At 39.8% G+C, this 140,192-nt stretch overlaps 15 protein-coding genes, 1 long non-coding RNA gene and 5 other non-coding genes across 26 annotated transcripts; 12 read left to right on the forward strand and 9 right to left on the reverse strand.

The window, feature by feature from the left end:
* Positions 1-10,278: 10,278 nt before the first annotated feature.
* Positions 10,279-15,085, forward strand: LOC147854190 (potassium transporter 11-like). Of its 2 annotated transcripts, XM_087331319.1 has the most exons (9): positions 10,279-10,553; positions 10,961-11,195; positions 11,555-11,800; positions 12,333-12,383; positions 12,463-12,723; positions 12,814-12,866; positions 13,022-13,136; positions 13,348-13,602; positions 13,687-15,085. In XM_087331319.1, exons 1-9 carry the CDS (start codon positions 10,434-10,436, stop codon positions 14,721-14,723), a joined length of 2,373 nt encoding a protein of 790 aa, XP_087187445.1. In that variant the 5' UTR covers positions 10,279-10,433; the 3' UTR covers positions 14,724-15,085. The 2 variants fall into 2 exon arrangements, with proteins under 2 accessions (XP_087187445.1, XP_087187446.1); XM_087331320.1 differs by lacking the exons at positions 10,279-10,553; positions 10,961-11,195; positions 11,555-11,800 and adding an exon at positions 11,807-12,055.
* A 1,475-nt stretch (positions 15,086-16,560) lies between these two features.
* Positions 16,561-18,396, reverse strand: LOC147854191 (pentatricopeptide repeat-containing protein At2g13600-like). Its single transcript, XM_087331508.1, has one exon. It carries the CDS (start codon positions 18,394-18,396, stop codon positions 16,561-16,563), a length of 1,836 nt encoding a protein of 611 aa, XP_087187634.1.
* A 2,223-nt stretch (positions 18,397-20,619) lies between these two features.
* On the forward strand, positions 20,620-24,706 carry LOC147854192 (spliceosome-associated protein 130 A-like). Its single transcript, XM_087330945.1, has 3 exons — positions 20,620-23,637; positions 23,760-24,251; positions 24,345-24,706. Exons 1-3 carry the CDS (start codon positions 20,647-20,649, stop codon positions 24,480-24,482), a joined length of 3,621 nt encoding a protein of 1,206 aa, XP_087187071.1. The 5' UTR covers positions 20,620-20,646; the 3' UTR covers positions 24,483-24,706.
* Positions 24,707-26,577: 1,871 nt separating this feature from the next.
* LOC147854193 (uncharacterized) lies at positions 26,578-28,934 on the forward strand. 2 transcript variants are annotated; one of them, XM_087331026.1, is made up of 5 exons: positions 26,589-26,625; positions 26,671-27,047; positions 27,473-27,694; positions 28,252-28,277; positions 28,373-28,934. In XM_087331026.1, exons 1-5 carry the CDS (start codon positions 26,604-26,606, stop codon positions 28,569-28,571), a joined length of 846 nt encoding a protein of 281 aa, XP_087187152.1. In that variant the 5' UTR covers positions 26,589-26,603; the 3' UTR covers positions 28,572-28,934. The 2 variants fall into 2 exon arrangements, with proteins under 2 accessions (XP_087187151.1, XP_087187152.1); XM_087331025.1 differs by having other exon boundaries at positions 26,578-27,047.
* Positions 28,935-29,694: 760 nt separating this feature from the next.
* TRNAS-AGA (transfer RNA serine (anticodon AGA)) lies at positions 29,695-29,775 on the reverse strand. Its single transcript has one exon. It is a non-coding gene; the product is annotated as a tRNA-Ser (tRNA).
* Positions 29,776-29,878: 103 nt separating this feature from the next.
* TRNAS-AGA (transfer RNA serine (anticodon AGA)) lies at positions 29,879-29,959 on the reverse strand. Its single transcript has one exon. It is a non-coding gene; the product is annotated as a tRNA-Ser (tRNA).
* A 105-nt stretch (positions 29,960-30,064) lies between these two features.
* On the reverse strand, positions 30,065-30,145 carry TRNAS-AGA (transfer RNA serine (anticodon AGA)). The gene has a single exon. It is a non-coding gene; the product is annotated as a tRNA-Ser (tRNA).
* Positions 30,146-30,250: 105 nt separating this feature from the next.
* TRNAS-AGA (transfer RNA serine (anticodon AGA)) lies at positions 30,251-30,331 on the reverse strand. The gene has a single exon. It is a non-coding gene; the product is annotated as a tRNA-Ser (tRNA).
* A 2,702-nt stretch (positions 30,332-33,033) lies between these two features.
* LOC147854198 (glucan endo-1,3-beta-glucosidase 3-like) lies at positions 33,034-35,671 on the forward strand. The gene is made up of 4 exons (XM_087331024.1): positions 33,034-33,317; positions 33,437-34,687; positions 34,805-34,832; positions 35,044-35,671. Exons 1-4 carry the CDS (start codon positions 33,203-33,205, stop codon positions 35,252-35,254), a joined length of 1,605 nt encoding a protein of 534 aa, XP_087187150.1. The 5' UTR covers positions 33,034-33,202; the 3' UTR covers positions 35,255-35,671.
* Positions 35,672-37,932: 2,261 nt separating this feature from the next.
* LOC147854199 (Haloacid dehalogenase-like hydrolase (HAD) superfamily protein) lies at positions 37,933-41,452 on the forward strand. Its single transcript, XM_087331337.1, has 7 exons — positions 37,933-38,243; positions 39,405-39,474; positions 39,551-39,710; positions 39,791-39,872; positions 40,026-40,242; positions 40,459-40,523; positions 40,626-41,452. The coding sequence occupies exons 1-7, from the start codon at positions 38,154-38,156 to the stop codon at positions 40,878-40,880; spliced, it is 939 nt and encodes a 312-aa protein (XP_087187463.1). The 5' UTR covers positions 37,933-38,153; the 3' UTR covers positions 40,881-41,452.
* Positions 41,453-43,325: 1,873 nt separating this feature from the next.
* On the forward strand, positions 43,326-46,526 carry LOC147854200 (plant viral-response family protein). Its single transcript, XM_087331470.1, has 2 exons — positions 43,326-43,829; positions 45,973-46,526. The coding sequence occupies exons 1-2, from the start codon at positions 43,474-43,476 to the stop codon at positions 46,448-46,450; spliced, it is 834 nt and encodes a 277-aa protein (XP_087187596.1). The 5' UTR covers positions 43,326-43,473; the 3' UTR covers positions 46,451-46,526.
* Positions 46,527-48,182: 1,656 nt separating this feature from the next.
* Positions 48,183-55,217, forward strand: LOC147854201 (gamma-glutamyl peptidase 5-like). Its single transcript, XM_087331557.1, has 5 exons — positions 48,183-48,538; positions 48,867-49,025; positions 54,470-54,637; positions 54,864-54,981; positions 55,020-55,217. Exons 1-4 carry the CDS (start codon positions 48,218-48,220, stop codon positions 54,969-54,971), a joined length of 756 nt encoding a protein of 251 aa, XP_087187683.1. The 5' UTR covers positions 48,183-48,217; the 3' UTR covers positions 54,972-54,981; positions 55,020-55,217.
* A 2,018-nt stretch (positions 55,218-57,235) lies between these two features.
* LOC147854202 (L-ascorbate oxidase homolog) lies at positions 57,236-60,354 on the forward strand. Its single transcript, XM_087330955.1, has 7 exons — positions 57,236-57,556; positions 57,694-57,803; positions 57,885-58,155; positions 58,342-58,790; positions 58,990-59,358; positions 59,479-59,557; positions 59,880-60,354. The coding sequence occupies exons 1-7, from the start codon at positions 57,383-57,385 to the stop codon at positions 60,084-60,086; spliced, it is 1,659 nt and encodes a 552-aa protein (XP_087187081.1). The 5' UTR covers positions 57,236-57,382; the 3' UTR covers positions 60,087-60,354.
* Positions 60,355-69,506: 9,152 nt separating this feature from the next.
* Positions 69,507-73,660, forward strand: LOC147854203 (uncharacterized). Its single transcript, XM_087331390.1, has 2 exons — positions 69,507-70,592; positions 73,173-73,660. Exons 1-2 carry the CDS (start codon positions 69,534-69,536, stop codon positions 73,236-73,238), a joined length of 1,125 nt encoding a protein of 374 aa, XP_087187516.1. The 5' UTR covers positions 69,507-69,533; the 3' UTR covers positions 73,239-73,660.
* Positions 73,661-74,493: 833 nt separating this feature from the next.
* LOC147854204 (uncharacterized) lies at positions 74,494-92,387 on the reverse strand. 4 transcript variants are annotated; one of them, XM_087331117.1, is made up of 10 exons: positions 90,552-90,614; positions 87,933-88,050; positions 87,175-87,355; positions 81,451-81,509; positions 81,181-81,373; positions 79,910-80,922; positions 79,703-79,828; positions 77,048-77,311; positions 76,213-76,269; positions 74,494-74,919 (listed from the first exon to the last, which is right to left on the reverse strand). In XM_087331117.1, exons 2-10 carry the CDS (start codon positions 88,002-88,004, stop codon positions 74,776-74,778), a joined length of 2,109 nt encoding a protein of 702 aa, XP_087187243.1. In that variant the 5' UTR covers positions 88,005-88,050; positions 90,552-90,614; the 3' UTR covers positions 74,494-74,775. The 4 variants fall into 4 exon arrangements, with proteins under 4 accessions (XP_087187243.1, XP_087187241.1, XP_087187242.1 ...); XM_087331115.1 differs by lacking the exon at positions 90,552-90,614 and adding an exon at positions 92,179-92,387 and having other exon boundaries at positions 79,910-81,373; XM_087331116.1 differs by lacking the exon at positions 90,552-90,614 and adding an exon at positions 92,165-92,387 and having other exon boundaries at positions 79,910-81,373.
* On the forward strand, positions 75,390-76,107 carry LOC147854205 (uncharacterized). Its single transcript, XR_015531017.1, has 2 exons — positions 75,390-75,836; positions 75,933-76,107. It is a non-coding gene; the product is annotated as an uncharacterized LOC147854205 (long non-coding RNA).
* Positions 92,388-94,446: 2,059 nt separating the features above from the next.
* Positions 94,447-98,855, reverse strand: LOC147854206 (uncharacterized). The gene is made up of 9 exons (XM_087331214.1): positions 98,766-98,855; positions 97,803-97,861; positions 97,215-97,290; positions 96,994-97,052; positions 96,453-96,908; positions 95,812-96,363; positions 95,473-95,685; positions 95,202-95,354; positions 94,447-95,120 (listed from the first exon to the last, which is right to left on the reverse strand). The coding sequence occupies exons 1-9, from the start codon at positions 98,809-98,811 to the stop codon at positions 94,716-94,718; spliced, it is 2,019 nt and encodes a 672-aa protein (XP_087187340.1). The 5' UTR covers positions 98,812-98,855; the 3' UTR covers positions 94,447-94,715.
* Positions 98,856-102,454: 3,599 nt separating this feature from the next.
* LOC147854207 (protein STRICTOSIDINE SYNTHASE-LIKE 3-like) lies at positions 102,455-104,980 on the forward strand. Its single transcript, XM_087331130.1, has 4 exons — positions 102,455-102,920; positions 103,526-103,801; positions 103,885-104,052; positions 104,414-104,980. Exons 1-4 carry the CDS (start codon positions 102,562-102,564, stop codon positions 104,811-104,813), a joined length of 1,203 nt encoding a protein of 400 aa, XP_087187256.1. The 5' UTR covers positions 102,455-102,561; the 3' UTR covers positions 104,814-104,980.
* Positions 104,981-105,149: 169 nt separating this feature from the next.
* LOC147854208 (sister chromatid cohesion 1 protein 4-like) lies at positions 105,150-109,960 on the reverse strand. Its single transcript, XM_087331129.1, has 13 exons — positions 109,743-109,960; positions 109,233-109,512; positions 109,043-109,140; positions 108,916-108,968; positions 108,758-108,840; positions 108,213-108,664; positions 108,025-108,136; positions 107,821-107,954; positions 106,913-107,436; positions 106,795-106,828; positions 106,140-106,254; positions 105,906-106,053; positions 105,150-105,476 (listed from the first exon to the last, which is right to left on the reverse strand). The coding sequence occupies exons 1-13, from the start codon at positions 109,864-109,866 to the stop codon at positions 105,378-105,380; spliced, it is 2,256 nt and encodes a 751-aa protein (XP_087187255.1). The 5' UTR covers positions 109,867-109,960; the 3' UTR covers positions 105,150-105,377.
* A 1,712-nt stretch (positions 109,961-111,672) lies between these two features.
* Positions 111,673-115,952, reverse strand: LOC147854209 (aspartate--tRNA ligase 2, cytoplasmic-like). The gene is made up of 10 exons (XM_087331376.1): positions 115,400-115,952; positions 114,955-115,065; positions 114,756-114,872; positions 114,165-114,455; positions 113,966-114,076; positions 113,842-113,895; positions 113,133-113,212; positions 112,936-113,051; positions 112,609-112,723; positions 111,673-112,168 (listed from the first exon to the last, which is right to left on the reverse strand). The coding sequence occupies exons 1-10, from the start codon at positions 115,868-115,870 to the stop codon at positions 112,042-112,044; spliced, it is 1,593 nt and encodes a 530-aa protein (XP_087187502.1). The 5' UTR covers positions 115,871-115,952; the 3' UTR covers positions 111,673-112,041.
* Positions 115,953-119,237: 3,285 nt separating this feature from the next.
* Positions 119,238-119,340, forward strand: LOC147854210 (U6 spliceosomal RNA). Its single transcript, XR_015531109.1, has one exon. It is a non-coding gene; the product is annotated as a U6 spliceosomal RNA (small nuclear RNA).
* The last annotated feature ends 20,852 nt before the right edge of the window (positions 119,341-140,192 follow it).

Genomic DNA, 140,192 nt, shown 5'->3' on the forward strand with positions numbered 1-140,192 from the left:
GACCGTCACCAACAAAGATCGATGCGATTCAAGCTATGAAGGAAGTATGTGAGTCAACATCGGAAGTCCGAAGGTTTCTAGGTGCGTGTGCATTCTATCACATATGGATTCCGCACTATGCACATATAGCGGACCCGCTCTATCACTTGTTGCGGAAAGGTAAGAAATTCGAGTGGAAACCGGAACACACTAAAGCCATGAGGAAGCTCAAGAAGACACTATGGAGGGCGGAATCACTTAAGAAGCCAAGCTACGAGCGGCCAATCATAGTAACGGTTGATACAAGTCCAACCGGTATCGGGTGGGTCATCAATCAAGCCGACTCGGATGGTTCGTGGTATCCGATCCGATTTGGAGCAAAGGTCCTCAACGAAAGGCAACGCGGATATGCACAAGTCAAAAGAGAATTGTGGGGAGTCGTGTCGGCGATAAAATCGGATCGGGATTATTTGATCGGAGCTGAAGTGGTGATCGAGACGGATTGTCTTCCGATACTCGGGATGATGCGGTGTTGTACGATACCGGATGTGGCTATGCTAAGGTGGATTGCATATGTCAAGTCACTTAATCCGGAGGTTCGACACATCTCGGGGAAGGACAACGCGGTAGCGGACATGTTATCGAGGGCGCGGTTTGAAGACGACATAACCGAATCAGATAATGAAGAAGTTTCCGAAGACTACTTCACGTCAGAACACATATGCCGAGTGAACGTGATCCGAGAATTCCGGGAAGAAGAATACGAGGGGGAAACCTTGATGATCGGGAAGATGCTACAAGAGGTCGAGGATTCAACCAATGATAAAGAAAGGAGAGCCGAGATCCGAAGGAAGAAGAGGCAAGTCCAAAAGTTCTTCTTGGAAAACGGTTTAATATGGAGGACGCCGAAAAGACCGGATGGGATACCACTTCGAGTAGTCGGGACGAAAGAGCAACGAAACCGGATAATGTCCGAGTTCCACGAATCCGATTGGGCTGGACATCGAGGAACATGGGCAACTTTTGTGAAAATCAAGCAAAGATATTGGTGGAAGAACATGTATAAAGATGTCGCGGAGTTCACAGAAAGCTGCGAGAAATGTCAAGTCTACTCCGGGGTCCGACACCGAGATGAGCTGCATCCGACATTCTCACCGACAATCAACTTCAAGTGGATGGTCGACATTGTAGCTATGCCGACCGGGATTGGACAAAAGAAATACTTGGTGTTAGCTCGAGAAGATCTCACAAACCAAGTTGAAGGTCGAGCGCTTCGGAGGAAAACGTGTGCCGCGGTGTGCCAATTTCTTTTGGAAGAAGTGTTTTGTAGGTACGGCTGCGTAGGACAAGTGATTGCGGACCGGGGAGAACTCGACTCGGACAAAGCTAGGGGATTCTTCGCCAAACATGGAGTTCGGTTAACGTTGACAACGGCCTACAATCCGGAGGCCAACGGGAAGATCGAGCGAGGACATAGTCCGATCGTGAAAGCACTTGCGAAGGCATGCGACGGAAGGGTGAAGGATTGGCCACAAATGCTTCCGTATGCACTATGGGCGGATCGGACGACGCATAGCTCCGTGACCGGTTACATGCCGGCAGAACTCATGACCGGACAAGCACCGGTAATGCCAACGGAAACCGCAATCGCGACATGGACAATACTACCGTGGAAGGAAGAGATGAGCCGGGAAGAACTACTAGCGGTCCGGATACGACAACTGGAGGGAAGACCGAAAGATGTAGCGGAAGCGTCACGCCGACAACAAGAAGCACGGTTCCGGAACAAAAGCCGGTTCGACACAAAGCACCGACTACGACCGAGGAGGATTGAAGAAGGAGATTGGGTGATCGTCTATGATAGTAGCTTGGACCATCAACATACAACGATGCGGAAATTTGCGAAAAGGTGGTTCGGGCCGTACGAGGTTCGGAAGGTCTTCGACAACGGGACGTACCGACTGTCCGAGTTGGATGGAACAATACTACGAGTGCCTATAGCCGGGAAGCGGGTGAAGATTTTCAAGAAGCGGACCGACGACAAACCTTATGTGATCCAAGTCGAGGCCGACAACGAGGAGCAATCGGACGAAGACCACAATGATGCGGGAAGCGAAGAAAGTGGATTACAACTCATAGTCGACATAAGGGGAGAATCGGAGGAAGCTTCGGATGAAGACGGATACGAAGAATCAAGAACTTCGGCACATACCGGAGGATGTGCGGGTTTGGAGGGGGCGAGTGTCGTAGTGTAGGTTGCACACTATGTGGAAATTATATTTTTGTCCCTCCGGATAGAGAATGGAGTGCTCGGTGGGAACCGGAAGAAAACGGCTTACCGGCAAGGAGGAAAAACGGCTTACCGGCAAGGAGGAAAAAACGGCATACCGGCAAGGAGGAAAACGGCATACCGGCAAGGAAGAAAACGGCATACCGGCAAGGAAGAGCCGGATAAAGAGACATAAATGTAAAAGGAAAGGAAATACTCACTACTGCGCAAGGTGCGATTCGAACTCTGCACCTCCACGTTGACAAACCCCAACCTTACCATTACATTAACTTATCTTAAGTGTTTTAAATATAGATTTAATACGTATAAGACCTTTATTTATGCATACCTTTATTAAAAGGTAAATCGTGTATTTTTTTAATATATGAAAAAGAAAAACACGAGACACTAAAAATAACTCATGCACATCTAGCGTGCATGAGCCCTATACTTAGGAAATAAAAAAGCATCACATGCACATTTAGTGGACATGAACACTTTTTGTAAAAAAAAAAAAAAAGCATGAAGCCATGCTTAGCTCTTCCTTCCTTATATAAGGAGGAGAGAAATATGTAAAGGGTTGTTGATTATTTGGATTAAGAATTAATCAATACAAAAATTATTCGTGGGATTCACGATTTATACGTCTACTTCTCTCTTAACACCCTAAGTACTAATTAATATAGTATACTCGTGTGATTCACGAGTTTCTTATCTTTCTCTTTGCTATTTACTCATAATTAATCTCTATCTCACGAACTTCTTTCTCCTAGTCCAAGACCTCTGTGGTTCCCACCCGACTCACGCAACGATCCGGAGCCGAAAGGCACGACAGCGGTAGTTCGGATAGTTGGGGATGTGTGGCTAAATCTGCATGGAGGTTTTCTAGCATGTCGTGAATTCCTAATCTAGGGGTATCTTTCGTATACCTAAGTTTGAAGATGACAGGTATAAGGGTACTTTTAGGTTTTCTACTAAATACTAGTGATTTCCTAGCGTTAAATGGCACCTTTTTATAATTCTCTAATATAAAAGAAAGGGGATACCCTCTCTTAACTAATCTACTAAAAAATAGTTTTTTCATTCGAAGGAAACCTAAGGGGGTACTTTCTCTAATTAGGTATCGTTTTAGTTCATTAATAATAAAATGACGTTTTAAGTGAAGGGGGTGAACTGACGAGAATGAGAGATATTGGTAGGCATTTTGGGGCTTTTGGTAGCAATTAAAGGAGAAATGTGAATTCTTTAGGTTAATCCATAAATCTAAGAACGGTAATCTAAAGGGAGAAGTGGTGATGGTAATTTTGATGCAATTATTAGTGGAGGTGTTATAGAACTAGAGGTAATTTTCTAATTCGGGTTTAGTACCTGTCCATATCCCGAATGCATCATCTATATATCTAGTGAAATAAAAAAGATTAGGGTGTGATGGCTGGGAGTTCTCTAAGTGAGCTAAGAATAGGCATGCATAAACTACAGAAAAATTACTACCCATGGCTGTACCCTTGACTTGTTGATAGATCATGTCATCAAAGGATAGAAAGTGATATTCTAATGTGAGTGTGCTAAGTGTATAGATAAGGTTAGTTTTAGAAGATGAAAAATGTGGGGTAATCATTTTTCGTAAAGCTTGGAGTCCTAACCTAGGGGGTATGCTGGGATATAAAGATTCAACATCAAAGGTGAAGATAAAGCTATTAGGGGGTGGGTTGAGATGTTTAAAGTCTGGACAAGGGAATGTGAGTCTTTCAAATATTGCTTTTAAAGGAGAAGGATAGGCATGAGTTGGTGGTGAAGCCATTTTGATGTTTGTTCAAAAAGGGAGTTATTGTATGAGCAAATAGGTCTAAAACCTATTGGGTTTTTATGGAGTTTTGGGAGGAAATAGATATTGCATACTTTGTACCCTTTTGAGGGTTTATGTAGTATGTAATTGGCTTCTATGTTGGATAGGGTACCAAGATGGTTATTAACAATGCTTTTCAATCTATAGGATAATTCCTCGTCGCAAGACGGCCGAACGTACGAGGAAGACACAAACACACGCACAAATGCTCGTACGCCTTTATGAGGAGGAGAGGTGCATGGGCAAGCCCGAACGGTTCCCTCGTCACAAGACGGCCGAACGTACAAGGAAGACACAAATACACGCACAAAATGCTCGTACGCCTTTATGAGGAGGAGAGTTGCATGGGCAAGCCCGAACGGTCCCCTCGTCACAAGACGGTCGAACGTACAAGGAAGACACAAACACACATACAAATGCTCGTACGCCTTTATGAGGAGGAGAGGTGCATGGGCAAGCCCGAACGGTCCCCTCGTCACAAGACGGCCGAACGTACAAGAAAGACACGAATAAAGAAAGAAGGAGAGAAAGAAACACGAACGATATTGACCAAAGAGTTAAATACGTGTTCGATTCTAACGCAAGAGGACCCTTTATAAAATAGGGTTTTGTTCACAATGGCAACTTATAGTTAACCACAAGCTCAATCAAAACATAAATATTAAATGCCCTTAGAGACAAGGCAAAACCGAACACGGCAAAGATGAACACACGAGCACCACCAAAATGCCAATCCCAACGAACCACAACCACCCGAACGGCGAGCACACGGGCTCGCAACGACGAACGGGGCGGAGCAACGTCGAACCAACGAAGCTTGGGCTCACGAGCAGTTCGAGTGCCGACGCGAATAAGATGAGCACGTGGCGATGGGGGGATGAAGGGGTATGAGATGAAGAAAAGTGGTGAATAAGGAGATGAAAAGCTTTGAAGAAAAATTGGCGATAGTCTCCTCCTCCCAAAACGTCCTCCTGAATGAGCCCCCCTCGACCTCCTTTTATAGGAAAAAAAGAAGGGGGGGGGGTCGCCAAATTTGTCTTCAATGAAAAGGAATAAAATTCCTTAAATCACGCTGTAATATAAGACTAGATTCAAACCGTGCACCTCTAGGTACCAATCAATGTGACTATCCACTCACCCACTAACTCTATCTTTTACAATATAAAATTCTATCTCTCTAAATTAATAGTCTGTCTCCCCTCTACTTTTTATCTCTCCTCTCTCTTACTTTTTGCACAAGCTCCTATACCCCCTTTCCACCCTTTCTTTTCCTTTTTATTTTGCATATGCACAATTAATCACCTTTGTGTGCACACACATTGCACATGCACATTTTGACCCCCCCTTTCGCTGGTTTTTCCCACTCTCGAGCACGCCACATCACGACAACGGATCGGTAAGCCAGTGAGCAACCGAACCGGCAAGCAACAGAGCCGATTAGCCGGATCCAATCGGTAACCGAAAGCCTAGTATTACTTTAGACTACTAGGCAGTTATAGTCTTGTAGTAAGTGTCAGATGCTCGTGTGAGCATTAAAGTACGCGATACTTTTGTCAGTCCCACGAGGACTTGTATAAATAGTGCTACTGAGCACAGTTGTATTGACAGAGTGTTTATATCGTTTTTGAATATAGCTTTTACGTTCTGCTCTCTCTGTCTCTCCCGTGTACTCTGTGTATTCTCTGCTTTTCTCTGTTTTCTAACGCTTCCGCAAGTAATCGTTTATAGAGCATCCATCAATGTGGTCGACTATCATTGTCGGTTGCCTCTCTATTCGACCGACCATCCTGTGTTCGGCTCGTTGATTCAACTGTCAACTCTTTCCATAGGAGGGACAAATTCATAACGTTCCAAAATATTCTACTCTTTAGTATATACTAGAAATCTTTTATGGTATCTTCTTGACGGGTATATTCTAGAGATATTCAATCTCAGAACTTGTATAAATATGTGTGTTCACCTAGATTACAATCAAGGTGAACAACACTACTTACAGAGTCTTTCAATTCATCAACTCATCCATTTGATTCTCTTCTAGTCTCTTGTGCATATTGTTTATCCATGACAATATGAACAAGAGGAGGTTGCAAATGCTTTTGCGATGAGATATGGTTTGACGGAAAATAGAGACCGATAAACCTCAAATATGGCAATTGGTAAGTAGTATTATAATTCGGTATATTTGGAAGGCTTGGTGTTTGAAGGTATTTCAAAATGTGGTTGTAAGACATGCCCAAATAATTTCTAGGATGTACAGAGATTGTGCATAATCTCATAGGTTTGTTGGATAGTATAAAAGGTCATATACCACAAGCGGAGCTCAAGCAATTGAAGTTTCATGTCATTTGGGACACATGTATATTTTATAAACGGATTTCTGATAAGGTGGAGTGGTTCTACTCTACAACAAAGTATTTATTTAAGCCAACGATTAGAATTTACGAAAAAAATGGGTTGTGGTATATCTTGTATGTGCCTTAACATGTTTTTTAATACTAATGTAGTATCTTCTTTTGGAAAAAAAATAAAAATCACATAAATCATAATATGCTACCATTAGTACCTCACGAAGTCCTTGACGACTACTCTTACCCATTTTGCAACAAAATGGTAAAGTGTGATCCAATCTTGCAACTTGACGTTGGTAAGGAGATCTTTGGACTCTAACTGAGAGAAAGACTGGCAATTGGTACGATACACATAGAAGAGATAAAAATTTCAATCTTCTCAATGAGAATATAATCCAACCCTTATATGTTGATGATATTTGTCAAGCTCTCATAATAATGATATATGCATAACATTTGAATTTATCAAAAGAATATATTAGTATTCAAGAGCAAAATTAGACACTCACTAACATCAAACTTGTTAATAATATTATGATTGCTAAGGAGTTTCTAACCAATTGATAAATGCACACAAAGATTTATCATTAGATCAAGGATAAAAAGAGGCCATTTAAAAAATCAACTTTGATCATTATAATGAACCATCTCAACAAATTCTACTTTACACTCTCAACCTAAATAAATAAATACACACACACACACACCGAAGCACCTAAGGAAGTTTGCTATGATTTTGATCATCTAATGCCCAGGTCATGAATGATCTTGATGAGGCGTGCATAGATGAGGAGGACATTGACAAGGCAAGCCTAATGTTGGGGCGTGGAATCGGCAACAATTTGGTTTCAGTTTAACTTGTTTGGCCTTGTCTAAACTAAACCGGTTAAGCCTTAAACGGTATGGGAGTTTTCAAACTTGAACTGAACTAATCCCTAGACCAGCTTGTCCTAACTGGTTAAGCCTAAACCGGTTTGGGAACAGGTTTGACCCAACTTGGAACTTGATTCGGTTCATTTTGAGCCATTCCAGACCGAACTCAAACCTGTTAAGGAAGCTCAACCCTAAACTAAACATGGTTCAAATGCACCTTTGACTATAGATTGTTGTGTACATATAAGGCAAGGTTTTCATATAGACGAGGAACATTAGTTTAAAACGTAAGCAAAAACACAAAGACCTTGTGGACGCAACATGCATTGGAAACATCAAACAATGATTCCAACTTGCTTGCACTCTATGCCGAGGGTACAACCTTTCCTGGAGAAATCCAATCTAATCTTATTCATCCATAGTATTCATTCAATTATGGTAGCAAACCCTCTTTTTTTAACTAATTTGAAGGCTACATTAGATGCACATTTGTTTAAACCACATGGTTAACACAATAAAATAGATGTTTTTTTAAAGGATGAATAATCATGTTTGTGTCTACACAACCAAGTTTCAGGACAAGATTAGGGAAAGTTTCCAATGTGTTGAGAAGCACACATGATATGTAGAGAAACATTGAGTATATGGAAACATTTCTATATTCAACTCAACTAGATGACTTAGGTAATTGAAGTGCTATTAGAGCCAAATCCATACAAATATTGAAACGATATGTTTGTTAGACATCGCAACGAATCAACTAATCTTATAAGTATTTGTTGGTATGTTCACTTCATTCAACATGAATGTTTTGCATTATGGTCGTTGGCCCATATGGCCCTTCATATGAATGATTAGGGGTCTTCAAATGCGTCATGACTTATGAGCTTTCATAAACAATAATAAGTATTTCTAATATTTCGCATAAGGTGGGAGTCCACATAAGCAACTAGAATAAATAAATAAAATCATGTATAACAAGTTACAACACACACGTAGCAATAAACTTGAAAAGGACAAGCGCGTGCACATAACAAGACATGTTATTATAGCAAAACAGATTGGCATCTACATCATTCTTGCCACCCATAATTGAATGAATATATGCAAGCATAGAAAATTTATACATACAAGGTAACATATACATATATATTTATTAGTGTGCTCAAAGGTTTAAAGTGATAATGGAGCCAAAGGAAACATTTCATGTACTATATGTGGAGCTAATAATTGAAATCAGATGCTCAATGTTTTATGAGTAAACAGAAAATGCCAATATCAAGAACTAACAATGTAGAGTAGCATCTATGTATAGAGGGGGCGTTACATCTTGTTCGTAATAACCACACTTGATCAAGATTCTTTCCTAAATCAAGCACAATATTCATGCCCATTTTTATACCAAGAGCTTATTATTGAAAGCTTAATGCTTTACACAACTTATGATGGCATCCCACTATATAGATTCTCGAATATATTATATATGGTACAATTTATTTAATTGAAGTTGAATGTTCATGGAAGTTTAGTGGACCGAGAAGACAAAGAGACAATATTGGCATTATAAAAGCTTGACATATCATGAGGTTATTCGAAGCCACTTCTTGAAGAATCCTAAACATTGCATCCTCTTCCACATACAAGACAATCTTTTTAATTCAAGTTGATTATATGATTGGTATAATTGTTTTGATATGCATTGCAATATGTAGATACATAGACTCTTTAGTATCTAATGTCCCCTAAGCTAAATGATATCCTTCTCTCATACCACCTCTTATATATATACATACATATATTTCAACAACTTGTTAAGTGAAAAATTAATGTGTAAAATATGTATACATAGTGAACTATGGCAAATCATTATATGTAGAGGTAATTTCTCTTCGAATTATGTAACTCTATCTAATGGTTTCAATGCATTATTAGCAAAGGAAAGTATGATATTCTTGTACACACACGTCATTGTAATTTATCATTATCTATAGTCTTGAAAAGTCAATAAGGACAATTCTATAATCAAAGCATGAATTGCCTTGTCTTTGCTTAAATAAAAACAAGACATTATTTACAAAACACGATATGATGAGTTGTCTTGGCTTTGCAAAACAAATCAATCAAAGAAAAGAGAGAGAAAGAAGCAATAATCAAAACTATAAGTATTTATAAATGTCATACGATACTATGAATGATTGATTTACCTTCATTAAAAATATGCACGTGTCTTAACTAGAACACAATGCCAAAAGCTAGAGAAAAGGCTCAATGTAAATTTACAAAATTCTCTCTCATGTTAGGCTTTACTCGTAACTTTTGACAATATGTATGCTCCACCAAACATAGATGTACCTCAGAAGGAGGCAACGCTAATAAAAGGCAATATCATATTCGCGAGATGCGACGAAAGAGAACATGGATAAGGACCACATCTCCCTACGCATTGAGCAATATGAAAGTTTTTTTTTTTTTTGAACTCTACCCTTCTACATCAAAAATTTGAAGTGTAGCGCCCACATCTTGATCCGTTCCTTCCTTTATAAAACTTCGACATCAATATGACACAAACATGTTGACATTGAAGCTTGCATGTCCACTCAAACTGCGACCACTTCGAACTTGACATGTTGTTTGGATGAATGCATGGAACTTCAAGCTTATTACGATTGAAAGCCACGAAAAAAGATTCCTTCGAATGACCCGAGAAACATGTGAAGGACTCTAGAGGTCCTTTCTAATAGTTACACATGCATGCATACATTATTACATACATACATACATACATACATACATACATACAATAATGCATGCCTTCGGATTAAAGTCAAACGCGCAATGGACGCGGGCATCATATGATATATGCCTCTTATTAGTCTTAGCATTTCATGGGGTCTTCTTCTTTGTTTCATAATTAAAATTTAAAACAAAGTGTGTGTGTGTGTGTATGTGTCCTTTTCATATGTATGTATATGTAAATTTGTAATACATACAAGAGCAATAAGAAGAAGAAGAAGAAGATAAATGCAGTGAATGAATGAAGTATGTAGTTGACTCTGCTCTCAACTCAACCGCTCAATCTCTTCTTCCCTCCTCAGTTTGAACTCCTCCCTCTCTCTCCATGGCTTCTGTCTCGCCCGAATCCACAGAGATTCGTGGTGCCCTCTACGACCTCAACCGAAGGCTTGATCAATCACTCGACGTCGAAGGTTCACAGCTCGTTTCCTCTGAAGTGCCAAAGGTATCCCCCCCCTGATCTTTCATATTCTATTCCAGCTCGAAGATCCGATATGTTTAAGCAAGATTGGTACATTTTCTTCGCCTTTCATTAAATGTGTACATGGTCTGAATGTGTGCATAGATATACTCATTTCTTCATATTCGAAATATGAGACAGTTTGTGTCTATGTTTTAGATTTTGTTGATCGGAATGTGTGTGTGTGTGTGTGTAGAGGACGCATATTTACAAATAAGTTATAGTTAACGAAATGAAAAAACATATTGACACATAGATTGCCATAGAGAAGCGTGTAAGATGCACTCAAATGCTAAAACGAATAAAACAAATGAAACATTCATTGGAATGTTAAAAATGTTGCTTTTGTTTGCACTTCATCTTTCCATGTCTGAATATGTGTATATTCACAGTCTTTGACAGCTGCGGCTACGCTTAGTTTTGCATTTCAAAGCCTCGGGATTGTATATGGAGATCTCGGGACATCTCCTCTTTATGTTTACCGAAGCATCTTTCCCCATGGCTTTTCACAAGGCAAGGAACAAGAAGAGCTTATGGGAGCTCTCTCACTCATCATCTACACTTTAATTCTTATCCCTCTCATCAAGTACACATTCATTGTGATGAGGGCCACAGACAATGGAGAAGGTAACAGCTTCCTTTAGTCAAAATTGTATTTTTTTCAGTATATTGGTCGTTGTTAGCATTGTCTTTAAAAGGGCAATGCTATTATTTTCTCTCAAACTAAAATAGATACAGCGTCAAATCCATTACCAAAGCACTATCTTTACCACTCAACACCATGTTTTATATATTGAATATTTGAATTGTATTAATTTGATATCGCGCGTCCACAAACGAACGTTTTATTCCAAAGTCTCTCATATCATGTATATTGGCAATGCTTTCACATTTTGATTTTAGCTTGCTATGGCTTCTTTTATGGTATTGTTAAGAGTTGTATTCATTAAGATCATTGTTTTTTATGAAGTTGCAATGTTTCACAGGAGGAACATTTGCATTATACTCATTGATCTGTCGGCATGCCAAGACAAACACCATCCCGAATCAGCATCCTACTGATCATGCATTGACCACATATCGTTTGATTCAATCAGATAAAAGTTCGATGGCGAGAAAAGTAAAAAAATGGCTCGAGGAATCTCGTTGTAGCCAAAGGATGCTCGTGATTTTGGTGCTTGTTGGTACCTCTATGCTCATTGGAGATGGTATATTGACGCCTGCGATTTCAGGTACAGGATCTGTTTCAACTGATAGAGTGTTTATGAAAGTTTGAGATATGTGAATAAACAAATTCGTCAAGAGTATATATGCTAGAACCTTGACTTGAATAACAATTCACAAATATTGATTGGAGCTGATGTGTGAAAATTGGTCTGGAGTGAAGCTGATATGTGAGCATCAGGATGCACACAAGGTATGTTGTTCTAGTGTTGTCCTTACTCGACAATATGTTTGGCGAGTACTGGGATCCATTTCAACTGAAGGTTGTTATTCAATGAAGGTTCTTTGTAGAGTAAAATATCTAGTTTCTTACTCACCATCAGGTGTCAAGTGAAGCTGATGTGTATGAAATCTAATGACCAAAACTAGGATTTCTCTTTTATTTTACCTCAACTAATATTTGACCTGTGGAGTTAGTCTACAGACCCTCAGAAGTTTTATATGAGGTTTCAGAGTAGTGGTTTTTTTTTTGAGTCTGAGATGCAGGATTCCGTCCTTAACTCATAATTTCCATTGTCTTCTTTTGTTATACTCACACAGTGCTGTCTTCAGTAGGTGGGATCAAGGTGAATCAACCAAATGTCAAGGATGGTGAGCTTGCACACCTTACTCTCTTGAGTCTCAGCTGTTGAGATTAGCTTAACACAATGGATTTTTGTTTATTTTGCAGGATTGGTGGTGGGAATAGCATGTATCATCCTATTGTTGCTATTTAGTGTCCAACGGTTTGGAACAGACAAAGTGGGCTGGTTTTTTGCCCCAACTGTCTTTGTTTGGCTTGTTTCTATCGGTGTCATTGGAATTTACAATACTATCAAACATGATTACATGGTCTTAAAGGCCTTTTCACCTGTGTATATAGTCAGATACTTTGCAAGTGATTCTCAGAGGAACTGGGTGTCACTAGGAGGTGTCCTCCTGAGTATTACAGGTATAATCATAGGGAATAACTTCAGAAGCAACAAGATTATCATCTCTTTTCATTAATCCATGCATGACAGCGAGGTTTTATTTTTTACAGGTACAGAAGCATTTTATGCTGATGTGGGACACTTTTCTGTATTGTCTGTTCAGGTTCACAATGGCATATTAACATACATATATACTGCATAGATGTATAGTCATCATCGTTATCTATGCATGTATAAGTAGGCATATATGCTGCATGCTCACAATGTCATGTTACAAGTTGCAGCGTATGTATATTGACGGATGTGTATCTTGTGTAGATTGCTTTTGGGTGTTTTGTGTTCCCATGCTTGCTTGCAGCGTATGTGGGTCAAGCTGCATATCTCTCCCAGAATCCCCTTGATGTGCATCAAGCTTTCTACGAATCCATACCCAGTAAAGAAGAGACACCTTACTCCATGCTTTTGTATTTATTTGTTTTTATGCAGACGTGTAGATATTGAGAGGTTTCTCTTTCGTTTCAATAAGAAATTGAGTGGCAAACTCGGAACCTGATCAACGGATTATGTTAGAAAAAGGGCTATGTTTGTGCTTTGGGGATGTGTCATAAATACATAACCTAAAGGTGATCCTATTTTTTTCCCAGAAGGAGTATATTGGCCGATGTTTGTTATTGGGACTTTGGCAGCTATTATTGCAAGCCAAGCCACTATTTCTGCAACATTCTCTATTATCAAGCAGTCTGTAGCTCTTGGTTGCTTTCCTAGAGTGAAAGTTGTTCACACTTCACAAAAGCACTATGGACAGGTCTACATTCCTGAAATAAACTGGATCTTGATGGTATTGTGTATCATTATCACTGCTGGTTTCAAGGAAACAGTCCAGATTGGGAATGCTTATGGTGAGTTTCTTGATTGTGCTTTTGTTATCTGAAAGATAATCCGAGCAATGAATTGTCTTACATTAAGGGCAATTGATTATGTAGGGATTGCTGTGGTACTGTTGATGGTTGTTACTACAATTCTGATGGGTCTGGTGATGCTAGTAGTGTGGCGTACAAATTTTATACTTACTCTTTTGTTTACTACTGTCTACTTGGTTGTGGAGTTGGTTCTCTTGTCTGCAATGCTGTTTAAGTTTGACCAGGGTGGATGGGCACCACTGGCCATAGCTGCTCTTTTCTTGCTTGTCATGTACACATGGCACTATGGTACTCTGAAGAAGTATGAGATTGAGAAACAGAATAAGGTTCCATTGAGTTGGATTCTTGGCCTGGGTCCATCGCTAGGACTTGTTAGAGTACCTGGAATCGGACTTATATATTCAGAACTAGCACATGGAGTTCCATCAATCTTCTCCCATTTTATGACTCATTTGCCTGCAATACACTCTGTCGTAGTCTTTGTCTGCATCAAGTATCTTCCTGTCAACAGAGTTCCTCCTAGTGAGAGGTTTCTCTTTAGAGATATAGGACCCAAGGAATTTCATCTATATCGTTGCGTAGCAAGATATGGATATCAGGATTTGCACAAGAAGGATGATAAATTGGAGGAGAGCCTTTTAGATAATCTTGCCTGTTATATTAAAGATAATTCATTGTCAGAGGGCTCTACCGATTCTGAAGAAGTAGAGACCCCAAGGGTTTCAGGGGCTTCCCTCACAGAGGTGCATTTTATAAAAGGATCTTCAAATAATGACTCGATCATAGAAGAAGGATCCATGGAAATGGTATCTCCATCTCAGACCAGGAATGAATGCCAGCGTATCAGTTTTGGTATTGAGCCTGAAGAATCAGGCAGAGAATCAGAGGGCATGATTTTCTTACATCAAGCCAGACAGTCTGGGGTTGTCCATATCCTTGGAGATGTGATTGTGAAAGCAAAACGAGATTCTAACATGGTTCATAAATTTGTCATAGACTATGTTTATTCACTGCTTCGACGAATCTGCCGTGAGAACAGTGTGGTCTTGAATATCCCACATGAGAGTCTCTTCAATATTGGTCAAGTGTATTATCTATGAGTGCATATGCATATTTTGACAACAAATTGACACTCAATTCACCCTAGCGAGGAGTTTAATCAATGTCAGCCAGTGTTGTATCATATTTTATTGCACATATGCAGATATAACTTACAAGGCTGAGCTAGATCACATGTTTGTTGTAGAACTGTTGGGATGTATAAGAACCTCATAATTGCAACTGTGCAGCGTCGAACTTGGAAAGGTTCTTGCTGCTCCACAAGCTAGTTGTCTACCAAAAAGGGGCAATAATAATAGAGGACTTGCAATCCTATCGAAATTAAGATCAGCACCACTCAAAGTGGATTGTACTGATATCATATATTAAAATTTTGTCGCATATACCATTTTTTGGACATAAATGTGATGTTCCATCTTTCTTTGCACTCTCCTTGACCTATCATGCATTGATAAATAATGTCTGGTTCTGATTACTGATATACTTCAGCCAGAGGTAATCGTCAATGCTTTCCATGATCAGTCTAGTTTGATACTCATGTTTTTCTCTGTATAACCTATTGTTTTGCTCTCAATCTGCAACCATGACAGTTGCTGTACCAAGATTGTTAATAAGGGTGCTAATAGTGCAGCATACATTCTCTGATTACCATGATGGCATACATGGAAGGAAGCCAATGTTTTATTGACCCTTGACAATGAAAACAAAATACCACAGTTAATGTAAGATGGGATGGACAAACTCCAGTAAAGGAATGCAAAAACTCTCAGACAGCCTACTTAATTGTTCAGCATTGCCCCCTTGTTCATGTGGGACAGTGTCTTCTTGTTGATATCAACATGTACGACAATCAGGGGTTTATTCCTGTTAAGACTATCATGACTGAAGGTTGTAGAGAAATGCTCTTGATTTTTCAGCATTGAAAAACAAAATCCTACAGTTAATGTAAGAGAAGATGGACAAACTCTAGTAAAGGAATTCAAAAACTCTCAGCGGGCCTATTTAATTGTTCATCATGGTTCCCTTATTGATGTCGGACATTGTCTTCTTGTTGATATCAACATGTACGACAATCAGGGGTTTATTCCTGTTAAGACTATCATGACTGAAGGTTGTAGAGAAATGCTCTTGATTTTTCAGCATTGAAAAACAAAATCCTACAGTTAATGTAAGAGAAGATGGACAAACTCTAGTAAAGGAATTCAAAAACTCTCAGCGGGCCTATTTAATTGTTCATCATGGTTCCCTTATTGATGTCGGACATTGTCTTCTTATTGATATCAACATGTACGACAATCAGGGGTTTATTCCTGTTAAGACTATCATGCCTGAAGGTTGTCGATACATTCTATTGATTGTTCAGCATTGGAAAACAAAATACTACAGTTAATGTAAGACAAGATGGGCAAACTACAGTAATGGAATGCAAAACCTCTCAGAGACCCTACTTGATTGTTCAGCATTGTCCTCTTGTTAATGCTGGAGATTGACTTCTTGCACATCAAAATGTATGACTATCAGAGTTTTCTTCCTTGTAAGTGTATCGTGACTGAATGTTTGATTGCAACAATTAAGGGAGTGGTGTATTTGTATTCTACCAAGGTATCAACCATGCATTAGATTCATGAGGGGTCTTAGGCGTACCAGTTGTTTGCATATTGGTACACAGGTATTTTCATGCATGCACCAGTATTGCTGTTTGATCAACTGATTTCTGGTATTACTGTCGCCATGTTTGATCTACTGATTTCTGGGAAATTACATATGCATCGATGGTACATTGGGTATGGAATTAACCATGGGAAAAATAAGAGTCTTTGAGCTTGAAACCTATGGATATTGCTTTGAATCAAGGTATATTTGTGAGCTTCAAGCTTTTTATGACATGGAGGGATCTATAATCACATTAGACAACACATTTGTCAGCCACATCTGGTCTTCTGAACACAAATTTGAAAGCAAGATGTATGAAAGGACCTTCCCAGGAATAAATTTCACGCAGTTTTCAGCAGCTTTGAAACCTCGCTCTATATCATAGTGAAATTTACATGCACCAAGCAATGAAAGCCATGCCATTCCAACTTTACCAGATGGCACATTCTCGATCAATTCTTCTGCATCATCCAAACACCCTGCTCTAGCAAGAAGATAGATCATACAGAGATAATGCTCTCCTGACGGTGCAATGCCGTGGTCTTTATTCATGGAAACAAAGAAATGGACACCTTCTTCAAGCAATCCAGACCGACCACAACCAGTTAGTATAGATATAAATGTGACATCATCAGGTTGGAACCCTTGAAGCTGCATTAGTTGAAACAACCTTAATGCTTCCATGCTGTGCCCATTTTGGACGGAGGCTGTCATAATCGCTGTCCATGATATTCTATCCCGATGAAGCATTCTATCAAAAACCTTCCTAGCTTCATCCATGCCACCGCATTCTCCATAGAAACTGATGAGAGAGTTACATACCAGAATGTCCTCATCATGTTGATGGCACACTACAGCCCTATATACATCCTGTCCCTCTTCAATAGATGCAAGATTCGCACACGCATCAAGCAAGGTCGTATATGTAGATTTATCAGGTTTCAATCCCTCTAGATGCATCTGTTTATACAGCCGCAAAGCATCCTTGCTCCTATTGTTTTGGGAGAAGACAGCAATCATGGCATTCCAAACCACTAAACTCTTGAAAGGCATTCTGTTAAACACATAGGTGGCATGACAAAGGCTCCCGTGTTTGCCATACATCGAGAAGAGAGCTGTGTTCACTTCAACATCAAGTTCATAACTGCTATCTAGAACGGCTGCATGAACAATTTGTCCTTCCTCTAATGCACATGCCTCCAAGACACTAATGAAGGACACATGGTCTGGAGAGAACCCACATTTCAGCATCTGCCCAAACTTGAAAAGTGCATCTTTTTTATTTCCAGCTCGAGCAAATAAGCCAATAATTGCATTCCACATCGCTACATCGCGATTCAACAATTGTTCGAATACAATTTTGGCATCACCAAGGTTTCCACATTTGCCATACATGTTGAGCACAGCCGTGGAAACAAGCACATTTTGCTCAAACCCGAAGCCAACCACTTCAGCATGAATGTCTCGCCCTAGGTGTATGTTCACAGGGCGAAGAAGAATACATGCATCAAGGGCGCCAATAAACGAAATCTTGTCTTGCACAAACCCTTCCTCTTTCATCTGATAAAATAGATGCAAAGCTTGTGAGCCGAGGCCATGGTGGGCAAAAGCCGAGATCATTGCATTCCATGTGACACTATCCCGAAGAGGGGTTGAACAGAAGACATGAAAAGCATTCTGAACATGGTCATTTTGTGCATAAGCCTTGATAAGCATGTTCCACGAGAAAACATTAGGGTGAGGGAGGCGACCGAATGCGATCCGGGCATCGTGTGGGCAGCCACAATTGGCATACATCTCGATGAGACAGTTCCCGATAAATGTGAGGCGGTCGATGCCACGCACGCGAAGGAGGGAGTGGAGGAGCTTACCTTCAGAGAGGGACTTGGATTGACCCAACTGTCGTAGCTGAGCAGCGGCGACTGAGATGCCGCCAGGCCTCGACAGAACTTGCTCCCAACCATGGATATCTTCCTCGCATCCTCTGGTTCTCTCAGATGGCCTCCTGAATCCTACTCTCTCTGCAAGTCTCTGTTTTCGCGATATAAGCTGCCCCACCATTCATGTGCTAATTTAATTATTGTTATTATTGGAAGAAGAAGAAGAAGAAGAAGAAGAAGAAAGGATTAGCATTTGGTACAACATATGTACTGTGTTGTGGTGTTTACTATTTAGGAGCAAACAAGAAGATATGTGTGTGGGGTCAATTTGTCCACCATTTCCGGCGCCTCTGTTTTGTTTTGTTTTGTTTCATTGTGTGTGTGTGTAGAGAGAGATACATATGTGTGTACATAGATCGATAGATAGGAGGGCCGACGCCTCTGTTTTGTTTGTTTGTTTGTTTCTGTGTGTGTGTGTGTGTAGAGAGAGAGATATGTGTGTACATAGATGATAGGAGGGCCGTAGATTGAATGGACCCACGACTCACGAGCCAAGAACCATGCCAACTTATGAAAAACACCCCTCGCGTCATGGATCTGATCGGACATCATGATTAACACATGGGTACACACACACATATACATACATACATATATATCCAATTCCTCTTGTCATGCCTTGACATGGAGGCTCTACGAGATCGAAGCAAAATTGATGGCACTTAGTTTAGCGTCACACCCTTGTCTTCACAAGTTGGCAACTATAATGGGTTGTTACTTGTGGTTGGGAGTTGTTGATATGATGGAGACATATATATGGTTGTTTTTTGTTGAGGCTCTTGACCTTCTTGATTACTCTTGACACTTCATCTAATTGTCGTGTTTGTAAACAAGATGCTCAACAACACTAACCCATGCCCTTCCTTGTAATTTTTCATTCCCGTCTAAACAAAGTTACTTAGGGTGGGTGGATAGAAACTTCATTATCGTTCTTGTTGGTTTTGAGGTTGTTTTTCTCGAGAAATGTTATTCATTATTCGTCTCAGTTTCTCTCGACACTTCAATCTAGTTGTCATGTTTCCAAACAAATACCCTAATAACACTAACCCATTCCTTTTCGTGTCATGTTTTCATACACATTGGTTCATACGCTTCATCTAGTTATGTTTTCCGAACAAATACCCTAATAGCACTAACCCATTCCTTTTTAGTGTCATACACATTGGTTCATACATTGCATTGGCGATTATGCACACAACTATTTTTGAGTTGAACATGTTCGCTTGACAACCGTCCGTCACAAACATTAGATGTGTTATGACATGCTCCTTATGGTTTTGAGGAACATGGAAGCATTGTATTTGTCTTCTCTATTTAAAATTAAAATTTGCATAGATAAGTTATCGTCTACCAATCAGACAATAGCTTATCATGTTGGTTTAATCAACAACTAGTATTATGAAGTTAGAAATTTATGTGTTCATTTTTGTTGTTGGTGATGTCAAGAACATGCATATCCACATGCCACACCGTATTGTCTTATTATTGGTTCTTTAATGCGGGAAATGTTCCACATGAGTGTTCCATGAGTCCTTATAGTTTAAAGCACAATAACTAATATTGTACACGAAAACTTCATGATGAGGTGAAAACCCACAAAATTACAAATGTAGAGTTACTAGATCCCCCGTGGACATGTGAGTGCTCAAAGCAACTCAAAGAAATATTGGATGTTGCCCATTCAGAGGACTTGTAACCTTGGACAATCTCACATAGATCATTTAAGTGTTTGCTTGATAAACATAATCATGTTAACAGGATTTTGATTTAGGAGACTAAATTATTACACAAAGAGTGCTCGTTGATTGGTTGTCATATCAGCACTAGCACATGGTTGGTGGGACTTTTAACCCTCCACGTAACAAAAAACATCATACATCACAACTCGTTGCATGAGAGAACATCAAAGAATTGTTGATGTCGTGAAACAACTTATACAACCGAAGTTCCATCTCAAACAAAAATGTAAAGATGATCACGAGACTGCGCTTTGCAACCTTTGTAATGAATAATGCTATGGTAAGTAAGTCCATAGTAAAAAAAAAGGTCAATCAAACTGATACATACATACTCATGCTATTCGACGACTTTCGTTATCGGGTGTGGTTGTGGGAGAGACGAGGGATTCCTCCGGCTCCGGGCCAACAACGATAGACGAGGTAAGGTTGGATGAGCAAATATGTATGTATGTACATATTTATTTGTCCGCCGCCCAAGTGTGAATCCAAATCAAAAGTATTACATTACCTCCACCCTGCCTCTGTCTTTCTCTTTCTCTGCATTCAAAGAAATAAATAACCCATGAAGCTACTCTGTTTCTCTACCTGAGAACCCTAGCTGAAGGAAGAAACGAAGAAGTCTAAGTCTCGCCATGTTTCTCTACAGCCTAACTCTGCAGAGGGCTACAGGAGTCGTCTGCTGCTGCTACGGCTCCTTCACAGGATCCAAGTCGCAAGAAATAGTGGTGGCTAGAGGGAAGGTATTAGAGCTTCTCCGCCCCGATGATAACGGTAAGATTCAAACCATTCTCTCTGTCGAATGCTTCGGAGCTTTGCGCTCCCTCGCTCCTTTTAGACTCACGGGATTCCAGAAAGATTACATTGTCGTTGGCTCGGACTCGGGACGGATCGTCATCTTAGAGTACAACAAAGAAAAGAACACGTTTGAGAAAGTTCATCAAGAGACTTTTGGAAAGTCTGGATGCCGTCGTATTGTTCCTGGACAATATCTGGCCGTAGATCCAAAAGGCCGAGCAGTCCTCATCGCGGCTTTAGAGAAGCAAAAACTTGTCTATGTGCTCAATAGAGATAATGTGGCACGGCTTACAATTTCGTCTCCTCTTGAGGCGCACAAGTCTCATACAATTGTTTACTCTGTTATCGGTGTAGATTGTGGTTTTGATAACCCAATGTTTGCGGCAATTGAGCTTGATTACCATGATGCTGATGTTGATTCCACTGGAGCAGCTGCGAATGAAGCTCAAAAGCATCTCACATTCTATGAATTGGACCTCGGTCTTAACCATGTTCTTAGAAAGTGGTCTGAGCCTGTGGATAATGGAGCAAATCTTCTTGTTGCTGTCCCTGGGGGTGCAGATGGGCCGAGCGGAGTTCTTGTTTGTGCAGAGAATTTTGTTATCTATAAGAACCAGAATCATCCCGATGTAAGGGCAGTTATTCCACGAAGAGCTGATCTTCCTGCAGAGAGAGGCGTTTTAATAGTTTCTGCTGGAACATTGAGGCAAAAAACTATGTTCTTTTTCCTTCTCCAGACTGAATATGGTGACATTTTCAAAGTCACCTTAGAGTATAGAGATGATAAAGTATCTGAGCTGAAAATCAAGTATTTTGACACCATCCCTGTGACATCAGGCATGTGTGTTCTTAAGTCAGGATTCCTGTTTTGTGCGTCAGAGTTTGGTAACCATGCTCTATATCAGTTTCAAGGCGTGGGTGATGATGAGGATGTGGAATCCTCATCAGCAACCTTAATGGAAACCGAAGAGGGATATCAACCTGTGTTTTTTCAACCTAGAAAGCTGAGGAATTTGGTTCAACTAGATGAAATCGAAAGCTTAATGCCCATTTTAGACATGAAAGTGATGAATATGTTTGAGGAGGAGACACCTCAGATTTTTTCCCTTTGTGGTAGAGGTCCAAGGTCTTCCCTTCGTGTCCTTAGGCCAGGATTGGCTGTTACTGAAATGGCTGTTTCATCACTTCCTGGTATGCCGATAGCAGTCTGGACTGTGAAAAAGAGTGTGAATGATGAGTTTGATGCGTATATTGTGGTCTCTTTTACAAATGCCACACTGGTGCTTTCCATTGGGGAGACAGTTGAAGAAGTTAGTGATAGTGGATTTCTGGATACAACACCCTCTTTAGCAGTTTCTCTTCTTGGTGAAGACTCTCTAATGCAAGTTCACCCTCATGGTATCCGACATATCAGGGCAGATGGTCGTATTAATGAATGGAAGACCCCGGGGAAGAAAACCATCGTGAAAGTGGGCAGCAATAGGATGCAAGTGGTCATTGCATTGAGTGGTGGTGAACTCATCTATTTTGAGATGGATTTGACAGGTCAGTTGATGGAAGTTGACAAACGAGACATGTCTGGGGACGTTGCTTGTTTGGACATCGCTCCAGTTCCTGAAGGAAGGCAGAGATCGAGATTTTTAGCAGTGGGTTCTTATGATAGTACCATAAGAATTCTGTCTCTCGACCCAGATGATTGCATGCAAGTTCTGAGTGTCCAGAGTGTGTCTTCCCCTCCAGAATCTCTGCTTCTTCTTGAGGTTCAGGCTTCAGTTGGAGGAGATGATGGTGCAGATCACCCAGCAAGTGTGTTTTTAAATGCTGGGCTTCAGAATGGTGTTCTCCTCAGGACAGAAGTCGACATGGTAACTGGGCAATTATCTGATACTAGAACAAGGTTTCTAGGTTTACGGGCTCCAAAGCTTTTCTCTACCCTAGTAAGGGGTAGACAAGCCATGTTATGTCTTTCAAGTAGGCCTTGGCTAGGCTATATTCATCAGGGACGTTTTCTTCTTACACCACTGTCTTACGAGACGCTTGAATATGCGGCTTCCTTCTGCTCTGATCAGTGTGCTGAAGGTGTTGTCGCTGTTGCTGGTGAAGCCCTACGTGTCTTCACTATCGAGAGGCTTGGTGAGACCTTCAATCAGACTGTTGTGCCTCTTCGATATACACCTCGCAAGTTCATTTTGCATCCCAATAAGAAGAACCTGATCATTCTCGAGAGTGATCAGCGTGCATTCACGGCGGAAGAGAGAGAAATGGTCAAAGCAGAGTGCATAGAGGCAGCTGGATTAAGGCCAGATGAGGATCTTGAAGATGAAGAGAAGAAAGAGGATTTACTGCCAGATGAACAATTTGGCTATCCCAGGGCAGAAACAAAAAAGTGGGTTTCCTGTGTCAGGGTATTAGACCCCAAATCTTCAGAGACCACCCACTTGCTCAGCTTACAAGATAATGAAGCTGCTTTTAGCTTATGCTCTGTCAGTTTCCATGACAGAAGTGGTGGTCCACTGATAGCTATTGGTACTGCCAGGGAATTACAGTTTTGGCCAAAGAGGCAATGTGCTAGTGGTTTCATTCATATATACAAGAGCATAGAAGATGGGAAGAAACTGGAACTACTGCATAAAACACCTGTAGATGGAGTGCCCACTGCCCTTTGCCAATATCAAGGGCGTCTACTGGTAGGAATTGGGCAGATTTTGCGCATTTATGACCTTGGCAAAAAGAAACTTCTGCGAAAATGTGAGAATAAGAACTTCCCAAACACCATCATGGCAATTCATACTTATGGAGATCGTATTTATGTGGGTGACATTCAGGAGGTATGCCATCATTTTTCAGCCATATCATGTATGCACAAAATGTCACTGCTCTTAAGAAGGTTTTGGCTAGAAACTAATCTTTTCAAATTCAGCTCCTCTAATATATCGTTTCTGTTTTGCAGTCCTTCCATTATGTTAAATATCGCCGCGATGAGAATCAGCTCTACACATTTGCAGATGACAGTTGTTCACGCTGGTTGACAGCAACTCTACACATAGATTTTGACACTATGGCAGGTGCAGACAAGTTTGGCAATGTGTATTTTGTAAGATTGCCTTCTGATGTATCCGAAGAGATAGAAGATGATCCAACAGGAGGCAAAATAAAGTGGGAACAAGGAAGGTTGAATGGAGCTCCCAACAAAGTTGAAGAAGTCATTCAGTTCCATGTGGGTGATGTAGTGACTTGTTTACAAAAAGCTTCTTTGATACCTGGAGGGGGCGAGTGTGTTATTTTTGGAACAGTGATGGGAAGTATTGGTGCACTTTTGCCTTTCCAATCAAGAGAGGACGTGGATTTCTTCTCTCACCTTGAAATGCATCTACGGCAGGAGCATCCTCCGCTGTGTGGGCGTGAGCATGTGAGCTTCCGATCGGCCTATTTTCCTGTGAAGGTAAGTTAATTTTGTGTTCAGTCTCCAGAACAGAAGTAAGTTGTGAGCAGCTCCCTTGATCTGACATTGCTCTTGTAATATTTGCTTTTAAAGGATGTTATTGATGGAGATCTCTGTGAGCAATACCCTAGTTTGGCACCAGATTTGCAGAGGAAGATTGCAGATGAGCTCGATCGCACACCTGGAGAGATTTTGAAGAAATTAGAAGATATAAGAAACAGAATCATTTAGAAAATTGATTGCCAGTGTTTGATGAGGCTACTTTGGGTGATATTGCAGAGGATGTTGGACTGCATGTGTTTCTTTCTTTAGCTTAAAAGGCTGAAACTGATGGTTGGAGCACGCAGGGCCTACTCTATTTATGCAACAATGGATGGATGTATATTTATCAGTTTCATTTGTTTTAAGATTATAGTCTTTAATTTAGTTAATGCAGATAAGTTTTATACTAGAAAGCTCAAAAAGTCTTTGATATTTTCTTCTTTGTAAACTATTGTTTGGGGTAATTTTTTTTTGTTCCAACTTAAATTTAGTTAAGGATGTTCTGTATTAGAGCAGAAGAACGAAACATCAAGTGCTTTAGATGATGGATGGTTTTTTGTTGCTCTAATAATCCATCATTGGAGACATTTTGGAAATTTGTGCATATGCTCTCATAAAAAATTGGTTGTGCCTGTTCCTTTGTTTTTTTAGTACAAAATTGCATTTTTGCTTTTTCCTTCTTTCTGTTTTCATTGTGTGAGATCTTGTCCGCATCAGTGTAATGTATATTTTGAGGGTATTGACTTCCATGATGAATGTTGCCAAACTACTGAGTCTACCATTTGGCAGTGCATGATTAGTATAACGTACTTATTGTGAATTTGGAAAGTTCTAATCAAGAGTTCTATCTATGTGAACTTGTGCTTTTGTGAAATTAAACAGGAAAGTAGCATCTTGGTAACACCAGTATTCTCGATCTTTGGGCAACAAGTGTCTTCAAACATGTATGATGTTTATGATATTCTCAATCTTTGCGTTGGCAGTGTGATTAGTAAAATGTAACCCTCAGTATGGGAAGTTCTAATCAAGAGTTCTGTCTATGTGAACTTGTGCTTTTGTGAAATTAAATGGGAAACTAGCATCTTGGTCGCATTACTTTTCTCAATCGTTGGACAACAAGAGTGACCCTAAACCCTAAACCATGTATTACGTTTATAATTACATCTTGATTTGTTGGTGAACTATATGTAGATAAATTCTATTGTAACTGCCTTATGCTTTTTGCTTATTCACATTCAATTGCCTTATGAACATCCAACATTTCTTAGTACATTCACAATGATTCCATGCTATAGGATAATACCAAGTAATAAGGACAAGCATGAATTCACTAGTTTTGATAGCTTGTGAGACAAAACAATGAAGAATATAGGGAAACCTAGACTTTGTATGCTTGTTTGTCTCAAGTTGATTGGAAATAAAAAAGTACTATAACTTTGGCCTTGGCATACAAAGGAATGCTTGACTCATTGTAAATCTTAATATGTGTCTTACCTTCCTCAAATGAGACTCCCAATATCCATATGCTGTACCTTTTCAGAATTGGAACTTCTTTGTCTCACAATGCGATGACTTGGATAATTGTAGATACCATATAGTTTACGTGTTGAGAATAGGAGGACATGTCTGACATAAAACCCTCTACAACTAAAGCAAGCACAAAATAAGACAAGGTGGTTTTGGGAATGCCAAGTTGTAAGCATACGATACACAAACGATTTTTATGTGCTGAATATGCAATGCATTTCCCTCCTCAATCTGCCTTGAGCTTGCTTGACCACTTCTTGCAAGAATATGGCCCAAGTGTAAAGTGAGTGAATGACCTTTCCATGGCCGTCACAAAGGCGTCCATCTTAGGTTTGCGAATTGCAAAAAAAATGTTTCATGACAAAGTGGGTGTTGGTAGTAGAAGACCATCTAAGTTTGGTATATAACAAGGAATGAATGGCCAAAGGGCCGCCACAAACTCATGGGTGATGTAGACTATGTATCTAGAATAAAATATCCTTGACACATGATCAATAAGGCAAGAAATATGTGGGGAAGAGGCCAGGCCAACGACCTGAGCTTGCTTGCTCGCTCGCGTGACAAAATGTATGTAATCATCCGGCGAACACGAGGCAGGCGAAACCCGAGCGCGACACATGGCAAAACCTCAATGGCTCCCAACCATGCTGACGTGGTAGGAAAACTTCCGGTAGTCTCTTATCTTTTTGGCTTTCATCGGAGGAGGAGAACTCTCTGTTTCTGTTTCTGGTCTTCTTCTTCCCTTCTCTCCCCCCTGTGTAACCAACCTTCTAAGCTCTGGCGATGGCAGTGTGCCATTGCTTCACTGCCTCAGCCAACATGCGTTCCATCTCTTCTCTCCCACATTCACCTATCAATCTTCTACCACCACCATGCCCATCCTTGCATTCTCCACATCACCACCATGGCCGCCCTTCTTCAACTCTGCATACACTGCTCATCTCCTTTCCGTCTATTTCTTCGTCCCGATGCAGAGCGATGTATCGCGATGAAGAGATCCTAGGGAGTGTTGCATCCGAAGAAGAAATCGTTACTTCACGCTTGGGAGCAGGATCAGATATGGAAGGTCCCATAGAGCTTCCCGCCGAAGAGGACCCCTTCGACTCTCTAATCTCTGCAGGTGCTTCATCTCCTCTGCAATCTGCAATCAGCATTCTGTTCACAGGAACCCTCGCAATCGTCCTCTATGGCTCCTTACGGAAACGCGTCAAGCTTGTCAAAGGAACGGTATGTACCTTTCTCCTCCCTCTGATGCACACAATCTATTGGTGTGAGTAGTAACTCAGCAGTAATCTCTTGTATGTTGGGTCTCATGTGCCATTTTTGGCGCCTGTCCAGTAGACACAGTACAACTTCAAATCATTTCATTTCATCTATTGTTCTTATGGATTTAGCCTAAACATTAATTCGGTTCTGATCTCCAGTTCGTTCTCTTGGGCCATGTGAACTTCTCTACAAGATTTCAATTCATTTATCATTCTTATGTATGGGACTGCGAATATGCATCTTTTGTTCAGTCTTAACCTTTTGTTCAGTCTCATGGGCAATTGCGGGCCTGTCTAAGATAATATTCATTCATACATCTTTTCTCTTTCGTTGGTTGTGTGAAATACCTATAAATTGCCCACATCTTTTCAGGTGCATTTTTGCAGAAATTTCGCTCGTCTGGTCTTGCAAGTGTGAATGAAGGGGCAGGCGAAAAGAACGATGGACCCATTTCGACTCCCAAGAAGCAAGGTGCAAAGGCTCCTCCATCAGCCTTTCAAACATTGCAAGGTGGGATCATCGCCGGTGCCATTGCGTATGTCCTCTACAATTTCGCTACCACAGTTGATGCCGGCTTTGCTTCTAAGCCTGTTTCTGCTGTTTATACGGTATGCTTTTCTCTTCTTTTTCTCTGAGAAGGATATTTAACGCTTGGTGACTAAGATAGGCTTAACTGTCTTGAGATCAAAGGTGGCTCATGAATGCCACAATAGCTATTAGCCATCCTATAAATAGGAAACCTTGGAAAGCTAGACACACTTTGTTTCTGGCACGGGACACATTATACAAGTTAAGGGATGGGTGGTCATCTGACATCTACTTTTGACGATAACATCCCAATTGCTTCTTTTTTGTCCTACACTTCCATGAGGAGCTCCACAATGGAAAGTTTATCGTTTGTGCTTCATTTCACACTGCTACATGCTAAAGAAACCTGAGTGAAGGCATTCAATTAGCCATTCCTAATTCTTGACCATGATGGAAATCCGCACCATGACTATGTCCTGAAGTTGAAAGTATTTCACTTCTACTGTTAATGATGTGTCCTGCCATGTACAAATTCAGGACACTTTTTCAATGATGAATAAAATGCTTTCTAAAGTTAAGATGCATTTCCTTTACCACAGCTTATATGATCTTCTCTTTGTTCTCATCTTCTGTGCAGATTCGACAGTTAACGATTACCATCAGGTTCTGTTTGCTGGTGTCTCAAATTCCTTTCATCGAACTTTTATATGATTATATCAACTCTTATCCATCACCATGTTTTCGTCATTTGTATGCAGGACCATCGTGACTGGGATATGCTACCTGGCAACCTTCGTTTTTGCTGCGAATAGCCTTGGATTGTGCCTGTATTCTATCCAGATTGCCCTTAATTTAGGCGCACCTGTACCTCCGGCTTCTCTAGATGTTGATGCAACCAATGGTGAAATCGAGCCAACACAACTTGAATCTCCTGAAGAAGTGAAGGAAGAAAAATAGCTTGGGATCATGTGAACCTATGCAATCCAATCCAGAGATGTTTTGTGTACATGCTATGCTCTTTGGGAATTAAAGGAGCTCAACAAAGAAAGGAGACAATTTGATTTGTTATGTTTATGTGCTATATTAAAGTTTGGTCGCAAGCTCTCTGTGATTCGAAACACCATAAGGGCTATCTCTATATGTGTGGATCGTGAAGCAGCTACTTTTTAATCGTTGATTGTGAAGGAAGAAATGCATGGATGTTTTTATAATACCCTGGCAGGAAACTTTTTCTGACCTTGGTTGGGCTTGCTATTGTTGAAACCCAAGCATCGATTTGTTAAATAACAAAGAAATACATATTGCTGAATGGTTCTGTTGTATTTGTTTTGAGGTACTTCGTTGTCATTCTGTTTCATCTAATAATATAAAGGAACCAATGGAAATGTACGCCTGCTCAGATGTTTTGGTGGATTTATGTTTTCAAGAATGGGTATCATACATTGGTTTGTGTAGTGGGCTGGCGAACAAATTTCCTTTGAGAATTGTCTTGTTTTTGCATTAGTCGAAGTATGAAACTAGTCTTTATTGGATAATTTGGCACCAAGATGTTTGTTGTAAAGGACCTAAAACTCTTCATTAGACCTGAAATCTCTTACAATGTCCTATGATAAATAGACGTGACAGTTCAAGTGCTCAAATTGTTGCGGATTTGTGGCTACAATGACGAAATTATAGCATACAGCCAACAACATTGTAGGTAGTAATGTAACTTTACCTCAAAAGTTATTGTGAACCAATCGGCGAGGATGAAATATTCAAAATTCGGAAAGTAAATGTGGGCAAATTATTTGGCACTTGCAGAGGGAAGTGTAATTGAGTTAAAATGGGAGATTCTTGTACAAAATGTAAAACTGTGCAGTGTACACACATCTCTTTCAATGATCATCCATAATCACAAATTACAATCATGCCAAGCTCTGTTGCTACTTTGTTGGAATGAATTATTATGCACATATAGGGGCATGCTAAATCTCAGCAAAATAACAAGTTAGTATTCTAGTGTGTGTCATTCGGAGGAGACATGGTAGCATTAAAAGGCGCAAAAACGTGAATTTGCATTCCAAAGAGAATGGAATAACGTGGACGGCAGGATTCGAACCTGCGCGGGCGAACCCACATGATTTCTAGTCATGCCCGATAACCACTCCGGCACGTCCACTGGATGAATGATCGCTCCATTCTTCATTAATACATATCTTATTTAAATCTATATGACGTGAATCGTCAAACAAACTTTGATTAGCTATTGCAGTGCTCGGAAACGTGGACGGCAGGATTCGAACCTGCGCGGGCGAACCCACATGATTTCTAGTCATGCCCGATAACCACTCCGGCACGTCCACTGGATGAATGATTACAGCATTCTTCATTAAAAGTCATCTTATTTAAATCTTCATGACGTGAAAGCCGTCAAACAAACTTTGATTAGCTGTTGGGGTGCTCGGCAACGTGGACGGCAGGATTCGAACCTGCGCGGGCGAACCCACATGATTTCTAGTCATGCCCGATAACCACTCCGGCACGTCCACTGGATGAATGATTACGGCATTCTTCATTAAAAGACATCTTATTTAAATCTTCATGACGTGAAAGCCGTCAAACAAACTTTGATTAGCTGTTGGGGTGCTCGGCAACGTGGACGGCAGGATTCGAACCTGCGCGGGCGAACCCACATGATTTCTAGTCATGCCCGATAACCACTCCGGCACGTCCACTGAATGACAAAAGATAATGAAAGAAATATTTAACAAAATGTTATACGGCTGAAATAATGGCATTTCACTGTGCAAATGAAGAAGACTCCCCCCCAATCTACCGTTTCTAATTCTAGTAACATATATAAGCTACAAAGAATTATTGTTGCAGGTTCATAAAAAATATAGCATTATTGCAATGAATCTTTCCTTCCTTTGTGGTAGTTTTAGATTGTAGTGAAGGCAGTTGCTGAAAGACATTGAGATTACCTAATGAATGAACCTTGTCGAGAAGCATGCAATGAAACTAGTGCTTGATTGCTCAAGACATTTGAGCTATTGCTATGAAAAGACGGCATGTGTTGCAAAACATTCGAGTAGGATTTCTTGCCAAACTCAATCATCATATTTCTAATTTGTGCTCTTTGAGGCCATCTTGATGAGTATTAATTCCATATTTTTCTCAAGAAGGCTATACGATATATCTATCATGCACCAACAATGCATTACATTTCTAATGTACAAAACCACTTGCGAGGTGAATCCTTGTTTTCCCATACATTTTCAATATTGGTCATAAATAGAAGTTTGCAAGTCAATTGGGAGTATTATAAAGTGGATTGATTATCTATGGTAAGAAACCCTTGCAAAAATATATATCAAAGGGCAAACCATGACGCTAAGTTTTTTTGTTTTACTTTCATAATGTTTTCCAAGTATTTAATTGTTGCATTCTACATTCTCAAAGCTTCTCGTTGCATGTTAGTGCTTTTAGGATATTTAATTCCACATAGATATCTATTATTGTCGTCATCATTGGTTCGTAACATAAACTCCGAGAAACTATTGATCGAACTGCTTTTATTAATGTTGGCATTACAATTAGAACATGTGCATGTATATGAAAGACTTATGTTTCCTTGCCTTAATTAAACAACACTTGAATGTTACGCATGAATCCATGATCATATAAAACACTCTAGGTAGCTCTTATGTAAGAAAGAGAGGTTAGTTGATTGAAAAATGAAGGTATCTCCTCAAATCGAGCAAGACAATTAAACAATGTCAAAGAGAAAAGAACGTAAATATAATCAAGATGTTTTGGGTGACACTTTTATATTCATTCCCATGATGACTACATGAGAAGGACATAGAAATAGGAACAAGAGAATACCCATATGCTGGTTGTCCCCCTTAAGAATGGATATTGTAAGCAAAGAGTTGTGATTGATTGATGTAATCTTCATTTTTAATCATGCAACAATACCATGTACAACTCTTGATTATTAAAATGTATGGACAAAGTCACACTAATGCATGCCAACACATTAGACATTTTGTGTCCTGCCAAGTATTCAACTGAGAACCTCAAGGTACTAACTTCAATACTTCAAAAAAGAAAGCTAAATTTCATGATTCATCTCCATATTATACCTAGTTGTCACTCATGTTTTGATAGGCTTCACTCATGAGCCACAAGTAGGTATACAATTGTGACATTGACATAAGAGAAAAGACATTTACAACAACAATCCAAGCTTGGAAGTCTCTAGCTTGCATCAAGGATATATCAATCCCTCTTGGATTTCAGAAAACTTCACATTTTGTTTCATGTAGATAATGAACGAATAAGGGTGATAATGAACTCAATAATAATACTATGAAACATTTTGGACGAATCGGGGTATAGGTAACATTGGATTCAACCATTCCAATGGTTCCATTTTGGACAATGTACATCTTCTTGTAGTTATGTTCTTTGTAAAAGAGAAATGTCTTATCAATATGTATACATAGGTGCAAACATTGTATTAGTACACATTACAACAGGGACATTATGGATTGACAATGTGTGCATCCATCAACAAATGGAAAATATATGAATACATGTATGAATGATGTTCCTTGGGAAGAGGAAAGGAGGTTTAAGTCTCATTCTGTGGACGTCATCAATAAAGCTCAGCACAATTCGACTTCACGAGAGGTATAATGCCAGATTTGGATACAACCACAAGCAAGTGCTACTTTAGGAATTTTGGGGAGAGTGTCAAGGAGAGCGATCTTAATTACAACTCGATCGGTATCTCTCGGACTACTGTGATACTCGAGTAAAAGTATATTTTGAAAATATGAGAGACATTTCAACGTATGTATATGTACATACTTTTGGTGTTGCAGCTGGAACCGAAAGGCTATTAACTATGTGTGTGGGTGTGTGTATGGACAAGACATGAGATGTATGTATATTTAACACACACATACACAAATGACTGTTGTCCCCATACAAGCTAAGAACAAAAAAAAAATTGGTGGGCCTTGCATTTATATTAACTCATTTATGCATATGTGTGGAATAAAATTGGAAGGAATCTGAGGTTTTTGAGGGTATCTATGTATGCAGTCTTGTTGCTGGAGCCCCCAAAACATATTCCTTCCTTCTTAATCAAATAGAAAGGGCAAAAAAGAAGCTCTCTCTACAAAGGAGGAAAAGAGGAGGAGAAGAACTAAAAAAAAGGTCTATGAGAGAGAGAGAGAGAGAGAGAGAGAGAGAGAGAAGAACAATGTGAAACGGTCATCATGAGGAGGAGGAAGGAAAGTTGTTTTTTTGCTGCATAGATACAAACACACACACATGTTGTATGTATATATATATATAAATATATAGGCCAAAAGAGCTGGAGCTGAGAGGAAGGGGAAGAGAAGAGAAGAGAAGAGAGGAGAAGAGTTTGTATTGTGTTTGCAGGGAGAGGGAGCCGTTTCCTACCTACACTTTGACTTACTGCTACTATTGACCACCACTACTACTACAAGAAGAAGAAGAAGAAGAAGAAGAAGAGGAGGGAGGGAGGAAGAAAAGCAGCTACATACATACATACATACATACATACATACATGCAGGCTCTGGAAGACAGACTTAGGATGCCCGGGGGCTTCATCACATTGTTGCACTTGCAACTAATCCTCCTCCTCATGTGGACTTCCACCTTCACTTCCCAACATGTGCAAGGTAAATCACAAAAAATAATCCATCCACTCCACTCCCTATTACTTAGTCTTGCTAAAATTCAACATCACATTATTGCATTGCATGCCAAAATCTAATCATGTGTCAAAAAACAAAAACAGGGGCGGCCGTCGGGTTTAACTATGGAATGCAAATGTCGGGCGTCCCCATGCCGGCGCAAGTCGTGAACCTCTTGAAGCTCCAGCACATCCCGAGCCTCCGTCTCTACGACCCGAACCCCGCAGCTCTCTCGGCTCTCTCGGGTAGCGGAGTGACCGTGGCCGTGACCATCCCCAACACTCAGCTCCTTAGCGTCGGCCAATCCAACGCGTCCGCGGCCAATTGGGTGAAGAACAACGTGGCCGCCTACCTCCCCAACACCAATATCACCACCATCATCGTGGGGAATGAGGTGTTCACTTCTCTTCCCAATGCCGCGCTCGTCTTGCTCCCCGCCATGAAGTACCTCTACTCTGCCCTCTCCTCCTTCAACCTCCAAAACCAGGTGAAGATCACCACCACCCTCTCCACCTCCCTCATCCTTGACTCCTTCCCTCCCTCCCAAGCCTTCTTCAACAAAACCATCTCCACCTCCTTACTCCAGCCCATGCTCGCATTCCTCGCCAGCACCGGCTCCTTCGCCATGTTTAACGTCTATCCCTACGACGTCTACAAGGCCGGTGCCGGCATCATCACCCTCGATTATGCCCTCTTCAAACCCTTGCCGTCCGGTGCCGAGATTGTCGATTCCAACACTCTTCTCGCATACACCAATCTCTTCGATGCCATTCTCGATTCCGCGTATTTCGCTCTCGCTAAGCTCAACCTCTCCTCGCTCCCCATTGCCGTGGCCGAGACTGGGTGGCCCTATCAAGGCGATGTCGATGCGAACCCAGACAATGCGGCTACATACAATAGCAACCTCATCCGGCACATAGTCAATGACACAGGCACGCCGAAACACCCCCGGTCGCCCATCAATATCTACATCCTCGAGCTTTTCGACCAAGACCTAAAATCAGGCCCCGCCACCACGAAGCATTACGGTCTCTTCAATGCCACGACGATGCTACCCAATTATCTGCTCCGACTCACTGGGTCGGGTCAGCTACTCGCCAACGACACAACGAATCAGCTCTATTGTGTGGCAAAGCCGGGAGTGGATAACGACGTGTTACAAGTAGCCCTTGATTGGGTGTGTGGTACTGGCCGAGCTAACTGCTCCGCCATTCAGCCCGGGATGTTGTGTTATGAACCCGACACCGTGCCCAACCACGCGTCTTATGCCTTTGATAGCTATTATCAGGCCAACGGCCGGTCCGACACGAGTTGCACATTTAGCGGGGTCGCCGTCATAACCACCACAAATCCAAGTAAGTCTTGTGAAAGAAATGTCTGAGCTTGAGTCAATAAATGTTTTATGTGGGAAATCTTAGCCTAACTTGTGGCGGTATCCAATGGCTGGGCTTTCCGTTTTGTTTTGGGCACAGGTTATGGAGCGTGTCTCTATCCCGGAAGGTATGTTTGTTTGTTTGCCCCTTCCTCTTCAATGAAATTTTCTTCTAATACTCTCTCTCTCACACACACACACACCCAATTCTTCTTCTCAGGAAGATAGAAGAATGTAAATATGCTAAAAATGGTGTCCATAGAGATATCCATTAGGTCAAATGTTGGGTAGTTGGCTATATATATAATGGTTGATTTGTAATGGATGTGTATTTTGCAGTATGACCAACTTCTCGTCGGTGTCGACGTCTTCGAACGAGACATTGTCGGCGTCCAATGGCACGGTGCTAGATGGGAACAACACGTCTAGTGGCAATAATGACACGAGGACATCGGGAGCGGCCGGGCTCTTCTCCTTCTTCCAAACCACCACAGCCGCCCATTTCTCTGCCGGCCTTTTGTTGGCCTTGCCATCATTATCATTATTATAATTTATAACACATACTGATACAATACATACATATTTAGGTTAAAGAAATAGTACTAGTAGTATGTATGTATTTATTTACGTTACCTTTTTTTGCCCTCTCTTTTGCCAATCCCCATTTACGTGTAGTAAGTAAGTAGCTAGTCAAGAAAATAACCATTTTTCTTACCATATGGGCCCTGTCTTTTCTTTTCACTGTGTAAACTTTTGGAATCATCCAGTTCACAGAGCCATGCAAGGCTGTCAGGCAGGCACACAACACAGAACCCACCATCACCCATCAATCAATGTGTCACGTGATGTGCTGCTCTGACTTTTTTTTTATTTTCTTTTTCTTTTCTTGGGGGTAAATTGCATCTATGTTTTTATTTACCCTACCCCATACATATTTGAATGAGAGACTAGTAATTTTGTTCTTGTTCTTCTTGCTTGCTTGCTTTAGTTGGTTGCTTGGTTCTTCCTCATTTGGTGCATATGTTGTTTTCCTTATACATAGTTTGAGCATGACTAGTAACCATTTTCCGGTGCGAGAACGAGAGAGAGAGAGAGAGAGTGTGTGTGTGTGTGTACGCGGACAAAGTAAAGTACGTACCTTACGTTAGCTATCCACACATTGTCCTATTCAATGGATGAATGAATGAATGAATGAATGAATGAATGAATGGCCTTGTAAGTTGTACCTACGTAAGGTTGTAGGGGACAGACCCTCGAGCCATGTGTCCCCCCACTCGCGCTTGCCATTGAATCAGCTGTAAGGCTTTAGATTGCTTAATTATATATATGTTTCATGGTAGGAATTTAATAATGTAAGCTCGTGAATCCATGGGCTTTTTAATTTGAGTTTCTGAGGATGTGTAAAATAATCTTATGTGATGTATTCGTAAATGCAATGATTATGATGCATTGTGCTTTCTCCCCCAATGGCCTATCTTTTGTATAAAGTGGGAACTTAAATCTAGAGTATGTGCTCCGAACAACAATGTACGGAAACACTTCATAATGCAATGTCATGCAAAGACTTTCTGTGAACATACTAATTAGTGTTGATGAAAACTTCATACCATCACAACGAATACTTTGGTATGACTTCATACTTTAAATTAATGTTTACAACGAATACTTTGGTATGACTTGATATTTTAAATTAATGTTCCCTATGTATTGTATCTTGTTTAAGTTAAAGGGGAGGTTACATAGCATAGGATGCAATAATAATAAGTGTCATCTTATTCTCTCCAAAAGTTGTGGACCACATCTCCCTACTCATTTTTTCGAATCAGAATTCCCATAGTGTATTTTTTTTTTTGTTTTCTCCCGTTAGTTTCTTATTCCCGTTTGGCACTACAGTTTCATCTTCGATACATATGAGCCATCTTTGGCCTAATGATGTGTAAAATATGGTTGGTTATGAATGCCATACAATCTTGACCTACGTCAATGTTTCTTTAGAAATGCTTATTCGCGTCGTCTAGGCTTTGTCGACCAATATTCGTAATCTAGTTATCTCTTCATTAATCTCACTTTCATATACGGAAGCTATCATCACTCTCACATTTTGATAATTTTGACACACATAAGTAAATCTATGATCCAATTGGATTCTCTTTTTGGTCTTTCTTTCCTTGTGTGTTTTTCTTCTCTTCATGAATATGAATATGACATTCATTCACTTTCATCTCGTTGTGGGAGATATTTTTGCTATCCACTTGAAATGCTTAATAGAAGTAATTCCCAAGCAAATATGTAATCATTCTATTGTAATGACTTTTGTAGATATTTCATCGTCATTGTTTGATTTGTCATATCATGAGGCAACATTGTTCCACAACATAGAAACATTTTCATTATCTATTTCTAAATTAACCATAGTATAATTGTTAGAAATTATAATTAACTAATTAGCTGGCAGTGAGCAACTACTTAGTTAATTACCAAATATAACCCCACACCATAAGTTATTATTAGTAAAAAACAGTTTTCATGTTAGTTGTAATTCAAAGAAAGCCTCTACCTCATTTTTCCGTCCACTCTCTCTGCTATATAAAGAGGAAGTTGGGGAACTTGTTTGGTGTGCTCTTTGTATCCTTGCATCTCTTAGCCATTACTCTTTGTTGTTGCATTATGAGCTTGCTTTAATCAAATCCCTTGTTGCTTCTCCAAGTTATTCCATAATTTCTGTTTGTCATAAACATGTACCCTGTATCAAAATCTCAACATAATTGAATGATTAGACGTCTTTCAAATGTGGTTAAGACGTCAACGATATCTTTCACTCAGCACACTGTTTTAACAACATCAAGATCATTTAAAGACACCATCAACATTAATTGCGTCTATTTTAACCATGGTTAATTACAACAAAATCAAACCACCTTCTCATCATTCCTTTTTCACCAAGCATTGTTATACGACGACATCATGATAATCTTTAAAAGCATCATCATTGACATTTGCTTCTAACCCAACCATGGTTAGCTATTGGTGAACTCTTTGGTTGGAGTTGAGCAACATACATCAACATCATTCATTGATAACAAAACCATGAACATTGAGCGCGTTCCAAGTTAACCGTGGTTAATTGCAATTACGAACCCACGCTTAACTTAATTGTGTGGTCAAATTTATTACACTCACTTTAGGAATCATATCTTTAACGTTTTACATATATGTCCGATATTAACCATGGTTAATTTCAATATGCAGCCTCTCTTAACTGTGGTTAGGATATCGAACACCATGGAGCTTGGCTATGGTGTTTGGCCTGCGGCTCTCGGCAGATTCTTTTCCCAAGGCAAGCTTCCCTAACCTAAAATATATGGCACCGATCTCAGTAAATTCACCACTTTGTCTTCTCAGGGAAACGACCATTTCTTCATTCCAAGTTTCATACTCTGAAACCTCGGATGTCTTCGTCTTCTTCTTCGTTCAAACTGGAAAAAGATGTGATTGTTTTGAATGGACTTAAGCATCTGGTAGATCCGATGAAATATAAGGTATGTGAAATTTCATAACTGTTACAGAATTGAAAGACAAAAGATGAGAAGGCGAGGACTAAACTGCTAATGTAGGGTTTACGTGAAAGATACTGATAAAGAAAAGCTTGTTTGTCACGATATGCTGCGCTCATATGATCATATGAGCTAACAAACCATTTTGGATCAAATAGTCACATGAAAGATATGATCAGGCAGATCTAAGACTTGTGTGTGAAGATATGCTACAATATCTATAGGAGTTGGATAACCGTTTTGAATCAAATGGTGACCTATGCCACTTCTTGGTTAAAATCATGAGAACAAATCTAGAAGGTAGAGAGGACACAATGGGAAGAGAACCTAGAAACAATTTTGAACCTTTTTGCCACCTTGTTTGATAGCATACTCGTGAACAGCTTACATTCACAATTTGTCAACCATGTAACATGCAAGTTCGCGTGCATCATTGATTGCAATTTAAATGGAAGAATCCTTCATGACTGGAATTTCCAATCAGAACATTTTGGAGCAAGAACCACAAATTTCATGATATCTGGTTCTATCTCAGAATTGTCTGTGTCGTGATCACATTTCAAACTTTCTGACGGAAACTTTCACTCAGGTGAACATGTTTGTTCTTTGGATGAAATCAGTTAAACTTTGCTTTTTCAGACGTTTGCAGAGCAGTCTTTTGGCGCTAGAGAAAGAGTATCAAGTACAATGTTAGAAATTCTGCAGACGTCTACATTTATTCGTGTGATCAAATTCAGGATTTTTTTTGCATCCCTGGGTATATTTTCAGGGGAATAGAAGGGAGGAGGTATTTGTATCAAGGGCATGCTCACTTACATAAAGCTGTAAGAAAGAGGGTTAAAAACCTTTAGGTTATATTGTCTCAAAACGTTTTCTCCTCCACATTCACGGGGGAGTTCTGCTAAGTCTTAAGAGTGAGATATGTGGTCTGTTTAAAGACACCTCACTTGTTTGTATGTCACGTGATAGTACAACCATCTTCATGCATCATTAACCATATTTTATCTTGTTAGTTATAACCATTGTAGGTGTTCAAATTTTGTATAGATATGAAAATTTTATCTTGTGAAGATTTCAGCAAGTGTGGGGAGATTTTAGATTATTTCTTTGAAAATTCTGTGGATTTGATTTAGCCCTTTTATACAGGTTTGGTTATTGGATCAGTTTGGTGTGCTTCATGATGGACAGAAGGCTTATCCAGGAGCAGTAGAGACTTGTATGATGATTTTGGTGGATGATAATTAGATTTTGCATGCATATAAGTAGCCTTATAGTGAAAAGAACTCTTGCAGTACACAGGATTGCACAAACTGGAGTAAAGCTAGTAATTATAAGTAATTCATCAAGAAGAGCAACTTCAACATATGAGAGGATGCAAAGCCTTGGGTTTGATTCCACTTTGTTCACAGGAATAATCACAAGTGGGGAACTTACACATGACTACCTTCTACGGTGAGCATATGTGAAATTGATATGGATTCCATAATTCTCACTAAAGTAAGGGAATAGTGAATCTCTTGATTGTTGAGTAGAAGGCATGATCCATGGTTTGCTGCACTTGGTCATAAATGCATACACATAACATGGAGGGAGCGTAGTTCAATCTCCTTGAAGGTAAACTGTGTTCCTTATACCCTATAAATTCCCTTAGCAAAGCAGTGATTCTATGCTCAGAAGAGAAATCCTCTTCTAGGCCATTTTGCATTTTTGTGGACATTAAGATGATGTCTCATTTCATTTCATTTCTTGTTTTGTGCCTGAATACAGGGCTTAGGACTAGAAATTGTGGAAGATCCCGAGTTAGCAGACTTTGTCCTAGTACATGGTACTGAAGCCTTGGGATTGAGAGATGGGGGTATCAAACCTGCAACATTAACAGAAATAGACACTGTTTTGAGTCTTGCTGCTGGGAGAGGACTGCCAATGGTAGTTGCTAATCCCGATCTTGTCACTGTGGAAGCTAGAGATCTGATGATAATGCCAGGTATAGGCTGCCAAATATGTAACAATCATCCTAGATCTATGTCTAAACAAGTGTAAAAATCTTTTGTAGTTATTTCAATCAAGCTCATTCAAGTAACTGATCTTTTTTAGCATGGGCAAACTTTTTCTCATGTTGTTTCTGTCCGTCTTACCATCCTGTCTTAATTTGACTCATTCTGTCATTTCATTAACATGGTATTTCATGAAATTTGAATAGGTTCACTAGGTTTACAATACGAGAAATTAGGAGGTTATGTAAAGTACATGGGCAAACCGGATTCTGTAAGTTGTGACGAATTTTAGCAATTGGATATGTTGTTTTAGGATGTTAAATAATATAAAAACATTAGGCAGATGAAGTAGTCACAAATTTATTGGATGCAGGTAATCTATAAGGCTGCAGCTGAGATGACAGGATTTCAGTGTTGTGATATGGTGGCTGTGGGGGATTCTCTTTTCCATGACATTCAAGGTGCAATGAACAATTCCATTGATTCTGTGTTTGTAGCAGGTGGAATTCATGCTCGCGACCTTGGAATTAGTAGTATAGGAGATCAACCTAATCCAGATGACCTCCAATTTCTCTTGAAGGCCGAAGGCTTTTATCCTACATATGTTGTGCCTATGTTTTCTTGGTGAACTATTCTTGTGATTGTAACAATCACTATTTATGATAATGTAAATGATGAACGAACTCCAGATCAAGATAATAAAGAACCAAAATTCTTCATCAATGAACTGGGCTATCAGCTTTAGTCGGCACTACAGAGATGACATTATTATGACTTGTCCATTTCTAGCTCGTTACTTTGATATCATGCATCAACAAATTTCCACCATTTATCAACACTAACATCATGGAATTGTCTTTTATACTGAGTAACAAGTGGGCAACATGTCTATGTTTCAATAAAAATCAATGAGAAAAAACTCATTTCTAAGTGGTTTCACAGTGGCCTCTTTACTCTGGTGTCTACACTCACACAATGAAACTATTTTCTTTCTGACATAAAACAATCTTGCCCGCGTTCTAGTAAAGAGTTTATGCTAGAAGAGGTCTTAAACTAAGAGGAACACATGTGCTAAATGGGAGTCTTATCCCAATATAGAAGATGAATACTGAAATATGTACTTGTTTCTTGTGAACATAAAAATCCATACGAATGTATTTTTATTTTGTTTTGAATGACGATAAACTTTTTTAGTGTCAATACTATACGTTTGGTGTTTTCTGAAAATTAATTCTACTCTTGGTTTGATAAAAATAGTAGATCCGTCGAGTTATTCTGATCTTTAACATTTTAAAAGAAATTGCTAATTGTTAAATGGCTCATTATTGGTTTCCTTTACCTTAATTAAGTAGTTAGATAGCTTGAGACTAGGGACGTGATTGTCTTAATTGGTGCATTATGCATTGGAGGTGTTTGATTAGATTATGTCATGTGCTTTTTTAGATAGCTAATTGCATTTCATTGTCAAGTTGTAGAATGCAATTGATTGAAGGTGTATTGATTAAATTGGTTATTATTGATTTCTTTATCATTTAATTAAAATAAAATGATAGGTTATGAGATAGTGTGCCTATTTTGCTTGACTAAAAGAGAGTATTAACGTAGAGTGTAGATGGTGTTAGGCCAAATAAAAGAAGAGTTTTTGTATATTAGGTCGAAATTTAATAAAGAATGGGCTCTAAGCAACATCAAATATTGCAATAACACTTGAAAAGATGGCTATCTTGTATATGGAAACATAATACCCTAGTTTCATGGAATTGGGTAAACACATTTAAAACTTGGTTGTTGGTCGTGGTTGTATAATGATGTTGGTGGGCTTCCTTGACTAAGTGTCATTAGGATGTTGTGTAGCACATCGTGGGGAATTGTCTGTCCGATGGACAAGGGGGAATTGGTCCTTTAGAGAGTTGGTAGTTGGCAATTAAATATTGACTAAGAGAACCAACAAAAAAGGTGGCATGAACATGCATTGGATTGGACTTTGTGTGACATTGATTGTAGGTTACTTTGCAAAACTCCATAATTAGTACTTAATGCAAAAATACTCACAAGAAGAGTAAGGGAGAAACTTGGTAAATCTCTGAAAACCATAACTAGACTAATAAGGAGATAATGTTATAATATAGAGAGCTTTGATACCTTTGGAGCGCTTTACTAATCACAGGAGGTATTTCAATGTTGGGAATCTCTCTCTCTCTCTCTGTGCATTATTCTTTTGACCTTATATAGAGGAGGCCGATGTTGATTGGTCGTATTATGTTGCTCGCCATCCGACCCTACAATGTTAAAGGTGTGTCGATGATTTCATCATATCCATTTTATCATTGTTAAAGATATTATTTGTATTTAATAGTTTTAACATACTTTATTACATTAATATTTAAACCTCAACCCCTTTATAATCATAGGTCAATTGGTCCATTTACAGTCCTACCAAATGACCAACATTGACTCCATTAAAGAATACCCATTTGGAATGCATGATCATGTCCCATTTTACAAAGAGAATACCTTAACATGATGCTTATTTGAAGGGAAGAGAGCAAAATCTTACCAAGCTCAAACCAAATCGAATGTCACATTGAAACCTTAGAGACCTTGCTCTAATTTACTTTGTCATAATGCTTTCACTAGGAAGGGGCTGCTCATGGAGTGTTGGACTGGCACTAGAGAAGGTGGAAGTGCTAATCCTAATTCTAAGCTAAGCTATTTATGGGAGTGATTTGGGATTTAAGTGTGCATTGCTTCACAATATAATGAGTAAGGGAACACGAGTTTATAATTGAGTGTAACGAGTCACGACGCCTTTAAGCATAACATTTCGAGGGATAATCTACAACTATGTATATGTGTCTCATGTATGACAATCAAAGAGTGTATCATAAGTCAAAGACATCATTGACAACATATTTCCTTTGATAAGTGGAAAAGACATGGAAAAGGTGGACAATTGTAAGAAGGGAAAGAACAAGGGAAGAGTGTCAGAACCTTCTTAGAAAAGTAAGGAGGCAAATGCATAAAGAGAATTAAAAAGAGGAGAGAGAGAGAGAGAGAGAGAGAGAGAGAAATTATGGCTATGTGTGTCAGGGTAATGGGCAGGATGTATGGCAATCAGGTCAAAGGCACCATAATTCCTTCATGAATGAAGAGCTTTTTCGAGAGAAGAGGAGACACACACAGAGAGAGAGAGAGAGAGAGAGAGAGAGAGAGAGAGAGAGATGGGGTCTTTTGAAGGGCATGTTCTACCAGGTACTCTGTTTCTTCTGATAGGTCTTTGGCATGTAGGCAACACTATTGTGAAGTATGTGGGAGGGACAGCCGGTTCTTTCCAAGGGAGGATATGGCACCCTCTTCCTGGGAGCCGATGCCGCCCTCTCAAGTACCTCGAACTCTATGTCATCACAATTGGTTCGTTGATCGACATGTGCATCGAATTCTTCTACTCCACCCACATGCGGTTCACTGATGGCCATGGCTCCCTCAATTCTGCCCACCTCAATGATTTCGAACACGCCGCCATGCTCCTCATGTTCTTCCTCTACGGCATCGCAGCGCTGCTCAGTGAAACAACAGGGTACTACCTACCTTCTTCTCCCTCTCTCTTTCTCCCAATTTAACTTAATTATGAATTGTTTTCTTTTTTGGTATAAGCTTGATTTCTATGTTACCTATTTTTTTTGAGAGAGAAAATCTTTCCTAAAGTTCAGGGGAGATAAATTGCGATCTATGGGACGATCTGGCCTAGCCCCATGGCAAGGATCAAACTTGGATTCTTTCAATGTCATGACTTTGATGCTATGGTGTAAACCACCAAGCCAACACACACACACACACACACACACACATCCATTACAAGAAAAAACCTGAGAGATCCATGGATAAATAAATGTATAGCTCAGTTGGTAAGGACGTCTGGTGGTCCTGCATTTTTGCCTCTACTTTCTCCACTGGCAGTAATGAGATTAGAATGCAGTGGATTACGAAAAACATGATTTACCACTATGGTATAGCCGCACCGCAGTATGTGAAGAAAGCCAGAATGTCGCGAAATATGAGGAGAACACTGTTGGAAGAAGTTCGACTCAATGGAATTGCCTACCACATGGAAAACTTGAAAGGATTTCTGGAGAGAGATGAAATGTAATATTTAACTTCTACAAGTGGCTAAACTGACCTATGAGATGAGACTTGCAACTTCTATTAGATGGAAAAGTTGGAAAGAAAAGTTCAAAGTCTTCTCCAAAGTAAGAATTCTCTAGGGAGTCATCTTCTCATTGAAGTTGCAGAATTCCGAACTATATGGGCAGAACAAATAGTAGACTTTCAATTGTTAGATTATAAGACATTGGCAGAAGTTTGTTGTAATGAGCATGCACGTATGCCCATCTTTGAGCTAGTGAAGTTAAACCATCAGTAGTATACATCAACCTCCAAGAAATAAGTTAAAATCTGCGGAATAGAGGTTATTCTCCAGCAAAAGTTGAATCATATTTTGAGTGAGTTGTGAATCACAATCTATTGTAGAAATGCACTTGCCTGCAATTTTAGGATCTGACGAAACTTGGTGAATCTGTTGGAAGAATATACAAACTGATGTGGGAGCTTAAAGAAGCATAAACAGAAAAATCAACTGAGAGAGACATAGATAGCAAGGCCAAATCACAATTTACAAAGAGGGAGAAGGGAAATTGAGTGAATTGGTATGTGTTAACTGGAAATATTGTAGCAAATAGTGGATCTGAGAATCTCTACAATACAAAAACCCTCTGATACTTTGAATATAACATGGGGTCAAACGAGGATCTAATCCTCAGAGATGGATGAAAGAATGTGATCCACGCGAATGTAGACAAAGATTAAATGTGCGAAACAACGGCAAATTGATAGAAACTCAACATGGAGGTTGATGTACCTAGAATTACTTTGCATTGTTGTTGATGTATGAACCTTCGTCTGACTCTTGAACAGTAGCAATGCCATCGTATCTATTCTGCATATGGATGTTACAAAGTCTATACTAATTGAGATGGATTTTTCTGGTGTAGGTTAGCACTTATGTTTGTTTTGTTGTATACTTCTATTCTCTACTTGATCAATTGTGTTTAATACCCACCAAAACAATCTGAGTGTGTGGGTATGCACGATGTTGCCTTACCAGCACCATTACAGTTCGAAATGCTGGATTTTGGCTTGAATATCCATCATGTTATACACCCACTCTAGCTATGAGTTACTAAAGACTATACCAATCTTATAAAGGTGTACACAAGAATTGAACATTATCAGCACATTAATACAGCAAAGATATACAAGAGAATATGAGGATAAAGAGATGAACAGCTCTTTATACTTTCCAGCATTTACTAAAGATGGAATATGGAATGGGAATTCCTGGATTATGATAGTTGTCAACAGCTAAGGAAAGCAATATCCATACCCCAAAAACAGTGACATTGCCAGCATCGTGTTAATTGGTGGATAAATGTATTTGAAATTCAGGGGTTTGATTGTTCTTGCATGCTTGTTTACATATTGGCGACTTGTTCAAGCCAAATTTGATCATTTAGAACCGGAATGGTGCTGGTAATTGCACTGAAATATTGGTGACTTGTTTATTATAGTTACGCTTTGCGAAATAGATTTGAGAGAGATAAAAGAGGGCTGTGTGCAGAGAGTTGAAGAATTCATTTTACATAATAATAGTCTTTGCTTGACAGGTTTCTTCCTCTTCCAGATGGAGTGCTTTACATTATTGCAGCAATGGCTTTTACTGCTGAATACCTTTTATTCAATTTCCATTCCACAACCCATGCCGGGCTCGAGGGACGGTATCACGAGCTATTGGTCATCTTAATCGGCTTATGCATAGTATTCACGCTGCTCAGTGCAGCTTTTCCAAAGAGCTTTACCATAGATTTGGTTAGTGGAATGGTATTAACATTGCAAGGGCTATGGTTTTATCAGATTGCATTTACACTGTATGGTCCGTGGATGCCAAGTGGGTGCCATAAAGAACCTGAAGGACCTTCATGTGAATCATCGGATTTTGAGATGAGGGGTCAGTCACTAGCCGATGTACAACTAAACCTCTTAGTTTCTTCCCTCTTGATTGTGGTGGTGGCTTTTTATGGTGTGGCAGCGAAGCTGTGTGGCCACCATGTAGATATTGCATCATTTACTCCAATGGCTAATTAATTTTTTGTTTGGTTGTAATGGTAGAAAGGGACCATATTATTACGTCTTCTGAAAATAATGATAAATTTTTGTAATGTGTTTGCTTCGTTCCATAATCAAGAAGGTTAGCTACTACGCAAACCTAAGTCGGCATGACATAACCATTTCCTCGAGGGGGTGTTCTGCAAAGCTATACAAGATTTTGTCACTCGAGATGCTTTTCGAAATGGAAATGAGAAAGAACAGTGAGCCTTGTGTGCCAGCATCATTGAAAAAATATGAGGTGCATCAATGCCATAATACAACACAAATAACTCATTAATTCATTTCCCTAAGGATAGAAAGGGAAAAAAATGAGCATAATTTGGATAACAATGTATTGTAAAGCGATTTTTGTAGAACTCGTTAGAAACATATATATTTTCCACATCATGGAGATCAAAGCAACCACAACACTCTTATCAAAAATCTATTTGACTTGTCAATGCTCGTCTTTGTCACACTATTTATCTGGTGATTGGTGAATGGTGTTGGATGACATGACGACGTTTAGAACTTCCTCATCAAAAAGTGTGCACCATATTTCTCATCAAAAAGTGTGTGGCATATTATATGGTCAGATTGACTCATTAATTGTTAGAAATTTAATGTATATTCAATATAACATTGCTTAATAAAGCACTTAGTTCTTTTAAGGTTGGATAATTAATTATTAGAAATTTAATGTATATTCAATATAACATTGCTTAATAAAGCACTTAGTTCTTTTAAGGTTGGATAATTAATTATTAGAAATTTAATGTATATTCAATATAACATTGCTTAATAAAGCACTTAGTTCTTTTAAGGTTGGATAATTATAGTTGAACGAACCATGCAAATTGCATGTATCTTATGCACAATTTCTTGCATCATGTTTTCTTCCCCAGTGAGTTTTAATGTATGTCTTACATAATGTGATCTCATTAATGTGTTGTCCACACCTAATGACAAGACTCAAGAGCGAGCGATTTGACTATATGTGTGAGTATGAGCATTATGGTTGCCAACACGTTTGAGGTATGTAAAAGATAATAGCCTTGATTGTCTAAAGGCATCGCGAAGTTGTGCAATAGACAAGATTAATTCAATGAAATGTTTTGTTCCATTGTGTATGTTCAATTAGCAACATCCAATGTTCTACCTACACATTCAACATGATTTAAATTACTTTATGACAATTAGGAAAGGTCACTCTATATAAAAGGGAGAGAGGCCACGAGTGTTCACTTCTTTGGAAAGACATGATTGATGATTGTCAAACAATTGGTGGCTTAATAGTAAAATGATTTTGTGAGAGTGATCCCAATGAGTTGCGTAAGGTTCAATGAGACTAGGTGAGATTCGAACCTTGTTTATCAGGTCCCCTACATTACCATCAATTTATCGTCACCCTTGTAGAAAGCCTACTATGCGAGACATGGGGATAGGAACCAAAAGGAATGAATGAGGGGGGTCACGAAGGTTCGAATGAAAGCGCAAATTGCTTCTCTAGAGGCTAACAAACACTTCCATTAAAAATGTGTGATGAACATTGAATGGAATGGGGGGGCTTGGCCTAAATCTGGGGTCAAATTTGGTAGCCCCCTCTAAAACCCTGCCTTCCTTCCTTGGCTGCTTTTGGCTGCTTTTCTTGGGGAGTTTGATTCTCTAAATGCCAAGACAAGAACATGGTGGGCCATTTGCCCATCAAGCAGCAGAAGATAGGGCGCCCTCTCATTCGTCCATAGATTTGAAGGGATCCCATTCATGACGACTAGCGAGAAGCCATGGAGGTTTGCTGTTCTCCTGACAGGCCATGCCTCGCCCTTCACACAGCAGAAGTATGGAGGCTATGGCCAGATGTTCGTTGATCTCCTGAAGGAAGAAGGAGAAACATGGGACATTATCCCAGTAGTCGATGGCATCTTCCCTTCGTCTCAAGACCTTGATTGGTACCATGGGTTCGTCATCACTGGCAGCAAGTTTGATGCTCATGGAAACGATCCTTGGATCCTCAATCTCTGTGAAATTCTGTGTGAACTGCACCTCAAACGTAAGAAAGTGCTGGGGGTCTGCTTCGGACATCAGGTAAATTCTCCTCTTGGCTCATACATGTATGTGCTGTTTATTTGTACGTATAAAAAGAAAGAAGAGCAAGTGTCATGTCTATGTATGTAGGGTTTACATGGGCATAGATGAAGAACCATACACGAACCATGTGTATATGTAATTTTTATATGTACATAGAAGAAGAACTAGTAGAACTGACTGAGATGTAGATGATGTTTTATGCATAGAAGAAGAGAATTTGGACTTTGAGACAGATAATATAGAAGTTGAGATGTAGATGTAGATATGTTTTTTTCCACTTAGAGAGAGAGACAAAACTAAATAGAGAGTCTTTGCATCTCTCCAGATACTTTGCCGTGCGTTAGGTGGAAAAACGGATAGGGCTGCTGTGGGTTGGGAGCTCGGAGCCAGAGCCATTGAGCTCTCTATTGAGATTCTGAGCACAAAACCTTATGGAAGAAGTTTTCCGCGTGTGCTTCGAGTTATCGAATCACATCAAGACCAGGTACAATGAAAGTTCCTTCTAATTATGTCCTGTATTGGTATTCAAAGATGATTCTTAAAAGATATATTCAAACTAAATGTATATGGATAGTGAGATCATATGGTGTGGTTGGTCAGAGTCTTTGGTTATGAAAAAGCTGAATCTTGGGACTCAGGTTCAAGTGTATATACTCTATGGGAACATTTAAAATTAAAACCAGGTAGATCTTGTTATGTCAGCAATTCTGGAATTTGATTCCCCTTCCAACAAACATATACATAGCATTCATTGAATTCCAAACAGATCTTGTGGTCTCAGCAATTTTGGGCTTTACTTACTCTCTCAATAAAAATTGTGACAACACAACATTTCCAAGAAATTGAACTATTTCCAACACAACAATATCATGAGATTAGATCTAGAATAGTGAACTATAAATAGAGTTTAAAGACCATTCCACTCTGAAAGCATATAATAGCCAGTAGTGAGTAATCGATGTTGATTGTATCCTGCAATTGAATAAGAATTTTCGATTTTGACCTTTAATCAGTGATTTTAAGCTTCTCTGGAAGTTTTGGATAGTGTTTTAAATCTTCTTCGATGGTTTTAGTCAGTTTCTTTTATAACAAATAATGTAAGAAAGGGTAGTAAATTTTCCACTATCTACACCTCATGTCATTGCTGTATGTAACTCCATTTGATCTATAGTCATTCCTCCGCCAATTTATCTTTGCTCTGTAGACTCCATCAGTTTCTCTATAGGCCTATCTCAGGAAGTAGTGCAACCATAATGTATTCAATATCCCACGGTCCACCATATTATTCGAGTATGTAAGCTCGATCAATTGACACACTAAAAATCCAGGTTGAGATTGAGAGATCATGGAAACATGAGCGAAGAGATAAGACAATGGCGATGATGATGATATTTTAACATCCTCAGGAGGCCAGAAATATGACCTATGAGACCCAAAACAGCATTAGGAGAGAGTCTCCTCCGCTCGTGCAGAGGGTATAGCCCAACACCTTTTTTTCTCAAGGTCATTAATGGTGGGAAACATTGGAAGATGGCTGTGAATGTGTCACATGATAGTGTGTGATGCTCCTCTCCTGATTAGGGCAGAGTGTGCAGAGTTCCTCTCCAGGCTTCATTGTCAATCTCTCTCTCTAGATCCTTGGAGGTTAGTCTAGTGGATGCAGGTCAAGTTTGGTAGGCGGTTAGCTAACGCCAACCTGGGTTCAGCAAGCAAACAAGCAAGAATGCGTCAGGATAGGTGCCCCGGGACCAACACTTCCAAAAGGTCTTGTTCCCACTGTCCTCGTTGATTTATCTCATATTCCAGAGCCACCTTGTTCTTAGGGAATCTCTCTCATAGCTATGAGCTAGCTCATTGACCCTGTAATGACTGATTTGAAAGATGAAAGCATGATTGTTAATGCGAACACGCCAGTTCTCACTCCCTTCGGCTGAGACAGAAATTTATTATCTTCATTAAAGGTATATATATGGAGTTTAGTGATTCTCAATGTTCCAGAATTGATCAGCGAACCTTGCAATTAAGAGTGCATATTGTGATTGAGAAATATTTGTTTAGGGACTGAACCAGTATGGTTGAAGCAGAGGATTTTATCAAAGTGTGAGACTTAGAGTTATGAACTTGGTCAGAACAAAATATGCATTGTCGATGATTTTTCTTATTTGTGTCAATGCTCTATCTCACTTCAAAGAGAATGCAGGCTAATTTGTGAATTGAAGAAACTTTATAGGAAGTTGCTTTGGACATTTTCAAACTTTTTCCAAGCAAACTTAGGAATGTTATTGCCCCATACTTCAAGCCCATAGAGAAGCACTGGTGTTACCAATGTGCAAAAGAGGTATTTCTTGAGAACCCAACATTTAATTTCTCCACCAATGCATTGTAAGCCCTCTTTCTCGTGTCTTAGGGATGCTACTGCCCTATAATCCAAACCCATCAAAAAGTGGTGGTCTTACCACATGTAAAAGAGGTATTTCTTTGGAACCCAGCATTTAACTTCTCCACCTATTCACATGTTCTCCAATGCATAGTAAGCCCGCTTTCCGGCTTTTATGCTATTGGCAGCAGATGCATTTTATCTATGGTTTGAGAGAACCTCAAACCCAATATAAGTGAAGCTTTCTACAGTTCAAATAGCTCATTATCGTACACAATGTATGGTTTATCCTTATTTTGAGTGTTCAATAATATAACCTTTGTTTTGAAGGTATTGACACTTAGCTTATTATGCATACAAAAATTTTCCAACACACTCATAAGGTTTTGGGCATCTTCTAAAGTATTTACGAAAAACTCCACATCATCTGTATATAACAAATGCATGATGACTACATTCCCAATGGTAACTTCTTCAAAGCCTTCTTGCTTTGCAAACTCATTGACCATTTGTTCCAATTTATCGTAGCATAAACCAAAGAGAGTGGGCATCCTTTTCTAATACCATGGTGCATGCGCACGTGCACGTGCATGTGCATGTGGAGTGTGTGTGTGTGTGAAGAGAGAGAGAGAGAGAGAGAGAGAGAGAGAGAGAGAGAGAGAGAGAGAGAGAGAGAGAGAGAGAGAGAGATTAACGCCTTTTAAGATGCCAAAATGGCCAATAAGACCAAACAAGAGATTACATCTTAAGTGTTATCTTGTCTTTGAGAACAACAAATCAAAATAAAATAAATATTACTCAGTAAATATAAAAGTAAATAAGTTAAAAAAAGACAAGGGAATCTGGTTTTTAGCACATGTGAGATTCTCAAGCTAGATATATTATAACTTTTTCCTACAAAAGATTTCTAGCATAGGTCGATCCAGAATGAAGAGGTATCCAAAGTGACGGAAGCACCTCCGATGGGTGGAGATAATGGCCTTTATTTGTGGATGACAAGGGTGTGGAGGTCGTGGACCATGGGGTTGGGGCCTTAGTGCACGACAAATTACTATTGCCCGATCTATTGTAACCCCTTTTGTTATGTCCTGGTCGGGAGCCCATTTATGTATCCATTGATTGACTTGTAACATTAGTAGGAGTGATGGGGCTAAAGAAAGTTGTGATTGTTCTTTGTGGATGAGTTTGTGTGGTTGTATCATTGTCCAACAACTTTTCCCTATGTCTCTTGAGTTTTAGCAAGAAAAGTCCTAGGCACCGTTGGTCCTCATATTCCATCACCTTGCGTAATGGGCCGAAGCCTTGTTTGAAGAGGCAATGGTATCTCCCTCTGATTTCATAAAAGACACAACAATGCCAAACAGAGTGTTCTTCAGATTCCACACCTTGATGACACAATTAGCAAATTCTTTCAACTTTTCCCTATGTCTCTTGAGTTTTAGCAAGAAAAGTCCTAGGCACCGTTGGTCCTCATATTCCATCACCTTGCGTAATGGGCTGAAGCCTTGTTTGAAGAGGCAATGGTATCTCTCTTTGATTTCATAAAAGACACAACAATGCCAAACATAGTGTTCTTCAGATTCCACACCTTGATGACACAATTGGCAAATTCTTTCTCCTAGAGGTATTCGTGTGTGTATGCCTACTGCAATCTCTAACTGATGTGATGAAGTTCGCAGGTGCCCTATCACATTGCGCAACACATAAGATAGATGTATATAAGGTGGCCTGATGATGAATTCATTCTCCGATGTGTGTAAAAGGTGTGTCTTGTAGTGTCATCTTCGTACCAAGTGATATTTTGGGGCTGATCCATGTTATCTTGTTTTCCAAGTTAATAATCAATTCAGATCATTGTATTCTTTTCCACTTTGGTCATATTTAGATGGGGAGAGTCCAAGCTATATCGGAATGGGGGTAGTGCATTTATACTTATGCCATGTGACTCGAAGTAGTGCTGCATTTCAGCATACCAACAATGAATGTCTCCATTTTCAGCCAGTTGTCTTGATGACATAAGTGCCAACCTTGGGTACCTTCATTTAGGGAGCTCCCAAAGACGTTGGATACATGTCACTGATCGGAACAATGCCTTGGCTATTATAGCTGCTGCTCCCATCTCTCCTTGGATTATATGTAGCTCAGTTGGTAAGGTTACCCAATGGAGACCAAAAGGTCATGGATTCAACATGTACATTCCATGGTGGCATCTGGTAAAGTAACTGCATATGTATGGAGTAATAGAGAGGTGAGAAAATTGGGGTTCGAATCCAAAACTTACCACTAGGGTGAGCTAATTACGAATTAGAATTTTTTTATCGTCCATAAAGAGGCCAGTTTTGACCTATGGGACAAGAGTATACATGTGCTCTTGATATGTGTCTCCTTCCTAAAAAGGGGTATTCATACCTTGAATCACAAAGTCTCTATGCGTGAATAAGGCATACATATATGAGCTCAGCCTTCTAGGTAGTGTCTTAAGTATGGCACTTAAGTTATCACTCCCTCATAATATGTCATCATATCTTGAGCGAATTGCACAATATGCCGAGCATGTGAAGAGCAAGTGACATTCATCCTTTACCATGCCTTCATTGCATAGTTTATATGCCCTCAAATTCGTTACATTTTGATATCATGATGCAACTTCAATACCTAACTTGTGAGATCGAGTGTGAACTAGTGTGAGGGCTCTACGGGCATTACTACACATATTGGTAATGAGATAAGGTAGGATACGATCAATAGGCATGCTTGCCTTATATTTAGCAATGGGCACGGTTTGGTTTCGGTTTGGTTTGGTTTGGTTTCAAGGCAAAGAAACCAAACCAAACCAAAACCAAACCGTTTATGAACTCTCAGTATTTAAACCAAACCATTTAAGAAAAAGTTAAAACCAAACCATTTAAGAAAAAGTTTAAACCATTAAACCATTAAATTGAACCATTAAATTAAATAAACATTTAAGTTAAATTAATTAAATCAATAAAAAACCATTACATCAATAAACTATTAAGGTAAAAAAAAAAAGTTAACCAAAAACCTATAAACTTTGAAACCAAACCTGTAAACCTATAAACCCGAGTTTTAGAACCGAACCGAACTGAAACCGAACCGTTTATCGAGAATCCAAACCATTAATTTTTTTGGAACCAATAAACCGTTAAACCATGGCTTAACGGTTCGGTTCGGTTTGAGCCGAAATCGTGCCCATTGCTACTTATATTGAGACCAACATTTAGGGTTGATATTTGCAATGTAGTATTCTAGCTTTGCCCTCATAGCAGCTTCTCATTTCATCCTTAATGATTCCACCAACCTTTCCTCAATCATTACATGATGCATAGCATCGCCCGAAAGCTCTAAATGATCATCCACATTCCATCTTTTGAAGCATTTTCTTATGTCAACAACCCAACTGGACGAGAGAATTTTACTCTTAAGATTCTTTTGTAGCTTACATCCAACGTTCCAAGCAAGATGTGATAATCGATGATTTGACGGGGAGAGAGAGAGAGAGAGAGAGAGAGAGAGAGAGAGATTCCCAACAGGTACTGGAAATACCTCCTGGGGCAGAAGGCTTAGGATACTCTGAAAGGACACCATTTGAAGTATTTTCTTTTGGCAATCATATATTGGGAATTCAAGGTCACCCCGAGTTTGAAGCAGATGTGATAACAGATATTATCGAAACTCGTTTAGCCCTCGGAGTTATCTCGGTAATACTTCATAATTCACATCCTTAAACCATTTTCTTTGTACTAGTAGTTATAGCACTATTTTTCTCTTTTCAATTTTCCTTTTTCTTACTTGATGTAATGCATTCGATTATTTCTACAGGGCCTGAAAGTTGTTTTTCATTCATTGATACGTTCATGCCTCAAGAAAATCTTGCTTTTCAATACTGCATGTTTTCATGAATCCTGTGGCTGATTTTTTGCATAGGAGGATGTTGCTAACCATGCCAAAGCATCCATTGAGGAAAACAAGCCAGATAAGGAAGCATGGCAGAAACTGTGCAAGGATTTCCTTAAATTTGATTTATTCCATTGATCATAAAATTCTTGAACTCTTAGTGGTATAATATTTTACCACCAGGACCAGCGAGATAATATACCAGTATGTTTTCTCTTACTGGATCATTCTTTGAACTACCAAGATCAGCTAGATTTTAGACCAATATTTTATTGTTAACCATTATTACATACATGTAATATAAAACCAATATTTCTGAACTTATTAAAACATTTGTTACAATGATATTTCTGAGAGAACATGAAATCTCTTCCATTTTTTTGACCTCCTGTTGGTGAGAGTCAGACAATTGATTAATGCCTTCAAACTTGATGGATTGCCTGCTAAATATCTCTGAAAATGAATAATTCTGGTCTTATTTGTTTTAATAAATGGTTGTGTTTGCATATTTTGTTAATCCTAGCCCATTTGGGTTTTTATATTCCAAGGATGGTTTCTGTTGTTACCATATTATGCACCTCTCCCTCTGTAACTTTGTGACCATGGATTGTCTTAGTGTCATCAAATGCATGCTAAAGACATAAGAATGTTATCCCTAAGCTCGGATGGAGTCTCTTCTTACCCATTCTTTATGTTGTAGCATTTATGTTGAATCCTAAAATCAGCACTACGCTTGGATACTTTTGTTTGCTATGAGACTATCACCTTGAAGAATTACTATAGAAGCTTTATGGATAGGAAAATGCATGTCATTGATGGATGGCTTTTGTCGACGCTTGTAAGTTGTTCAATTCTCTGATGTGAGATGAGATTAGTTTGGCTTTCTTTCATCCACCAATCAAAATAGATGGATCTCGATATGATCTTGATGAATCATCGATGGCGTTCTCTCTACACTTGTTTGACTCTCTAGAACCACAATGTTTTTCTTGTTTGTTGTAGTCTATCAAGTCAAAACGTAAATTGGGAGACATGTTGCATTGAAACTTACGAATACATTCATGACACAAAGGTAAAACGTGTAAATTGGAGGACATAACATGATGAAATCAACGAAGACAAATACGATCTAGTATATTGCAAAACCCAAATTTTTGTTGCAAAACCCAAATTTTTGTAGCCAAGTTAATAACCGGAATGCAACATTCTATATATTGATGTGCCCAATTAATTGCCACTGCCCTAAATGCACATCCCTCTATTTGGGACATTGGAAGATTCATATTGTACTCCTAGGTCATTATTGGGAGTACCATCGGTCGTTGAAGAATGTTCCGAACACAACCATGCTCTTTGATTATCAAATTGAAAGAGAAAAGTTGCATGGTACTGTCTTTGTATTTCTCTTGTTAGACCTTGGATTGCAATTTGCTAGACGTAGACATCCAACCCCATTTCAAATTATCAACGGCGGAATGATATAAAAAGTGTGTAAATCCATTCCAAAATTTTGCCTTCACATTAGACTATGGAAAAAGCAAAATGTTTGGGATGATCCCATCGTTTTGTGCCTACTGACATATCCTTGGTCAAAAAAGCTGTGTAGAATGGAAAATACATCGTTTTGTTTTGATTGGTTGTTTACGTAAGTAAAGAGAAGAGAAGGATATTATCGAGATGTAAAAGGAGATGAAATATACAGTACTCCATTTGTAACTAGGACGAGTGGAAATCTACAGTGCTGGAAGACAAGCTTTACTACCTGGAAAGAAACCATTTTGTACGTGATGATTGATCAATTGACATAGGTTCCAGCACGTGATGCGCAACTTTTTGGATATATGCGAGACCCCTTGGGAGGAAACCTTTTGGCTTCGAAGCATCAAAAGCTTTTTGGTTTCATCCCTTTCTTTTGGCGCGGGGTAATCATTATTTGCAAGCCGTCATAACAAGTGGGCTGCACTCTTAACACTTGTGCGCTACGTCACCATGAGGAGTCGGATGGATTTACGATGGATGTAGGTGTGAACCCTCTAGGCTCCGCCCAAGAAGAAGAAGAAGAAGAAGAAGAAGAAGAAGAAGAAGAAGAAGGAGAGTGACATATAGAGAAGTGTAGAGATAGATAGAGTGGCCTAAGACAAGGAAGTAAGAAAACAAATGAATAACATGTACCAATCAATGAATCACTCAAGTCACTATATGCATACAAAAGGGCTTTCTTTGATAGCTGTGTCTGCCCAAGAACAGAACAGAACAGAACAGAACAGCTGGAACATTGGGTATAGCAATCCCAAACATGTAAGCTAGCTGCTTCAGCTTTTTTAAGTACAAATCCTCAAATCTCAACCGTCCGTCACAACCATATACTGTGCTGCCTCTGTAGTCAGACCCATACATAACAAAGCAGCACTCTACCTTTTCTGTCTTCTTAAAGCTCTTCTTACTATTACTACCTCATTGTACCTAGTTATCATATGTTAGTGCTGTATAGAGGGCACTAGCAACCCTATTATCTCCTTCAGCTGATGAATTCATAGACCCCCACTGATATGGAGCGATTTTCCGATGAAGTTAGGTTAGTGACTATAGCCACATTGGCTATTTTGCTGCTTCTCTCCGCCGCTTTTCCACCCCTGCTGGTTCGAGCGGGAGACGGCTTCGATTTCCTCACTTGGAATGTGAGCTACCGAAGCCTCGCAATTCTCGGCAACATTCCGAAGAAGGTAAGCAAAACTTGCTACTACTAATCCACATAAATGAAAGCCATTCACTTATACTGGGAAGGTAAAGTTACATTGTGGGGACATTGAATCAATCCATTTGTTTCAAGTTTTGATTTTGAGCTTGATTTATACATTAGGTTATTACGATCAATGGCCAATTCCCCGGTCCAGAAATCGACTCCGTCACCAACGACAACCTCGTGATTAACGTCTACAACAGCCTCGATGAGCCCTTACTAATTACATGGTCAGTGTGTCTTTAATTCATTCTCAAAATCATTCTCAATGTGTTTAATCCTCATTAATCATTCTCTGTGATTTGCTGCAGGAATGGGATCTGGCAGAGGCGAACATCGTGGCAAGACGGTGTGACTGGAACTAACTGCCCGATCCCACCGGGTCGCAACTTCACATACAACTTCCAGGTGAAAGATCAGATCGGGTCCTACTTCTACTTCCCTAGTACTGGCTTCCAGAAAGCCGCGGGTGGCTATGGCGGCTTCAAGGTCGACAATCGCATCATCATACCACTGCCTTACCCGTCACCCGACGGCGAATTCTTCGTGTTGATCGGGGATTGGTACAATGCAAATCACACTGTAATTATCACCTCCATAAACCTGTGTCTATGATCACCACCATCATCATCATCTCTTGGACTAGTGCATTGTATGAAATACAGCTAGGCTAAGACCAAAAGAAAAACCCTAGCTATCATGAATATATGTGGGAGGGAATGAATGTACTTCACACGAATAATAAAACATTGGTTGATTTTCCCGCAGACATTGCGAGCTAAGCTAGATGCGGGTGGGAGGCTGGGTTTGCCGGACGGTGTCCTTATCAACGGGCGGGGCCCATACGGGACAACGGTAAACATCCAACCGGGGAAGACATACCGGCTCCGAATCTCGAATGTCGGGATCGCGACCTCGTTGAATTTCCGGGTGCAAGGCCACAAGATGCTGATGGTAGAGACGGAGGGCTCGCACACGGCACAGAACCTATACGAGGAGCTCGACATACATGTGGGGCAATCGTACTCGGTGCTCGTGACGGCCAACCAGGCGCCTGGGGACTACTACATGGTGGCAAGCACCCGCTTCACAAATCCTGTCCTCACCGGAATCGGAATTCTCCACTACACCAACTCCCAGTTCCGCCTTACGGGTCCTCCGCCCGCTGGCCCCACCATTCAAATTGACCACTCCTTGAACCAGGCTAGGACCATAAGGTAAGCATTTCATTTGGTTGGTACCAATCTTTGCACACATTCATTCCCACACACACAAATGTGATTCATATCATAGTACCAACCTTTGCACACATTCATTCACACACACACAAATGTGATTCATATCAGCGATTTGATTCGGCCGCCGACATTGTGTACAAGTTTCTTGATGAGCTTTTCGATATGTATATGTATGCAGGTGGAACCTGACGGCGAATGCGGCGCGGCCGAATCCTCAGGGCTCTTTTCACTATGGGATGATCAATGTCACGCGGACACTGCTCTTGTACGGGTCGGCGCCCGTGATCAATGGGAAGCAACGCTACGCGGTCAACGGGATCTCGTATCTCGCGCCCGACACACCCCTCAAGCTCGCGGATTACTTCAACCTTCAGGGAGTGTTTGGGCTGGGGTCAATGCCCGACAGCCCGACCGGCTCGAATTCCGGGAGCCTCGGGGTCGGGGTCGTGGCCGCCGACTTCCACGCGTTCCTCGAGGTCGTGTTCCAGAACAACGAACCCGTGGTGAACAGCTGGCACATCGACGGCTACTCCTTCTTCGTCGTTGGGTGAGTGAGTTTCATCAAACTTAGTGTGATCCAACCATGGGAGCTTTGGAAGTGAATTAATTTTATGATTGGGTGAGCTATGGATTGAATTGTCATGAATTTTCTCGATGATGATCATAGAATGGACGGAGGCGTGTGGACACCGAGCAACCGGAAGGAGTACAATCTGTTCGACGGAATCTCAAGATCCACGGTCCAGGTAGTAGTGATGATGTTTGTGTTTAGGTTTAGGGTTTTTATGGTCTAGGGTTTTTAGGGTTTAGGGCTTAGGGTTTATGTGAGGCTTGTCCCCCTTACATATGATTTAGGGTTTGGTGCTTACAGTTTAGGGTTTAGGGTTTAGGGTTTATGTGAGGCTTGTCCCCCTTACATATGATTTAGGGTTTAGTGCTTACAGTTTAGGGTTTAGGGTTTATGTGTGGCTTGTCCCCCTTACATATGTATATGTGATGGGCATTGTACAAATGTAAAATCTATGACTCTCATGTTTGCAAGTATTTTCTACTCTTATTTATCTATAGGTGTACCCCCACTCGTGGACGGCTGTGCTCCTCGAACTCGATAATGTGGGCATGTGGAATGTCCGGTCACAACTGTGGGAGAGGGCGTATGGTGGACAACAATTCTACATCCGCGTCTTTAGCCAAGAGATGTCTTTTCGCAACGAAGCGCCTATCCCTTCTAATGTTTTGCTCTGTGGTCGTGCCGCTCGCCGGCCATCTTCGTAATAACACAAATTATTACTATTCAATCCCCAATTCAACATTGAAGACCTTATATTATTATTATTTCCATATGAAAGACTTGCCCCCTCCCCTCTCTCTCTCTCCATATATAATATGAAGTGGAGGTTGATGTAAGCAACAATCATCTCATTGTATTATTACATCTCTACCTTCCACCATGTCAACTACTTCTTATCAATCCTCTCAATTGCTCACCAATGAGTAAAGAGTGTTTTTCCTTCTTCTCATAATGAAAGACTCTTTCGATTGATTGATTGTTGTTAAATCAAGCACTCATCTCTCTCATCTTTAAAGTAGATTGTGGAATAAAAATCTTTGGAATGGGATCGAACATGAGCCTTAATAACAAGTGGTATGGTGTATATTTTCGCGATTGTCCACAATGCGATAGTGGTAACCTCTTTGGATATGCATAGTGTGATATCTATGGCTAGCTAGTGTCTAGTATCTAGTTTGTAAGGTGCCATTTACCCTTTATCTCACATCTTAAAAGCTAGTTGTACCCTACCAAAGGCACCCACTCACATGTAGGGGTTTCTTTAAAGGTTCCACCATTTCTATTACAGTTAAAAAAATAAAAAGAGGCATAAAAAAGCACACATTCTATGGCACTTTCCTCGAGATATTCAGATACCTACATGAGTGGAGTTGTTCTTTGTTGTATAGGGAAAATGTTTCAAGGTGGAGATAAAAACTACCAAGATCTAGAAGCGTGTTTCCAACACGGGAAGCAATTTAAATATATATCCTTTTCGGCACTTCAATTAATTTAAAGCATACCATTGAAATTTTCACCTTGGAAGCTATTTAGAATGCACATAGATACATTGAATGCTACATACACTTCAAAGCAAAAGAGATGGTTTTGATTTTTGAAAAAAAGAAAAAGAAAAAAAGAGGGATGGTTTTGATGCTCACTTTATCTAGGTGCATCCTTGTTTGTCAAAGAGATGGTCAGACAAATCATTATGCAACCGCGTACCAAAAGACAAACAACAAAGTGAAAGCATGGGAAGATGATACAAAAGAGAGTGTCACGCTTTACATATATTTGTTGATATTGTTGTTTCCTAGACAAATTTTTTATCTATCACGGAAAGGTGTTTAATTAATAGAGATGAACTTGAATTTGTTGGTTAATTCTAGGGGGTGGAAAGGATAGTCCTTTAAGCAACGGGGTGGGTTTCATGATAGTGTATTTTTCTCGATTCGGTCCAATTACGTGGCTCTCTTAACTCTAGAAATATATTGTATAAATAACCTTAAACTAACCATTACCCATAACTGTTGTCAATTAATAGCCCTTTTTGTCTTGATCTTTTCCTTGCTTTCCCCCAAAAATGTGTGTGGGCTTTTCATTTCGTGTTTTTAAACATGGAATTCTCCAATTGAAACACGAATAATACTCCATTCCCAAGGAATCACACATTGGCATTGACTGACCTAGGAAAAACACGTCTATGCATAGTTCTCTTTGAATACCCTTTTGTTTGATGGGCCTTTTACACTAGTTATTTCCTAATGTGCCACTATTGTGAAATAATAGTTTAATCTATAGCATTCACTCTCTACCCACTTGATGCAAAGAAACACTTGGATTTCATTGTTTAGTATATGTTCCTTGAATTCTCAAGTATGCTCATGTGCATTCATTCTACTATTTGTAAGGCATAACCATTATGATCATGAATGACATCATGCATTGTGCCATTGTGAGAATTCTCTTGAACCTCTTTTCGATGCTCTGAATATTTTGCTCTACAATCATCCATGTGTTCTTTCGGTCATTGGTAGACCTTTGACAAAATTAGAGTGTTTGTATTTTTAATATGCCCATAAAAAAATATTATTTATCCATTGTCACCATTGCTAAGTGCTTAAACAATTGCTCTTGAATATGCCAAAACCTTAACAAGATTCAAGGTTTTAAGATCCACTTGTCAAGAACCATGAATAATCATGAATGCATTATGCTTCACACAATCAAGAAAGATAAAAGAATGCTAGAAATCACAAAGGTTTATCTCTCACACACAATGTCGTGATTTCAAACATGTCATTTCACAAGCATGCCGACCACCATGTAGAGGTGCACATTACTTCCTTCCAATTTTCACAAAGTTAAAAAATTGTTGATGAATTTTTATTATGTACCTACCTAAATTAAGTCAAACATATAATAACTCAACACATGTATATAAAAAACCAATATGAAACTAACTTCATATGCTCGTACAAGCTAGTGACTTCATACCCCTCATGACCTCTTTTTTTTTTTACTCGATTGGCACAATTCCCTTACCTTCGCTTGAAGCCTTATGTTCCTAAAATTTACATAGAAAATGTTGGTTTGTTACTCTTGAGTCGTCCCTATACCATAGAACACTAATTCCGAAGAATTTCGATCAATGGAAACAATGGTTCTTACTACTCATTGTTTCTCATGTAAGACTTACTCCACAATTATTGCTGTGAAGTGTTGCTACTCATGAAAAGGTTTGGTCTGAATTATTGCCCTCGTCAACTACTCTCACGTGTCAAATAATCTCGTCACATTCGAAAACCTGAATTTAGACTTGTGGATAGGCTCTTATGTCTTAGTTCTTTAATTTGAATCTCATCTCTCGGTATTGTTAATTTTAGTGCCCTTTGTGAGACATATACCCTTGGTCTCCCATTCCTTTTACTCTTTTACTTCTTTTATTTTGGTTTCTTTATTTTTTATTACTCTTTTACTTCTTTTATTTATACCATGTCACTTTGTTTTAAACATTCCACAAGGTTCTAACTTGGACTTTTTTTGTCATTTTACTTGCATATTGTTGTAACTACTCCTTACTACATATTTTTACGGTTTGACTCTATCTTCACTCCATTCACAAGCCATAGTTTCTTTTGTCACATGTATTTAAAATAACGTCAAAAACTTTTGCAAGGTATGCAATTTACCCTCATAGAGCTCGTGGTTCTTGCAACACGAGTTATATGGGCATTATTGTGCTGCTTATGTAGTAGGAAACCACCACCAAGTTTCATCGTACTAAGTCTAAGGATTACTACATATTAGTAGAGTATGATTAAAGAGGATAAAAAGAGTGGAAGGAACCAATCAATAGTGGGAAAGAGCGACGGTATGATCGAGGGGAGAAAGAGTGGTAACGATTTATAAAAAGTCGAAATCATAGTACGTAAAATTCGTGTTCGTCAGCCATATCATTCGTTTTCCTATGTTGGAAAACGAACACGAATGATATTAAAAATTTTGTGTGTTTTTTTTTTCATTTTTTCCCTCTTCTCCTCTATACACGTAACGTTACACTCTCCTCTCCTCTCCCACGTAGCCTCGAACGATCTGCACAGTGCATACCAACGACTCACGACATTCAGGTATAATTAGGTTTAATAATCGGTATTAGGGTTTAAATTTCTAAAAGGAAATTTCAGAAATTTTATCATCTCTGAAATTTCATCACTGAAATTTAAACCCTAATACCTATTATTAAACCTAATTATACCTGAATGTCGAGAGTCGTTGGTATGCATTGTGTAGATCGTTCGAGGCTAGGTGGGAGAGGAGAGGAGAGCGTAATGTTACGTGCAGAGGAGAAGGGGGGAAAAGAGGGAAAAAACAAAAAGAAAATGAAAAAATGAAAAAAAAAACACATGAATTTTTTAATATCATTCGTGTTCGTTTTCCAACGTAGGAAAACGAATGATATGGCTGACGAACACGAATTTTACGTACTATGGTTGGTAGTGTAAATGACTTACCACTAGGGTAAGCTAATTACAATAAAAAGAGAGAGAGACCTAACTCAACAATGGGTTTTTTCACACTATATTCAAAATGGTCCAAATGTAGAGATAGAAGACTCGATATTGTTCCAAATTTGGGGAGTACAACACAATTGAAATATGTGTAATGCTTTCATGTTTGATGGTAGACATGGGGGTAAAAGCCTATACGAAGAAGTTGAATGGTATTCTTATGTGGAATTTTGGATGTTAAACCATGTGGGGATCATTTCCTAAAATGAATATTCAGGTTTTCTATGGTGTTTCTCGCTCTCTACATAGGATCGGATAGATAGGTAGAGGAGACTAAGAAGTGTTGTAACAAGTGGATTTTACATACAATTAATATAATTGTGTACTTTTACTAGAGAGAGAGAGAGAGAGGAACACATCACTTAATATTCGACGTCATTTTATGGGAAAGGACGAGTTTCACCATAATATATGGGACAAAGAGATTATAAACTTGCTACATAAACATGTCCATTAGACAAAAAAACTTTTCTTCAAAATTGAGTTACACTAAATGCGATTTACATGAATTCGGATGGCTTCGTGATGTCAATGAATTGGAGCCAACTTTGCTCAAAACATGTATTAGGGTCCTTATAAGTTATGACATGACCTACTTAACTATGACAAAAAGACTGTTCATTCCATACTCATTTTCAATAAATTTGTTGTCATGAAGGGTTTTCATTGTCACCACTATTTTCTCCATTTGTTGAACCAAGGAGATTGGGTTAGATTTGAGGAAAAATGAAGCATGTGCATTTTGAAGCCCAATGAAGAAATTGCTGGCAATAGACCACTAGATCCCTGTAATTTTTATCATTCCCATGGCCATACAATCAGTGTAGTGAATAATATTCATAAATAGAATTTGTGTCAAAGCAATTCAGGATTTACATACTTCATGTACTCTTTAATCTTTCGTCGAAGCTGAAGATATGCAAACTTGTGGTCAAATTTACATCTTAGCAATGGTTGCTGTAATAATGTTGGGATTTCACATAATTTGTGATATTAGTGGCCATTCCTTTGTGGGACGAATTCAATCGAATGAAGACTATCCTTCCATATTTACAACTGTGAACATTATTACAAGATCTACTAGGATAATGGAGTCAAGTGCTATCTTTGTTGTAGGCAGCATCAGAAATCCTAGAATTGCAAAGTAGAAGCACTTCCAGAAGTTGGTTCAACTAGCAAGTCCATACAAGCTGTATATGTGTTACATCTATGTATATGATTCAATGTAACACACACTATAATTGAGTGTTTTTAATCACAATATGATGTAAGTCTAGTTCTTGCATCATTTGACTAGTAAGAAAAGATCCTGTCCAGATTTTGCAAACAAATTCCAAGCAATGTTGTAACTGTACATGTCAATCTGAGCGAAGCAAGCTCATTTAGTCTTCCATGGATGGAAATGTGTGACAAAACAATCTCAAATATCTCAGTTTGGGTAGTGAAAATCATCAATCGGAACCAGTCATAAATTATGCACACACACACACACACAAAAAAAATGCTAAGTACATTGTTCCCTGATATTTATGTTACTGTAATATTAGGCCAGGTATAATAGAATACCAGCTAGCCCTTACATGGACTCTAGATAGCTAGCTAGTATACACAGCTTGACATAAGAAATTGATGCTTAGCATATGTTTCAGGTTATGACCATTAAGAATACATTGGGCAGGAGGCACATATGCTGATTCCTTTATAATTTCTTTCATTGATTATGAATTCTCTATTTCTTTTCTACAAACTTTGGATGTAACAGAACTTTCTTTCTATGGCCTATATTTTCTCTTACTGTCAGTTGTATTTATTGAACTGTAACTAATTTGTACTAGCTGTTGTTGCTTTCTTGGAAGCTTTGGGTTTCAAAATGGATATATTCAACATTAATCTTGTGGATATTCAATCCATTTTATAGATCTACAAAATGGAGGAAACCATGGCATTGCCTTAGATAAGAGAAAAACAAATCCATGTAGAAAAGTTTTTTGCATAAAAGAGCGCAATTTTTAAACCGTTTCTGCATATTAAAGAATTTATGCATAGAATCTATACGTTTTTCCACAAAAAAAAAAAAACAATTTATATGTTTTTAGGTTCTTTCTGAATAAAGCAGCTCAATTCCATCCTTTTCGGCTCAAACGAAAAAAAGTTTAAATTGTAACTCTGTCTCTGCATAAAAAAAGAAGAAAAGAACACATTCCGATACTAATCTGCATAAAAAGGAGTGTCTTCTTCTGATATTACGTAACTTGATGCATGAGATATAACGCATTCCCATTTGTTTCAAAGGAGCCATCAAATTCAGAATACGATTTGCCAATTATTCATGTAGGGATAGGCTTTGACAACACCAAATTATTTTATGTGCATCATGGAATTTCAAGATACAAAAAACGCTTCTCTATAAAGAATATAGACTAGTCCAAAGTGCTACTTTGGAACAATCCTAGGCTTAGTAATAAGGACCATCAACGTAAACGATTCTTGAACGAGAAGTTCCACCACTCCACTGAATGCAACTAATATTTGTTTCGATAACTGGCACAACGGAATCTATGATGCGTCCAGTTATGCACACATCGAGAAGACCCCTTGGGACAATTTGTCGTAGGCATGAGACCTAACCTTGACGTGATGAATCAATTTCAATCGCGTTTTTTATAAACCATGTGTTCTATGTTGTGACACTAGAGATGCCAATGTGGAATGTAGGGGTTGAATATGTAACAACCTCTTGGTCTCTATCAAACAACAACCTTACCAATCAAAATCTTGACCATTGTTTTAGGATCATCGAGTGTTGCTTGAAACTATGTTATGCATTGGATGATAGCATGAGGGATACAAAGACGACAACAACAACAAAAATATATCAGTAACATATTGAGTACATTTTCTGTTATTTTTGTTGACCAAGAGACTTCCTCATAGCTTTCTTTTTCAATGTCACCTTAATTTATCATGAAATTTCACAATATCCCGAGTGTGTCTTCACAATAATCTCTTTTCAAATGCCATAATTTTCCATAATTTCTACTCATACATTATGTATGTGCACTCATTATCTCAGGTTACCTACTTGTGTGTGTGTGTGTGTGTGTGTGTGTGTTTCTTGGGAGAAAATACTACTCTTCAAATAGTTATTTTGCAACAATCAACATGGAAAAAGGTGCATGGGTGCTTGTGCTTTATAACCTTAAGGTCATGTTATAAATTGGTAAAAACGTATACATGGATTGCAAATGACATTGAGAGTGCTTAATTCCCTCCTCTTTTACATTGCTTATTAATATGTATTTGTTTGCACCTTCATATGGCCCTCAAATGAGGTGGATCATCTAGTGTATTCATGCATGATTGCCAATAAGGTGATCTTCTGATGGTAGATCTTTGCATAGTTCTTGGAAATATTCGTGAAATTATCTATGCTACATTGTGAAGGATTCACAATTACGCTTTTAGGTTGGATGGTACATTAAGTTACACTTGTGTTTCAAGAAAGTCATATAGTAGAATTCTTCACTCAAACTCACAATTATCACACTTCATACCTTGTGAACCTTATTGGTATGTCAATGATTGCCTTAAGTTGCCACCAACGTAGTTGCTATTTGCGAATGATCACAATTAGACCTTATATGACAATGTACCCTATAACAAACTTGCATAAAATCTCTCTTACATCTTTGAGCATTAACAGTAGTGGATCTCTCCTTTGTTACAACATTGAGCACACTATGCTAGATGATTGATTATAGGGAAAAGTACCAGGATACCCCTAGAAGTTCGTCTATTTACCAAAATGGACATAGGGGTAGTTTGGTAAATTTGGAACTTCCAAGGGCATTCTGGTAAATAGGCAAACTTCCAGGGGTATCCTGGTACTTTTCCCTTGATTATATTGTAACATAACCCTAACCTTCATACATAGATGGGAAGAGTTCATTGCATTCTCTTTAAGCTCCATACATAAATTGGAAGAGTGCATTACGTTTTCTTTAGTTCGTCACATAATAGGTCATTTTGAACCCCTGTGTGACCCCACACACACACTCTCTCTCTCTCTCTCTCAAAGATCTTACAAGCATTTTGTGTCATATCACATGTGAAGTAGCAAAAGTTGTGATTGATACCTTTGTTGGTTGACATAAAATCCAACAAGAATAAATACATCAAAGGGAAGATGTGTATCGCTTTCACGTCGATAAAATCAAATGTATTCATTGATACGAACACATCGAGATTTGTTTGATTACCCAAGAACAATTACAAAGACAAGGAATGATTCAATGAAGGATCCATGGCCCCTGTCGAGTGTGAAGAAACTCGAGGGCATGTATCAAAATAAAAACCGAAAAGGCTCGGAATCGGCCTCCGAAGAAGAATATATGGATTGGGTTGGATTTTTAATTTGGTCATAACTATAAGAAAAGACATGTGCAAATTATAAGAGAGATTTTGTGTGTGTGGGTGTGTTAGTTACTGAGACTGGAGTGCAGGTTAGTTAGCTCAAAGCAAAAAGATGGTTTGATGGTTTTGTTTTAGATGGGATTGAGAGAGAGAGAGGCCATCCATCCATCCTTCCTTCCTTCCTTCCTTCCCATAGAAATCATATGACCTCTCAAAATTAGGTCAAACCCAGAAACTCAGAATAAAAAAGAAGGCTTTCTTTCTCTCTTCTTTTCTTTCTTGCTTTTGTTTCTTTTACAGTGGAGAAAATAAAGGAAACCAAACCCAGAAAACTTTAAGACAGGGACAACCAATACAGAACAGATTCAGACATCCACCCACCCATATACATATACTGTTATACATATGTATATATATACATACATATATTGATTTTATGTGTTTTTTTTTTATCTTTTAATCAGTCGGCTATGGCAGACAAAGAAGTTCTATACCATTATTCAAACTTGCTTACTCATTAACTCATACAAATACAGTTTTAAGAAAAGGGAAAAAGAAAACCCAGGTAAAGTATATTCTGCATAGATAAATCCTACTCATAAATAGCCTTTTTCCAAACTTCCTTTATGAGAGAGAGAGAGAGGGAGACAGACAGGGAGCTTGAATTTGAGTTTCCAAATTCCCACAAAAGATTTCGATGAGAAAGAACAACTGATTTGTTCCATCCTTTCCAAATTTGGATGCTTATCTAACTGTTTTTTTACACTAAAAAAGATTGTCTATGAGTTGCCTTAAATGTGTATGTGTGTGGATGTCATGGAAGCTTTCATTTGGATTGTTTTCTTTACTCATTCCTGATGATGATAGGACCCTCTGTCTAATCTCTCACTCCTTCACAATCAATCCCATCATATGTATATACATATCATATTCTTTTCACCACCATGTGTGTGAACCTCTTGTGGTGCTTCTTTTCTATCACTAATCATGTGTTGTATGACTAAATATCAAGTTAAAATCAATCTTTCCTACCTCCTTTGTCCTTTGTTTTCCATTGGTTTTTCGCCTTCTATCCTTGTCCATGTCACCTCACATTGTTTACCTTCGTCCAACGCGCCCTCATGCCACATGTGTCAAAAACGTTCTCATTCGTAAAATGTCTCGTATGCATGCAGGTGCAAACAAATTATGGTTGCCCCTTTAGCACGACAAGCGAGATCGGCTAATATTCTATGCGATGTTGGTGAGGAAACCATAACATCCCCAATATCTAGCTCTTATGTTCCTTTCAAATGGGAAGAAGCTCCAGGGAAGCCCATATGCAATGAAAGCACTCTAATTGAACATCATGACACCTCCAACAACCCCCTCCAATTGCCCCCAAGACTTCAATTGCAAACGGAAAGTCTCCTATGGAAAAAGAGTCACCAGAAGATTCCATTCAAAAGTCACCACTTCACGAAACTATATAAATCTATGCAGCGAGCTAGCAAGCGTAGACATTTCCAAATAATGTTCGGTGACAAAGATACTGCGCTAATTGATGATACCAATGAAAGTGATAATGAATTTGCTATTTCTATAGATAAGGTCTACCCATCTATACGAATATATGAAGATCTTGATGATGTGCTCAATCATTGTGACGATAGAGAAAGGAAATGGTGCTCACCACAACAAACCCTCAAGTCTCCTTTGTGGCATCCTCGTAAACTAGGGCAACGTGGATCTCATCACCGTGATAACGTTCATGAGAGGTTTAGTAAAGCACAGAAAACCTCTCACATACCAACTATAAATGAATCGCTTCCGACACTTACATGGACAAACTTCGACCCAAATGATGAGGACACACATAAAAGTAGCACGGGAAATGTAGCCTCCATGATGTTTAAAGACATCATCAAAAGGACCTATAAGTTTCAAAAGAAGAAAGATGTTAATGTAGACATTTGGTCACCCACTCTAGCCACTTACCTTTACAACCAACAAAAGATGGAGGAAGAGAGCAATCAATTTCCTTATATCTTGCAAAATAAATCATTTCCAATAAATGGTCATATGTATTACCGATCGAAAAGCCTAAAATGCTATTTTGAAGATCACCAAGAACCTCGTAAGGCTATACACAAATCAAGCTTGAGCTATGATGACAAATATGGACAATTTGACAATTCTATCAATACCAAAGGGAGCGAGCTCAAATGCAAGGGGAAATGCACTGTTTCGAAAACTATTCATATATTGGTAAGATCGTAAACTTTTTATAAACTTCATAAGTCCTAGATAAGATGATGACTTGGAATTCATTAGATTACATGCAAAAACTTAATGAAAGAAGTCTACTATAAGACGCAACACAATGTTTGAATGTCTTTAAACTCATAGAACATCCACACATATTTAGGTGTGATCATGTTGCAATATTCTCTAGCTAAACTCCTGTCATAACCTTTTCTTCTTGTTCCACCTAAATAGAATATACAATGACATAACAAGTGATTTTATTATGTTACATAATACTATATATTCATTTGAAGGCATGTTAACCAAGGTGAATGAAAGTTTAGTCATGGATTAGTAAGAGTTAGGTGGAGGGATATATGGAAGACACTACATGGGAGAGAAGAAAAGTAATTTAATGCTTGTGGAGGCTACATAAAAGATACAAATCATTTAAATGTTTGAGATCACAATAGGAAATGGCATTTCACCTCTCCTTATGTCACCACCTTGTGAACTAGGATGAAAAAAACTCAAGGAAGGTCATTCAATCTTCACATTATTGAATGGCATATCTAACCATACCACTATATTTCATTGGGCGATATTCTAAACACATCGTGTACCCAACTGGAAATTCTCAAATGTGTCAATGGTTTCTTTTAACCCTAATGTTGGAGTTTGTCTTCCTCCTATTGTCTATATTGTTTTAGGTGCGGAAGGTAATAACAACACAAACTTTACTTATTAACTCTTGACAAAATGCAACTACATAATAGGTGGAGTCTATGGTGATGTCGATAATGTGTTGTGGTCACGCAATCTTGCCATGGTTTTAACAATGTATCGATTCACTTTGATGCAATTTTTATGTGCACTTTGAGGATCCATTTGTGTGAACTAATATATCATTTTTTTCTTAGCCTCCCTCTCTAGAGATGTGGTCATTTATAATTTGCACTTTAGGACCCATTTCCCCTTTGTCTAGAAAAATAATTATTCTTTCTTTTTTCTTTTTTTTCTTTTTTTCTTTCCAAAAGAGAATATACTCCATTAGTTAAAATATACATGAACACGATCCCTTTCTCAAGTAGGCCGTGCCAAGATTATCCTAGCCTACATACGAGATCTCACTTATTTATCTTACACTTTTACATATGACTCAAGCCATCCTTTCAGATACATCACCTACCTTCACTATCCCACTTGCCATGTCTTTCACGCCCCTTGTTCCACTAATGGGAGGGGGAAACAACCATCTGGGTACATCATACTTCCATAGTATATCCATTCCATTTGTTGCGGCCATCGGTGTCGTACACCATCTTTTTCGAAAATTCAGCCTCATTAGGTCTGCAGCATCATTAGTACCATTAATCCGCTCATATTGAGCTCTTAGTGTAGTTATGAGTGTGTGCCAAATTAGCTTAATCGATTCAGCTAGAGGGCGTTTGTGTGCGGAAAATACCCTGGTACACCTTGTTGTCCATATATGCCATATAGTAATGGGGGCAAGCAACATCCAAAGATCTTCAAGTTTTTGATTTTGTACACAATAATTATTCTTTCTTAAGTTCTCCTTTGAGAAAGATATGCTTCACCAAACACATTGTCCTCTCTTTAGATCACAATATTTCGTTTATGCTCGTTGCCCCTTTGCTCACTTCACATTATTGATAAAGAGTCACCTACATAATCACAACACTCTCAATGAGTGTCCATACACGTCTTGGCATATAATTTTCTACCAACCAAGAGTCACCTACATAATCACAACACTCAATGAGTGTCCATACACGTCTTGGCATATAATTTTCTACCATTATAGTAATACAAGCAAATCTGATAGTATTAGATTAAGATTTCTAGATTTAGGTTTATTGACTATGTATAAACATAGCATTGTCCATTACTTAGGTGGATAAGAGGTGTAAATATGGAGGGTGTCAAAATGTTACGTTAAAAGTTCTTCAATCTGGGAAGATTTTTGCCAAAACAACACCTTCCGTTTTTTTTTTTTATTGTCTTATGTCACTGTCATGTTTCCAAACACTTTCACATTTCATAATTGCAACTTGCAAGCAAAAATTCCACAAAAAGACAAACTTGAGTGTTTCCACCAACTACATGAAAAATAATTTAGTACATATTCTTGCTTCATGGACAAAAGTATAACTTGAACTTTTGACGTGATATATGAATATTTGAATTGGAAATTTTTGTTTCATTACACTTGGTAGAATACTATCATTTCTTGGACAAAGTATAATTTGGACCTTCAAGGTAATATACATTGATTTGAATTGGAAATTTTTGTTTTACAATTGAGAACAAAAACTACTCGGAGACAAACTTCAATTCCAACAACTATAGGAAAAATATATAAGTACACATAGTAGCATGCTATTGTTTCATAGACAAAATATAATTTGAAACTTCAAGGTAATCTATGATGATTTGAATTGGAAATTTTTGTTTTAGTATCATATTTTCTGCCACTCTCTTTGCTTGAATAACCCAAACTATCAAAATTACTTGTTTATATACATCCATGGAGTTAGAGTGACTTTGATTTTGTATTTAACTTTTATGTTTTTGTCTTAGGTTTCCACAATAAAGACCATCTTTGTGGGGAGAGGATCTCATCAAGGGAGGATAATCATCAATTGACATTAAATAGTAGAATAACCTAAGGCTCCTTCATAGGGTATCCAAATGACAACACTGCGCATTAAATCTTGGAACTATTCAACCTTACAAACACATCTAATTGTTTAGAACCTTCGTGGTAGCACAAGCTAATGTCATTCATAAACTAAAACCTAAGGATGCCCACCGACCTTTTGACATAATCCATTGTCTATAGGGTATTAAATAATTGTTACAAACTAAGATCCAAATACTTGATTAAACATATCATATATACAAAAGTGCATAGGACTAAATAACCATGAATTGCTTGCATCCTTACATTTTATGTTATTGAATTGCAAGATAGAAATGGTGTATTGTACATATCGCTTCATTTCATAGCTAAGCCCTCTTTCACTTTTCAATCTCTTACAATTTGGATAGAGCTTGTTGTTACATAATCCATGCTTGATTCTCTTTGTAATAATCTAAATTTTGATTCAACAGCAATTGTCACTAAATTCCATTTTTTGTGTGTATTCTACAAAATGTTCACATAGCCTGAACTAGAAGCGAGAATACTTTTTGCCCTTATCTTCTAAATTCACCAACAAGATCTTCCAACTGATGAAATAAGAATCCAATGTCCTCTTGGTGGTAGAGGAGATTTTTAGTATCTATGTTTAGAGAGAAGTATCTTTCACAAATTATGTCTTAATGAGTATGGCGGGCCTATGGCCATTATATGTAGCCTAAATTTAAAGTGAGTCTGTTGAGCCAAGCAAAATATTTAGAGACATGTTTTAGTGTCTATAAAAATCCTTACTCCTAAAATATCTTCCATAAATTATGTGCTATTTAATATGGTCATTATATATAGCCTAAATTTAAGCGAGTCGTTGACCCAGGCACAAAATTTCACCATGTCATTTTTTTAAAAGCAAATTCAAATGACATAATTTACTGTATACTTTCATTCCTTAGCAGGCATTTCTCACATGGTGATACCTAGGACTACCAGCCATTCAAATGTGGTAAAACTGTAGGACTACATATTAGTCTTATATGAATTCCTCCACACGATCGTACTCTGAGGAATCGTAGGATAATTGAAAATTCTGAAGGGAAAACAATTCCTTAGAATAGATATCTTTCCCCTCCAGTTTGCTTACTTCAAACGTGAGCTGCAACAGCTAAATGCTAGAGGCAGAATTACTAGAAATAACATGATACCCTTTTACTACATCTTAAAAACCAGCTATACACCTAAAAAAGGCTGTGTGGTCTCCACACATTCAATACCCAAAAAGTATATGTATAGATATTTATAATTTTCATATGTACTAACCAAAACACTATCGCCAATCAACTTTACACCACAGTTGACTAAAGTGGACTGCAGAAAGGATTTCCACAGATCAATTATGGTAATTTAGGATGGCAGAAACAAAATATTTGGAGTATTGCAATATACCCCAACATAGCTCACTGGGGTACAAAGTTCCATTGGGAGTTATTGAAGTGTACATACAATGTACAAATACGAAACTCGGAAAATACATCATCCACAAACTAACTACTTCCCAGATGCCTTTCGTCTACTTTTGTGTCCATTCTTAGAACGCTGACCCCTTCGTGATGCTGTAAATAATTCATGTACCTGCATGAGAATGGCTCCAGGAAGATGTGAACCCAAATGCTTCCGTCTATTTTCGCCACGCTGAATAGAAAAGATGATGACATCAGCTGCAGTGAAATTAGAGATATGCAGCAAACATTCTGTAGTTGAAATAAAGTATGACAAACATTCTGCTCTTTTTAATAGAAACGAAGTCTTGATGAAACTTTGTGAATCATGAAAGTGTATTTGACCAGTATTTGAACAGTGCAATTTTAATGCTAAACAGATTCCCGCTATTTCAGTGCAGTCAACTTTATCTATTTTAGAGAATTTCATGTTTTACTAGCCACCGTAGCAGTGCCATTTTAATGCTAAACAAATTCCCACTATTTCAGTGCAACTGTTCACAAGGCATATAGTAACGTCTTAAAAATGGCCTATAAGACCAAACAAGAGATTACATCTTAAAATGTACTCTTGTCTTTGTAAACAATAAACGAAAATAAATGTACGGGACTAAAGAATCCTCTTATCTATACATGAACGATTCTTACATCAGATGGAAAGGGACGGAAAAGATTGAGTAATAGTTAGAGTAAGAGTACAAAAGGGATCAGTGTATACGATGGAGAAATAACCAAAATAAGGCAGAAAAAAACACGATTCTGAATGTGCAACTTCTGTATATGCCTGTTAATGCCTAACAAACTACCTCAGATTCAAACTACCATGAGAACTCAGAGGAATGTTTTGTTATGTTTGTCTCATGCTCGATCTCACATGTGATTTAACATAACAAACTATCGCAGGAAACGGGTAGGTCACTCCTCATCTCAGATAAAACATGTGATCAAAAGTCACCTCTCGCACGGCTGCCATCCATAGTAATAATCCACGCTCATTCTCTTTACTTTTTGTGTGGTGCTCTGGGATCTCCTCAACTCGGTCAATGTTATCATTGGAGAAATAATAATCGCACTACTTCTGCAGCAGCAGCAGGCCTCTATGCAGTAGCAGTAAGTCTCAATTTTCTTGATGAGAAGTAAAAACATCAATTTATCATTAATATTCGGTTTTGCAAGTCCAGCTTTGCATTTCACCCATTTTGTCAGCCAAAACATGTTCCACGTGTAATTGGTGAAACAATTAGTCAAGCATAAGCACCTCATGTGTCCCGCTAATATAAACCAGACACCTTTGTAATACTGAGCTACTAATCACAACAGCCAATTTGTATATCAATACAAACTACTTTCAAAAGGTAAATTTACAAAACCGCTACTTGTTAAGACAGATACCATACTACATAAAATCACATGTGTGTGCTGACTTTTCTTTTAATATTTATGTAGATAAGCAAAAAAATGTTAACAAATAGCAATACTCACATACCTGTAAGTTTAACTTATAATGCCTGTTGCTTGCTCTGACAAGATTCCTCCACTTTTGCTGCTAGCCAATAATCACAAACCATTAGCAGGATTCAGCCATTTGTACTTTCACTTAAGATCTGTTCATGAGCCCTTTAGTAAAACGTTTTTTGAGTAGCATACTACATAAAATCAACACCAATCCCCACAAAAGGCAGTACAAATCCATTCTCCTCCATTTTTATGGTAAGATAAATGCTGTTAATTTAATGCATACCAATAAATAATATTTAACATAAAGACACGAAACATGATTAATAACGCTACGACTATCAGGTTAATTATCACCATAATCTCCTGGGGCATACAATGCAAAGCTTCAAATATCAAGTCACACCTCTTCCAATATTGGATGAGTGCCTTGCATGTATCTAGAAACACAAAGGCTTCAAATAATTTGCCTCCATCCCAAACTATCATGGAAATTTTCCAGGTCAACTTTGTCTGATGCCTGATGAACCATCCTGGACGTTTATTACAGAAGGGAGCATATAAGAAAAGATATACTTCCGAGGACCTGGCAATTGAAATTCAAAGGCGTACAAAGGAACGCTGTTATCTACAACGAGATAAATTTATTGTTCGTTTTCAGGAACCAATTGGGCAATAATCTAGCTCATAAACTTTGTATCTTAATAGAAATATTTAAGCCAATAGAAAGTATGCTAAACCATATATCTTGCATCCATGGCACAAACTTGTCTAATAATCATAATTGAAAATAATACTGCATGGATAGATCACTAAACAATTCTGTCATCTGCAGATAAAAACAATGCAGTGGGATAGTGACTGACCTTTACGTCGGTGGAAGAGCGACCAGCAGCACCAGGGAATGAGAACTTCTTGATATCAACCCACTTCCCAATTCCACAATGAGTTACACCCTCCAAGAGTTTTACAACTTCTTTCACAGTCCAAGGATGAGCATATTTTCTTGATTTAGGATTTTTTTCACCTGGGACCCCATTTTTAGAAGAATTCCCTTCACTAAGTTTTGAAGCTGTTTCCACTATTTCCATATTATGCTGTGGTGACAATGATGATGCAGATGTAGCACCCTGATACAACCAATCAATTTCACCCTCTCTGTCTCTCCACATGGCATTTAGATCTGAGACATAGTCTCTACCACAATCTCTACGATCCTAGACTGTGCTAAAAATTTAGAAGCAAAAATAGATTGCAAAAAGAATAGCTAGTAAAAACTACAAAAAGTAACTAACGACAGTAGCTGAGGCAGAACAACTTCATGAAGTTGCAGTCACAACAAATAACAAAGGATTGTTTCATGATCACTATATAAAGAACAAATATACCGCATATGCTGAAAAGATCAAGCCAAAAGGATATATTCTGAATGCAATGAATCACAAAAGCAAATCTGATAATAGAATACTTGAAATTAGAAGGAAACTTCATTATTAAAGCTTAGAAAAAGATAAGCAATATGCTCTTTTTAATTTTGGAGATCATAAATAATTTCATGTAGCACAGTTCAATTTTCATTATGGTTGTAAATGATATACAAGGTTTTGCAATAAAGATCTCAACTACTCTCCTCAGATACACTTTGACATTTCCTCATATATCTTCACTGAATCTTTCTAGGAATATTTTTCTCACTTGTACAAGAATTATAATTTGATCTTTTCGCCTTTAAGCCACTTGGAAATTTTTAACCTGATCATACAGTTCAAGTGGTCAAAGTGCCCAATTTAATAAAATGATGTCCCAAAACCATTGATTTGGGGCTTAAAAATGCATGAGCTCTCTGTCCTTCTCCACTTACCTGCATATATACAATTTCAAGAGCCACATACTCAATTGTGGCTATTTCATACACTTGTTACACCAACCCTTCTCTATGGTGTAGAAACCAGGGAACCAAGTCTGGAGGCTAGTTAATACTATTGTTAGTGATTTGTTCTTATCTTCCATGTCTTATGAAGATAAAATTACAATATATCTGACTTGAGAATCTTACATGTACCGATAACAAGATTCTTTAGTCTCTTTTTATCTTTTTTACTTTTTTACTTAGTAAGATCTATTTATTTTGATTTGTTGTTCTCAAAGACGAGACACCACTTGACAACTAATCTCTTGTTTGGCCTTGTAGGCCATTTTGGCTGCTCTTGATTTGGAGCTCTACAAATGAATGTTTGCAGCGTTCTTGCATGGGATTTGCACACAAGTTTTGCTACTCCAGATAAAGAAAATCCAGTATGCAAGCTGAAAAAAAGTCTTTATGGGTTCAAACAGGCCCCTAGACAATGTCTTTACAAAGGCAGCCACACAGCCTTGTTTGTACCCCATCATTCTTGTGTTGTACATTGATGATATGCAGCTGGTAAGGAATGGGCATATTAAAGCTCTAAAACAGCAGCTGAATGATGCATTCTCAATGAAATATCTTGGTAATGCTGGGCACATTTTGGATACAAGCATTAAAACAATTGGCAACAGTGATTTCGTTCATTTTCACAAGAAAACTCCATTGAAAAAGTACATTGATGCAAAGGCAATAACTTAGTGTGCCACTACATCCTCATTTTGGGCTTATGAAGATGATGACGCAGCTAGCTATATGAGAGGTGTTTGTTATGCATCATCTTGTGGGTCGCTCATGTGCCCTGGTTTCTACAAGACCAGATATTGCTCATGCAGTGGGAGTTGTGAGCCAGCTTATGGCTAATCCTAGTGATGCGCATTGAGATATTGTCAAACAAATACAGAGACAAAATGTTTGGGTTCTGCAACTGAAATTGCAGGGAGAAGGTGCCTCAAATCCATGTAACTCCACTAGTGACAAAATTTATACATTGGCAGGGGGTGCAATTTCATGGTGCTTTAGACTTCAGAGGATAGTTGCACTATCTACTGCAAAGGCTGATAATATTTCAGATACTACAGCTTCCAAAGAAGCCATATGGTTTTAACGCCTATTCAAACCTGCTGACTCTATCCACTTTTAACTTGTTCACACTGTCTGCTTTAATAACTTTAAGCACATGGTTATCCTAGATTTGGGGTCAAAACCTGTATGAGGTCAATGTCTCTCTCATGTTGCATGAGCCATCTTTCTATCACTCACTCATCTATACCCGGTTTATCTGGGCACACCACCCCCATTCACAATATTTGTTATAAAGACATGAAGTTGATGATACACAAAATTGTCTCTGAAACAATGATGCCCTGAAACACTCTTGAAGGTCCTAAGCATTCCTGAAATATCACATAATGTCATTTCAGGAACCTACCCATGGATAGATGGATACATCCATGTCAGGAAAGGTGATCATATTATTGTGCATATGAAGGTTTGATCTCAATTACAAATAAGAGAAACGATAGAGAACACGAATCAAAGCCTGTAAAATACTGTGTAACAAAGCTTTCTAGGAGCCACAGAAGAAAGTCACATAAACAAGAAGAGTATATCATACCGACGTCTGAGTAGGAAGTGGCTTTATTTTGATTTTGATATGTGTTGATTTCACACTCAGCCTTGCAGTACGTACTGAGATGGCCTTGCGAACAAGTTGTGCCGCTCTTCCAGATGACTTGGTATTCTATTCACCAGAGAGAAACATAAGTCAATCAAAGATATTGAACAGAAATTTTAGAAATCAAGAATCCATTATATCCACCACCTTTCGGTTCTTTCTTGCTTGCCCTCTTCTTTTATAGGAAGATGGGGGTTTTATCTCAGGTATCTCTATATTATCTACAGCACTCTGCACTCCTTCATCCTCCAATGAAATGTTTGTTTCATTTATTTCTTGATTATCATCTTTTAATGCAGAAGAAAATAAACCTGTATACATCCCATCGCTCATATTACACGCAGCAAGCTCCTCAATGTATCTTCTTGTAGGTTTGCGCTTCCTTTTCCCTTTGTTTTCTGATGACTTTACTTCATCAGACTTACCCATATTTCCTGAATCTTCAGAAGTAACAATCTGACTATTTTTCTTATTCTTGGGAAGTTCATGTGATACAACAGATTCAAGAGATTCTGAAGACTTCCTTTTAGATCCTTTCTTTGACACAACTGATTTTGGACCCACTTTCAAGGAGAAAGCTGTATCTGGCAATCTGTTTGTACCACTTCGTGTTCTTGAAGCTGTAGGCGCCCTTGCAGAATCAAGCATAGTATTTCCATTTTGATTATCATAATCCGTAGTGAAGTGATTTTTATTTTTGAGCCTGGGAAGTTTATCTGATACAACAGATTTATAAAAGTTTCTTTTGTGCCCTTTCTTTTTAACAATAGTTTTTGAGCTCTCTTTCAATGAGAAATCAGTATCAGGCAACCTGTTTGTATCATTTTGTGTTGTTTCCACAGAAATTGTCCCTGCAGTTGGAGATGTAGGAGTCCTTGCAGAGACAACAATGGCCTCTGCATGAACAAGCATAGAGTTTCCATTTCCGTTATCACTAGATGTAGAATCCTTATTATGTTGCTTGTGCTCCGGATGTTCATGCAATACAATAGATTCTGCAGAATTTCTTTCATATCCTTTATTTGTCACAATAGATTCTGAACCCACATTCAAGGAAAAACCTGTGTCACACAACCTGTTTGCACCAGTTTGTGTTGTTCCCACACCAATTGTTTCTACAGGTGGGGATATAGAAACCCTTGCAGAATCAAATGTAGTCTCTGCACGGACAAGCAAAGAAATATCATTTCCATTATCACTATTTGTAGTTTCAAGTGCATCTTCCAAACCCATTGTGATTCTTTCCTTCAACCACAACTTGTCTTTCATAACTGCATGTTGACCAAGAGTTGTCCTAAATGCTTCATGCAGTTCTCGAATAGATAATTTATCTAAGCTAATATCCCCTTCAAACAAATCAAGTTTTGCATTCTTCATAATATAATCATCATGACCAGGCTTTTCAAGAAGAAAACTACCACGAGAGTGACTTGGCCAGCTATCCATATTTGCGCCCGAAGGACTTCGAAGTTCCATGCACGCCTCTACCTTTATGTTTGTATCCAAATTGGATTCCCATTTACAATTGGATGGTTGGTGCTGCTCAAGATAATCTACTGAAGCATTCTTCATCTGTTCTTCATCCAATTTATGCAGCAATGCATCAAGAAACTACAATGCAGAAAAACTCAACGTTACAACTCTAAAGCAAGATCTGGATACCACAAACCTTTTCATATTTAGCTTACCATTAACTGGGCAAGAAGCTTTTGTTTACTTGCTTCAGGCAAATCTAAACACTTCGGCCCTGGAATAAATAAAAAGAATGAGGAATGACATATAACAATAAAAACACAATAGAAACAACTGCAACTAGCATAGATTGCCACAAGGGTCAGTATTTAGATTTCACTGTGCAGGTAGGTCCCAGTTGGCAATTGGCATAGTAGTGGTACATTAGATATGTGGGATTTATATAGATGAATTACTAATATATAATGACTTGTCACAATGAACAAGATCAGATGCTTTGACATGTTACGAACCCAAAAGAGGTGTCCACACAATTGAATACTGATGAATTCTCCATCCCTTCTACCCAAGATAGAGGGTTCATTATCTCTGCTAGACTTTCAGCTTCGCAACAGGTCATGCATATCTAGCGCTTTAAGGAGAAGGATTGATGCCAAAAAGGATGTACATCTGAACAATGGAATTGGGCGTGCTAATGCAATTCACTTTGAAGATGGTTGACATGTATATTTGTGGAAAATACGGTGGCATGCTTGATGTGGAGCATACAATGGTGTGCCTCTCAAGAGGAAGACACATATGGGTTGTCAAACTATTGCAGCATGTTATGATACAAGGAGACAATTGCGATGAGTAGGGATTTGTGCACATCAACAAGCAAGAGCAGGCTTCCAACACTTTGTGAGTAAAGGTTAATAGGTTGACTTGCTTCCCAAGGAAACTAGCTCCTTTTGGAGAGTAACGAACTGTGTGATTTGATCCATGATGTTTAGCATGTCATGAATCTTGGGGTTTGCTAGTTGACTCTCAACAGCTATCGTTTGAGCATGATTAGCAGCTCTATACCTGCTTTTCATGGTTGTCTCTTCATCTTTATCTTGAAACTGACAAGTAATCGTAAGTTTAATTTTAAACACGAGGAAAGCATGAGCACGAGAACCCTTATCTAGCCAAGCTTCAATCTCAGCTTTAGATGAACAAGCAACTCATGTGGTTGAAGAAGGTGAAGTTACCAGTGGTTTCTTTTCACTGTCGTTGACTACATTCCATAGACGATGGTACTGTATCAAGGTCTTTATCTGCAATTGCTATCCAAGTAATTGTTCCCATCCAAGATGGACATTTTCGGTAATTGGGGAATGTTTGACGAAACAACTGAATTGTTTACAGCAGCTATAAGTAGATCCTCAGGTCTTTCCACTCCTCCCTATATTCTAGGTAAGGCTCAGATGAGGGAAAAAGAAGAACCTCCTCTGTAGGTTGAAAGGGTGGTTGCTAAGAGAACCTCCTCTTTAGGATGAGAAGGCGGGCTGCAAAGAAAAGAAAACTACTCTTAAGGGCGGGAGGGTGGAAGAAAAGAAGATATGATTGTGTACTATTTGGTGAAACATCAGGCTGAGGCTATGGAGACCTCACAGCTCTGAACCATGTGAGAAAAGCTGTTAATAGCAGCTTCGGAAAAGTTGGAAGAGAAAAACAGACAAAACCAAGCTGTGAGAAGGCTGTTAGACAGCAGTTGCAAAAAAAATAAAGACACAGCCAAAGAGCAGAGCCTGTTTGTGAGTAGCAGCGGAAAAGTAAAGTTCTTATATAACAGGCTGGTATAGCTTATTTGTATAAATTTGGGGGACGTGGGTGAAGTGGTTGTTTGGTAGCTAAGTGACTTTTGTACTACCAAACAAGTATAGGAAATTGTAAAATATGCAGGCATCTTAGACTAACTCTCACACAGCAAGATCACTAGAAACTCGAGGAAAAATCAGTAGATTAGGAAAAACGAGCTTTGATTACAAAGATGTAGAATGGTTTATATAACCAGTATCTACATGTAGGTAGAAACCCAACGGTCACTTAATTAGGTTCACATTATTCTAACTATATGCAAACCTAACAATTACTTAACTAGGTTCATACTATTCCAAGTATGTTCACACCCAACAGTTACTTAACTAGGTTCACACTATTATAACTATGTTCACACCAAAACTTTCATAGGATACACATTAAGTGTAAGAAACCCCCCTAAAGTGAATGGTGTGAACTTGAATGTCGTCACTATCCAGGCGTTGGATGAATGCCCAATTCCTTGCGAAAATATTCAAACGTTTCTCTTTATAGAGCCATGGTGAAAATGTCTGCAACATTTTCATATGAGTTGGTACATAGACCAATTTTATCTCTTTAGCATGGAACTGCTCCCTCACATAATGATAGTGCACCTCAATGTGTTTTGTTAGAGCATAGAAGATGGGATTTCTTACAATATCTAAGGCACTTTGACTATCTGTAAATATACAAGTAGGAGATGGTTGCTCAAGTGACAAATCAGACAATAATCTCTTGAGCCAAAAACACTATTGTAGCGTTGAATGTTGCTCTTTATTCAGCTTCAAAACTTGATGTTGCCACTGTTGGCTGCTTCTTGCTGAGCCAGGAAACACAAGAATTGCCAAGCATGAATCAATTGCCACTACATGAGACGAGCGTCATAGCAGCCAGCCCAATCACTATCAGTGAAGGCTGTTAATGTAGATGAATTGACTTCTCCATAGGAGAGGCTGAAATCCATACTGCCTTTGAGGTAAACGGAAAACTCTCTTGGCTGCTTGCCAATGCTTGTTCTAGGGCTGTGCAATAAACCTGCATAATTGCGAAACTACATATTGAATGTTAGGTCACGTGTTGAACAAAAATATCAAACAGCCTACAACTTGCTGGTATAAGAGTACATCAGTTGGTTCTCCTTTGTCTTGATATGAAAATTTGAAACCTGCTTCTACAAGAGTGGAGTTTGGCTTACACTCTTCAAACCTGAATCGTTGTAGAAGCTTCTCGATGTACTTTCGTTCACTAAAAAATATGCCCCCCTCAACAATAATAAATTGAATGTTGAGATAGTAATGGAGATAACCAAGATCTATAAGTTCAAATGTCTTACTAAAATCAGCTTTGAAATCTGTGGTTTCTTGCTCATTAGGTCCTGTCATTAGCAAATCATCAACATAAAGCACAACAATTAGTTATTTTTTGCCATCCTTTCGGACATAAAGAGTGCTTTCAGTTGGTCTGTTCACAAAACCGAGTTGAAGAAGATGAGCATGGATGCTTGCATTCCACGCTCGAGGTGCTTGCTTCAAGCCATATAAACCTTTAAGTAGCCTGCAAACTTTAGTGTCTACACCTTTAATGACAAAACCCAGAGGTTGAGTTACAGAAATCTCTTCTTCTAAATCTCCATTTAAGAAGGCGGTTATAATGTCTAATTGGTGAACCTTCCATCCTTTATTTGCTCTTGTAGCAATTTTAGCTCTCATTGTAGTCATCCTTGAAGTGGGGGCGAAGGTTTCTTCTTAGTCTATCCCTTTTTTTGGGAATAGACTTTTGCTACAAGCCTTGCTTTAAAACGATCGAGGCTACAATCTCCATTACACTTCAGTTTATAAATCCACTTTGTAGCAATTGCTTTTCTACCTTTAGGTAGATCACATAACTCCCAAGAGTTGTTCTTGTAGATGGACTCAAGTTCTGATTTCATGGTTTCAACCCAATGGTCATGTGCTAAAGTTTTGATTGCCTTGTTAAGAACATGATCTACATAATGCACTTCAGCTTGCTGATTGCTTGACTTGGTTTTACCTTGAAGAGGAGATATACCAGTCATTTCAAAGAAGGCTTCGGTCCATTCCACAAGGTAAATGAATACTAGGACGATCTATGCTTGGGACTGTTATTTGTAGACATCATGAGACTTAGAAACGTTGTTGGACAACAATGCAGTCACAAAACCTCATCAGCAAAGATCTACCAAAACCTTCTTTAGCTCCAGCAGTCCTCGTTCTACAAGTCAACGAAGGGCTACACAAGTGAAGTTTCAACCACAAAATAGACATGTGTGCTGCACAGGTCATTTCTATCAGTACCAAAACCTCGTCACCCTTGTTATCTACAAATCCTAGCGATGATCACCCAACACTAAATGTGCTTCCCTCAATCGGAAACCTCTCCAACCTGGGATGGTCCATGTTAGAGATCATTTGAAAACATAAGTTTCAGATCAGCTAAGCTCATGTTTCAGTGCTTATCTAATAAGAATCTGGTATATTAGGGAATTTTACTACTTTAATTATATTAAGTTTAGTTTTTTGTTCTCAAACAGGAGACGGGATTTTATATCACATAGGATATTTTGGCCTCATAAAAGACATTAATATATCTTTATTTCCTTCTAGCCTGGCGTGTGAGATGTCTCTTTTTTAAACAAGCAAGGCACTGTTCAAGTACCACACACAAACTTTCCAATGAGAAACTTAATTCTCATGCTATCAACCATCCTACTAATCATTGCACACAATGCCAAAAGGTGCTAAATATTGTATGTGGAGCTATGAAGATATGTATCCCGGAGCAGCACGCATCCGAGGGACACAAAAGTCTGTGAATGCACCATTGGCCCATATCAGGCACATGTGAAGTATTTGTCTACAAGGATCACTAGTCGATATGGCATGCTCAACCTCTATCAGCAAACATATAAAACCACATGTAATGTCATACTCCATAGCAACATACACAGATGCAGATTAGCAAGCATGACAAGAGAAGTATTATATGAGCATCTGCTCTGCAAGTTGCTGCCATTCAGGAATCAGAGCCACAAACCAAAGGATTCAAAATTAGTGGGTGGCAGACATACTACTCATAAAAGGATGGGGTTTGAGGGATCAAATTACCACCTATGAGATTGCCATCATTCCGTAGCAACACATGAAAGATAGGAGAAGGGAGTGGACTGCAGCTGAAAAAGTGTTGCTCTGTTGACTGACAGGGAACATATTAGTTCCATAAAGAGTTTCCAAGGATCTTCTCCTGGTAACATATCTCTCATACGCAATTTAACCCCACAAAGCTTGAAATTACATCTGAGAATTAATGACACCCAAGCCACCATTGTGGCAAGGAAGAACAATTGTATGCCAAGCAACTAGTGCATGTGTGTCCCGTTTAACCCACTAAGCTTGATTTCGCTTCTGGGGAAGGCAAAACGATGGCATGCAAAGCAACAATGCGTTTGTGGGCCATCACTGCCATACCACAGATAGTTCCAGATTAAGTGTTGAAGCTGGGACATGGTCCTCAAAGCAAATATGAGGCCCAATAGAACATGTGTTAATTTTGTGGGCCATCACTGCCATCATATTGATAGTTCCAGATTAAGTGTGGAAGCTGGGACATGGTCCTCGAAGCAAATGTGAGGCCTTGCTAAGGGTCTCTGCAAGGGATAAAAGTGTTGCTCATCAAATGGTGTACATTTTCGCCATTCCACATTTCAGCCCATCTGAAAATTCTTCAATCGTCTCTAAACATTGTTCATTAATGTCATACAGCATCATCCTATGCAAGTGTTAATGATCTACTAACACTCTTACCTCTCCCAGATTTATTTATTTTTTCTACACCCACTGTCATTATGTCACTGCACTTTGACTGTGGCTGAGCATTACATGGATGTATTCTTTGGTGTCACAGGTCACTTCTTTTTTAAGGCATTTATATTCTCTATTACCAAAGGGATCACTATGTGTATATTCGCAATATAATTTTACACAACATTTATAATTTCAGCTAAGAAGATAACCTAAGATTTTAGGGAGTAATTTAGAGCTAAAAAACTATTATTTATATTATAACAAATGCTATTAAAAATGAGTTGGCAACAATACCTACTGAGCTTTTCTCCTTCAAAGTCAAATTGTCCGGCTTATTTATGATGCAGCTATGCTTGAGGTCTAATTGGATTTCCAGGGGATCAGTAACATGTACAGGTGATTTCCCTTCCATAAGTGACTCCATCTCCATCACTTCGTTCTCAGAAGCTGGAACAATTGTCCCATCCTCTTCAACCTGCAAAGACCACACCAAACAAACGCACATTAAATCTTATAAAATCATTGTAAATTTGAAAAGAACACAATAAACCTGGCTCGAGCATTATTGATCTTTGCAAAGAGTATGCCACATAGATCATCTTTGGATGTTAATCATGCTCCAATGTCCAATGAGATCATCATTAGGTTTCTTTAACCCTTATTTAGTTCACATCATTCCAAAACATATATTTCTATAGAGAAACTAAGGTCAATCATAGATTTGATTTGAAGTTTCCCTTTATAATTTTATGACATATAACAATAAAGAAGTCAAGAAAAGACAATGGACAAATTTTTCGTCACCTCCATATGCATAACGATATTAGATGATCCTATCCACTCATGAGTTCCCCAAGCAGAAAAAAAACACTCATAATCACCATAAGATTCAGGCTCTCTTAACAGATTAATTCATCTGATCAATGGAAAAGAAAGGAAAACAAACTCTCTAAGTTTTGAGTTCAAGCAACTTCCCAATGAGTGAGAAGCAATTAATCATCGACTCTTTGGCAGAAAGTTCTGTAAACAAACTGCAGAAAGAGGTAACACACCCGAACTAACTTATATACTAATCGATCTGTTGCATCCAGTAAAGCTTCTTCCCAATACTCCAAGAAAGCCATAAGCAAAATGTCCAAGGAAATATTTCCACCTTAGCTGCTCATATTCCTAAACAGTTTCAAAAGCATCAAAAAATTCAGTTACTTGAGACAAAGCGTTGGGATATATTGCATAATTCACTATAAAACATGCAAAACATTATCATACGCAGGTTAAATCATGTGTCAGAGAGATTAATGCCACATATTCTCAAAATAGTTAAATTATTAGCAAGTGATTTGTAATACAGTGTAAACTAAGTGTTGAAACTTAGGAAGAATGGCATTAATGGATAGTGATTTCATAGTACAGGGGAAAACTAAAAGTTACTAGCTTAGGTTCAACCAATATGTTGGAACTTAGGTTGGATAGCATTAACAGTTGTTGGTTTCATATACTACAGGGCACACCTAATAGTTAAACATTGTGGCATTGGTACGAAACCTTGCTAAATGTCTCTACCATGCGTCGAAATTTGGTGTGCAGATGGGTCACCCAAAGGGCTATGCTCACAAGCATAGACCTGACTCCTGACTGAGAGTCTTTTACTTCTGATAGATAGTGTGAAATGCACAGCTTAACAAACAGTTCAGAAATTAGCACAAATCTATGCAAGCATAAATGACTAACTATAAGTTTAATTTTCACCAACTTTGATTTCTGTCAAGAAACTAAATGGATAAAATCCTAAAATCATCAAGATGCAACCTCTTCCTATAGGACTTTTCCGATAATTGTGCTCAAAATGACAATACCAGTCTTCCGTGTTTATATGGGATTCTTTGACTTGCATGTCAGATGGTGTTTAGGTTTCAGACATGCTGCTGGCTAAAGACCCTCATTCAAGTCTGGAGTAACATTAGACAGGGGGAACTTTTAATCATCTACTAGAGCATCTGTATTTATTGCTAGGAATACGTTTTTGCCAAGAACTCATGTTATTATTTATCCAATTGCTCTGTGGAACATAGGGTAGAGTTGTTTTGTGGTTTAAATTATTCCTTCCCGTTACAAGAGCAGAATCCTCCACAAAATCCAACTTTGGAAATAATTCTGTTAAAGTTGCTGCATCTGATCTCCGATCTCTATGCATATGGATTATCTTACATGAATGCATTCCAGAATTGGCTTTGAAATATCAGAGCCTGATTAAAGTCTCTTCCCACTTTCCTTGTACTGTACCTTATCAATTTCTTCTAGCTTGAGCTCTTAGCGCATTTGTATGGATGATATCATTCCTCATCCAAGCTGTAACTAACCTTATGCACCACCTCCTCATTAATTTGGCCTGGTTTGAGAGTGAACACTGGAAAACACAACTTGGCTGTTTAATGGCGTACCCCTAGCTAACAATCTCAATTACTGTTTGGATGAGTTTGTACCTCATGAGTTTAACACCACTCAAGAATGGTAAAAAGATCAGAACCAGAATACTTCTTGGGAGAGAAAAAGGTGGCATACAAACACTCCTTCACATATGTAGGAGTAACATTCACAGGGCCGAGGTTCTCCTTAAGGGAGGCTGCTGGTGCTCAACTTTCTTGTGGATATGCACCTCGAGACACAATGTGCACATTTGCAGTTCCAAGAGCTAAACTAAATTGTAGCTATTTGACATACTTGTGACGCCAACTCCTCTATGGAGTAGAAATGTGGGGACCGAGTCTAAACAAGGGAAATAACTGGAAAAATTTAGAGAGATCTACCTTTAGTCGCAACGATTGCCCACATGATATGGAATGAAGCATCGGTACCCCATGTTATAATCTGGGCACTATAATTATCGTGGCACTATTCTCATCAGTGACCTATATCCACAGCTTTGGGAATTCCCTAAATGAAGGTACTCAGGGTTGGCACTTATGTCATCAAAACAACTTGCTGAACATGGAGACATTCATTGTTGGTACGTTGAAATGTAACAATGGTTCGAGTCACATGGCATAAGCATAAATGCTCCACCCCCCATTCCAAAATAGCTTGGATTGTCCTCATCTAGACATGACTAAAGTGGAAAAGAATAGAATGATCTGAACTGGTATTATTAACTTGGAAAACAATATAACATGGATCAGCCCCAAGTGGTAGGAAGATGCCCCACTATAAGACACTTTTTGCACACATTGGAGGATGGATTTTTCATCAGGACATCTTATATGGACATATGTCTATCCTATGCGCTGAAGAGTGTGATAGGGCAGCAGTGAACTTCATCACATCCATTAGAAATTGAGGTAGGCAGACATGCACAAATACCTTTAGAAGCCAGAGTTTTCCAATTGCGTCATCAGGGAGTGGAAACTGAAGAGCATTATGTTTTTCATTGTAGTGTTTTTTTATGAAATAAGAGGGAGATACCATAGCCTCTTTCTACACAAGGTAATGGAATATGAGGACAGACAGTGCTTGGGACTTTTCTTCCTAGAACACAAGAGACATAGGGAAAAGTTGTTGAAGGACAACCATGCAACCAGAAGAAAGAAAAATCACAACTCTCTTAAGCCCCATCACTCTTACTCATGCTACAAAATAATCAAGGGCACACAAATGGGCTCTTGATCATGACATACCAAAGGTGCTACAATAGATTGGGCAATGGAAACCTGCCACTGCAAGTGCTTCTCGCTTCGGAGCCTCTCCATTCTGGATCGACCTATGCTAGAGTTCTGTCGCAGACAGAAATTACAATATATCTTATTTGAGAATCTTACATGTACCAATAACAAGATTCTTTAGTCACTTTTTATCTTATTTACTTTTTTTACTTGGTAACATTTATTTTGGTTTGTCATCTAAGTCGAGAGGTTTGTCGTCTAAAGTCGAGACAAGACTTAATATGTAATATTTTCTTTGGTCTTATAGCCCATTTTCGCCTCTTAAAATATGTTAATATATTTTTCTTTCTAGTTGAAGTTTCTCGATCATATGGATGAAATCTGTATTGATTTTTCCAAGTTTCCAAGCTTACAATGTGCACACCTGCAGATTGCCAAAAATAAAAGTGAAGAATAAACTGTTTTCATGCTCCATTAAATGTCTAGGAAAATCACTGAGCATTGTACTTTGCCTGTGGCCTTAACAAAGTGTGCATTTGGCTGTTCCAGATGTCCAAAGTTCAAGCATCTATTTCATTGCAGCAACGTCATTTAGAGCCTGCTTATCCAAGCATCTATAATTAAAACATTACTCTTTGCAATGATTGTAACTTTTTGAATACGAATTCATCTCTTTGACTGCACCAAGGTTTCTCTTGGACAAAACATTCAGGGTTTTAGCATGGAAAATTAGTTCTTCACTTTGAGTCTTTTCCAATTATGGGAGGACCACCCCAATATTTATTTATTTTGAGGATATGTTTAGCAATTAGCTGTTTTACTATGAAGGCTTCCAGTGCACAAAATTTAAGCTTTTTTCTGATTCTTTTCTCTGCAAATTGGGGTTTTTCTGCTAGACGCAATAGGAAAATGGAACGGGATAATCTTAATAATTGTTGCTAGCAACAGACATTCCCGCATAGACACATTTTTACCACAGTTTTTTATGCATTTTTGACGACCTATTAAGTAAAAGTGCATCAAAAGCTCTGGACCTTCTTTTAATACATAATATAATGTTAATACCACAGTTTGCACAATTGAATCAAACTGCAGTTCTGCTGCAAAGATTGTTATTGAATTCTGATCTTACAAAGAGGAAGTTATTTTACACGGTCCTCCTAATGCTATAGTTGCTGTTTTCAAAGCTAGATTTTGTTACAGAATACGATGATAGTAGAAAGTTTGCAAAATTGAATGAAATAGCAGTTTGCTGAGAAGCTTACTGCTGAATTCTGATATTATATGTAGGAGACAAAAGTTCTTAATATCAGACTTTCACATTTTGCAGAGTTGAATCAAAAAGTCGTTCAGCTGAGATAGATTTTCTTATCCAACTTTCTTTTACAAACGGCTGAAGGGTGGACAGGTTTCTTGCAGACTGCGATGCCAGTACCATAGTTTTCAGAATCGAATGGACCACTGAGTTTTTCCACGGAAGATTACTGATCTTTCTTAACTGGAGACATAAAATGTTTTCCTATCAAAGTTTCGCTACTGTTTCAGACGGCACAAGTTTACAATGTAATGCTAGTACTACAGTGTGCAGAATTGAAAACGAAACAGAAATTCTCCCTAGAAGATTTTACAGTGTATTTCATACCTGGAGCTTTCCTTTTAGTCTTTGTCAGACTTCCGTTAGCTAATGTTGTGGCGACTGTCTAGAATTAAGTAGGAGCGGTCTTCCTGAACAAGAAGCTCATAAGAACAAGAGGAAGAGCAGAAAGGAGGTTAGAGAGGAGGAGGAGGAGGAGCTATGGCATCTGGAGCAGGCGATGGGGGACATGAAAGGAGAAAGAAAGAAAGGCAGGAAGGTTTAACACAGGGTTTTTGGTCGTATGTAATTTCCGTCTCTTTTTTCTTTTTTTTCTTTTTTTCTTTTTTTCTTTTTTTCTTTTTTCTTTTTTCTTTTTTCTTTTTTTCTTTTTTCTTTTTTCTTTTTTCTTTTTTCTTTTTTCTTTTTTCTTTTTTCTTTTTCTTCTAATGCTTTTCTCTTTTTTCTTTTTTCTTTTTTCTTTTTTCTTTTTTTTATGAAGTTGATAATGTAATTTCTATCTATTTGCAAAACTATCACCTTGAGAAAAAGGCTACATTGCATATGGCCTGATTCACATGGCCCCCAACCTTATTGTTAGGACAACACTTCACACTTTGGTTGTGTAGCAGAATCTTAGGCATGCTATATATATCTTCTTCGTGAATACTTCCACATATACTAGTATGTCCAATGTCACGTGATCATGTTCGCGGACAACCCTAATCCTTATCCTACCCCCCCCCCCCCCCAAATACACAACACATACATACAAAAGAAAAGGAATGTTTTCATCCCTGAAAACAAAGTTACAAACTAAAGGGAATCAACATTGTATTGTCATGTCAAGCATTTAGGTTAGGGATTGGTACGAATTGTTTACTCATAAATTTATGATGAGTTATGACACTAGCGTGCATGACGACTCGGGCGGGAGCATCATGAGACAAGAAATTAATATCGAAAATGATGGTATGTGGTATTATTGTAAACTCAATCTTATGCCTATTTTATTTTCCAATGTGAAAGCTTTACCCCGCTGGTAATAAGTTCTAGATCATAGCCGACGAATAAATTAATACCAAGTACCCAATGTGAAGGATCTAGCGTTGAGACCAAATTTATACAACTATTACTTAGGCCCAAAAGCCCACAAAAGTAAAGATTTTATTCCATCATCTCAAGGTTGAAATATGCTCAAGTTCTTATTCCATTTGTCGTATATTTATAGAATGTCATGGCCCCTTGACAAAATTAAACTCATACGGAAATTTTGACCAAGTGTTAGTGCCACTTGACATTTCATTTACCACTTTCTAAAATTTCAGCAATTTAACAACTAGTTGTCATGTCTTTCTAGGTGCGTGATCTCGATAAATCACCTTGTGACTTACGGTTTTGATAATAAAAAAGAGAGAGAATACATCCCTTCCAAGTATTTCTTTGTGAGGGTTCTTTCACCATTGGAGTCGCTGAATTGTTCTACATCTACATGAATTTTATATCCAAGACAAAACACAAACAAATATACCATGATCACCTCCAAATAAATTTATGAAATTGATCAAACTTGAAAGTAATTCTTAAAGGGGTCCCTCTCACCACTGAGGTCACTTTTAGTTGCTCCAAAATAATTCGTGTCTTTATTAGTGAGCAATGAGCAAATGTTCACATGATCAAGGGGTCCAAGTTAAGTTATGAAAGAATTGTCACTGCAAAAATTACATGAAAACCTATTATAAACACATGTTGGATCATGCATCATATTTGTGGTTTACATGCATTGGAAAACTATAGCCCTTAATCAACAAAACTTGTCATAATGTCAAGAGATAATTCTCTCCTCTTGTCTTTCGGGAAGCACAGGAGGGTTCATTAAATGAGTAAAAATTCAAGACCTTTACAATTGTGGTTCCACACATAACGACGATGAAATTGCATTGCCTGCAAAAATGTTTCAATGCCAAAATTCTGTTGAATATTATGGCATAATCATCTAACTAGTTTAGCCATTGGTGTGCATTTCAGATTCATATATTTTGCACATAAGTCACAAAGCATGCTTACGATAGGTAACTCAACATTGAAAAGCAAGGTGCGCTACCACAGACTAATGTTCAGCGCTAAGCACTATGCTTAAAAACAATTAATGCAATAGTTTACCTCAACATTGAAAAGCTAGTCGCTCGCACCAAAGCTGATATTCAGAGCAAAGCAAAACCCCAAATCAGATGATTGCTTGATTTCTTAGTGCTGTCACTCTCTATAGACCCTCACAACTAAATGCTAACATGTAGGATGGGAACACAAAAATTAAAAGCGCAGTCAATTCCTACCGTTACAAAGTTAATACATTAATACCTTATCATGAATAAAAATGGGCAATTATCAAGATACCCCACCACTAAAGTTTTAAGTGATATCTCTCTCCTCTCCAATTACACTTAAAAAAGCTCAAGATTACTCCTCACTTGGGGCGCATGATATCAAAACATATCCTGGATCCATGTTCAGAGCTCATATACAAACTTGATTTACTGCTTTCAAAAAGGAACCGACATTTTTTAATTGGGAAGTTATATGCCCAAAAACTCTGGGAAATTCTTTTACACCCCAATAGTTTGGTCTAATACAAATGGTATACTTCCCAATAACGCATTCTTGTAGTTACTAACAGATCGAGCAACCTCCTCCTTGCCAGCTATCTTTGATAGCTCTAAACCGGTCCCATCCTTTCCAGCTATCTTTGATGGCAATAAACCAGTCCCCTCTTTCGTCATGATCTTATCATCAAGATCCTCTTTCTTGGTATGCACAATACTGTCCTTGCCTCCCTCAATCCTCTTTGAAATAGTTTCCATGTCAACCTTCAATTTAGTCATCTTCAACTCGATGTTTTTAACTGTAGTTTTGCCAACTAAAGGAGAACCATTCTCTTTATCATTTGATAGCACATCAGCAGCTATATTATTTATCCTTCCAGCATTCTTGTCTTTAAACTGCTTCACCATCTGGACAAGCAAAAGTCAAGTTATTTTCTCAAATTCAATGGGTAAGGCTGAAACACATAATATGCATTCAAATATAAAAACCTGTTGTCGTTGCTGCTGCTGATGCTGCTTTAACTTCCTCTCCTGCAGAACCTTTTGGCGGCCATCGTAGAAGGCAAAGTCATCAAGCAAAGATGTTCTCGTTGGGAAAAACTTGAAGATCTTCAGCATTTCAAGTCCTTGGTGGAAATGCACCTGCCAATCACTAAATTGATGAAGACTTGGGACCCGAAAACAATTTCCAGAATGTATTTCAAGATCATAAGCAATTTCATATACTCAAAACCAAAGGGCAAACCAAGTAACAATTTACCTCTTGGGTATCTCGACTATGGGTAACAGGTTTGTTCTCATTATTTGAAAGGATGATATGTCTAAAGTGACCATTGGGCACATCTTTGATAATATGCCACTTCACAGAGAAGCAACCATTCCATTTTCCTTGCAACCAAAAATCCATGTTTTTGTTGAAATCAACAGGTCCCACCATCTCAGCTACCCCACAGAACTGGCCACTGGAATTGACCTGCAAGTTGTGAAACGTTATGAAACATATCCACAGCAACAAAAGAAAGCAACCCATCCTTGCAAACAAAATGATCCATAAACCGAAACCAGAAACAAAATTTAAAAGAAGGTCCTTGAGACTCACTGAAAAGAAAAAGAAAACTGGGCAGACAGCCAAGATCGACTTGGATTGTTCCTGAGCTTTCTTATAAGCATCATCCAAACTTTTGTTGCCATTAGGTGTGCTTGACCAAACACCATACTTGATACTTTTATGTACATCATCTTCACTATAAGACTTGATAATGAAGAATTTGGCCTTCTCATACGAAATCTGGAAATTTTCTTTGTTAAAATCATCCTTACTTATTGGACAAGCATGACCCTTTGTCATAGAATCGGATTGGAAAGCCGGACCATCATGTTCTTCCATTGTATCCACCTTACACTTTGTTGTGCAAGAAACTTGGCTTTGATCCTGGATAACATCATTGCTGAACATATTGCTTACAGGATCCTTGATTTTGTCGAGAACCTTTGTGGTACCCTTTGGCCTCCAATTGGTTCCCCCTGATAAACCTTTTAGAGCATTTGCCTTAAACCCTTTTCCATAAATATTGGGCGCAAAGTGTGTCCTAGGATTATTCTGGTATCGCCCCGGTAAAAAAGGAATATAATTCCCTTGCAAACCCATATTCTGTTTAGAAAGGCATCCGATCCTTGAGTATGCAAATCGAAAAACAGAAACTGGAAAATATCTCTCAAAACAGTTAAAAGTTTTTCAACCTGAGGCGGAGGTATGGGCTGAAATCCTTGCGCGGAAGAATGCCACTGCTGAGAATAGAAATCGTACCCATTGGAAGAACCATAGAAATTACCATCTGCAGTTGCTGGATACAAGCCCCATTGATTCGTTCCATCTAATGGAAGAAAGTTCTTAAATCCAGCTTGATACCCTTGCCTACCATTAGCTACAGATTTCGCCGTAAGAGAGTGACCCTCTTTGTTAGTGGCTTGTTTCTTAATAGATGTCTTAGCTCCTTCTAACTCAGCAGGATAGTGTTGCATGATTGAAGACGGAACTTGTGGATAGTAGTGCATATACTGTGGTCCATATCCAGGCGAAACTGAACCCATATTTGACATATAATGTCCTAAGGGTTGTGTGAGGTATGAAGACGGCTGATATCCATAGCTCGGACCATAGTACATATGTTGTTGCCTATTCTCAGCAACGATGCCCTATGATAAATATGATAAACAAAACTTTCTAATACAATATTAAGATCACACATAAAGGAAAACTTAAACCAATCAGAAACCTCACCGGGTAGAGATTCCTTCCATCTTTGATTTCCTCACAGCCTGCCAAGGACGAGACACAGCCTGCAAGGTACTTCGTTTTTATTAGACAGCGTAGGTATGGACTAGTGACCCCTCCATGTGTATTCAGAGAAGTTGAATCAGTATTTACGAAAAGAAAAATTAAGATTATTTCCTCCACTGTAAATAAGATTGAGAGACATAATCATCTGAAAACAAAAGTACCCGTGTCTGCATTTCCTCCATCTGATCTACTTACGAGTGCAGAATCTCCAATTTCCTTTTCAAGGATACCTTGCTCCTAGATATATACCAAATAATGAAGATTTATTTCTTTTGACTTCATAATGTAAAGATACATAAAGAAAACTAGCCAATTCAATAACAAATAAATAACCAGCTTCTTGAAATATTTGACCAACAGACAAACAAGAATATTTTGTTTTTCGTCTACTCAGTAAAACATAAGTTAAACTGTTGTTCAAAAATACTGCAATTTGCAATGGCAAAAAAGACGAAAAATAAACTGTTCAGTACAAACATAGTTGAACCCGCTACTTCAAATGTGACAAATTAAGATGGAAATGGGACTCTATCTCTTCAAAAGTTTACCCTATTCAGTGAAGAATACATGAGGGGCTGCTCAAAATATTATAACTATGGTTGGAAACGAGAAAAGGCTCTTCAAAGCACTAATAAATAAAAAAGTAATTAAATTGCAAATTAAAACACCACAATTCAGTTTGGAATTGGAATGACTCCATCTCTCAGATAGCCACACAGCATAGAAGCATGTATTACGAGTAAATTTACCTGGGGTGGCTCCGACTTGAAGCCACCATTAGTCAACACTCGAATCTCTTCAATTGCCTCTGATACAAGTCAAGAAATGTACATTTAAAAGAACACTGAAAGAGAAGTGGTGACAGACAAATCGTTATGTCGATGAAATGCCACAGTAAACAACAGAAAGCTTTCAAATTGAGCATTAGAAAATTCAATGGTGCAGACAAAAACTCCTTGAAACTGTGAGCAAGTAGACGGGCATAACTTTCTCACATGAATTTCATAAACAAATAGAAATATACTTGCAAACTGGGCACTTGGGTCTGACCATGACTATGTTACACTTCAAATCAGAAAATTGGTTTCAATTTGGGACATAAGGGATCAATTGCGAGGCAACAATATTAGACATTGGCATGTATATGTATGTACTATGTACTATGTACTATGTATGTATGTATGTACGTATGTACGTATGAATGTAGATATGTATGTACTATATACTATCTATGTGTGTACTATGTATGTATGTATGAATGTAGATATGTATGTACTATATACTATCTATGTGTGTACTATGTATGTATATACGTATGTATGTATGTATGTATGTATGTATGTACGTACGTACGTACTATGTATGGATGTACAGTGTACTATGTATGTATGTATGTATGTATGTATATACATGTGTATGTGTGGGCGTGTTAGAGGGGAGGGAGTGTTGCGAACCAAATGAAGGAAGGTTATTACTACTTTTCCTTCTCGGGAGGGACGAACCTTCCAGTATGTATAGAATAGAACACAAACCAAACGAGCAATCAAGAAAACCCCGGGGGGGTTTAAGAGAAGACAAAAGACAGGGTAGCAAAACGCAGATCTGCAATACACCTAGTGGGAGCAATGGAAATCAGGTAGAGAGGAGAGGGATGGAGAAGAAGAGGAATGAACGGGACAGAAAGTTGAAAAAAAAAAAAAAAAAAAGGATACGTGGAGCAGAGTCGGGAGCATGATGTACCAAGTCTGCCATAGCCATCGAAGTTGCAGAAGGTCTGTGTGCAGGTAGAGAGAGAGGATTGGGTGGGGGTGTATACAAGGAGAGAAGAGTAAAGTAAGAAGAAGGGAGGGGAGGTAGAGCTATGGAAGCTCTGGAGGGTTTTCTTGTATTGGGGGTCTTCTGGGAACAGGGGAGGGGAGGTGGAAAGGAAAGGAAAGGAAAGAAAAAGTGGGAAGGAATGGAACCTTCAACCTTTAACAAAAGCCAAACAAAAAGAAATATATTGTGAAATGCACACCACAATATGTATACATAATATATGCATATGTATATCACATATTATGTGTATAATTATATATATATATATACATAATATGTACATACATTATACACATGTATAAAGATATGTAAATTTATACATATATATGTACATATCATTGTATGTATGTGTACATGTGTGTGTGTATGTGTGTTATTTGTGTGTCATATATAGAAGCCACAACATGATGAAGTTGTCTCCATCAATGTACACACACCCGTGCCAATCCGCCCCCGGAGTCCACATATGATGCCTCGAGTGAGTGCTGATCGAACTCCTCCTCCCATAAGTAGGCTTTGCTACACCTCGGTTGTAGGCCGAGTCCTTTATTAGCTTACACACTACTACGAAATGAATTCAAAATGTTGTTACCAATCGCGCTCTACACCTCGCAAATTCAAATTTCACTACATGTACTAATTTGTATGATGCCACTTGCGAAAGGAATGTGAAGGGTTGTTCCCAATTGAGCTACAGCCGGTTAAAGTCAACTTTCCACATATACATATGTGCTTCCTCGTTTCACAAAGGGCTCGTTGTGGGCATTCTTGTTTCTCATGGGCATGGATGAATGTCATGATAAAATAAACACTATTTGTCCATATTGCAAACCCCAATCGAAGAGTTTTTGTGTATAGTATGTTAAATCTTCGACACATACATGTCTATATCAACTCCTCTACTTTCATGTTGAAAAGTGCCTCGTGTTGATGAAAGCTTGCACTCCTTGTTGGCTTGTTGGTGTCCAATCGGATGAGCATAAGCATTTTGCCACATTGTGTTAACCACGTCGAACATACTTCTAGATTTGCTCTTCTTCCTCCCAACGTTTTGAAGTGGCCCTCGTATCATATCACAAATGATGATATTGAAACCGCTCAAGGCGCATTGACATTCTTCCACTTTCACAAAGTTCCATTGTATATGACATTGTCTCTAGGTTGTCTACCACATTGTCTCTAGGTTGTCTACGTATAAGCATACCACAACTTTCCATGTATAAACATTCATCCATTGTGTTTATGTGTCCATCACAAATATACGAACAACTTTCCACGTCATCAAAACTAGTGTGCCATGATTTTGAGGCATATTCTCATTTTTTGTTGTTTTGTGTCCGCACATGTATATGTTACTTTGATTTAGCATTTTGCACAATTTTTCTCGAACTTTGTTGTGGCTAGGCCCATCCAACATTTTTTTTCGCACAGTGCGTACTATTGACATGTGACCCTTCGATTTCCTGTGTTTCGCATTTGCACAAAGTCTACCTACAGTTAAAGATGATCCACCCTTGAACCTCTTGCCTTTACCTTCTTAATTGAGATGTGGAAATTGAGTATAATTAGTTGCAAAAATATAACCTCAACATAATTGGGAAATCTTATGGAGGGTTGAATTGTTAAAATAAATATATTGATTTGGATGCATGGATGAAAATATAGGTCCCACTTTTTTCCTATTGATGTGCAATAGAATGTTTCAATCATGCCTCCACCTTTATCCAACAATAATGGAGCCTAATTCGAGGTAACAATAAATTGGGCTCGCTTTGACGGAATCCATTGTCAACATGCTAGTGATTCAACCAAGTGGAGATCTTTGTATTTTTTAAATTGACCATAAAATGACTCTACGATTGTTTAAAAGTAACCAAAGCAAGATGTATTATTGTCTTGCATAACCAAGTAATCACAAGCAAATCATAAAGAAGGATTCTATTGTCCAAAGTAATGGGCTCCAATGACACTCACACATGGAACTCTTCAATCGATGTTCTAACATTGTAGTTTTTACATGTGACAATATGAGAGACACTTATTTAGAAACAAATTATGAGCTTGCTTTAAAGGCATATAAAGTTCTTGCATTTTGGTGCATAATGTCTTGATTGATGAATATGCTCATGGCCTTTGTACTATTAAAGGGGGGGGGGGGGTAGGTTTTACCAAGGAACCATATCAAATTGCAATATTCAATCATTTGTTGCAAAAATTGAACTTTTCCGTAAATATGGCATTTATGAGATGACATTACTCTCTCATTCCAAAATACTAATCTTATCTCCTTAATGAAGAATGTCTACAATAAAACCTCTAGTGATGCGATGGAAATGATTTGGATATTGTTGATGGATGAGTTTCAATATCTCATTATTATGTAGAGGTTGCAGAGAAAAGTAAATAAACATAGCATCACCTCCTCTTGAGAGAGATACATAAACTACTATTTGTGGGATCCTGGTTTGAAATTACTAGAGAAAGCCTTGTGCCACAAAATCTTAAGGTTGGATTCACATTACAATGCCAACAAGGGGCATCAAGTGTCGTACCGGCATGTATCATTTCACATTTAACGAAAGCGAGATTATAGTTATTATTGGCTGGATGGTTAGGTTAACATGCTTCCTACCCATGTATGTGACTTTGAATCTTGCCACGCATTCAATGAAAATTTGTATTGGAGTTGAAAAGGTATGTCGTGATGTCATTCTATCATTGTTATCGCTCGTATTAAATGTCGTGATGTCATTCTATCATTGTTATCGCTTATCAAGCATGAATCTAGCCTAATCATGTTATTTATAAATGACGAGTATACTTTTGCTAGGTACTGCAATTGACTCTCATTGCAACAAAGCTACAAGCTTTTGGAGATTTCAATTTGCAAATCCATGTATTTCCAAGCATTTTGGTCGGTAGGGAGAAGTGAGGGAAGATTGATTAAAAACACGAAGACAACATAACATTTCGACAAGGTGTATACATATTTTCATAACACGATGTAGCAAAATCAACACAATATCTCCGTTCTTCTCTCATAGCTTTTGAACAAAAAAGAACAGTTGTAGAGAAAAACGCAATCATAAAATTCTGTTGTGTAATTGAAAAAAAGAGCAATTATTAAGAAGGAATCAAACGCGATGTCTCGAGGGCACGTTCTATGTGAGCGATCTCTACTCTATCCGAGTTAATTTGTGGTGGAGAGGAAGAGAGAGAGAAAGATATATTAACTAACGTCTTCTAAGGCCAAAATTGGCCCATGAGACAATTGGTTTACAACAAAAATGGGATATTTACCCATGAGAGAGAGGGGGGTATTATTGGATAATTTCCTGAAGTATGGTATAGGGGTATTTTTGGGAGAATTTGCAAAAACTCTCGTGCGCGTGTGTGAGAGAGAGCATGAGAATATCATTCATTCATTCATTCTACCCTTCATTTATGAGACCGCTCCAAAAGCGCACGTGCAGAGAGAGAGAGAGAGAGAGAGAGAGAGAGAGAGAGAGAGAGCCATGCGTAAGCTGCTGCTTACCAGCAGCGCACAGAGCATTTTGTGCAGAACCCACCCTAACACAGACCACACCAAAAGAGAAAGAGATGCAGGGGATGTCAGAGAGAGAGAGAGATTAGAGATGAAATCGCTTAAAAAGGATCATTAATTTAGGAGAGAGCGGTGCTCAATTTCCCATGGCTCGCAACTCTGCCCCTGCCCCTGTCATCGCTGTTTGCTTGGTGGTCGCCATAGCCACATTGATTGCAGTCGATCCATGGAAGCTCAGCCCTATATCTGGTGTGCCCAATTTCGAGGCTAAGCCGATGGTTCCACCCATCCCACGCCCAGGAACGCTGGCCTTCCCACGGGACCACGACAACAAACTGGACCGCCCTTCGCACGTGCGTTTCCTCCGTCATGTCATGGGGCCTGAGAGCCTGGCCTTCGATTCGGAGGGTGGAGGCCCCTATACAGGAATTGCCGATGGTCGCATCATGCGTTGGGATGGTCCCATCCTTGGATGGACTCCCTTTGCCACGCTTTATCCCAATGGGTAACGCATTTTTGCTTCCTTCCTAATGTTGAATTTGATGACGGTATATTGATTGTATTACTATCTATCTATGCCATATGCTATTATTTACTATTAGGGTAAACTCCTAAAGTTTTTCTTTATTCCTCTAGTTGCTCCTACGGTGTTGTTGTTTCCCCAAATGCCATCGTCTCTACGGCAGTTTAGGGTTTAGGGTTTAGGTTTATTGCGCCAAAAAGAAAAGAAAAGATTATTATCTTACGGGTTTTACATGCTTAAAACCGCTTCTCGGAAGCGAGCCCTCCTTACACATGTCAAAATCCCCTCCAGCCCCCTTTCACTCCTTTGTTGTGATGGTATATTATCTATGATATCCTTTGTATCTTCAGGTTATTCAGAAAACCCTTTCTCGGATGTGAATGTGCCACTTCATTTTGATCCTATGATGTATGGATCACCTTTCTTTTGTTTTTGAGATTATGAATCGACCATTTTCTGAAGTGACTCCTGCTTATTAAAATCTAAATCCTCTTTTCCATTTCTTTGCTTGTGATGCTATTATTTTCTCTATTCTTTTATTTTTTGAGGTTCTTAACATGGTTTTCTTGCGTAAAACCATTTATCAGAAGTGAATCATGCATACCTCAATTCCCCCCTGTGGCAAATCTTTCCATTGAGCACATTTGTGGCCGCCCTCTTGGAATCCACTTCATGAAGCAAACAGGGGAGCTATACATTGCGGATGCATATCATGGTTTATGCGTGGTTGGACCTAATGGTGGGGAAGCGAAGCTTATAGCTGGAGAAGCCGATGGTGTACGATTTGGCTTTACAAATGATGTAGAGATAAGCGCAGATGGCTTAGTATACTTTTCTGATAGCAGCATAAACTACCAGAGAAGGTAAGGGGGTCCAATCTTTACCTTCTTTGAATTGGTACTCAATGTCTAATGTTTTTTATTTGTACCATGAACTTGTATCACAGGCAGTTCCTATTAACTTCTCTATCAGGAGATGATACTGGGAGGATCTTGTGTTACAATCCATTAACCAAGGAAGTGAAAGTCCTATATAAAGGAATTCAGTTTCCCAATGGTTTAGCCCTCAGCAAAGATGAATCTTTTCTGGTTGTAGCTCAGACAACCACCTGCAGGTTAGGTGTTTGTCCTCCCAACAATGACATGTTTTTCTTCCTTCTAATTTGCTGGGCATTTGCAATTTGCGGAAACTAAGTGCAAGGGTGAGAGCTGAGCATCTAATCTATAACTAAAAATGGATGGAGTTTTACTATGGTAGGTTGCATATGTTAGAGAAACAACGTTACAACAACATATAAACAGAGCATGTAATTAGTGAGGTATGAAGTGCATCGACAAATATTCCAGCTAACGACTTCCATAGTGAAGAAGAGGACTAGGATCTTTCTCACATGTTGAGACGTGGATGACACATAGACGCCTTTGATATTTACTTACACAATGAAACATTAAAATTGCCTTACTATAATGTTGTAGGCTGTCACGGTTTTGGTTGAAGGGTGAAAAAGCTGGGAAGTTCGAGACATTCGTGGAGTTGCCTGGACCTCCAGATAATGTTCGTGTTAATGAAGCTGGGGAATTCTGGGTTGCCCTTCACTGCAGGCAGATGAAGTCTGTTTGGGTGATTTTTGCCTATCCTTGGCTGAGGCGTGCAATTCTTAGTCTTCCCATACCCATGAAGCATTTATATAAGTTTCTTTTGGGTGGAAGACCTCATGCTATGCTTTTGCGATATGATTCCAATGGCAAACTGCTAGAAGTGCTTGAAGATAACATGGGTAATACAATAAAGCTTGTTAGTGAAGTTGAAGAAAGAGATGGTGAACTGTGGTTGGGTTCAGTGCTAATGGATTATGTTGCAGTTTACACAAGATAGTTATTAGTGTCTAAATCAGTCTTAAGCACTGAATTGCAATGACATCAAGCATTGATCCATTCATATACAAAGGATGAAGGTTCTAAGGACTACATAATTATATGCTAAAAAGTTGGAGTATAGATCAACCAATAGTTAGAATCCTCGACGATCAAGCTTTTGATGGATGTCCTGATTCATAAACCCTGAAATGTGATCTAGAATGGTCAAATTGTTTGGAACGTAATTAAGGTATTGAAAATTGAGTAGAGAATTGAGAATGCTCTTATGATAGTCTTTGGTAATGGAACAACCCATTTAAAAACAAAAGCATTTGAAAGGATATGAAACCAATGTTAAGCAATTTAAACAAAATGTTTTTACATTGAATTAAGCCATTCAAACCACAGGTTAGCTCTTCTTTTTCAGTACATGCATCGAACCTTCTGGGATTTCCATGTATGTGATTAACATGGCTTAAACCTTGGATTTCTGACATGCTGAATGTTTTGTGGATGGGAGTACATTTTTGTTTTTCCAAAGGAATATAATTGTATACATCTTAGGAATTTGAAAGCAATGAATTCAAAGAATCTCTTTTCTCAAGAGCTGAGTGGCAGACAGCCTAATTTCTGCAAAACCAGTGCTTTGCTCCACATGCAAGTAATCCCTTGACTTGAGCACCTGTACATCAGGAGTTCATGGCTTTTTAACACATGGACAGGAATGACTACAAACTATATCACGATGCAAATATATCATGGAATATATCACAGAATGGCTTTTTAACACATGGACAGGAATGACTACAAACTATATCACGATGTAAATATCAATGGAGATGGATGCCAAACAAAATGCCAACTAAAACAGCAAACCCAAAGTTCACAACTAGCTAGAATCATATTTATACCTAGATGAGAGTGTGAGTGGAGGGTCCTCATGGAGAGAGGAATATGATTTATAGTAAAGGTGACAGTTTTCTATACATATTTGCAGCCTTTATGGTGGATAAAGAAAGATGAACGTAAAAGCACTAAAATCTCCCATTTCTGCGAAGCCCAAACCCAAACATCACCAAATGCTGAAAAGAGAAAATCGTGGGATACTTGCCAGGGTCTCAAAGTACATCCGAGCTGCCTCTTTTCTTGTTCGACCTTTCAACAACTCATCCAAGCTTATTTCTGCTGGCTGCTGTGATTCAGAACTACACATATGCTCCACTTTCTCAAAGACGGATTTCAGGTAGCTGGCCACTGCCCTGCACATGCAGTATTCATTGTCCACATGGTTAGCAAAAAAGAGGCAACAAACTATGTTACTATGAAGAAGGGATTGATTACATACTTTGTCCTCACGGACCATCCATTTTGAACGTACACTTGATTTGGCTTTCCCTTCTTACGATCATACATATTGGCATCTTCCAGAAATGTATCTCCGTTAACCCCATCATGTAGAACTGTTTAGACAAACCAAACCATACATCAATTTCAGATTTCACAACATTATGGACAAATAAAACCCCAAACATAAACAAGCACAGATTCTATAGTAGCAATATGCATAGAAAACGATAGGCTGTAATTGCTAAACCCCAAATCAAGGGGAAGCTCAACTTCTATAATAACATTGTTTGTCAGTATAACCCTAAAACCTAAAACAAAGGGAGAGGTCAACTTCCAGAATAGAACCACTCCAAAATCAAGGGGAAACTCAACTTCCATGACAACATTTTTTGTCAGTATAACCCTAAAACCTAAAACAAAGGGACAGGTCAGCTTCCAGAATAGAACCTCAAACACTGAGCCCGAAAACCAAGGGGTAGTAAAATAAGCTCAATCTCCAGAATAATGTTACTGAAACTCTAAAACCCTTGGGCTGATAGATGCTATGTACACAATAAAAGAAAAAACCAAAACATTCCATCCTGTTTTTTGCTGAATGAAACAAACCTGATTAAAAGTTTATGAAGAAATCAAGCAATACCAAATAAACTCACCTCTATCTTTCGTATCTTCAAGAAAATCGAGCTTCTGCAAAATACAGAATGACATGTTACAACTTAAAGCTCGTCATGCAGTACATTGTAAAGACACGGAGATTGAGGAAATGCTTACTTCTGGGATTGTTTCAGGTGCAGGAGATATGCTCATCCCAGCAGCATCGCTTCTTCCTTCGTCAAGTTCTTGAAAGTGTCCCAGGCAGCTCATGTTGCCATCACACATTTCATCATTCTTCCTAACAGAAGCTTCAAAGTCTTCAGCAGTAGAAAGGTTGCCATCTTCATTTAGCTCAGTTAACTCTATTTCTGGCTGAACTATCAGGTCTATATACAATTCGCATGCCCCATCAGATGGCTCATGCATAGCACCTTGAAGATCCATGTTTTCCTGTCCATTATTGTCAACATCCTGCGGAGAAAATTCCATAGGTTGCATGGGGGTCCCTGCTGGAGTAAGGGTTTGATGTGCACATCTATAAGTGTCCCCTGAACCCACGGCAATATCTGGCACACTCCTCCCATGTACTCTATCCTCATTCATTGATGCAGAACTTTTTCGTGTCCTTGGCTTCAAAATTGGCTCTGTATTAGAGAGCTTTAAGACATGATTGTATAATTCTATCAGAGGAGCACTCGAACCTGTAGAAATGAAAAAATATTGCTATCAGTAAGTTCACAAAATCATAACAGGGAGAGTAATTAGAATAATTCCACACACCCTCACATTAATGGCACCATCTTTTAAGATACATTTGCTGTGAGAACTTATTGAGAATATAATGTCAAAAAGTACTGTGATGACCTAGTAGAGGACACACTTTACGATCATATGATGCAGTTGTTCACTAATTCACATGAGTCTCCTGAGGGTTCACTATTGAAGTTGCCTACTTGAGATCATATTTGTATGGAGTCATGTGTTCATTTTCCTAGCTGAACAGAATTTTAAATATTTGCTAGATAGAAGAGGGAAACCCACTAACTGATAAAGAACTGAAAAAGCAGATATCATGATATATTCACCATTAAAAGACGGCCTCTCAAACATTTGATCATGATAACAGCCTTGCAACCTCCAAACTTCAAATTCTGAGGATGGATTTTTTCGGCGTTTTCGACGTAGGTCAGATGTGTCTGTTAGCTGTTTCTTCATTAACCTAGATAATTGAAATAACTTAGTGCTTGAGCTTTAGGATACAGAAACATATTTCATTGAGGAAAACTTACAAACTTGATATAATCTGTTTGCCATCAAAAAGCTTTCTTTTTCTTCGAGTTTTTTTGGGTGGAGCGAGTTCTTGAGGAGTGTTCCCAACTTTTAATGCAGGTGTATTACCTCCTGAGTAATAACAAGCATATAAGTAAGCAATCAACCCTTTCAAGATCCATATGAGGAGCAGATTTCTAATGCTCACCTAAAATATCTCCTAGCAGATCATCATGACCCATGTAGTTTTCAAAATCATCCATAATACTTGGAGAAGGCCTATGTAGGTGGGGTGTCTCATGAACAAGAGGTGTAGCATCAACCTCATGTATATGAAAGTCATCACTAGCATTTCCATTGGTACTTATCCTTTCTTGTTTATCATCAGTAACTGGTAGTTGATATTCTTCCTGAAACTCCATAAACAAGGGCGTTGCTTCTCGTTGCTCTGTTGCAGCACGCAATTTTTCGATTTCAGGTATGCTTTGTGGTGAAGGGGTGGCTATGGATGCTATTTCCGCTGCTGCCAAAAGGGAATCTTGAGTACTTAAATGAACTGGAGGTGTCACGTCCTGTCCTGTGCCAACAAAATCTTGGAATAGGCCAATATTTTCCATATCCGTATCCATCTTGTCATCCATTTGGAAAGGTGGAAGCACACTGAAATTCACAAGAAAACAACAATAGCACATTCATACAGCTTCTCTGATTTGACAATGCAATTGAGGATAATAATGACGAATGAAAGCATACTCTTCCTCCAGTGTAGAAGCAGCATAGTCTTGCAATATATACATAGATCTACTTGCTGAAGTGTGGCCTTGATGGGGATGTTCCTGTCATGAAAGAGACAATTAACTCTAAATGATGGATACATATTATATTGCTTGTAGTTTGCAGAGAGTACCAACCTCACTGCTCTCAAACAGCAGAGAGTAAGGATCCGCCCCTGTGGGAAACCTCTCTGAGAAATGTCAAAATTCCAGATGTTAGAACATCTCCATATATATTATTCCAGTTTATATAAAATCTACATACCATCCAGCATATACATAGAAGGGTTTCGACCATAATCTTGTGGCTGCTCTTGAAGTGTGATCAAGTCTCTTGCAGAGACATTATGATCCACAAAGTCTCTGCAGCCCAAAATACACCAGTTTATCAGATAGAGATTCACCTAAGAAAGGCAAGCCTGATTGAAAACAAGAAGTGTGGACAAAGACCTTACATAAAGGATGATGAGTGATTGTTGCTATCATACTTGAAAGTAAAATCAAACTCATCGAAATCAAAAGTCTCCGGGAGAGTGATGGAATTGAACGGAACTTTGGAAGCTTCTGGAGGAAGGTCAACAGCACTTGATTGGAAAGCTTGCTTGATCTTAACAAGCGCCTCACTACAATCATTAAAAAGATAATTGACTTTGCGCGAGTAGATCCGAACAACACCTAATAGCAAGTGGCCTGAAAGCCGCAAAGCTATGGGGACCTCAGGAAACAGTATGGAATCTGGGGCATAGCAAATAAAATTGGAAAAGAAATTAGACAAAAGAAGTAGAACTTGTGACAATAACAATTAGCGTTGCATTTGGTGGGTTACATTCTTCCTGAGCAACAAAAGCAAGGGCATCTCATAGCCATTTTGTAAATTTGAAAGTTACAAGCGGGCTATTCCTCAAATTTCGTTGTCATTACAGTATAGTAGATATACATTGAGAGAGAGAGAAAGAGAAACATACCAACTGAGGTAGTAATATTGGTATCTGCGACTTGATGCTTGCGGAGCTTGCCTTCCAGATGGGCTGCGATCCAGATGGTTCCCAAGGGACCCTTCTTTGCCAAGATAAACTGGGAGTAGAACATATCTCAGTTTCCTTCTCTCGCTCTCTCTCCCTCTCTCTTTGGTTTAGCTCTCTGCTCTCCTCTGTTCTGTTCTGTTCTGTTCTGCTCTGTTCTGCTGTGTTTGAACTTTTTGAACCTCAGAAATCGATTCCCGCGCTCATGAGTGGTCTATAAAGAATATGAAGCCTTGTGTGTGAGAGAGACTCGAGTGAGAGAGAGTAATCGCAAGGCTTTTTCCCAATCACAAAGCCCTCCAAAAACACCAAAATATGTACATATGGGTCCCCCATTGAAATCCCTACATTTGATCGCGATTCTTCTTACGTAACCTCGACCCCGTTCCATGAGATACCATGAATCTCCTATATACAAGCTCTTTTCCTCTTACGTAAACTCGAGTCAGTTCCAGGAGATACCATGAATCTCTTGTATACATGTTCTTTTGCTACAAATTTGATATTGACACAAAGACAAAATAAAATCCCTTTTGTGGGTATTTTAGACAATGTGCTATTATTATCTATAGCAATTATCTACCTAGTACAAGTTTCATTCCTTACTTATGACTCTTATAGAATTTCCTTTCAAACTTTGTTTCGTTCCGCCCCATATGTTGCAAGCATTATCTCATCTTCATAATTTTGTTTTGTGATCACATGTATGAGATCAACTAAGGTTCTGCACATAATATCTTGTTTTTTGATGCATTTAGGTGTATGTTGGGAGTAGGGATACGTTCGCCTCACCGATCTCTCCCTCTATAAAATATTGGCAATGTTAAAGTTTAAGTAATAGCATTTCTCCATATTTGCATTACTTTGTCAAGACTCAAGACACGAGATAAGTAGTGCCTTCAAACTAAACATAATGTGGAAAAACTTAGACCTACCATATAACATAATCAAATTTCTCTTTGCAAGAGGTATATACTTTGTTGCCAAATATTGCTGAGCATTTGATAGAAAGATAGAAATATACACAAGAGTTATAGAAATATAAATGCCTTAGCACTTGACAAATCAAATGTAGTTGGAAGAATTTGTAAATGACTTCAAGCTAACCAAGAAAATTATCTTTAAAAATTAGATTTAATAGCATAAAAACTTCTTTAGGGTGGCCTATTTTGATTCCCTTGGGAATCCTATTTTTTAGCTAGGTGAAGAGCTTTTCATCCATCATCTTTAAGATCTCTGCCTAGGCTCCATTGTCAAGGAGCTGGTGCACCTATCCATCAACCATACCTTCCAAAGTTGTCCCTAATTTGGTATTCTTTACCCTTACACCTAAAAGCATATTATTGTACTCTAGTTTGCACACCACGTCTGCAAACTAGAGTACAATAATATGCTTTTGGTTTCAAGGGTTGCACATTTTACAAGTCATAGTGAAAGCATCATCATAATAAGTTGAAGCCTCCAATCAACACAAAAGAGGTAACCAGACCATTATGATGCAATGCTATAATTCAGCAACATACAGTAATGTATTTATCATAATCAATGCATGCCTCGAATTAACACCACAAAAGAGGTAACCAGATCATTATGATGCAATGCTACTTCAGCCGCATACAGTATTGAGCTCAATGTTCCATTGATGATCTATAATCAAAAGCACAACTTCAAATGCTCCAAAAACTATCGAAATTTGAAAGCAATAATACTTGTAACAATAACAAGTTCTCATGTTTACAACTCTTTAAACAGAAGCTCCTGTGCTGCAACACAAACAACTTATCTCAATGGTTCAAATCATTTAAAACAAGACTAGGAAAATTATGCACTAAACCTGCTAATGCTTTGCAGAGTTTAAAATGTGCTAACTGTAAAAAGGTAAATCCAAGGCTTCCTCAAATAATAATAAAAGATGACAATTGTCATTGCCAATTCCAGATAAAAATTTCCATAGATCTCGAAGTTCTTAATTTGAAGCTTGTTTTGAAACATCATGCTTTAGCTTCACTACAATCAATTAAGGAACAACCACAAACCTAATAACTTGAAATATTTTTTATTCGTGCAAAAAATACTCTCACAGATTCAGTGAAGAATTAATTGCATGCTCATCAACAAGTACCACTTAATGTGAAGTATCCTTCTCTAGTTGAGATGTTCATCCATAATTCTTCAAAATTGATGTGTAAAATGCACACAATGGTAACATTATCCAACATTCTGCCCCTTGAAGGTCATGATTCTATGGAGCAAGCCTTGTCGGATCACGAGGAAACAGGGAAGTTTTCCTGATGTTGTTCAACGCAAGGAACAGCATCACCACTCTTTCCAAACCAACACCAATACCACCATGTGGTACAGCACCCCATCTGTAGTCAGAAGTGCACACAGTAAGAACATAATAAAACCATTACGGCACTAAAAGAGATGAACATCAACCACCACTAAAACTAGGAGTCAGCAACAGCTCGGCTCAAGCCTAAGCCAAACCGTTAAACCACTTATAAACAGTTTGGCGGTTCAGCTTGGCTCAGTTCAGGCTTGGGCTTCCATAACTGGTTTGAGCTCGGTTTGGGAAGGCTCAAGCCAAACCAAAACGGATTGGGCCAAACCAGTATAGAAACCGGTTTGGTTTGCACAGGGCCAAACCGATTAAGCTAAAACAGAACAGTTCCTATTCCTAACTGAGACATTAAAAGAGAAGAACATCAGACAGTCATTAAGATACTAAAAGATATTGACATCAGAAAACAATAAACAAAATACAATAACATCAACAGAAAGAAAATGAAGTCGTGAAAGAGAAAACCTGAAAGAATCAATATATGTTTGAACAGTTTTAACATCGACACCACAAGCAATTGCTCGGGAATTTAAAAGATCTGCATCATGCACACGTTGAGCCCCAGATATGATTTCTTCTCCTGCAAGGATGAGACACTTCCAATCATGACCAGAGGAAGATGGAACATTTTATCACAATCAAGACAAATTTTCCCTTGGCTCCCTCCTCTCCAGTTTCAATTAATCATTCAGTGAAAAAAATCCCCAGTAGACAGAGTAAAATAGCTATATAGAGTACCACTCACATATGTGCATCCATAGGTGTAGATTACACCAAACAAACAGCACTTACCTCGTATGAAGACATCAAAAGAGTTGCTGTATCGTTCATCATCTGGACATGGCATAGTATAGAAAGGGCGGACAGCCAGAGGATAGCGATGGAGAATGTAAAAATCAGTATCATACCTGCAGACCCTCAAATATTTCAGTGGTTATTTGTTTTAAGGTAGGAGATAAAGAAGCTCTATATAATAAAAATAGTATTACTTCTGTTTAACCAGAAATCCTAGTCTTCTTTCAGATTGTGTATCCAGATCACCAAATGGATCCAATTCAAAGCCATCTTCCTGCAGAAACAGAAACAGAACCAGACAAACCATGGATGTAAGAATTTTAGCATAAGACAAGAAGACACAGATAACGACATCATTACCATGAGAACAACAAACAAATATATGTCATATGAATGGGTACATACACCTATTCTACAAGCCATAGTTGAAACCTCAAATGATTAACAGACCAAGAATATATACATATATTTATTTTTTTTAAACATTTATTCTAAAAACGGACTGTTTGCATTATGACATAACCATGTACATTCTTCCTTGACTAAGATATCCAAACACACTGGATATGGCAAATGCATAAATTTCAAAAAGACGTTCTCCCTGAACACTGCACTTAACATACATATTATGTGTTATACTAACCTTTATGTGAGAAAGAAGCTATCTAATAATGAAAATGTAGAAGTAAATTTGTTTCACAATGATGTTTGACTAGGCATAAGATGCTACTGCAAGCTTAAGCTGTGTATAATGTTCTCCAAGTACAGTTCTTGTTTGTATGCATCCCTACATGCAAATTATTATTTTAAGGTGTGCATGGCATGAAACCCTTCTTATCCATGCAAAGAGGATAAGGAAGAAAGCAATTGTAACCCATTGTAATACTAATCCAGATTATATACTTTCAATAATGCGAGGCCTTCTTCAAATGTGAGCCGCAAAGTCTTCTTCAAGTACTGCATAAAAAGAGGAGCATCCTTAGATGGTGATCGGAAAGTAACAATAAGCAATCCAAACCAGACAGACCTTCAACGGTTCAAATGGATATTGTTCATTGACAGCATCAATCTGTTTGCTGCAATGTTCTTGCAGGCCATCAAAGATATACACAAACATCCCATCAATAATATCTAGAACCTAAAAACAATCCAACATCAAACTCAATGAGTGCACATATGGTGTAGCGAAGACAGACAATGTAGATACATTGTTACCATGAACACACCTCAAAATAGTGTTCCTTAATCTCCATCTCTATATCAAGCCCGGTAAATTCACATAAATGTCGGTGGGTAAAGGAGTTTTCAGCCCTGAAGACAGGCCCAATTTCAAAAACCCGTCCAAAATCTGCACAAATCGCCATCTGCTTGTGTAGTTGAGGAGACTGTGCGAGGCATGCAGGTTGTCCTTTGTAATCCAGTTTAAAAACAGATGCACCACCTTCACTTGCTCCAGCAATTAGCTTAGGAGTATGAATCTCAATAAAGTCTTTAGCCAGCAAGAACTGCCTAAAAAGCTGCAGCAATAATCACAATATAAGTTGACAAACACGTGGTGTAATCTTAATCAGCAGAGACAAGTAAAATATTTCTGATGACATTGCATATTCAGAATAGTTTGGAAATTCATGTTAAGGAAAGTAAACCACAGCAGTGTGGTCATTTTTGTTAGTAATAGTTACAACATGAGATTGCAAACGAGTCATAGACATGCCATGACCAGGGACAGGTAAACAATTTTTGGCATGTTACTGTACACAAAAAGAAATCAGCGTGGACATCATGATGAGCGAAGTAAACAATCACAGTGAGATTACCGTTGAAACATAGGATTGAATCCTGAAAATTGCTTGATTGGCTGGAGTACGGAGATCGAGAACTCTGAAATTAAGCCTCGTATCCGCATTGACTCTCACGTATTGAAGGTCTCCTTGCTGTGCCAATGCATGGATTTAGATAAGGATCTGACCTTACATTTCGAGGAAAAACTGGATTCGTTTTTAAGGGGATCTCTACCTCTTCGGCTTTTTGAAAATCCTTCTCACTGCGAGCAGCATCTTCCAGATTAAAAGGAAGGATAGGTGTTGCTTTGTTTACACAATAGACTTTGCGCCCCTTTAGCTCGACCTATTAAAAAATATTCAGTTAACCGGATTGGAAAGAAAAAAACAAAGAGGAAAGGTTTGAAATGATTAAAAAAAACGAAGAGATTATCCTGTTAATCCGATTGAAAAGAAATAAAGGAATGAAGGAAAATGAATGCAGCAGCATGGCTTTGTATATTTAGAATTAAGACATTTCCATATGTTAAACAAACAATAACATATTAAGATATTTAGAACTAATGCTTTGTATATTTAGAAACAATATAAACGAAATGGAAACAAAGAAGCTGAGTATTTGCATCTCTTTGAGATGAACGTCCTGCATTTTCCTATGGAAGGAAGAATGGAGCTCTTACCTGTTGTGTAGTACCACTGATTGCAGCCTCAGGGACGTCCACCACACCTTCAACATCAACAATGGATTCTTTAGAGAGAGATGCGACAAACTTGATGAGTCCTTTGGACACCACATTCTCCTCCACATGGAATACGACCTGGATGGTAAAACCTGCTTCTCGAACAACAAGGAAAGCGATCTTCCCTTTCCCTCTCACGGTGAGAACTCGACCTCTCAAAAGCACAGTCTTTCCACTCAAGCTAGAGTCGATACCAGAGATTTTGGTCCATTCTCTGCCACTGATCTGCTTGGACTGCAGAGACTCGAGGGGGACGTCGCCATAGTTCCCCGAGAGGGGATCATCGGCGGCGGATTCCTCGGGCGTTAAGGTGGAGGCAGCCATCTGGCGGTTCAGCAGCCTCTCGGCTTTCTTGGCGGCCTTCTGCGCAGCTTTCTTGCTAGAAGCAGGTGGAGCACCATCCTCCTCCATTGCTCCTGCAGATGATGATGATGATGAAGCTGCTGCTGCTGCTGCTGCTGCTCAGAGATTCAGAGAAGGAACTACGTTACTAACCCTAACTGTTCTCTCTGTTACTAACCCTAACTAAGTTTTGGAAAAGTATGTATCCCGTGATGGCGATGAGGAGGGCTCTCTGTGTGTTTGTGCATGTAAAAAGTATGTACATACATAAAACAAAAGAAACACAGAGCAAAGAGGAAATTGTTTTCTTCTTCTTTCTCGGATTCGAACCATCGACCTACATAACAATCGGCAACGGTTCGGTTTAACGGTTTCGTGGTTTAGTTCAGGTTTCAATAAAATTTAAACGGTTTGGTTTTGACCCTCTTGAACCGAACCATTGCCGATTGTTAGACCTAGACGAAGAATCTTCATTACTTCCTCTTTTTCTTCTTCTTCTTCTTGTCTCTTGGGTTTGAACCATCAACCCGCCCCCTCCCCATATAATAAACACATAAACATCCATCGCCCATCGAATATTGTGTCACTTTGCCCCGTGAATTCTCTCATATCCCTACACTCCCCGTAGTGTGGTTGTTATAATTATCTCAAACAAACCAACGTATAGTTTTCGCAATCGACCTCCGAGCCATGTAATGCAACCTTTTTCGTGTCCTCTCATAACATGAGTGATGGGGCAAAATGATGGCAAGTGTTGGACTTTTATATGGGATGTTTTTTTCTCACTTGCTTGATAATTATATTACACTTGTTTGGAGTGAGGTTTGTGTTGGCAAGTGTTGGCAAGTGTTGGAAAGCTGGCAGTTTATCAATTATATTGCACTTGTTTGGAGTGAGGTTTGTGTTGGGTACATGAACGTCTTGCCAAATATGGTGTATAATTGGTATGTCTACTCTAAAAATGAGTCGCAACTAAACTCTTGTAGGTTTGGACACGATGTCCACTTTCAGTACATTGTCCTTTAGTAACCTTCGTTATTGTGTATTTGTTCACGTTGTGGCTTACATCCGGTTCATTCCCATGGCTTGGATGCCTTTATGTTTATTCACTAACCAACTCCCACAAACCATACAACAGGAAAGTGATGACCGAGAGACGAGTATAGGAGGATGCCTCTCACACACTACTAACGATTAAATTTTACTCAAACAAAAAGTCAAGGCACTAGTTGGCTTGACACGACCAATCACTCACTGTCATACTGCCTAAATTAAGCCACCTACACTATCTCTAGACATGAAACACAAAGGATATACTTTAGGATTGTCACGAGGGAAATAGAAAGGGGAGTTGTTCAACCTTCTAACAAAAATCTCTTTATGATGGCATCTAAAGGATCTTCAGCTTGGGTTGGATCCAAAGTATTAAAAAAAAAAGACATGGCTCTTACGACTACAAATTATAGACCTAAAGCAAACCAAGGCCAAATAATTGAATGTTTTGAATAATCCTAGAATAGATATTTGGTAAGGAGGCATACAATAAGGGGTCTAACCATATACTACAAAATGAAGTGGAATACGATGTAGATGGTTTATATTGTAATTCCTCTTGGAATCATTGCTTGCTCTACTTTGCACAATCCTCAAGAGTATCAGGAGCATCAGATCTTATTGAACCCAATCAAATGTCAATTATAGGTGAGACGACCTGTCATTTTGACCATGTGTCGAAATATGGTAATTCTATTGGTGAAGCTAAATTCAATTTAATCCTTGAGATTCCTCACTTGACCATTGAAATGCATCTCCAAGATTTCATGCGCTATGGTAGATACTACCAAATATTCATCAAGATCTTCATTGAAAAGGCACAACCTCTCTACAAGTTGTTGAAAATTGTGTGTGGATAGAAGAGGGAACATATACTTAGATCATCTAACCGAGAACGTGAATTCCATGTCTATAAAATGCCTCAAGATTTGTTGTTGGCGTAGTGATAACCCAATCGAGAGATGGGAATTTGTATTTCTGTGTCGTCTTTGCTAGTCATAAACTAAACCAAGCAGAGCAATTTTACTACACCATTAGATGTGAAGTGTCTGGCATGATTTCCCACGTTGAAAGGTGTATATATGACCTATTTTCTTGTCAATTTTTGCTCTACATTGAACATCAAGCTCTTCAATACTTATATACATAAGATTGACTCCACCACGAAAATATCTTGATGAATCGTCATGCTATCGAAATTCAACTTCAAAGTCATTGTACATAAGGGAAAATGCCACGTGTTAGACGACCATTTGTCTAGGCTAACAAATGCACGACATACTTTCTTGTCAATTTTTGTTCTACATTGAACGCAAAGCCCTCTAATACTCAATGACCAATGTTGATTATGCCAATAAATTAATATCTTGATGGATCCTCGTATTGATATCACAAATCAACTTCAAAATCATTAGGAAAAGGGAAAATGCCATGTGTTAAATCACCAATTGTCTAGGCTAACAATTGTGGAAGACCCCTAAGGTATTTATGATGAGGCAGTGGATGTGGTAAAGTATCCATGATACTTGAATGGGCATCATACATAGTCCTTACACTAATTAAAGGATTACCCTTCCTACAACAATTGAGCAAAGGGAATCGTGATCACTATTTGTGGCATTGAAAGTCTTCCACATTAATCTTAGGATACATCTATAAAAGAGGTAAAAATGACAAGTTATGAAGATGTGTACTAGAACATGATGCCCTTGTAGTAATCAAGCAAGCACATTATGAGATTGGTGGTGTTCCCCATTGTTGCATAATATTTAGAATATAATGTGTATGATGGCAATAATTCTAAAAGCAGTCCACCTTTTAAAAAAATAATTAAAATACGTAGAATATGTCTTGTACAAATAAAACACATTAAAATATGTAGAATATGTGTACAATGCATCAAACAATTTGATGAGTGTCAATGCAATGAACACCCCCCTTAATCTAAACGATATCCCCTCATACCCATGGTTGTGTGACAACTATTTGAAAAGTGGATTATTAACTTCATTAGCCCAATTCGTATTGCCTCGAATTGAAATTTATACATGATTGTGTCATTTATATGTGCCTCATGTTGTCGCGATAACGCGCATGCATGTGCTACTCGAGCGAGACCAAGAGGTCTTGGACTAGGGAGAATCCTCAAACTTGAAGAGAGCTCAAAGTCGAAGGGATCCCAAACCCAACAGGAGTTTAGAGACAAATGGAGCCCACAGTTGAAGGAACGCAAAGTCAAAGGGAGCTCAAAGTTGATGGGCACCCAAAGTTGAAGGGAGCTCAGACTTGAAGGGAGCCCACAATCGAAGGCTCTTCAAACTTGAATGGAGATCAAAGTCTAATGGAACACAAAGTCAAAGGGCGAGAATTGTCCTATACTTTCCTCCCTTTAGGGACATCTGATAAAATTGGAACAATACAGAGAAGATTAGCATGGCCCCTGCACAAGGATGACATGCACAAATCGAGAAATGGTCCACATTTTTTTATTTTTTTATTTTTGTTAGAACTCTTTAGCTTATGTTCTATTTTATTTTTACTTTCGATGAATGGGTAAATACCCCATTTTTATTGTAAACCAATTGTCTCATGGGCCAATTTTGGTCTTAGAAGACGTTAATATCTCTCTCTCTCTCTCTCTCTCTCTCTCCTTCTTTTTGGTGAAAACACACAATTATATTAATAAATGCGTGTAAAAAACACTACTTACAATGGGTGCGACCATGAAGTATGATCCCCCACTAACTACACTACACTACATGGGTAATGGAACATGTTGAATTGCCAATAGGCAAGACGAACATTCCACTGAGGAAAGGATTTCCACTTGCTCCAATAAAGAAAATTGCCACAATAGTACTCCCTTCAACTTTTGTAGATATGCTCTCACTCCATGTCTACCATCGAATACAAAAGCGTTGCACATATTCCAATTATGACGCAATCCCCAATATCTCAAAAATAGAAAAACAATCTCCATCTCTGACTTTGGGTCCACATGTGTAAATTATGCAAACACCCACTGTCTAAGGTATCAAATAACACCGTGATAAAACTTGCCAAATTTTTAGAAATGTAACTCCGAATCTGAGAAGCAATCGGGCATTGTATAAATCGATGAGTACTATCTTCCATTTGAACAATGCAAAAAAAGCAATTACCTGTTGCTAGTCCACGACGCTTTAGAGCTAATCCCAAAGGCAATCCTCCAATCAAAACTCTCCAAATGAAGACCTTTGCTACAAGTGGCAATTTAGAATGCCAACTACGTTGTAATATTTGCCACCACCCATGATCATATTTGTGTAATCTCCATTCTTCTTCAGCCTTAGATGATAACCATCCAAGAGACTCAACAGAGCAATGATACAAAAGATTAGTAGTCACTTGTAACAACGATGTTTGACCCTTTAAACACCAATCAATCTACGATTGTTCTCCTGTTTATAAAGGTAAGGGACCTTGCATCAATGAAATATTTCGTAGTTGCCAAATAAACCCATAATTAAGCGGAATGCGTAATAATTGTCGTGCTTCAACAAACTCCAAAATTCTTTGAGATGGAGCCTCAACTATATCTCCCACCTCTTTGACCCCCAAACGAAACAAATGATTAAATTGAGAGCGTAATCTCTCATTTCTTGGCCAACATAATAACCGAGCAGACACAAGTAACTCTTTTTGCAAAGAATTACAATGCTCTCTACTAGATGATGGTTTCCATACACATAACAAGTGTGCTTCTTGCCATGAGGTAACCAAGTGTTGAACACATGTAGAGCCCAGAATCCTAAGTGAAATACATCCATTTAGTATTTGCCACCACGAAGCCTTAATTGTTGTCCTCCCATGTGTTAAACCCTTGTTCTCAATGAAATATTGAACAATAGATATCCATAGTTGTGAGTTTGAACACATGTCTTGTAATAATGAAAATCTACGAGCCATCATATGCTTAGATAAGTTCAATACTCCAACTCCCCCCAAGCGCTTAGGAGTTGCTAGATGATTCCATGCAACCCAAGTGATTCCCATCTTATCCCTTTTCTTCCACAACAAATATCGAAGAGGTTGCAAAATAGAATGCAAAGCCTTCTTTGTCCACGACAACAATGGCAAGTAATATAATATCATAGGTTCCATAATACATTGTACAACCTTCAAACGTACATGAAATGGCCAAGATTGTGATTTCCAATACATGAACTTATCCCTCAACTTACTAGAAATCTATTTAATCAATCGACCATTTGTAACATTCATTCCTAATGGATAGTCCAAGTGTCGAAAAATAGAGCCTTTCTTCACCACGGATCCTTGCCATCCTAAACATTCCAAATCCCTTTCAGTACATGATATGAGACTAGATTTCCTCCAATTAATATGTAAGCCGGAAGCCAATGCAAATTGGTTCTATACAAGCATCCCCTTCTCAAGATTCTCTCGTGAGGCTTGTAAAAACATGAAAGAATCATCAACCAAAGCTTGTGCAACTAGTTGCCCTCTAGACGGAAGGTGTAGACCCACAATATCACCATTTGTTGCAAGCCTTGATAGCATCGCTAACAAGGGATGAGTAACAATAGCAAACAACGGGCTAATAGGGCATCCTTGACGAACGGATCTTGTAAGGGCAATATTTGATGTAACTCCTCCATTAAGCATGATTCGAGACACCGCATCTTGTCCTAATAAAAATATGAGGCGAGACATACGAGGTCCAAAGCCCATTGTATGCATTAACCCAGAAACAAAGGACCAATTAACATGATCATAAGCTTTCTCCAAATCTAATTGCACCATAATCAATTCTTGATGAGTGTTTCGAGCATAATCCATGGCCATTTGAACATTCAACGCATTATGCAATATATTCCTACCTGCAATAAAACCATATTGGGCGGGATGTATCAACTTTGGCAAATACTTTTGTAATCTATTTGCCAAGACCTTTGTAAATATCTTATACAACCCCCCCATCAAAGAAATAGGTCTCCATTGATGAAATGACTCTGGAGATGCCATCTTTGGAACTAATTTAATTAGACCAACCTTCCAAGCTTGAGGCATACAACCAGAATCCCAAGAATGTTGAAACATCAAAGTTAAGGGCCCCTTTAAAATGTGTGAATATCACTTAAAAACTTCATTTGTCAATCCATCCCAACCAAGGCTCTTACTATTAGGATTTCGATCCCTCCGAATGAGATATGAGAACCCGACAACGTAGACCCGGTGAGAACCGGATGATGAGTACTCGACAAGGAAGACCCGGTGAGAACGAGATGATGAGTACCCAACAAGGAAGACCCGATGAGAACCGGATGACGTAGGCCCGATGAGAACCTCTCATCGGATGAAGGGACATATATGGAAATATGTTTTTTTGAGAGCCCATTGGGGCTATATCTGTAAATAGTCCTAAAGTCATATTAGTATAAATATGACCTAGGGCAAACAGAGAGAGAGAGTGTGTGTGTATCATTGTGTTGTCATTATTTTGTATAGTGTTATTGGTGTAACTAATGTACAAAGCGTAGCAGAGAGTGAGAAGAGAGAGAGATAGAGAGAGACGGAGTGAGTCTCTGTTGTAACCGCCACCAGGCGAAGATTGTGAGCACGAGGTCGTTGCCTCTGTGTTCCCCTGTTGTATTATTCTTGCATAGTGAGAGTTGGAGTTTGTGGACTCCCGTGGTTTTTTCCCATTTAGGGTTTTCCACATTAACATCCTGTGCATTCTCTTTCTGTTTGTGTACTTACTTCCATTTCCCATTTCTTCTGGGTTTGATTATCATTAAGTGATCTAAGCTTCGGTTGTGGCCGAAGATTATTCCACATATTACTGTCAAACTGGTATAAGAGCGAATCGACACAGAAAAATGGACGATTCGTTGGGAGGCATGTTCAAGCTCACTGGCTCCAACTACTCAGTGTGGAAGTCGAAGATGAGGGACATGCTCTTGGTTAAAGATCTTTGGTTGCCGGTTCAGTTCGGGGACAAAAGATGGACAAGATCGATGCCACGATATGGGAGGTGATGCACATGAAGACAACGACATACATACGGCGCTTCATCGACATGAGCCTGTAAAACAACTTCAACGAGGAGAGTAAGGCTCATGAGCTCTGGGAGAAGATCAACATTATGTTTCAGAACAAAAATGTTGTTAATCGGGTTTCGATATTCCGGAAGCTAATGAGGCTCCGATACCAAAATGGCTCCGGTATGGCGGTGTCGTGAAGATTCTCGGCAATAGTGTGAAAATCCCATAAAACGTACAAAATCGAGTATGAATCACGTAATACAATAATTGTGAAGATAACATTTTTAATATCTAAGTACAAAATGATGGAGGTTTCGAATGCACTTTATTACACGAGAAATGGACAACTAAATGTCAAGATATGAGGGTATAAAGTTTGTGAAAAGAAAAGAGAAAATTGTGAGATATCCCACATAGGCACGACAAATACGGCTCTCATCATATATAAGGTGGAGCAAAAGATATTATCTTTGTGTCTACGTGTGGAGCATAGAGAGTTCAAGGTAACTTGAACTTAGAGTGGAGGTGGCTAGCTACTCGAAAAGGGTTTTGGCCAACCAAAACCGGACCGGCGATGGAGCCGGTGATCCGACCACAATCCGGCGGCGGCATGCGCATCGGTATCCGGCGGCGGCATCGGCATCTGGCGACGGCGTCAGCATCCGACGAACCGGCGACTAGATAAAATAAATATATAAAAATATATACATATTTACATATACAAGGAGGGCAAGTATGGATTCGAACCTTGCACCTCCAAGTTAGGAGTCAAATGGCTTACCATTAAGCCATGGTATTTCGTTGAAATTATATTTCTATCATTGTACTTTTACATGTAAATTCTCATCCATGAGTGCTAAAATGAGTGACATGGTTAGCATGCACCACATGTAATACTTAAGCGCCAAATGGCAAACATGCAATTTATGCATGTCTTGTACCCTCACATGCATCATATGCATGAGAGCATCTATAAAAGAGGGAAGGGGGAGGAGAAAAACACGGTTTTTTTTATGAAAATTAAGAGGAAGAAATTCGTTTTGAAATCAATCGTGTAATCTCATCTTCTCTCTTTCCCAATCTATCTTAAGAACTTTCTCGCCAAAGCTTGTATCGACTCTAAATCCTTCTGGTCCAGAACCCTGGCGGTTCCGCCTCACGATCCGCGCGTAGTGACGGATCTTCACGACATAATCAAGTGGTGAACCCGACGTGAACGAGGCGGTAGGAAGGATCAAGTCGAGATTAATACTTGGAGATGGCGTCCTCAAGCAACCAAGCAGGAGAGCTCGAAAGGATGATGTTAATCGTCGAGCAAATGATGAGATCTCGGGACAACGACGCGAGCGTGGAGAAGGCTGTCGATCGTGTCGTAGAGCTCGAGGGCCAATTCGATGGAAGGAACGTTACGAAGTTCCTTGATGCATATAAGAGGGAGATGAATCAAAGGGACGTGTCCGAGGCACGTCAAATCGCAAGCTTCAAGAGAGTTGTCGCCAACAACATCCAAAGACGCGTCATCGAGCTTCAAGAAGGAAAGACAACATGGTCCGAGTTCGAGAAAACGATACTAGCGGAGTTCGTGACTGAAGACTCAACGAGGATGACTCGACATGCCCTAATGAAGTGGATATAGAAGAAGAATAAGAAGATGAGCGTCTCGAGGGTGTACGACGAATTCGACCAGATGTTTAGTCGTCTCCCCAATACGGACCAAGTGTTGCTTGAAGAGGACAAGACTTTGTACTTCTTGAAGGCCGTGGACATAAAGGATAGACGAGAGTTGGGGACTATTCTCGAAGATGATACCCAAGCAAATGGGCTCGTAGCGGACTGGATCGCGGTGAAGCGGGCATGCAATAGGCTCGACAAGCGTCGCCAATGGGTTGATGACACCGACTTGACGGGATCGACTACCACGGAGAAAGCAAGACCGCCGAAAGTAGCTGAGCCCCCAAGACAAAGTAACGTGGAAGAAAAGAAGATTGATGACGACATCATTGAAGAGCTAGCGAAGAAGTTCGAGAAGGTCACGCTAGCCAACATGAATTGTCGGGGCCCTAAAAGAAAAGAACCCTTTAGATGTGTGTGGTACGATAGCATGGACCACATGAGAAGGGATTGTGCGAGCCTTCGAGAGGCGATTCGACAAAATATCGTATACATAGAGGACAACATGATCTGCTCAAGCGAGACTAGAAGACCCCTACGGGTGAATTTCGGAAGAGGAGGAATGAAGAGATCTATGGAGGATGCCGATGCGACTCATGTGGATGCGATGCACTATGCTGCGTCGGCCGGAATAAGAGTCGGGAAAGACAAGACTGAAGCTGCTAGAGCGGGAGCAAAGTTTTGGACTTCCGTTCTCGAATATGAGAAGAAGGGAAAAATCACATCGAACGAGGTAGAGCTTGCGGACCGAAGCGTGCAAAACATAACCGGGTGGTCGGATCTGGTGGACGACAACACCATACTCGCGGAGGTGATGTGCGACAACCACGAGGTGTTCGTCGAAGAAAAGAGAAAGAGAATAGAAGAGCAAGGACCATCGAAAAGACATGAAACAAGGAACGCGAAAAAGAAGGACGATACGGAGACGAGTCGACCTTTACAAACGGAGGAACAAGAATCAAGCCGAAAAGGGGAGCCGAGCGTACGAGTTGAAGAAACGGTTCGGCCCGTGAAGGTTGGTGTCGAAGACCCCGCTCGGAGGACAAGGACCATACCTACCTATAAGCTAAGGTCGGACATAGAGCAGACGACGGACCTAAAGAAGATTCTTGAAGAACGAGTTCTTGATAGCCACGTAACTTTGTCCTTGAGGGAATTGCTTGGCATTCCATGACATGATCGTGGACCTTGTAAAGAGAAAGAAACAACAATCGGACGAGGAAGAAGAGAAGCCGCAGAAAGCAAAAACGAATGCCATAACGATGGCAAGAGATGAAATCGATGAAGATATGGTGGACAGCCACTACACTCGACCTCATTGGGCACGAGCGACAACGGAGACGCCGGTGAAGATCAGGGAGAAGAAAGAGACTGTCGTAGCCTTGATCGACCACGGCTCGGAGATCAACCTCATGTCAACCGACTTCTACAAAAAGGTAAGATGGCCAATCAATACAACCCACGGATGGAAGATTCGCGCGGCAACAAAGTCTACGGAGGACTTGTACGGAGCTTGTCCCAATGTCAAAGTCACGATCGGGGATGTGGAGATGGATCAACACTTCTTCGTACAAGAATCGGCGTCGCATCCTGTCATCCTAGGGCAACCTTATATCACATCATTTCGGATGGAGACCAAAGTGTTCGATAATGGAGCAGCCTTCGCACGAATAAAGAGTCTTGACAACCAAAGATCGGTCCAATTCCTAGCAGTGCGAGCCAATCATGAAAGGAATCGAGATAGTCTCGGAGGCGAATCCTCGGATTTTTAGAGCGGACTATTGAAGCATGGGGCACAAATAGTCCGAGCAATCACAAGACCCCACAAGAAAGAAGAGCGCGTGGATTGCAAGGAGAAGCAACATATGTCACACCTAGTGGCGCATGTAAACTAGTACTACCCGACAAGAAGCACAAGCGCCGGATACAAGAATTCGAGAAGATGCTGAAAGAAGAGAACATAATAGAAGAAGGAGAGTTCGTGACTCATATTATGGAAGAAGCCTCATTTAACGACACCATCGGCGAAGTCGAGGACGTCGTGGACTTGAGCTATCTTCACAACCAACGTGTGATTTCGGTTAACTCCGTCAACATGTATGCTATCATCGATGAATACCGTTGTGGCATCTCGATGAATGAAGCCGACATCAACACGAAATATAAAACAGTGGATAAGAAGATCAAGCCAGTTGCAGTTCTGCTACCGAAAGATAGCTGGCAAAAGATGAAGGAAGTCGCTAACGATCCAAGCTTAAGAGATCCGAAGAAGATAGGTCATGACTTCACCAAAGAGACGAAGGGGAAGCTACGAGTTGGAAAGGAGGATTTCCTTCTCCCTGAAGAGGAGCGAATGTTTCGCAATATGCTTGAGAGACATGGGAAGGCTTTCGCATTCTTCCCACGAGAAATCGGATGCGCCGACCCAAAGGTTATAGAGCCAATGGTGATCTTCACGGTGCCTCATGTGCCTTGGAATTTGAAACCGATACCAGTTCCGAGAGCACACCTTCCGAAGCTGATCGAGCTCTTAAAGGAGAAGGTGAGTATGGGAATTCTAGAACCGTCGAATGCTCCTTATTCCAATAGGTGGTTCACGGTGCCGAAGAAGAATGGATCATTGCGATTCATCCAAGATCTTCAACCCGTCAACAAGGTGACAATTCGAAATGCCGGAATCGGTCCGAGCGTGGACGAATTTGCCGAAGTGTTTGCGGGCCGGTCCATCTACTCCATTGGCGATCTCTACTCCGGATATGACCAATTCCAATTGGCGATCGACAGTCGGGACATTACAACCATGAGGACTCCGATCGGGCTTGTGCGGATGTGTACCTTACCCCAAGGCGCAACGAACTCGGTGGCTCATATGGTGAATGCCATGAATAAAGTCTTGAAGGATTGCATTCCGGACATCACGATGCCATTCTTGGATGATATTCCGATAAAAGGATGTTCAGATGAGGAGAAAGATGAATCGAAAGATAAGGAAGGTTGTAGAAAGTTCGTTGCGGATCATATGAAAGATTGCGAGAAGGTGCTTCAAAAGCTCGAAGATGCGAATTTGACATTTTCGGGAGAAAAATCCGCATTCGGGCAATCAGAGATCTTGGTGGTAGGTCACTTGTGTGGAGCATACGGCCGGAAGCCCTCGCCATCCAAAGTGAACGCAATCCAAGACATGAAAGAAGAATGCGAAAACCAAACGGAGGTTCGAAGGTTCCTTGGAGCGTGCGCGTTTTATCATATATGGATTCCTCACTACGCTCATGTCGCCGAACCGTTATATGGACTACTAAAGAAAAGAATAAAGTTCGAATGGCGAGACGAGCACACAGAGGCGATGCGAAGATTAAAGAAACAGCTTCTTGAAGCTCCGGCACTAAGGAAGGCCGACTATGCCGAAGGGAAACCAATTTACGTGACCGTAGATACGAGCCCAACCGGAATCGGGTGGGTCATCAATCAAGAAGGTGAAGATAATGCGCGATATGCCGTCCGGTTCGGAGCAAAGGTTCTCAGCGAACGGCAACAAAGATATGCCCAAGTCAAGCGGGAACTTTGGGGTATTGTGTCGGCAGTGAAGACGGACAAAGATTACCTGATCGAGTCAGAAGTGATAATAGAGACAGATTGTCTCCCAATTCTCGGAATGGTCTCGGGATGTGCGACCCCAGATCTTGCTATGCTAAGGTGGATCGCCTACATCAAGTCTTTAAACCCAGAGATCCGTCACATCGCAGGGAAGAAGAATGCCATGGCTGACATGCTGTCGAGGGCAAGATTTTCAAATGGAAGTAACATGGTTTCGGAAGATGAAGATGTCGCCCTCGACTTCTTCAAGATGGCTCGATTGTCAGCGGAAGACCAGGACATGCAAACCCTCCACGCATTCAACGAGAACGAGTACGAAGGAGAATGGTTACTCATCGGTAGATTCCTAAGAACATTGACGATAGATGCTTCGTTGACAAAGGAGGAGGCCCTACGAATCCGAAAGAAAGCTTACCGATACTTCTTGAAGGGAGGATTCCTTTGGTGACATCCAAAAAGAAGGACAGGAATACCACGTCGAGTGGTGGTAAAGAAAGAAGAGCAAGAGACGCTGATGACCGAATTCCACAAGAATGCTTGGGCAGGTCATAGAGGAACATAGGCGATGTTCGAAAAATTGAAGGAGAAGTACTGGTGGCCAAGCATGTACAAAGATGTACTCCATTTCGTGTCCACATGTGAAACTTGCCAAATATATTCAAACATACGTCATCGTGATGAGTTAAAGCCGACATACCCACTCACCATTCACTTCAAATGGATGGTGGATCTGGTCTCGATGCCAATGGGAGTGGGACAAATGAAGTACTTGGCACTCGCAAGGGAAGACCTGACAAATCAAGTGGAAGGACGAGCCTTGACAAATAAGACGACTTCAGCCGTTTGTAAATTTTTACTTGAAGATGTTGTTTGCCGATATGGATGTGTAGGGAAGATAGTGGCCGACCGAGGGGAGTTGGACGCGCACGAAGCGACGAAGCTCTTCGAAAGACTAGGCGTGAAGCTCTCCCTCACGACTACCTACAATCCGGAAGCAAATGGGAAGATTGAGCGAGGGCATGGACCTATCGTTAAAGCCATCGTACGGGCATGCAACGGTCGAGTCGGGAATTGGCCACGACTATTACCCTATGCCTTGTGGGCCGATAGAACGACACATAGCTCGATGACAGGGTATATGTCGACGGAGCTTATGTATGGACAAAAGCCGATTATGCCCATCGAAAGGACGATCGCCTCATGGGTAGCGATACCGTGGGAGAACGAGATGAGCCGAGAAGAGTTATTAGCGGCGCGGATAAGGCAACTTGAAAGAAGACCTGAAGATTTAGAAAAAGCGCGAAAGATGATGAAGGCAGCCCGAGTAAAGAACAAAGTTCGGTTCGACAACACGCATCGACTTCGTCCCAAGAAGATTGAAGAAGGGGATTGAGTTTTGGTTTACGACAGCACCCTTGACAATCAACATAGTACAACAAGGAAGTTCGCAAGAAGATGGTTCGGGCCGTATGTGGTGACAAGTGCCAACGATAATGCCACATACCACCTTGCGGAACTAGACGGATCAAGGTTGGTCGTACCCATTGCGGGAAAAAGAGTAAAGCTTTTCAAGAAAAGACAAAACAAGGATCCTGACCTCGATTACCTCGACGATGAACATAATAGGCCGGATGAAAATGAAGACATGGAGGAATCTAATTGATCATCGTAGCCGAAATCTCACTTCTTCTCTTCTTGGCACGTACCGGAGGACGTGCGGTTTGGTGGGGGTGGATGTCGTGAAGATTCTCGGCAATAGTGTGAAAATCCCATAAAACGTACAAAATCGAGTATGAATCACGTAATACAATAATTGTGAAGATAACATTTTTAATATCTAAGTACAAAATGATGGAGGTTTCGAATGCACTTTATTACACGAGAAATGGACAACTAAATGTCAAGATATGAGGGTATAAAGTTTGTGAAAAGAAAAAAGAAAATTGTGAGATATCCCACATAGGCACGACAAATACGGCTCTCATCATATATAAGGTGGAGCAAAAGATATTATCTTTGTGTCTACGTGTGGAGCATAGAGAGTTCAAGGTAACTTGAACTTAGAGTGGAGGTGGCTAACTACTCGAAAAGGGTTTTGGCCAACCAAAACCGGACCGGCGATGGAGCCGGTGATCCGACCGCAATCCGGCGGCGGCATGCGCATCGGCATCCGACGGCGGCATCGGCATCTGGCGACGGCGTCAGCATCCGACGAACCGGCGACTAGATAAAATAAATATATAAAAATATATACATATTTACATATACAAGGAGGGCAAGTATGGATTCGAACCTTGCACCTCCAAGTTAGGAGTCAAATGGCTTACCATTAAGCCATGGTATTTCGTTGAAATTATATTTCTATCATTGTACTTTTACATGTAAATTCTCATCCATGAGTGCTAAAATGAGTGACATGGTTAGCATGCACCACATGTAATACTTAAGCGCCAAATGGCAAACATGCAATTTATTCATGTCTTGTACCCTCACATGCATCATATGCATGAGAGCATCTATAAAAGAGGGAAGGGGGAGGAGAAAAACACGGTTTTTTTTATGAAAATTAAGAGGAAGAAATTCGTTTTGAAATCAATCGTGTAATCTCATCTTCTCTCTTTCCCAATCTATCTTAAGAACTTTCTCGCCAAAGCTTGTATCGACTCTAAATCCTTCTGGTCCAGAACCCCGGCGGTTCCGCCTCACGATCCGCGCGTAGTGACGGATCTTCACGACAGCGAAGCACATGAATGCCTTCCAGGAACTGATACACCAAGCAACCTCGCTGGAAGGGAACGACGACAATCGCGACAAGTGAAGAGGAGTTGATGCTCATCATCGAGGAGAGTGAGTTGAACCTTGCCGACAACGTGACAACGTGGGTTGTCGATTCCGGAGCGTCGTTCCACCTTACCCCAGATTGGAAATGCTTCTCATCCTACACAGTTGGTGAGCACGGTTGTGTCCGGATGGGGAATGAAGGTACATGCCCAATTGTCGGCATAGGAGACGTGTGGTTGACAACACCAACCGGATGCAAGCTGCTGCTGAAGAATGTCTGGCACATTCCGGAGGTTCGACTGAACCTGATATTAGTCGGTCGGCTAGATGATGAAGGCTACACGGGTAGCATCCGGAACGGTGTCATGAAGTTCAACAAGGGGAGCCTGATAGTGGCTCGGGCCCGGAAGGTCAACACCATGTACCTGATGAATGCCCGGTTATGCCCAGAAGAAGTGAACGTTTCTTCCGACACTACCGGTGAGTTGTGGCACAAGAGACTATGTCACATATTGAGAAGGGGATGAAAAGGCTTGCCGATGACAACCTCATTCCGGTGAAGAACGTGCAACTTAAGAAGTGCACCGAGTGCATGGCCGGTAAGCAAAACCGGACCTCCTTCCGATCAAGGCCACCGATGAGATGTAATGCACCATTGGAGTTGTTGCATACCGATGCGTGTCAAGTGGACACGAAGTCACATGTCGGAGCGCAGTACTTTGTGACGTTCATAGACGACCACAACCGGAAGTTGTGGGCCACACCGTTCAAGACGAAGGATCAGGTGTTATCCGTCTTCAAGGAGCTCCACGCAAGAGTGGAAAGAGAAACCGGCCAGAAGCTGAAGGCGGTTCGAGCAGATAACGGAAGGGAATACCGGGGGCAGTTTGAGTACTACCGCTCGAAGGGAATCCGGCTCGAATTTACCGTACCGAAGACGCCGGAACTAAACATGTTGGTTGAGAGGATGAACCAAACCATAATGGAGAGGGTCCGGAGTATGTTGGCACATGCAAGGTTACCCAAGACGTTTTGGACTGAGGCGTTGGCAACAACGACGTACGTGATATACAGATCACCCTCAGTGCCCTTGGACGGAGACACACCGCAGAGAGTCTGGACCGGTAAGGAAGTGTCTTACCGGCATCTGAAGGTGTTCGGGTGTCTCACATACGTCATGTTGCAAATGACCGGAGAGAAAAGTTGGATTCAAAGTCACAGTCTGGCATATTCCTCGGATACGGCAATGATGAGTTCAACTACCGAGTGTGGGATCCGGTCAACAAGAAGGTTTTCCGGAGTCGAGATATTATCTTCATGGAGGACAAGACCCTTGCCGACTAGGAGTCGAAGAAGAAGATAATGAACTCCGAGTTGACTGGTAAGGATCGGTTCGATGAGATACGGACCTACCCGGCTAAGAGCCGGTTGACACTCGAAGAATCAGCCGGTTACGGAGAGGAGACCGAACCGACCGAAGAAGAAGAAGAAGAAGCCGGAACCGGCCAAGACCCTGAATCGGATTCGGATGAAGAACAAACAGAGGAGCCGGTTGCCGAAAGCCAAGGACGCAGATATCCTCTTAGAGAGAGAAGGGCCCCTCGAAGATTTCCGGATGCAGAGCGCGTGTTGCTAACCGATGAGGGGGAGCCGGAAAGCTTCAAAGAAGAAAAGGAGGACACCCACAACCGCAAGTGGTTGAGTGTCATGCAGGACGAGATGGATTCCCTGCATGAGAACCACATGTATGAACTGGTGGAGTTGCCGAAAGGAAAGCGGGCACTCTAGAATAAGTGGGTGTACAAGTTAAAACTAGGAGATGTCGGCAAGCCCCCAAGGTACAAAGCCAGGATCATGGTGAAGGGGTTCCAGCAGAAGAAGGGAGTGGACTTTGACGAGATATTTGCCCTGGTAGTAAAGGTGACTTCCATCCAGACAGTGCTGAGCATAGCGGCAAGCATGGACCTCGAGGTAGAGCAGTTAGACGTGAAGACGACGTTCCTCCACGACGACCTCGAAGAGGAGATCTACATGCAACAACCAGAGGGATTTGTGAAGAAAGGGAAGGAGCACCTGGTTTGCCGGTTGAAGAAGAGCCTCTACGGGTTGAAGCAGGCTCCCCGGCAATGGTACCGGAAGTTCGACTCCTTCATGACCGACCAAGGGTACCACAAGACGCAGGTCAATCACTGCATATTTGTGAAGAAGTTCGAAGGTGGAGACTTCCTGATACTCCTCTTGTACATGGACGACATGTTGATCGTCGGACGAGACCAAGTCAATATATGAATGTTGAAGAAGGCTCTAAACCGGACCTTCTCAATGAAAGACTTGGGTTCGGCAAGATAGATACTGGGGATGCATATCATCTAGGACCGGTCAACAAAACAATTATGGCTATCACAGGAGAAGTACGTGACAAAGGTGCTTCAACAGTTCAACATGTCAGATGTGAAACCGGTTGGATCGACACCTGCCGGCAAACTGCAGGTTATCCGGTAAGCAAAGCCCAAAGACGAAGGCAGAGAAGGCGGATATGATGAAGATACCATATGCATCTGCCGTCAGGAGCTTAATGTACGCAATGGTGTGTACCCGACCGAATATCGGATATGCAATCGGAGTCGTGAGCCGGTTTATGAGCAATCCCGGCAAGGAGCATTGGAATGCGGTAAAATGGATACTCCGGTACTTGAAAGACACCTCAACTATGTGTCTCCGATTCGGCTTCGGTAAACCCCAACTTGACGGTTTCACCGATTCAGATATGTCGGCTGATGCAGATACTAGTCGGTCAACATCGGGATATGTTATGACATATGCAGGGGGAGCTATTTCGTGGCAGTCGAGGTTGCAGAAGACGGTTGCGTTGTCAACCATGGAGGCGGAGTACATGGCGACTGTGGAAGCTGGCAAGGAAATACTATGAATGAAGGACTTCATCGAAGAGTTAGGGATCCGGCAAGAGGAATACCGGCTCTACTGCAATAGTCAGAGTGACATCCACCTTGCAAAGAACGTTGCCTATCATTCCAAGACTAAGCACATCCAACGCAGGTACCACTGGATCCAGGAGTGAGTAGAAGATCGGGAGTTTGTGTTGACGAAAATCCACACGGAGGAGAATGGGTCAGATGTGCTGACCAAAGTGTTGACATCCGACAAGCTAGATGCATGCAGGAAGAGGATCGGATTGACGAGGCATCCCATGCCGGATTGAAGGGGGAGTTTGTCAGGATTTCGGTCCCTCTGGATGGGATATGAGAACCCGACAACGCATACCCTGTGAGAATTAGATGATGAGTACCCGGCAAGGAAGACCCGGTGAGAACCGGATGACGCAGGCCCGATGAGAACCTCTCACCGGATGAAGGGACATATATGGAAATATGTTTTTTTGAGAGCCCATTGGGGCTATATCTGTAAATAATCCTAAAGTCATATTAGTATAAATATGACCTAGGGCAAACAGAGAGAGAGAGAGTGTGTGTGTGTATCATTGTGTTGTCATTATTTTGTATAGTGTTATTGGTGTAATTGTTGTACAAAGTGTAGTAGAGAGTGAGAAGAGAGAGAGATAGAGAGAGACAGAGTGAGTCTTTGTTGTAACCGCCGCTAGGCGAAGATTGTGAGCACGAGGTCGTTGCCTCTGTGTTCCCCTGTTGTATTATTCTTGCATAGTGACAATTGGAGTTTGTGGACTCCTGTGGTTTTTTCCCATTTAAGGTTTTCCACATTAACATCCTGTGCATTCTCTTTCTATTTGTGTACTTACTTCCATTTCCCATTTCTTCTGTGTTTGATTATCATTAAGTGATCTAAGCTTTGGTTGTGGCCGAAGATTATTCCGCATATTATTGTCACTTACCACTAGGAAGATGCCTTAAAACTGTGTCCACCTCATCCTTAGGGAAATCCGCATCCAATTCATGACTAATGAGGTCATGCACAATACATCCAACCACATCATAAAACTCATGACGTGCTCTACTCACCTCATTTGTCATTAACAATTGTGGGCCAATCAACTCCTTAAAGTAATGAACACATATGTCAATTATTTTAGTAGGATCCACTATCCATTCATCACCTTGCTTCACATGTACCACATTAGATCGAGTATAAGTAGGATGTAACGCTTGGAAAAACAAATGGGATTGACATTGATTATCTATGAGCCCATCCCTCAATTTTCGCATGTTCGCATAACGATAACTTTGGCATTCCAATTGAGAAATAATAACATGCAATTGACTTTGGATATCCAAAAGCTCCTCATCTAAAGGTGCACGTATCAATAATGCATTACACCTAGAGAGAACTTGTGAGAATTTTAGAAGAAGACCTCTTCTTCGTTGAGCATTAGTTACTCCATACATACGATGAACGATCTTAATATTTCGTAATGTGATATCCCAAGCTTTAACTCCTTTAAGATTCACTTCTTGTGAAAAATTTACCAAAATTTGCTCCATGAGAGAATCAAAGTGAGGTTGAAGCAAAAGAGAAGAGTTAAAGCGTAATGGAGGCTTTCCAAGTAAGGATTTATACATGTCAATTGCATGACCACAAATTTCCAAACAAATAGGAATGTGACCTGAAGTTCCTACATCTTGTAAAACTGCCATACGAAGTGATGTTGGTAAAAAAGAATCATTGTGCATCACATACATTCTATCTAACCAACTCATGTTTGTCTATGTTGAGCGGATTGGAAAGTAAAACCTGGATCATTCCCATGCAATCATGTCCAAACATCCAACTTCAAAACCTCCATACCCAATGAATCCCAAGCAAGTTGCTCAGGATCATCCACGATTGAATGTTCTGACGTAGATTGAGATGCATTAACACACATGTTAAAATCACCCATAAGTAATCCTGGACAGTCCACACATAGGGTTTGACGGAGTGAGCCCCATAATGCAATACGTTGAGTGGCTTGGTTAGGGGCATAAATCCTGTTGGGATTTCGGTCCCTCCGGATGGGATGTCCGGAGATGAATGACGGCAAGCCCGGAGGCTGTTACGGAACCGTAGGATGAAGAGTACCCGGCATGAAGCCGGATGAAGAGTACCCGGTTACGGAGCCGGATGACGTATGTACCCGGAGAGAGATCCGGATGCGGGGACATATCTGTGAATATGTTTGCCAAGGGCCCTTGAGGCTATATTTGTAAATAGCCCGAAAGTCATATGTGTATAAATATGACTTAGGGCAAACAGTTTTGAGTTGTTGCTGATCATTTTTCTGTTTTTTTCCACTCAAGAGGAGTGAAGAGGGAGCAGCCGTGTGAGAGAGAGAGAGAGAGAGAGAGATAGAGCGTGAGAGAGGAAGAGGACGACGCCTCTGTGTATTTCCGCCGCCTGTGGCGAGGACAGCGAGCTCAAGGTCGTCGCCTTGCAGCTCGCCATTGTATACTTCTCTTTGTATAGTGTTGGTTTGGAGTCTTGTACTCCCGTGGTTTTTCCCATCTAGGGTTTTCCACGTTAATCACTGTGTATTCGTGTGTTTCTCTCTGTGGTTCCTATTTTCTGCTGCATTGATTCGCGATTACTCGGTTGTGGCCGAGTGGTGAAGGTGAATCGGAACGTCGATTCCCAACAAACTGGTATCAGAGCGAGCTGCTGCAGAAAATGGAAGGCGGCGGTAGCGGGCAGCCGGGGATGATGGTGCTGAATGCGCAGAATTACGCCGACTGGAAGATCAAGATGGAGGATCTTCTGATTGTTCGGGACCTGTACGAACCGATTGACAGGTCGGAAATACCGAAGGGGGTACTTGAGTCGGAATGGAGGCTTCTGAACCGGAAAGCCGTTGCAACCATTCGGCAATACGTCGACGTGAGCGTTCTACAACATGTGGCGAACGACACCAACGCATATGAGATGTGGCGGAAGCTGTCGGGCCTCTATGAGAGGAAGAATGCGTTGAACCGGACCTCCCTGATGAGGAAGATAGTGAATCTCAAGTACCGGGACGGCGAGAGTATGGTGGAACACGTAAGCACGTTCATGGGATTCGTGAATCAGCTTGCGGCGATCAAGTTCCCGTTGGAGGATGCAATGCAAGCCATCATCCTGATGTGTACATTGCCGGAAAGCTGGGAGAACTTGGTGGTGACTCTCAGCACCTCCTGCACCGAAGATAACTTGTCCTTACAAACGGTAAAGACAAGTATTTTGAACGAAGAAGCGCGTCGGAGAGATAAAGAACCGGCCTCCGACTCGAAGGCGCTGCTTACCGAATCGGATCGGGGAAGACAATGGAACCGGAGTCCGCAAAGACGGGAGAAGTCGAGGACCCGGTCGCAGTCAAGAGGAAGGCCCACATGCTTCCACTGTGGGAAGCCGGGGCACTTCCGAAAGAATTGTCGGCATTACCAAAAAGACAACGGAGCCGACGACACCGATTCGAAGAAGTCACCGGAGAGAAACGGTGCATACCGGGGAGCCACGGACCGGAGAGGTTCGGATCGGCGAGGGCAGGACCGGAAAGGAACAACGGCACTCGCGGCAAGTGAGGAAGAAATCATGCTCATCACCGAAGAAGGTGAACTAAACATTGCCGGCGATGAGACGACCTGGGTGGTCGATTCCGGAGCATCGTTCCATCTGACCCCGGAGAGAAGATACTTCTCATCCTACACAGCCGGTGAGCATGGCTGTGTTCGGATGGGAAATGAAGGTACGTGCCGGATTGCCGGCATAGGAGACGTGTGGTTGACAACCCCGACCGGATGCAAAATGCTGCTGAAGGATGTCCGACACGTTCCGGAGGTTCGATTGAACCTGATTTCGGCCGGGAGGCTAGACGATGAAGGCTACACAGGTAGCATCCGGAACGGCGTAATGAAGTTCAGCAAGGGGAGCCTGATAGTGGCTCGGGCCCGGAAAGACAACACACTGTACCTTATGAATGCCTGGTTGTGTCCGGAAGAGCTGAATGTGACAGCCGACACTGCCGGTGAGCTGTGGCACAAAAGACTGTGCCACATGAGTGAGAAGGGGATGAAGAGGCTTGCAGAAGACAACCTTATTCCAGTGAAGCATGTGCACCTGGAGAAGTGCACCGATTGCCTGGCCGGTAAGCAGAACCGAACCTCCTTCCACTCAAGGCCACCGACGAGACGTAGCGCACCATTGGAGTTGGTGCACACTGATGTGTGTTAGGTAGAAACGAAGTCACATGGCGGAGCCCAGTACTTCGTGACTTTCATTGATGATCACAGCCGGAAGCTGTGGACGGCACCGTTGAAGACAAAGGACCAAGTATTGTCCGTCTTCAAAGAACTCCACGCGAGAGTGGAAAGAGAATCCGGCAAGAAGCTGAAAGCGATACGAGCGGATAACGGAGGAGAATACCGGGGGCAGTTCGCGGAGTACTGTCGCTCGAAGGGAATCCGGCTCGAGTTTACTGTGCCGAAGACGCCGGAACTAAACGGGCTGGCCGAGAGGATGAACCGGACCATAATGGAGAGGGTCCGGAGTATGCTGGCGCATGCGAAATTACCCAAGGGGTTTTGGGCTGAGGCAATGTCGACGGCGACATACGTGATAAACAGATCACCCTCAGTACCTTTGGACGGAGACACGCCGCAGAAAGTGTGGACCGGTAAGGAAGTGTCCTACCGGCATCTGAAGGTGTTCGGGTGTCTCGCATACGTGCATGTGGCAAAGGACCGGAGAGGAAAGCTAGATCCAAAGACCCGGCCATGCATATTCCTCGGTTACGGCGACGACGAGTTCGGCTACCGAGTATGGGACCCGGTCGACAAGAAGATATTCAGGAGTCGAGACATCATCTTCATGGAGGACAAGACACTCGCCGACTGGGAGTCGGAGAAGAAGATGAAGAGCTCCAAGTCGACCGGTGAGGATCAACTCTACGAGGAGCAGTCCCGACCGGCAAGGGACCGGTTAGCACTCGAGGATCCGGCCGAAGACGGTGAAGAAACAGAACCGGCCGAAGAAGATGAAAATGATACCGGAACCGGCCCCGATCCCGAAATGGATTCGGATGAAGAAGAATCGGAAGAACCGGTTACCGAAGCTCCGGAACGGAGATATCCTCTAAGAGAGAGAAGGGCCCCCCGGAGATTTCCGGAACCAGAGCACGTGCTGCTAACCGACGAGGGGGAGCCGGAGAGCTTTGAAGAAGCAAAACATGACACCCAGAGCCGCAGGTGGTTGAGTGCCATGCAGGACGAGATGGATTCCCTGCATGAGAACCACACATATGAACTTGTGGAGTTGCCGAAAGGAAAGCGGGCACTTCGAAACAAGTGGGTGTTCAAGCTGAAACCGGGAGATGCCGGAAACCCCCCGAGATACAAAGCCAGGATCGTGGTGAAGGGGTTTCAGCAGAAGAAGGGCGTCGACTTCGACGAGATATTTGCCCCGGTAGTGAAGATGACCTCCATCCGGACGGTGCTGAGCATAGCGGCAAGCATGGACCTCGAGGTAGAACAGATGGACGTGAAGACGACATTCCTTCACGGTGACCTCGAAGAAGAGATCTACATGCAGCAACCGGAAGGATTCGAGAAGAAAGGGAAGGAGCACCTGGTATGCCGGTTGAAGAAGAGCCTTTACGGACTGAAGCAGGCTCCCCGGCAATGGTACCGGAAGTTCGACTCCTTCATGACCGACGAAGGGTACCACAAAACGCAGTCTGATCACTGCGTGTTTGTGAAGAAGTTCGAAGGAGGAGACTCTCTAATACTCCTCCTGTACGTGGACGACATGTTGATCGTCGGACGGGACCAGGTCAAGATACGGGCGCTGAAGAAAGCGCTTCACCGAACCTTCTCAATGAAGGACCTGGGTCCGGCGAGGCAAATACTAGGGATGCACATCATCCGGGACCGGAAGAAGAAGCAGTTGTGGCTGTCACAGGAGAAGTACGTGACAAAGGTGCTTCACCGGTTCAACATGTCGGAAGCAAGACCGGTCGGGTCAACCCTCCCGGCAAACTGCAAGTTGTCCAGCAAGCAAAGCCCCAAGACAAAGGCTGAGAAGGAGGACATGATGAAAGTACCATATGCCTCTGCCGTCGGAAGCTTGATGTACGCAATGGTGTGTACAAGACCGGACATAGGATATGCAGTTGGAGTGGTGAGTCGGTACATGAGCAATCCCGGCAAAGAGCACTGGAACGCGGTCAAGTGGATACTCCGATACCTGAAGGGCACGGCAAACGTGTGCCTCCGATTCGGCTCCGGTAAGCCCGAATTCGACGGCTTTAC

This window comes from Azolla caroliniana, unplaced genomic scaffold, assembly GCF_043228905.1.
Source record: "Azolla caroliniana isolate FFs.n. ecotype wild unplaced genomic scaffold, voAzoCaro1.0.p SCAF_15, whole genome shotgun sequence".
Lineage (NCBI taxonomy): Eukaryota > Viridiplantae > Streptophyta > Polypodiopsida > Salviniales > Salviniaceae > Azolla > Azolla caroliniana.

Coding starts and splice junctions, on each gene's coding strand:
- LOC147854190 (XM_087331319.1), top strand. CDS start 10,434: ATGGCTTCTGTCTCGCCCGAATCCACAGAGATTCGTGGTGCCCTCTAC. Junction 11,801..12,332: donor ATTGACGCCTGCGATTTCAG/GTACAGGATCTG, acceptor ATACTCACACAG/TGCTGTCTTCAGTAGGTGGG. Junction 12,724..12,813: donor TGTCCTCCTGAGTATTACAG/GTATAATCATAG, acceptor TATTTTTTACAG/GTACAGAAGCATTTTATGCT.
- LOC147854191 (XM_087331508.1), bottom strand. CDS start 18,396: ATGGTGGGGCAGCTTATATCGCGAAAACAGAGACTTGCAGAGAGAGTA.
- LOC147854192 (XM_087330945.1), top strand. CDS start 20,647: ATGTTTCTCTACAGCCTAACTCTGCAGAGGGCTACAGGAGTCGTCTGC. Junction 23,638..23,759: donor ATGTGGGTGACATTCAGGAG/GTATGCCATCAT, acceptor TCTGTTTTGCAG/TCCTTCCATTATGTTAAATA. Junction 24,252..24,344: donor CGGCCTATTTTCCTGTGAAG/GTAAGTTAATTT, acceptor TTGCTTTTAAAG/GATGTTATTGATGGAGATCT.
- LOC147854193 (XM_087331025.1), top strand. CDS start 26,604: ATGGCAGTGTGCCATTGCTTCACTGCCTCAGCCAACATGCGTTCCATC. Junction 27,695..28,251: donor CTGTTTCTGCTGTTTATACG/GTATGCTTTTCT, acceptor TCTTCTGTGCAG/ATTCGACAGTTAACGATTAC. Junction 28,278..28,372: donor CAGTTAACGATTACCATCAG/GTTCTGTTTGCT, acceptor ATTTGTATGCAG/GACCATCGTGACTGGGATAT.
- LOC147854198 (XM_087331024.1), top strand. CDS start 33,203: ATGCAGGCTCTGGAAGACAGACTTAGGATGCCCGGGGGCTTCATCACA. Junction 33,318..33,436: donor CACTTCCCAACATGTGCAAG/GTAAATCACAAA, acceptor AAACAAAAACAG/GGGCGGCCGTCGGGTTTAAC. Junction 34,688..34,804: donor CATAACCACCACAAATCCAA/GTAAGTCTTGTG, acceptor TTTTGGGCACAG/GTTATGGAGCGTGTCTCTAT.
- LOC147854199 (XM_087331337.1), top strand. CDS start 38,154: ATGTCTTCGTCTTCTTCTTCGTTCAAACTGGAAAAAGATGTGATTGTT. Junction 39,873..40,025: donor GTAGTTCAATCTCCTTGAAG/GTAAACTGTGTT, acceptor GCCTGAATACAG/GGCTTAGGACTAGAAATTGT. Junction 40,524..40,625: donor ACATGGGCAAACCGGATTCT/GTAAGTTGTGAC, acceptor TATTGGATGCAG/GTAATCTATAAGGCTGCAGC.
- LOC147854200 (XM_087331470.1), top strand. CDS start 43,474: ATGGGGTCTTTTGAAGGGCATGTTCTACCAGGTACTCTGTTTCTTCTG. Junction 43,830..45,972: donor CTGCTCAGTGAAACAACAGG/GTACTACCTACC, acceptor TTTGCTTGACAG/GTTTCTTCCTCTTCCAGATG.
- LOC147854201 (XM_087331557.1), top strand. CDS start 48,218: ATGACGACTAGCGAGAAGCCATGGAGGTTTGCTGTTCTCCTGACAGGC. Junction 49,026..54,469: donor TCGAATCACATCAAGACCAG/GTACAATGAAAG, acceptor GATTCCCAACAG/GTACTGGAAATACCTCCTGG. Junction 54,638..54,863: donor TAGCCCTCGGAGTTATCTCG/GTAATACTTCAT, acceptor TTTTTTGCATAG/GAGGATGTTGCTAACCATGC.
- LOC147854202 (XM_087330955.1), top strand. CDS start 57,383: ATGGAGCGATTTTCCGATGAAGTTAGGTTAGTGACTATAGCCACATTG. Junction 57,557..57,693: donor TCGGCAACATTCCGAAGAAG/GTAAGCAAAACT, acceptor TTTATACATTAG/GTTATTACGATCAATGGCCA. Junction 58,791..58,989: donor AACCAGGCTAGGACCATAAG/GTAAGCATTTCA, acceptor ATATGTATGCAG/GTGGAACCTGACGGCGAATG.
- LOC147854203 (XM_087331390.1), top strand. CDS start 69,534: ATGGTTGCCCCTTTAGCACGACAAGCGAGATCGGCTAATATTCTATGC. Junction 70,593..73,172: donor CGAAAACTATTCATATATTG/GTAAGATCGTAA, acceptor TTTTTGTCTTAG/GTTTCCACAATAAAGACCAT.
- LOC147854204 (XM_087331115.1), bottom strand. CDS start 88,004: ATGGCTTTCTTGGAGTATTGGGAAGAAGCTTTACTGGATGCAACAGAT. Junction 81,510..87,174: donor GAAGGAGAAAAGCTCAGTAG/GTATTGTTGCCA, acceptor TATTTATTCCAG/GGCCGAAGTGTTTAGATTTG. Junction 77,312..79,702: donor CACTTCCTACTCAGACGTCG/GTATGATATACT, acceptor TGGTTGTATCAG/GGTGCTACATCTGCATCATC.
- LOC147854206 (XM_087331214.1), bottom strand. CDS start 98,811: ATGGCTATGGCAGACTTGGTACATCATGCTCCCGACTCTGCTCCAC. Junction 97,862..98,765: donor TGCTCCCGACTCTGCTCCAC/GTATCCTTTTTT, acceptor GACTTGTATCAG/AGGCAATTGAAGAGATTCGA. Junction 95,121..95,201: donor AGCAGCAGCAACGACAACAG/GTTTTTATATTT, acceptor TTGCTTGTCCAG/ATGGTGAAGCAGTTTAAAGA.
- LOC147854207 (XM_087331130.1), top strand. CDS start 102,562: ATGGCTCGCAACTCTGCCCCTGCCCCTGTCATCGCTGTTTGCTTGGTG. Junction 103,802..103,884: donor AGCATAAACTACCAGAGAAG/GTAAGGGGGTCC, acceptor CTTGTATCACAG/GCAGTTCCTATTAACTTCTC. Junction 104,053..104,413: donor GCTCAGACAACCACCTGCAG/GTTAGGTGTTTG, acceptor ATAATGTTGTAG/GCTGTCACGGTTTTGGTTGA.
- LOC147854208 (XM_087331129.1), bottom strand. CDS start 109,866: ATGTTCTACTCCCAGTTTATCTTGGCAAAGAAGGGTCCCTTGGGAACC. Junction 108,665..108,757: donor GCTTCTACACTGGAGGAAGA/GTATGCTTTCAT, acceptor TGTGAATTTCAG/TGTGCTTCCACCTTTCCAAA. Junction 106,255..106,794: donor TGAAGATACGAAAGATAGAG/GTGAGTTTATTT, acceptor TTGTCTAAACAG/TTCTACATGATGGGGTTAAC.
- LOC147854209 (XM_087331376.1), bottom strand. CDS start 115,870: ATGGAGGAGGATGGTGCTCCACCTGCTTCTAGCAAGAAAGCTGCGCAG. Junction 114,077..114,164: donor TTAAGGAACACTATTTTGAG/GTGTGTTCATGG, acceptor GATTGTTTTTAG/GTTCTAGATATTATTGATGG. Junction 113,896..113,965: donor ATCCATTTGAACCGTTGAAG/GTCTGTCTGGTT, acceptor CTTTTTATGCAG/TACTTGAAGAAGACTTTGCG.